The sequence below is a fragment of the Dendrobates tinctorius genome, unplaced genomic scaffold, assembly GCF_039654945.1.
Source record: "Dendrobates tinctorius isolate UK_male_01 unplaced genomic scaffold, ASM3965494v1 ptg000196l, whole genome shotgun sequence".
NCBI classification, from domain to species: Eukaryota; Metazoa; Chordata; class Amphibia; order Anura; family Dendrobatidae; genus Dendrobates; species Dendrobates tinctorius.
In genome coordinates this window covers 21,767,918-21,912,096 of record NW_027361863.1, presented here as the reverse complement: position 1 = coordinate 21,912,096, position 144,179 = coordinate 21,767,918, and the positions used below count along the sequence as shown (strand labels likewise).

General features: G+C 46.3%; 2 protein-coding genes and 1 long non-coding RNA gene across 5 annotated transcripts in view; all 3 read left to right on the top strand.

Moving 5' to 3' along the window:
- LOC141056306 (uncharacterized) overlaps window positions 1-2,632 on the top strand; it is a 5,848-nt gene extending 3,216 nt beyond the window's left edge. Inside the window, exons 1-2 of the long non-coding RNA XR_012221608.1 lie at window positions 1-872; window positions 1,463-2,632. The exon at window positions 1-872 is cut by the window's left edge and continues 3,216 nt beyond it. This is a non-coding gene — a long non-coding RNA (uncharacterized lncRNA). The remainder of the gene's footprint in view (window positions 873-1,462) is intronic.
- A 29,327-nt stretch (window positions 2,633-31,959) lies between these two features.
- On the top strand, window positions 31,960-129,180 carry LOC141056101 (uncharacterized). The gene is made up of 14 exons (XM_073552756.1): window positions 31,960-32,165; window positions 32,899-33,030; window positions 33,140-33,319; window positions 33,402-33,525; window positions 36,182-36,249; window positions 36,825-36,945; window positions 54,901-56,019; window positions 57,365-57,768; window positions 110,059-110,217; window positions 118,340-118,519; window positions 118,589-118,712; window positions 119,196-119,263; window positions 126,057-126,177; window positions 128,040-129,180. The coding sequence occupies exons 2-14, from the start codon at window positions 32,953-32,955 to the stop codon at window positions 129,059-129,061; spliced, it is 3,768 nt and encodes a 1,255-aa protein (XP_073408857.1). The 5' UTR covers window positions 31,960-32,165; window positions 32,899-32,952; the 3' UTR covers window positions 129,062-129,180.
- Window positions 110,227-115,406, top strand: LOC141056295 (uncharacterized). Of its 3 annotated transcripts, XM_073553039.1 has the most exons (4): window positions 110,227-112,463; window positions 112,539-112,599; window positions 112,676-113,089; window positions 113,657-115,406. In XM_073553039.1, exon 4 carries the CDS (start codon window positions 113,896-113,898, stop codon window positions 115,282-115,284), a length of 1,389 nt encoding a protein of 462 aa, XP_073409140.1. In that variant the 5' UTR covers window positions 110,227-112,463; window positions 112,539-112,599; window positions 112,676-113,089; window positions 113,657-113,895; the 3' UTR covers window positions 115,285-115,406. The 3 variants fall into 3 exon arrangements, with proteins under 3 accessions (XP_073409140.1, XP_073409139.1, XP_073409138.1); XM_073553038.1 differs by having other exon boundaries at window positions 112,539-113,089; XM_073553037.1 differs by having other exon boundaries at window positions 110,227-112,599.
- Window positions 129,181-144,179: the final 14,999 nt, after the last annotated feature.

Here is a 144,179-nt window from a genome sequence, read left to right as displayed (position 1 = left end):
ATCATGCCTCATCTGTGCACAGCACAACCCAGGTAAAACAGTAAAAGTCCCTAAGAAAGCGACACCTAGGCCTCTCTACCCGTTTCAGAGACGGCAGATTGACGACATACAGCTACCAAGGTAGGAGTGTATGCAAATATCCTAGTATGTGTAGATCTCTTCTCTGGATGGCCAGAGGCCTACCCGGTGAAAACGGCTACAGCTCGAGCCACTGCAAAGAAACTGGTGATGGAACTAGTACCACGATTCGGTGTCCCTGAAACAATTGAATCAGACAGAGGTACACACTTTACTGCTGAGGTAATGCAAAATGTAATGCAAATGATAGGTGTAGAACAGGCATTTCATACACCCTACCACCCACAGAGTTCAGGGAAGGTAGAGAGAATGAACGGGACACTAAAATTGAAAATACAGAAAACCATGGAACAAACCCATAGACCATGGCCAGAGTGTCTCCCATTAGCATTATTCTCAGTAAGGTACTCACCCACGGGGAAAACTAAACTGTCACCCTTCGAGATACTGTTTGGAAGACCACCGAACACAGGGTTGTATTACCCACAGGTCTTAACACTCAATGTGGATAATTTGACAAGTTATGTAATCCAGTTGCAAAAGCATTTAACTCAAATGCATTCTCTAGTTTTCTCTTCCACTCCAGATCCAGATAGTGTGGAAGGAACTCATTGTCTACAACCTGGTGATTACGTATATGTCAAGAAACACTCCAGAAAGACCCTTGAACCCCGATATCAAGGACCTTACCAAGTACTCCTAACAACGCCTACTTCTGTTAAGTTGGAAGGACGACCAAACTGGATCCACGCATCGCATTGCAAACTAGCCACAGGAATTAACAAAGCATAAGAGTGCATAATGTTTTGGTTTGGTTTTGTTGCATTATCTGTAATAATGGTAGCTGCGTGGGATAGTCTAAATTCTCCAATGTCCTTGAATAATAAGTTTATACAACATCATGAAAAATACTAAATGATTGGTCAAATCATTTGCTGGATCTGCACACATTCACCAGTATCAGCCACTAGTATTCCGTTCCTTGTTATTCCTATGCCACCCGAGGAATTATTTGCCTGGACCAGTTGTTCTGATACACTTGCTAATAATGCCACAAATAATGTGAAGTTATGGAACACAACTGTTGGTATACCTATTGTGGGATGGGTAGGATACCCTTGGTGGCAGGGTAATCTTTCAGGAAGTAATACATACCTTCAATATCTGGCATATAAAGGGGGGGCTTGGGTACCCAGGAATAGAACTCGATTAACCTACCTGGGGCAAATTCCAATGTATGGCCTACAAGTTAGTTTTAATGTAACTTCCCACTCTACTGATGCCTTCAAACCAATACTGCTAGAAAGAAGGTTGCATAACACGTCCTGGGAGTATTCCAATTTATTTCCCCAGGGCAATAATGAAACTTGTTTTAATATTTCAGGTAATATACCTTGCAACGAGTCATCTGGATATGAGAAAGGAACTCCCACCTGTGGAAATCCCGATGTAGGGTAGTGTAGCCCTTTAGGACAACTTCCAAATTGGTGTATGGTTCAGAATGTATCTGTGTTCATAGATTTAGTTCATAGACTGGTATTACAACATTCAGCCCTATGGGACCTACCTAGTGACATGTTCTGGGTATGTGGAGACAATGCATATAAATGGTTGCCAGTAGGGGTAAAAGGTGCTTGTACTCTGGGTCGTTTGACTCCAGCTACCTTTGTTATTCCGAATGACCAGTTGAATACTCAGAGCATACCTAAACACACGTTGTACAAAAGAGCTGCTGACAATACACCTCGCCTCTCTGGGAGACCACATATAGTGCAGATGAGTGTGGCTAATAAAATTGTCAGCTCTATTTTTATTTATCCTATGATTACTCAAATGTGGGATAAATTAGTCAGGGCTACAGATTACTTAGATGACCAAATATGGGATATATTGGATATATTGAACACCACCGTTGCTGTCCAAAATCATTGTTGTTTGTATCTTTGTAATATATGTGCTATTGAAACTTGTTTTTTGGTGTATCTCTGTATGCAAGAAAAGATGTAGAAATAGATAAGGAAGTTTGACTGTAAACAACAAGAATTTAACTATTATTCCTTTGAGTCCTAGATTGACATCTCATTTCTGGCATGAAGGAGCGTACTCTTGCAATGATGGACGTGGCTTCAGTATCTGGGGGATGGAGAAGGTAGAAGACCTGTCTCCCTCAGGCAACCCGTCGGCCTGGGATAGTACCTGGTGAACGAGCCACTATCCGCTGTTGTTGCAGGATCCAGTGTTCCAGATTGTGGAAAATGAAGATGTCAAAGGGGGGAATGATAGGAACTGAAGGAGTTAAATTGAGTTCTGTCTATGTTGCATTCTCTTGTTTAAAACCTTATCTGTTCTTCGAGGAGATGTCTCAGACATCTCCCTTGTGAACCAAGGTCAAATACCTCTGCTTTTTCGCCTAAATGACTTTCTTTGTCTAAAACAAGTTGTAAAATCATTTGTACTGCGCATGTCTGTAAAATGTTTAAATTCTTTACTATAAAAGACGGAAGCCTAACTGATAAGCCAGAGGCGTCTTGGAGGCATCCTGAGTGGTATTATACAGCTGGTGTCTGTGTAGTTCTTCTCGATGGAGCTGATTTAATTAGAGACATATGATGCTTCACACCCAAGAACATCGGTCCTTCAGATGAAAGAGTAATCTGAGGGATCCCGACACTGGCCAACCAGTAGTCGTCATCGTTCATCATTTTGGCAATGCGGGGGTCCCTTTTTAGGATCCGCAAGGCATAATCTGACATGTGGGCCAATGTTCCCGGTGTCAATGATGCACTGCGAGTGCTGGGTGGAGGAGCACTTTCTGGCAAATCCACATCCCTCCAGTCACGCACAAACCCTGTACCAGACCTTGCCACGCCAACATTTTCACTTGCCCCACGAGATGCATCCTCCTCCCCTAAGTAATCATCCCCATCATCATCCTCCTCCTCCTCTTCTTCCTCCACCTCGTCCAGGAGAGGTCCCTGAGCAGACAATGGCTGAATGTCATCAAGGATTCCCTCCTCCTCTTCCTCCTCATCAACATTGGCTGCAGACGCCTGCTCCTTAAGGTGCGTCAAAGTTTGCATGAGCAGACGCATAAGTGGGATGCTCATGCTTAGGATGGCGTCGTCTGCGCTTACCAGCCGTGTGCATTCCTCAAAACACTGAAGGACTTTACAAAGGTCTTTCAGCTTCGACCACTGCACACCTGTCAACTCCATGTCTGCTCTCAAAGTGCCTGGCCGTGTATCCTCCCACAAATGCATTATGGCCTGCCTCTGCTCGCACAGCCGCTCCACCATGTGCAGGGTGGAGTTCCACCTTGTTGCAATGTCGATAATGAGGCGGTGGTTGGGAAGGTGGAGCAATCGCTGCAGCTTCTGCATACGAACCGAGTGTACAGGCGACCGGCGGATGTGCGCGCACAGTCTTCGCACCTTATGGAGCAGGGCTGTTAACTCAGGATAATTTTTGAGGAAGCACTGCACCACCAGGTTCAAGGTGTGAGCCAAGCAAGGTATGTGGCTGAGTTTTGAAAGGGCTATGGCTGCCACAAAATTACGGCCGTTATCACTAACTACCTTGCCTGCCTCAAGATGTACACTGCCCAGCCATGACTCAGTTTGTCGCTTCAAGTACTCGGCCAGCACCTCGGCGGTGTGTCTGTCGCCCAAACACATCATCTGCAACACAGCCTGCTGACGCTTTCCACTAGCTGCTCGATAGGGGGACACATCGTGTGCAACAGTGGCAGCTGCAGATGGAGTGCTCGTACGACTGCGCTCTGTGGACGAGCTTTCGCTTCTGGAGGAGGAGGAGGAGGGTCGAACGCCTACAGCCAACTGTTTCCTATACCGTGGGCTAGGCAGCACTGTCCCACCACCGCTGTCCCCTGTGGACCCTGCATCCACCACATTAACCCAGTGTGCAGTGATGGACACGTAACGGCCCTGGCCATGCCGACTGGACCATGCATCAGTTGTGAGGTGCACCTTTCCGCTCACTGACTGCTTGAGTGCATGGACAATGCGGTCTTTCACATGATGGTGGAGGGCTGGGATGGCTTTGCGAGAGAAGAAGTGGCGACTGAGTAGGTCATAGCGTGTTACTGCATAGGCCATGAGTTCGCGGAAAGCTGTGCTTTCCACCAACCGAAAGGGCATCATCTCAAACGAGATTAGTTTGGCAATGTGGGCGTTCAAACCCAGTGTACGCGGATGAGAGACTGAGTACTTTGTTGACCTACTCATAGTGTCTGGGAGGGTGAGCTGGACTTGAGAGCTGCATATGGTGGAAGTAGCGGTGGACAGGGCGGACTGAGAGAGGGTTGATGATGGTGATGGAGTTGGTGTTCTTTCTGATGGCCTAGAATCAGTCTTTCGTTGATATAACAGTGGGATTCCCTGACTGCTGTGGTCTTGCAACGACACCTCAACATTTGCTGCTGTGCTAACCGGTGGGCTTACAGTGGGGGAAACAATGTAGCGTTGCTGACTACCTTCGTTGTGATCAGTTGCACATGTGGCACTTGAGGTTTGGTGTTGTGTCCACGCTTGCAAGTGCATGCTGGTTAAATGTCTAAGCATGCAACTGGTATTCAAATTTTTCAGATTTTTCCCTCGGCTAAAGGTCTTTGCGCACTTCTTACAGATAACCTTGGCCTGATCATGAGGATTTTGTTCAAAAAAGTGCCACACTGCACTCTTCCTACTTTGGCAGACATTTTGCGGCCTAGCACGCTGTGATCTTTTGACCCTCTGGACAAGCTGTCCAGCAACTCTTTTGATGTTTGGAACCTGTCTTTGGAGTGCTCCGGGCCTGCCAGATAACAGCTGTTGCGATGTCGATGTCTGCTGTGGATGCTCCTCATCTGAGCTATTGGAAGCAGCACCCTCTTCCCCCAATGCATGCCAATCTGGGTCAACAACTGGGTCATCCATCACCTCCTCTTCTATGTCATGTGCACCTTCCTCTGTGTCACCGTGTATGGTGGTATAGTGTGCGGGAAGGGGCACCTGAGTCTCATCAGGGTCAGAATCTGGCTCTGTACACTGCGAGGACAATGTAGTGCTCTGAGTGAATGTACCAGCAGAATCATCCATCAGCGGCTGTGCATCAGTGCACTCCATGTCAGATTCATCTTGGCCTGGGTAATTCACCATTTCACTTGATAATCCAGGCATGGTATGTGAAAACAGCTCCATGGGGTAATCAGTAGTATGACCTGCGTCATCCTTCAATCTTGGTTGGGGTGAAGGACACAAGGAAAGGTGTGGTTCATGAACATGAGCCTCCAATGACAACTCAGTGCTTTCACTTTTTACAACTGAAGAAGAGGAGGCGATAGAGCTGGAGGCTGAGTCAGCAATGTAAGACAAAACTTTTTCCTGATGCTCTGGCTTTAAAAGCGGTTTGCCAACTCCTAGAAAACTAAGCGTTCGAGGCCTTATGTAGCCAGACGATGACGCAGGCTCAGCACCTCCTGCATTCAGTCCTATTTTGCTCTTGCCACTACCATCAGATCCACCACCAACACCATCATTACCAGCTGCCAACCCCCGCCCAATTCCACGGTCTCTTCCACCAGCCTTCCTCATTTTTGGTAGAAATGTAGACAAAATCCAACAAACTATATAGTAATGTAAAACAAGGTACACGGTGTCTATAGGACAGGGGAGATTTTGAATATCTGCACACACTTTTGGACACTGGACACTTTTGGATTGTGTGAGGCCCACTGATATCTGAGCGCTATGTGACAGGCTCGATGGCACTGCTGTGACAAAAGTGACTAGAGGATAAGGGAGATTTTGAATATCTGCACACACACTTTTGGACACTGGACACTTTTGGATTGTGTGAGGCCCACTGATATCTCAGCGCTATGTGACAGGCTCGATGGCACTGCTGTGACAAAAGTGACTAGAGGATAAGGGAGATTTTGAATATCTGCACACACTTTTGGACACTGGACACTTTTGGATTGTGTGAGGCCCACTGATATCTGAGCGCTATGTGACAGGCTCGATGGCACTGCTGTGACAAAAGTGACTAGAGGATAAGGGAGATTTTGAATATCTGCACACACTTTTGGACACTGGACACTTTTGGATTGTGTGAGGCCCACTGATATCTCAGCGCTATGTGACAGGCTCGATTTGCACTGCTGTGACAAAAGTGACTAGAGGATAAGGGAGATTTTGAATATCAGCACACACTTTTGGACACTGGACACTTTTGGATTGTGTGAGGCCCACTGATATCTGAGCGCTATGTGACAGGCTCGATGGCACTGCTGTGACAAAAGTGACTAGAGGATAAGGGAGATTTTGAATATCTGCACACACTTTTGGACACTGGACACTTTTGGATTGTGTGAGGCCCACTGATATCTCAGCGCTATGTGACAGGCTCGATGGCACTGCTGTGACAAAAGTGACTAGAGGATAAGGGAGATTTTGAATCTCTGCACACACTTTTGGACAGTGGACACTTTTGGATTGTGTGAGGCCCACTGTTATCTCAGCGCTATGTGACAGGCTCGATGGCACTGCTGTGACCTAAGTGACTAGAGGATAAGGGAGATTTTGAATATCTGCACACACTTTTGGACACTGGACACTTTTGGATTGTGTGAGGCCCACTGATATCTCAGCGCTATGTGACAGGCTCGATGGCACTGCTGTGACAAAAGTGACTAGAGGATAAGGGAGATTTTGAATATCTGCACACACTTTTGGACACTGGACACTTTTGGATTGTGTGAGGCCCAATGAATATCTGAGCGCTATGTGACAGGCTCGATGGCACAGCTGTGACCAAAGTGACTAGAGGATAAGGGAGATTGGATTGCTTTTAAAAAAGCAGTTTGCGGAGCAGTGGGTAAACAGCAATGCCAGCCTGTCAGGAAGCCTTAAAAGGCAGCCCAACAACCAACACCACTGATACACCACTATATAGCCTCCCCTTGCACTGCACACACAGTGACTGGTGTGTTGTGCAGGCCGAATTGCTATCAGCAGCAGAAGCAGTTTTTTTTTCTTCTCAGCAGGACAAAAAAAAAAAATTGGGATTGCTTAAGCAGTTTGAGGCCCAATGAATATCTGAGCGCTATGTGACAGGCTCGATGGCGCAGCTGTGACCAAAGTGACTAGAGGATAAGGGAGATTGGATTGCTTTTAAAAAAGCAGTTTGCGGAGCAGTGGGTAAACAGCAATGCCAGCCTGTCAGGAAGCCTTAGAAGGCAGCCCAACAACCAACACCACTGATATACCACTATATAGCCTCCCCTTGCACTGCACACACAGTGACTGGTGTGTTGTGCAGGCCAAATCGCTAGCAGCAGAAGCAGTTTTTTTGTCTTCTTCCCTGCCTAACGCTCTCCCTACAGAATCAGCAGCAACCTCTCCCTATGCTAAGATCGGCAGAAGATGGCGGTCGGCATGCACGCCCTTTTATACCCCCTGTGACGCCCACCAAAGCAAGCCAATCACTTGCATGCCCTTCTGAAAGATGGTGGTGACCCATGCCTATGTCATCACGTTGCCCACAGTGTCCGTGGATCCTGATTGGCTGAAAAAGAGCGCAAAACAAACTTATGAAACGCGACTTTGGCGCGTAAGTCGCCGACCTCGTGGCCGACCTCATCCTAGGGTCGGGTTTCGTTTCATGAAACCCGACTTTGCCAAAAGTCGGCGACTTTTGAATTTTTTCGACCCGTTTCGCTCAACTCTACTCATACACACGTGGCTCCGTAAACCTCGTACATGTGTGGCTCTGCTCCGTACACCTCGTACACACGCGGCTCTGCTCCGTACACCTCCTACACTTGCTGCTCCGCTCCATACATCTCGTACATGTGCGGCTCCGCTCTGTACACCTCGTACACGCGCGGCTCCACTCTGTACACCCCATACACACGTGGCTCCGTACACCTCGTACACACGCGGCTCCACTCTGTACACCTCATACATACATGGCCCTGCTCCGTACACCTCATACACATGTGGCTCTGTACACCTCGTACAAACGCAGCTCTAATCCGTACACCTCATACACGCGTGGCTCCGCTCCGCACACATGGGACTCCTCTCCGTACACACGCGGCTCTGCTCCGTACGCCCCGTACACATGTGGCTCCACTCTGTACACCTCATACACACGTGGCTCCATACACCTCATACACGTGCGGCTCCGCTCTGTACACCTCATACACACGTGGCTGCGTACACCGTACACACGCGGCTCCGCTGTGTATACCTCATACATAAGCGGCTCTGCTCCATACACGTCGCACATACACTGATCTGCTCCATACACATCATACACGCGCGGCTCTACTCCATACATGTCGTACACGTGCGGCTCTGCTCCATACACGTCGTGCATGCGTGGCTCTGCTCCATACACCTCCTACACGCGCGGCTCTGCACCATACACCTTGTACACGCGAGCTCTCCTCAGTACACCTCGTACACGCGCGGCTCAGTACACCTCGTACACGTGCGGCTCTGCTCCGTACACCTCATACACACGTGGCTCTGCTCCATACACCTCGTACACACACGGCTCTGCTCCATACACCTCGTACACACACGGCTCTGCTCCATACACGTCGTACACACACGGCTCTGCTCCATACACGTCGTACACAAATGGCTCTGCTCCATACACCACGTACATGTGCGGCTCTGCACCATACACCTTGTACACACGCTGCAGCTCTGCTACATCCACCCTGTAAACTCCTCCTGACCCCACTCAGAAATTTACCCCATCCAGCAGTGACAACCAGCACAGCAGAGTCCGGCAGACAGACATGGAGGCCCCTGATCATGTGACCCCTGACTCCTCCCCTCCTGTGACCTCATCACAGGTCCTGTGCATACAGCCACATCATTGCAGGCTGCGGTGGATCTCTCTGGGAGGGGAGGATTGGGTGCATGGGGGGGCATGGTGGCTTAGTGCAATGCGGGAGAAATAGCATCCCGGGCGGGACCCGGGTGGGAGGTGTCAAAAACGGGACTGTCCTGTGAGAATCGGGACGGTTGGGAGCTATGACCCCTGGCACACAGCAATCAAACATGGTCGCAGTGTATCGGGGGCATAGGGAAGCATATGGCAGGGAGGGGGCTCCCTGCGTGCTTCCCTGAGACCCTCAGAAGAACGCAATGTGCTTGCGTTGCTCTGAGGGCCTCCTCCCTGAAAGCCCCCGGATCCAAGATGACCACGGGGGCCTTACGAGTTCTGCAGGGAGGTGGTTTCTCAGTGCCTGCTGCAAGCAGGCGCTGGGAAGCCGCCTGCACTGCCTGCCAGATCGCTGATCAGACACAGTGCAATGTCAGATCAGTGATCTGACTTTATATAGTAAAGTCCCACCCTGAGACAAAGTAATAAAGAAAAAAAAAGTGTAAAAATAATTTTAAAAAATTCCTAAATAAAGAAAAAAATATTCCCTAAAAAATTATTTTTTTGTAAATAAAAATAAAAGTAAACATATTTAGTATCGCTGCGTCCATGACGACCCGCCCTATAAAACTGTCCCACTAGTTAACCCCTTTAGTGAACCCCTTAAAAAAAGGCAAAAAACAATGCCTTATCATCATAATACCGAGCAAAAAGTGCAATAGCAAGCGATCAAAAAGACAGATGTAAATAAGGATGGTACCGCTGAAAACGTCATCTTGTCCCACAAAAATGAGCTGTGATACAGCGTCATCAGCGAAAAAATAGAAAAATTATAGCTCGCAGAATAAAGCGATGCAAAAATAATTATTTTTTATATAAAATTGTTTTTATTGTATAAAAGCGCCAAAATATACAAAAAATTATATAAATGAGGTATCGTTATAAACGTACTGATCCGAAGAATTAAACCACTTTATCAATTTTACCGCACGTGGAATGGTGTAAACGCACCCCCCCATAAGAAATTCATGAAATGCTGGTTTTGTTCATTCTGTGTCCCAAAAATCGAAATTAAAAGCGATCAAAAAATGTCATGTGCCCGAAAATGGTGCCAGTAAAATTGTCAACTCGTCCTGCAAAAAATAAGACCTCACATGACTCGGTGGGTCAAAATATGGAAAAATTATAGCTCTCAAAATGTGGTGAAGCAAAAACAATTTTTACAATAAAAAGCATTTTTTAGCGTGTGACAGCTGCCAAACATAAAAATCGCCATAAATAGTAAATCAAACCCCCCGTTATCACCCCCTGAGGGAAAAAAATAAAATGTAAAAAAAGTATTTATTTTCATTTCCCCATAGGGTTAGGGGTGTGTTGGGGTTCGGGTTAGAGATAGAATTGGGGGGTTTCCACTGTTTAGGCACATCAGGGGATCTCCAAACGTGACATGGTGTCTGATCTCAATTCCAGCCAATTCTGCGTTGAAAAAGTCAAACGGTGCTCCTTCCCTTCCAAGTTCTGCTATGCGCCAAAACAGTGGGTTACTCTCACATATGAGGATCAGCCTACTCAGGACAAACTGCACAACTTTTGGGGTCCAATTTCTCCTCTTACACTTGGAAAAATAAAAAATTGGGGGCAAAATGATCATTTTTGTGGAAAAAATATGATTTTTTGATTTTTATGGCTCTACATTATAAATTTCTGTGAATCATTTGGGGGTTCAAAATGCTCACCACACATCTAGATAAGTTCTCTGGGGGGATCTAGCTTCCAAAATGGGGCCACTTGTGGGGTTTTTCCACTGTTTAGGTACATCAGGGGCTCTCCCAACGCGACATGACACCCTCAGACCATTCCATCAAAGTCTGCATTCCAAAACATCACTACTTCCCTTTCGAGCTCCAACGTGTGCCCATACAGTAGTTTTCGCCCACATATGGGCTATCAGCGTACTCAGGACTAATTGGACAACAACTTTTGGGGTCTAATTTCTCCTGTGACCCTTGGGAAAATAAAAAATTGGGGACTAAAAGATCATGTTTGTGGAATAAAATATCATTTTTTTATTTTCACGCACGGGTGTTATAAACTTCTGTGAAGCACTCGTGGGTTCAAGGTGCTCACCACACATCTAGATAAGTTCCTTGGTGGGTCTAGTTTCCAAAATGAGGTCACTTGTGGGGGGTTTCCACTGTCTAGACACATCAGGGGCTCTCCAAACGTGATATAGTGTCCGATCTCAATTTCAGCCAATTTTCCCTTCCGAGCTCTACCATGCCTCGAAACAGTAGTTTCCCCCCAAATATGAGGTATCAGCGTACTCAGGACAAATTGTACAATAAAGTTTGCAGACCAATTTCTCCTGTTACCCTTGGTAAAATAAAAAAAAGTTGGACCTGAACTAATTTTTTTGTGAAAAAAGACAAATGTTCATTTTCTTTCAACCATTAAAAAAATTCCTGTGAAGCACCTGAAGAGTTAATAAACTTCTTGAATGTGGTTATCAGAACCTTGAGGGGTGCAGTTTTTAGAATGGTGTCACTTTTGGGTATTTTCTGTACATAGACCCCTCAAAGTGACTTCAAATGTGATGTGGTCCCTAAAAATAAAATGGTGTTGTAGAAATGAGAAATCGCTGGTCAACTTTTAACCCTTATAAACTTCTTAACAAAAAAAAATGTTGGTTCCAAAATTGTGCTGATGTAAAGTAGACATGTGGGAAATGTTAGTTATTAAGTTTTTTTGTGTGCCGTATCTCTGTGATTTAAGGGCATGAAAATTCAAACTTGGAAAATTGCAAAATTTTCTAAATTTTCACCTCATTTCCAGTTTTTTCACAAATAAACTCAAGTTATATCAAATAAATGTTACCACTAACATAAAATACATCATCTCACGAGAAAAGAATGTCAGAATCACCAGGATCTATGGAAGCATTCCAGAGTTATTAACTCATAAATGGACAGTGGTCAGAATTGTAAAAATTGGCCCGGGAGTTAACGTGCAAACCACCCTTGGGGATAAAGGGGTAAAATATCTTTGCTTACTTTTGTTGTTTTCTGTTTTTAATTTGTTGTTTTCAGCGCTATTGGATATTTCAATGTTTTCTTTTTTTATTTGTTAGACGTTACATACGTGATTTTAGTTATCCAGATTTTTTTAGGCAAATTCATCATTTGCGATGTTTTATAATAGCAATAAAAAGGCAGAAAAAATCCTAAGACATAAAACTGTATTATTGAGGCCATTGTGACAAATTTGGTGCAAATAAACTACAAGAAAAACCACAAGTCAGAAAAGGAAAGTCAGGAGCACAAAACACAGTAGATGATCCGGAGCCGAGTATTTTCAGCTTTGTCCAGTGAAATGCAGAACACCATGATGGAAATCACACTGGCCCCTCTTATAGTTAATGGGGTCGGTGCGTTGCCGCTGGGGTCAGGAGTACAGGGGGTCCGGCACTGACGTTATTTTTGTGTTAAAATAATGGAAAATAAAATGAAAATCAGAAAATATCAGATTGTGCTTCACCGGCTGCTGCCACCGAGGTCCTCACTGCACGGAGACAACGAGGAAAAGAGCTGGAAATAAATAATTCTAATATCTTGTTACACCTCATTTATGTTGTTATTACTTTCTGGCACATTCCCTCTGCCTCTTATTGGTGGTGGAGATTGGAGGGCGGGGCGGAGCGGAGGGCGGAGTCATCTATGGCGTCTCTATATATAGTAGAATTATTTATTTCCAGCTCATTTCCTCGTCGTCTCCGTGCAGTGAGGCTGGTGAAGCACAATCTGATCCTCTCTGATGTTATTTTCATATTTCAGTTCCATTATAGTAACATAAATACAAATATAATGTCAGACCACCCTGTACTCCAGACCCCAGCGGCAACGCTCCGACCCCACATCTTATAGGGGTATATAGTAGTAGACGGCGTCTGGGTGTCGTCTCCATTACTCGCCCGAATATGACACATGAGAGAGCACACGTTCCCTCCGCCGACACCATTATAGTCTATGGACTCGTTGAATCATTCGCTGGAATCCCATTTTGCGGGGGGGTCAGACGTAAGCCCCAACTAAGCCAATGACCATGTGCCTGACCGCACTGTGAAAGCCCCGTAAGAAGGGCCAGTTGGGTCTCCATCATGCATTGTATTGGACAAAGCCGAAAATACTCGGCACCGATTCATCTATTGTGTTTTTCGTTAACGAAAACAAATTCAAATATTTGTACCTCACAAAAAGGCAACAAAGTCAACAAATTTGGAAGGATTCACCACAAAGACTGCATGGCAGGTGAGTCTGTGTGTACTGAGTAACCCCTGACCAGATGACCCTGAGTGCCGGACCCCTGCCGGCATTGTGTCCCGCCTCCCACCATTTTCGGTGCTGAGTAATTGGCTCCGGCATTTCTGGCTAGATCTGTAGTCGGCTCCGGTCACATCATTGCCGGGCAGCTCCCCAGTGCTGGAGCAATGTCAGCCACTTCAGCATCCTCGGCTGAATCATCAGAGACAGTGATAATAATAATAATCTTTATATAGCGCCAACATATTCCGCAGCGCTTTACAGTTTAACAGTTCCAAACACAACAGTCATAAGTAACAACTTTATCAATACAATAATTAAAGCAAAATAAGACGACTCTGCTCGTGAGAGCTTACAATCTACAATACTGTGGAGAAAATTTCGGCTTCTTTGCTCCAGCAGAGACAATAAAGAGGTGAGGCCCGCAGCCCGGCAGCGGCGGCTGTAGTCGGCCCCGCCCAGCTCCTGCAGGTTATATAGGATGGCGGCCGGTAGACGCGGTCTCTCCAGCGGAGAACATGGCTGCAGTCTCTCTGCTGTCCCGGCTGCACGTAGCAGTAACCCAACAGGAGGCAGAGATCGCCTTCTCTGTGCGGTTGTGGTCGGGGGTGGAAGTTGCTTTTTCCTGTAGGTTCTCATCGATCAGATGGACCCCGGGAGCGGTACCGCTGCGGCTTCATGTGCCGGTAGATGCCGGTCAGTTCTTGCTCTTCTTCAGATGTTCTCGTCCTCTTTATGTATCAGAATAAATCATATTGGATGACAGAGATGGCGGATTGTCCCTGCAGAGTCCATGTGGCCGATGCACTGGATGCAGGGACGGATCTCTGCTCTGCACCGATGTGTTGGCTCCTCTGCAGCTTTCTTGTCCAGGGTCACATTCCCTCCAATTCCAGGTCAGATCTCTGCAGCTGAGGGTTCAAAGTCATTGTCACCAGTGTATGCGCAGAGGGTAGGAATCACTGACCACAGGAGTAGGGATGCTTCACTGTGCCGGTGTCCTCATAACTCCAGTGTCTACAGCCCACCTACAATGAGATGCCGGCAGATTTTCATTCCTCTGCTGGATACTGCAGTGTAGATAATGGTGCCGGCTGAATGTAGAAATCCACAGCTGCCGGCCGCTACAGTAGTATGGGAAGTGACATTGTTTGGCAGCTCCATCGTAGAAGTCACATTGACAGCAGCTACAGACCAACTGTAATGTACAGTGTGGTGATCTACTGCTTCTGGTGTCTCCTGTGTGATGAACTACAGCCTCTGGTGGCTCCTGTGTGATGATCTACAGCCTCTGGTGTCTCCTGTGTGGTGATCTACAGCCTCTGGTGTCTCCTGTGTGGTGATCCACAGCCTCCGGTTGGCTCTTGTGTGGTGATCTGCAGAAACCAACAAGTTCTATATGACAAGAAATAGCAACCAACAACTCGAGTCGCAATTTCCAGCGACTGCTAGAATCAGGCTGAGTTCACACGTGGCGTTTTTTTCGCGTTTCCGCAGCGGTTTTAACCGCGCGATTTTGCTGCGAAAAATAAGCATCCCATGCATTCCTATGGGATTCTGCAATGCTGTGCTAATGCTGCGGTTTTTACCGCGGCGGAATCGCTTCGCGGTAAAAACCGCAGCATGCTCATTAATTTTGCGGAATCGCGGCGATCCCGCACCCATAGGAATGCATTGTTCTGCTTACTTCCCGCATGTGGCTGTGCACACCATGCGGAAAGTAAGCAGAACATTTGCGGATGGTACCCACGGTCCGGAGGAGAGGAGATTGTCCTCCGGGCTTTGGGTACCATATCCCTGTAAAAAATAGAATTTAAAATAAAAAATATTGTTATTCTCACCTTCCGGCGTCCCGCGCAGCCTTCCCGCCTCTCTCCACGCTCCTGGTCCCAGTAATCCTTTGCGAAAATGCCAGCGATGACGTCTGTTCTCGCGGTCATTCGCGCAACGCCATCGTGATCCCGCGAGAACGGACGTCATCGTGGGCATTTTCGCAAAGGATTACTGGGAACGGCTGCGCGGGACGTCGGAAGGTAAGAATAACACCAATTTTTTTTTTTTTTTACATTTTATCTTTTACTACTGATGCTGCATAGGTGGACTCAGTAGTAAAAAGTTGGTCACACTTGTCAAACACTGTGTTTGACGAGTGTGACCAACCTGTCAATCAGTTCTCCAAGCGATGCTACAGATCGCTAGGAAAACGCAAGCATTTTGCAAGCTAAATACGCTTGCAAAATGCTATTTTTTCCGCGGGAAAATCGCGGGAATTTAAAATGCGATTTTCCCGCGGAATGGAATTCCGAAATTCTCGCGGTAATTTCCTCGAGAGTTCCGGTACGTGTGCACATAGCCTCAGGAGTGGCAAACTACAGAGACCGGCAACTGCATCATGATGTTGTCCAGTGAACAGGCTCCAGCTTTTACAGCATGGCAGCTGCTGCCCCTCTCTCTTCTCCAGCTTGTGCACTAATAAAATGCTATGAATACATTTGCGTCTAGATTTATTCTGCACTTACACAACAATACTTCTGCCTATGGCTGTAAGCCATAATCAACATTAACAAAAATAGATCACTCTGTGTGTAATGACTCTATATAAGAGTTTCACTTTTTGTAATTAAGAACCGAAATAAATTCACTTTTTGATGATATTCTAAGCTAGTGAGAAGCACTTGTATGTCCAATTTGCCTTCGTTTAACTAGTTTTTTTTTCTGTGTTGTTCCAATACACACAGTGTATAATAAAACGTATGCAATTTCAATAATTTTCTGGGAGAAATATTTCATTTTCTGGAACAATTTCATTTGGTATCAGCACTTTTGGTCATAACTGTAAATAGTAATGTATGCGGGGTATAATATTTAGATATTGTAAAGATTCTCACTGTCATCTAGGCATTATCGTTCACACAATGCGGTTCGGTCCAAGCCGATGCAGTTTTATTGCTGTTATAAATCTCCAAGGAATTCAATAACAAAAACAGCCTCTTCTGGGCACAAAGGTATCACATCAACAAAACAATTCATTCAGCAGGTATATATATATATATATATATATATATATATACACACAGCCCTGGCAAAAATTAAGAGATCACCACATCAAAACCCTGTCATGGGCAGCCCATTCTCCAGACCTGAACCCCATTGAAAACCTCTGGAATGTAATCAAGAGGAAGAAGGATAGTCACAAGCCATCAGACAAAGAAGAACTGCTGACATTATTGTACCAGAAGCCGTGTGAAAGATTGGTGGAAAGCAGCCAAGACAAAACAGCTGTTTTTAAAAAGCAAGGTTAGTCCACAAAATATTAATTTCAGAACTCTTCCTGAGTTAAAACATTAGTATTGCTGTTTCTAAATGATTAGGAACTTGTTTTCTTTGCATTATTTGAGGTCTGAAAGCACTGTTGTTGTTTTTTTTTTTTCTTAATTTTGATAATTTCTCCTTTTCAGATAAAAAACGTATTGCTTGGAAATTCGGAGACGTGTTGTCAGTAGTTTATAGCCTAAGAGAATAATTTACATTTTACTCACAAATATAAAGAGAAAAATCAGACAACCTGAACATTTGAAAGTGGTCTCCTAATTTTTGCCAGAACTGTATATATATATATAGTTAAAAATAAAATTATTACATGCAAATACTACCGATATGACGTCTGATATATACCGTATAATCTTTTCTATTACAAACGTTCACTATTTTACATCTCTGCACGACGCTCTTTCTAGCTCCTTTTCAGTAGTTAAATCTCTTCTAACATAGTACTAGACTATTTTTGACCATTACATCAAGGTTGTTGTTCTCGTGATTGTTGCACTCAGCGCTTTATACAGCGTACTTTACACTTTTTCTGGGCCGCACTTGTGCACTTCAGTGCAACACATGCATTATATATTGCTTTTGACTATATACTCCCATTACTAGATCATGTCATCATTATATGATCTTATGCATGCTGTGACCTGGTCACTGGCAGTGTATGGAGATACGCGTCACTGCATATACTACAGTGATGTAGAACCAGATTATTTTTCCTGCCAGCACGCTAAGTGCTCAGAGGGTTAATGTTAAAGTTACAATGGGCTGGTTTTATGAGAGCACCCATAGAGTTGGAGGGAGGGTTCTCACCTTATCCTCTTTTGCAGAGCCGACACCAGTATGTGCACTAGCAGGACCTGCGGTGATGTCACGATCATGTGATCATCACCTGGTCCTGATTAAAGGGAATCTGTCACCCCATTTTTTGACTATCAGCTGCCAGCACCGCCATCAGGGCTTATCTATAATCCCCCGACGTAACCTGAGAGATAAGAAAAAAAAAAAGAGTTATATTATACTCACCCAGGGGTGGTCCGGTCTTGGTCCGATGGGTGTCGAGGTCTGGTCCGGCGCCTCCCATTTTCTAACAGTGACGTCCTCTTCTTTGCTTCCTGTCCTGGCGCACTGCTCTGTTGAGGGCAGAGCAGAATACTGCAATGCGCAGGCGCTGGACCTCTCCTGGCGCCTGCAGGACTCTGCTCTGCCCTCAACAGAGCAGTGCGCCAGGACAGGAAGCAAAGAAGAGGACGTCACTGTTAGAAGGTCGGAGGCGCTGGACCGCGACACCCATCGGACCAAAACCGGACCCACCCCCGGGTGAGCATAATATAACTCTTTTTTCCTATCTTACAGGTTACATCGGGGGCTTATCTACAGCATTACAGAATGCTGGAGATAAGCCCCTGATGGCGGTGCCGGCAGCTGATAGTCAAAAAATGGGGTGACAGATTCCCTTTAAATACCTGGACATGAGACAGTCTGTGTGGTGTGTTGGGAGGAGAGAGAAGACTCCTAAGCGGCTCCCGGAAGTAGCGGAGGACATTGCCTGGTGTCTGCAGGTGGAACCTGCAGAGAAAAGGACTCTGCTGCACTTTGCTTATTATGTTCTCTGTTAAGCCAGGAAGGCTCTGCTTTTGTTTTCCTGAAACCTGCCTTGGTCTATGGTGACTTTAACCCCTTCCTGACATCCGACGTACTATCCCGTCCACGGTACCCGGGCCCGTATGACCGTGGACGGGATAGTACGTCTACCGCGATCAGCGGCGCCCACGTGGTGAGCGCCGCTGATCGCGGCCGGGTGTCAGCTGATTATCACAACTGACACCCGGCACTATGTGTCAGGGGCGGTCACGGACCGCCCCCGACACGTTAACCCCTTGCACACCGCGATCAAACATGATCGCGGTGTACCGGGAGTTAAAGGGAAGCGTCGGGAGGGAGGGGGCTCCCTCCGTGCTTCCCTGAGCCCCCCACAGCAGCGCAATGTGCAGCGCTGCTGCAGGGGGCTCCTTTCCTGCAGGCCCCCGAATCCAAGATGGCGATGGGGGCCTTCGGGGACCTGAGGAAGCTGGCTTCCTCAGTGACTGCAAAGCGCAGGCATGAGGAAGTCTTCTTCAATGCCTGTGACAGATTGCTGATCTGTCACAGTGATCTGTGATGTGACAGATCAGCGATCTGTCACAGGACAGTGATGTCCCACCTGGGACTATGTAATAAAGTAAAAAAAAAATATTAAAAAAAATGTAAAAATAAATTTAAAAAAAAATCGCCAAATAAATTAGAAAAAAAATATTCCCTCAATAAATCCATTTTTTGGAAATAATTAAAAAAAAAAAAACAATAAAAGTACACATATTAGGTATCGCCGCGTCCATAATGACCCGCCCTATAAAACTGTCCCATTAGTTAACCCTTTTAGCGAACCCCTTAAAAAATAAAAAACGAAGCAAAAAATAATTTATTATCATACCGCCAAACAAAAAGTGTAATAACGCGCGATCAAAAAGACACATATAAATATCCATGGTACCACTGAAAACGTCATCTTGTCCCGCAAAAAACGAGCCGCCACACAGCATCATCAGCGAAAAAATAAAAAAGTTATAGCTTGCAGAATAAAGCGATGCAAAAATAATTATTTTTTATATAAAATAGTTTTCATTGCATAAAACCGACAAAAACATAAAAAAAGACCTAAATGAGGTATCGCTGTAACCGTACTGACCAGAAGAATAAAACCGCTTTATCAATTTTACCGCACGCGGAACGGTGTAAACGCACCCCCCCAAAAGAAATTCATGAAACTCTGGTTTTTCTTCATTCTGCGTCCCAAAAATCGGAATAAAAAGCGATCAAAAAATTTCACGTGCCCGAAAATGGTACCAATAAAAACGTCAACTCGTCCCGCAAAAAATAAGACCTCACATGACTCAGTGGGTCAAAAGACGGAAAAATTATAGCTCTCAAAATGTGGTGATGCAAAAACTATTTTACAATAAAAAGCGTCTTTTAGCGTGTGACAGTCGCCAAACATAAAAACCGCCATAAATAGTAAGTCAAACCCCCCGTTATCACCCCCTTAGTTAGGGAAAAATAATAAAACTAAAAAAAGTATTTATCTCCATTTTCCCGTTAGGGTAAGGCTGTGTGCACACGCTGCGGATTAGGTGCGGATTCATCCGCGCGGATTTTGTAAAATCCGCAGGTGAAACCGCAGGTCAAAAGACCTGCGGTTTTACCTGCGGATTGCTCTGCGGTTTTGTCCTGTGGTTTTTCATCTTCTCAATAGAGGTGATGGCAAACTGCAGGAGAATCCGCAGAAAGAATTGACATGTCAATTCTTTCTGCGGATTGAAAACCGCAGATAATCCGCGCGGAAAATTCCGCACCGTCTGCATTGCGGTTTTTGATTCCCATAGGGAATCATGGTACTATACACCGCCGGTACCGCAGCAAAATCCGCAGCGTGTGCACACAGCCTTAGGGTTAGGGTTAGGGGTGTGTTGGGGTTAGGGTTGGAGTTATAATTGGGGGTTTCCACTATTTGCGCACATCAGGGGCTCTCCAAATGCAACACGGCGTCTGATCTCAATTCCAGCCAATTCTGAGTTGAAAAAGTCAAATGGTGCTCCTTCCCTTCCAAGCTCTGCCATGCGCCCAAACAATGTTTTACCCCCATATATGGGGTATCAGCCTACTCAGGACAAATTGCAAAACAATTTTTGGGGTCCAATTTCTCCTGTTACCCTTAGGAAAATAAAAAATTGGGGGCAAAAATATCATTTTTGTGGAAAAAAATGATTTTTTTATTTTCACGTCCGAGTGTTATAAACTTCTGTGAAGCACTTGGGGGTTCAAAGTGCTCACCACACATCTAGATAAGTTCCGTGGGGGGTCGTGTCCAAAATGGGGTCACTTGTGGGGAGTTTCAATAGTTTAGGTACATCAGGGGCTCTCCAAACGCACATGACACCCGCAGACCATTCCATCAAAGTCTGCTTCCCTTCCGAGCCCCGACGTGTGTCCATACAGTAGTTTTCTCCCACATATGGGGTGTCAGCGTACTCAGGCCAAATTGGACAACAACTTTTGGGGGTCCAATTTCTCCTGTTACCCTTGGGAAAATGAAAAAATTGGGGACTAATTGATCATGTTTCTGGAAAAAATACGATTTTTTTATTTTCATGCCCTGGCATTATAAACTTCAGTGAAGCCCTTGGGGGTTCAAAGTGCTCACCTCACATCTAGATAAGTTCCTTAGTGGGTCTAGTTTTCAAAATGGGGTCATTTGTGGGGGGTTTCCACTGTTTAGGGGCTCTCCAAAGGCAACATGACACCCGCAGACCATTCCATCAAAGTCTGCATTCCAAAACGTCACTACTTCCCTTCCGAGCCCCGACGTGTGCCCATACAGTAGTTTTCTCCCACATATGGGGTATCAGCATACTCAGGACAAATTGGACAACAACTTTTGGGGTCCAATTTCTCCTGGTACCCTTGGGAAAATAAAAAAAATGGTGACTAAAAGATCATGTTTGTGGAAAAAATACGAATTATTTATTTTCACGCCCGGGCATTATAAACTTCTGTGAAGCACTGGGGGGGTCAAAGTGCTCACCACACATCTAGATAAGTTCCTTAGGGGGTCTAGTTTCCAAAATGGTGTCATTTGTGGGGGATTTCCACTGTTTTGGTACATCAGGAGTTTTCCAAACGCGACATGGTGTCCGATCTCAATTCCAGCCAAAAACGTCAAATGGCGCTGCTTCCCTTCCGAGCTCTGCCATGCGCCCAAATAGTGTTTTACCCCCACATGTGGGGTATCAGCGTACTCAGAACAAATTGCACAATAACTTTTACGGTCCTGTTACCCTTGGAAAAATAAGAATTGAGGGTGAAAAGATCATTTTTGTGGAAAAAATATGATTTTTTAATTGTACCGCTGTACGTTATAAACTTCTGTAAAGCCCTTGTGGGTTCAAAGTTCTCACCACATATCTAGATAAGTTCCTTGGTGGGTCTAGTTTCCAAAATGGGGTCACTTGTAGGGGGTTTCCACTGTTTAGGTACATCAGGGACTCTCCAAACGTGACATGGCGTCCAATCTGAATTCCAGCCAATTTTGCATTGAAAAAGTCAAACGGCGCTCCTTCCATTCTGAGCTCTGCCATGCGCCGAAACAGTCGTTCCCCCCCACAAATCAGGTATCAGCGTACTCAGGACAAATTGCACAATAACTTTTGCAGTCCAATTTCTCCTGTTACCCTTGGTAAAATAAAAAAAATTGAACCTGAAGTATTTTTTTTGTGAAAAAAAGTTAGATGTTCATTTCTTTTTAAATATTCAAAAAAATTCCTGTGACGCACCTAATGGGTTAATAAACTTCTTGAATGTGGTTTTAAGCACCTTAAGGGGTGCAGTTTTTAGAATGGTGTCACTTTTGGGTATTTTCTATCATATAGACCCCTCAAAGTGGCTTCAAATGTGATGTGGTCCTAAAAATAAAATGGAGTTGTAAAAATGAGAAATCGCTGGTTAACTTTTAACCCTTATAACTTCCTAACAAAAAAAAAATTTTGGTTCCAAAATTGTGCTGATGTAAATTAAACATGTGGGAAATGTTACTTATCAAGTTTTTTGTGTGCCGTATCTCTGTGATTTAAAGGCATAAAAATTCAAAGTTGGAAAATTGCGAAATTTTCAAAATTTTTGCCAAATTTCCATTTTTTTCACAAATAAACACAAGTTATTTGAATGAAATTTTACCACTAACATGAAGTACAATATGTCACGAGAAAACAATGTCAGAATCACCGTGATCTATGGAAGCGTTCCAGAGTTATGACCTCATAAAGGTACAGTGGTCAGAATTGTAAAAATTGGCCCGGTCATGAACGTGCAAACCACCCTTGGGGGTGAAGGGGTTAATAAACCAGCAGGTGTTTCACCATCAAAGTGTTCCTGTATCTACCCAATGAAGCAGCTAAGCGTGTCAACCCCTCACAATGCGCACATATTGTTTCACTACAGTACGTTTCGCTTGCACTTTCTTTATTCACATCTTATGTAAATGTTATCTACGTACGGAGAACATTGAAGCGGACCATCACGCAGTTACAAACCTTAGATGTTTTCACTTCAAGGTATCCTCCTTTTGGTGCTTTGTTCTGCTTCAGAGCGCATGTGCGCTCCTTTCCCCAGTGAAGCCTGAGTAAGTGGCCGGTTTTCACAGGTCCGTGCCATCTCCATGATGGAGGTGGAACGCTTGTGGGTCACAGGGCCGCAAGCCAGAACGTCCTCCATATATGGGCGAACTGAGTGACGCATGCGCCATATTGTATGCAAACATAAGCCGTTCACATCCCCTTGCTGCACGTGACATACACACCTCCTCTACTCTACTTATTGGCTGCTGTATGCTTTATAAAGTGCACCTATCCCTCCCCAACACATGCTTCCTGATGAAGAGCTAACGAAACGTGCGTTGGGGCGGTGGGAACCCTGCAGGCAGTTTAGTGACATCCACATGTAAGTTCTAATATTGTTTTCTAAGCTCACTCTTTGCTGTATATATATATATATATATATATATTAGAAAGCCTTAACCAGTTTATCTCAGCATTCATAGGGAACTATGTCATACTATTGCTACGCTGTGCGTGTTTTGTTCACCTCCTGCATAAGCATGTGTACCTACCAGCCTCCATTTTTTTCTATGTATGTCTCATGTTAATAAAGTATTTTTTAATGGGTACATACACTCTAAAGGGAAAAAATTAATTAATAATATAATACCATATGAGAATATATTATATAGAAATAGAGGATGCCCCCAGAAGTTTCACAGGATTTGGGAGAGATGGTGTGACTCACCCTTAACACATTTATCCCCTAATGCCATGACTTCGTCAATTTCACATTATGTGTGTTCCTTCAAACATATGGACTGTGATATATGATATGCATAGAATAAAAGAGTGCACTTCTGATACGGCCTGAATTGGTACGTGTTCTAAATTTCGAAAAGAAACTAGCTAATTTAGGTGAGAGTGCAATGCTTCATGATGGAACTTGATGTAATACACTATGTTCCAACCTGTCTGTTGTTGAGAGTGTTATGTTATTGTATGGAACACACATGATGACCTGAGGTTGGTATCCTCAATAGTCAGAACCTCCCACTCCCGTCTCCAAGACTTTACACGTGCCGCGCCAATTCTTTGGAATGCACTTCCCAGGTCAATACGATTAGTCCCCAATCCCCACAATTTTAAGCGTGTCCTGAAAACGCATTTATTCAGACTGGCCTATCGCCTCAACACATTAACCTAACCTATCCCTGTGTGGCAGAGCCAAAAATTTTACCATAACCAGGTTCCCAGCATCATGTTCCCACATGCTTTATGCATCCATTAGCCCTCTGTGTCTGTACTGTTACACACTTAACATTATGGCTGGTCCATACAATCAGGGCAGCTGTTACCACCCACCTTCCATGTCTACCTCTTTCCTCATAGACTGTAAGCTTGCGAGCAGGGCCCTCATTCCTCTTGGTAATTGTTATGATCTATGTGATTATTGTTATGGTGTAATGTATATTGTCTGTACAAATCCCCTCCGAAATGTAAAGTGCTGCGGAATATGTCGGCGCTATAAAAATAAAATTTATTATTATTATTATTATGGAATGGATAACGGTAAATGTATGAATCATTCTGACATTATACTATGATATTTTATGTTTGTAACTTTTATCCTGTGGAATCTTTCAATAAAAAGAGTTTTTAAAAAAAAAAAAATATATACTCTGAATGTGTTTTTCCTACTACTCGATGTTGTAGAGTCAAATATAAACTCATCTCTCTCACCCACGAAGCCCTCCACAGTTCTGCACCTCTCTACAGTTAGGTCCATATGTAATTGGACAGAGACAACATTTTTCTAATTTTGGTTCTAGACATTACCACAATGAATTTTAGACAAAACAATTCAGATGCAGTTGAAGTTCAGACTTTCAGCTTTCATTTGAGGGTATCCACATTAACATTGGATGAAGGGTTTAGGAGTTTCAGCTCCTTAACATGTGCCACCCTGTTTTTAAAGGGACCAAAAGTAATTGGATAATTGACTCCAAGGCTATTTCTTGGACAGGTGTGGGCAATCCCTTCGTTATGTCATTCTCAATTAAGCAGATAAAAGGCCTGGAGTTGATTGAAGGTGTGGTGCTTGCATTTGGAAGGCTTTGCTGCGAAGGAAACACGTGTTCAAAGGCGCTCTCCATGCAGGTGAAACAAGCCATCCTTAAGCTGCAAAAACAGAAAAAACCCATCCGACAAAATGCTACAACATTAGGAGTGGCAAAATCTACAGTTTGGTACATCCTGAGAAAGAAAGAAAGCACTGGTGAACTCATCAATGCAAAAAGAGCTGGGCGCCCACGGAAGACAACAGTGGTGGATGATCGCAGAATAGTCTCCTTGGTGAAGATAAACCCCTTCACAACAGCCAACCAAGTGACCAACACTCTCCAGGAGGCAGGCGTATCAATATCCATATCTACCATAAAGAGAAGACTGCATGAAAGTAAATACAGAGGGTTCACTGCACGGTGCAAGCCACTCATAAGCATCAAGAATCAAAAGGCTAGACTGGACTTTGCTAAAAAACATCTAAAAAAGCCAGCACAGTTCTGGAAGAACATTCTTTGGACAGATGAGACCAAGATCAACCTCTACCAGAATGATGGAAAGAGAAAAGTATGGTGAAGGCGTGGTACAGCTCATGATCCAAAGTATACCACATCATCTGTAAAACACGGTGGAGGCAGTGTGATGGCTTGGGCATGCATGGCGGCCAGTGGCACTGGGTCACTAGTGTTTATTGATGATGTGACACAGGACAGAAGCAGCCGAATGAATTCTGAGGTATTCAGAGCCATACTGTGTGCTCAGATCCAGCCAAATGCAGCCAAACTGATTGGTCGTCGCTTCATACTACAGATGGACAATGACCCAAAACATAAAGCCAAAGCAACCCAGGAGTTTATTAAAGCAAAAAAGTGGAATATTCTTGAATGGCCGAGTCAGTCACCTGATATCAGCCCAATTGAGCATGAATTTCACTTGTTAAAGACTAAACTTCAGACAGAAAGGCCCACAAACAAACAGCAACTGAAAACCACCGCAGTGAAGGCCTGGCAGAGCATCAAAAAGGAGGAGACACAGCGTCTGGTGATTCCATGAGTTCAAGACTTCAGGCAGTCATTGCCAACAAAGGGTTTTCAACCAAGTACTAGAAATGAACATTTTATTTACAATTATTTAATCTGTCCAATTACTTTTGGTCCCTTTAAAAACTGGGTGGCACATGTTAAGGCGCTGAAACTCCTAAACCCTTCATCCAATTTTAATGTGGATACCCTCAAATGAAAACCGAAAGTCTGAACTTCAACTGCATCCGAATTGTTTTGTTTAAAATTCATTGTGCTAATGTCTAGAACCAAAATTAGAAAAATGTTGTCTCTGTCCAAATATATATGGACCTAACGGTATATCTCCTCCCTCATCTGTCTATCACCCCACATGTGCCATCAGTTCTGCAACTGATCTAAGACAAACATCCTCCCATAAACTGAACCTATCACTTCTGTCTCCAAGACTTCTCTCGTGCTGCGCCAGTTTTCTGGAATGCACTACCCCAAGCGATTCAACTGATACCTAGCCCTCATGTTTTAAGTGTGCTTTAAAACACACCTGTTTAGACAGGCCTATCACCATAACTGCCCCTCGATCTCTCCTAAATGCTAATCGTAATCTGTTCCTTCCTATTCATCAGTCTCCACATCCTCCATGCACCCAATAGAGCACAGTAACTGCAGTCAGCCAGATCCTGACCGACAACGGGATCGCACATGTAGATACAGAGATCCTGGCCGATGACAGGGTCATATAACACCGTTCAAAAATTTAGGGTAATTTAGAAATTTTCTTATTTTTGAAAGAAAAGCACAGGTTTTTTCCAATGAAGCTATCATTAAATGTTTCAGAAATATACTCTATACATTGTTAATCTGGTAAATGACTATTCTAGCTGCAAACGTCTGGTTTGTAATGCGATATCTTCATAGGTGTATAGAGGAACATTTCCAACAACCATCACTCCAGTGTTCTTATGGTACTTTGTGTTTGCTGTGTAAGAAGCTAATGGGTTAGAATATCATTGAAAACCCCTGTGCAAGTATGTTAGCACAGCTGAAAACAGTTTGGCTGATTAGAGAAGCTATAAACCTGACCTTCCTTTGAGCTAGTTGAGAATCTGGAGCATTAAATTTGTTGGTTCCATTAAACTCTCAAAATGGCCAGAAAAAAAAAGAACTTTCAAGTGAAACTCGACAGTCTATTCTTGTTCTTAGAAATTAGTTCTATTCCATGTGAGAAATTGCCAAGAAACTGAAGATTTCCTACAATGGTGTGTACTACTCCCTTCAGAGGAGAGCACAAACAGGCTCTAACCAGAGTAGAAAGAGAAGTGGGAGGCCCCGCTGCACAACTGAGCAACAAGACAAGTACATTAGAGTCTGTAGTTTGAGAAATCAACGCCTCACAGGTCTTCAACTGGAAGCTTCATTAAATAGCACATGCAAAATGCCAGTGTCAATGTCTACAGTGAAGAGGCGACTCCGGGATGCTGGCCTTCAGGGCAGAGTGGCAAAGAAAAAGCCATATCCGAGACTGGCTAATAAAAGGAAAATGTTAATATGGGCAAAAGAACACAGACATTGGACAGAGGAAGAATGGAAAAAAGTGTTATGGACAGACATCAAATTTGAGGTGTTTAGATCACACAGAAGAACATTTGTGAGACGCAGAACAACTGAAAAGATGCAGGAAGAGTGCCTGACGCCATCTGTCAAGCATGGTGGAGGCAATGTGATGGTCTGGGGTTGCTTTGGTGCTGGTAAAGTGGGAGATTTGTACAAGGTAAAAGGGATTTTTGATAAAGATGGCTATCACTCCATTTTGCAACGCCATGCCAGACCCTGTGGACAGCGCTTGATTGGAGCCAATTTCATCCTACAACAGGACAATGACCCAAAGCACACCTCCAAATTATGCAAGAGCTACTTAGGGAAGAAGCAGACAGCTGGTATTCTATCTGTAATGGAGTGGCCAGCGCAGTCATCAGATCTCAGCCCCATTGAGCTGTTGTGGGAGCAGCTTGACCGTATGGTTCGCAAAAAGTGCCCATCAAGCCAAACCGACATGTGGGAGGGGCTTCTGGAAGCATGGGGTGAAATTTCTCCAGATTACCTCCGCAAATTAACTGCTAGAATGCCAAAGGTCGGCAATGCTGGAATTGCTGCAAAGGAGCATTCTGTGCCGAAAGCAAAGTCTGAAGGAGAAAATTATTATTTCAAATAAAAATCTTTTTTTTTTTGAGCCTTGTCAATGTCTGGACGAGATTTTACATTCATTTGGCCACTCATGTGATTAATAAAAGTATGAGATTTCATGGAAAACACAAAATTGTCTGGGTGACCCCAAACTTTTGAATGGTAGTGTATATGTACATATACAGATGCCGGCCGATGACGGGATCATGCAGCTTTATATGAAAACCCTTAATTATTATAATGATGGCCGGACCGTACATAACAGCACGTCCTACTTATTGTGTCCCCCCCCCTTATTTTCTTAAAGATTGTACCTTGCGATCAGGGCCCTCACTGCTCCTGAGACTGGAGAACCATGTGTTACATTGGAGCACAGCAAAGCAAGGGCTGATTACTGCACCACCATGCAGGATCCCAGCAAAGCAACAGTACTAACCACTGAGCCACCGTGCAGGATCCCTGCATAGCAACAGGGCTAACCACTGAGCCACCGTGCAGGATCCCAGCATAACAGTGCTAACCACTGAGCCACCGTGCAGGATCCCAGCATAACAACAGAGCTAACCACTAAGTCACCGTGCAGGATCCCAGCATAACAACAGAGCTAACCACTGAGCCACCGTGCAGGATCCCAGCATAACAGTGCTAACCACTGAGCCACCGTGCAGGATCCCAGCATAACAGTGCTAACCACTGAGCCACCGTGCAGGATCCCAGCATAGCAACAGTACTACCCACTGAGCCACCATGCAGGATCCCAGCATAGCAACAGTACTACCCACTGAGCCACCGTGCAGGATCCCAGCATAACAGTGCTAACCACTGAGCCACGGTGCAGGATCCCAGCATAGCAACAGTACTACCCACTGAGCCACCGTGCAGGATCCCAGCATAACAACAGTGCTAACCACTGAGCCACGGTGCAGGATCCCAGCATAGCAACAGTGCTAACCACTGAGCCACGGTGCAGGATCCCAGCATAACAACAGTGCTAAACACTGAGCCACGGTGCAGGATCCCAGCATAACAACAGTGCTAAACACTGAGCCACGGTGCAGGATCCCAGCATAACAACAGTGCTAAACACTGAGCCACGGTGCAGGATCCCAGCATAGCAACAGTACTACCCACTGAGCCACCGTGCAGGATCCCAGCATAACAACAGTGCTAAACACTGAGCCACGGTGCAGGATCCCAGCATAACAACAGTGCTAAACACTGAGCCACGGTGCAGGATCCCAGCATAACAACAGTGCTAAACACTGAGCCACGGTGCAGGATCCCAGCATAGCAACAGTACTACCCACTGAGCCACCGTGCAGGATCCCAGCATAGCAACAGTGCTAACCACTGAGCCACCGTGCAGGATCCCAGCATAACAACAGTGCTAAACACTGAGCCACGGTGCAGGATCCCAGCATAACAACAGTGCTAAACACTGAGCCACGGTGCAGGATCCCAGCATAACAACAGTGCTAAACACTGAGCCACGGTGCAGGATCCCAGCATAGCAACAGTACTACCCACTGAGCCACCGTGCAGGATCCCAGCATAGCAACAGTGCTAACCACTGATCCACCATGCAGGATCCCAGCATAGCAACAGTGCTAACCACTGAGCCACCGTGCAGGATCCCAGCATAGCAACAGTGCTAACCACTGAGCCACCGTGCAGGATCCCAGCATAGCAACAGTGCTAACCACTGAGCCACCATGCAGGATCCCAGCATAGCAACAGTGCTAACCACTGAGCCACCATGCAGGATCCCAGCATAGCAACAGTGCTAACCACTGAGCCACCATGCAGGATCCCAGCATAACAACAGTGCTAAACACTGAGCCACCGTGCAGGATCCCAGCATAACAACAGTGCTAACCACTGAGCCACCGTGCAGGATCCCAGCATAACAACAGTGCTAACCACTGAGCCACCGTGCAGGATCCCAGCATAGCAACAGTGCTAACCACTGAGCCACCGTGCAGGATCCCAGCATAGCAACAGTGCTAACCACTGATCCACCATGCAGGATCCCAGCATAGCAACAGTGCTAACCACTGAGCCACCGTGCAGGCTCCCAGCATAGCAACAGTGCTAACCACTGAGCCACCATGCAGGCTCCCAGCATAGCAACGGTGCTAACCACTGAGCCACCATGCAGGATCCCAGCATAGCAACAGTGCTAACCACTGAGCCACCGTGCAGGATCCCAGCATAGCAACAGTGCTAACCACTGAGCCACCGTGCAGGATCCCAGCATAGCAACAGTACTACCCACTGAGCCACCGTGCAGGATCCCAGCATAGCAACAGTGCTAACCACTGAGCCACCGTGCAGGATCCCAGCATAGCAACAGTGCTAACCACTGAGCCACCGTGCAGGCTCCCAGCATAGCAACAGTGCTAACCACTGAGCCACCATGCAGGCTCCCAGCATAGCAACGGTGCTAACCACTGAGCCACCGTGCAGGATCCCAGCATAGCAACAGTGCTAACCACTGAGCCACCGTGCAGGATCCCAGCATAGCAACAGTGCTAACCACTGAGCCACCGTGCAGGATCCCAGCATAGCAACAGTGCTAAACACTGAGCCACGGTGCAGGATCCCAGCATAGCAACAGTGCTAACCACTGAGCCACCGTGCAGGATCCCAGCATAGCAACAGTGCTAACCACTGAGCCACCGTGCAGGATCCCAGCATAACAGTGCTAACCACTGAGCCACCGTGCAGGATCCCAGCATAACAGTGCTAACCACTGAGCCACCGTGCAGGATCCCAGCATAACAGTGCTAACCACTGAGCCACCGTGCAGGATCCCAGCATAGCAACAGTGCTAACCACTGAGCCACCGTGCAGGATCCCAGCATAGCAACAGTGCTAACCACTGAGCCACCGTGCAGGATCCCAGCATAACAGTGCTAACCACTGAGCCACCGTGCAGGATCCCAGCATAACAGTGCTAACCACTGAGCCACCGTGCAGGATCCCAGCATAGCAACAGTGCTAACCACTGAGCCACCGTGCAGGATCCCAGCATAACAGTGCTAACCACTGAGCCACCGTGCAGGATCCCAGCATAGCAACAGTGCTAACCACTGAGCCACGGTGCAGGATCCCAGCATAACAACAGTGCTAAACACTGAGCCACGGTGCAGGATCCCAGCATAACAACAGTGCTAACCACTGAGCCACCGTGCAGGATCCCAGCATAGCAACAGTGCTAAACACTGAGCCACGGTGCAGGATCCCAGCATAACAACAGTGCTAACCACTGAGCCACCGTGCAGGATCCCAGCATAGCAACAGTGCTAACCACTGAGCCACCGTGCAGGATCCCAGCATAACAACAGTGCTAAACACTGAGCCACGGTGCAGGATCCCAGCATAGCAACAGTGCTAACCACTGAGCCACCGTGCAGGATCCCAGCATAGCAACAGTGCTAAACACTGAGCCACGGTGCAGGATCCCAGCATAGCAACAGTGCTAACCACTGAGCCACGGTGCAGGATCCCAGCATAACAGTGCTAACCACTGAGCCACCGTGCAGGATCCCAGCATAACAACAGTGCTAAACACTGAGCCACGGTGCAGGATCCCAGCATAGCAACAGTGCTAACCACTGAGCCACCGTGCAGGATCCCAGCATAGCAACAGTGCTAAACACTGAGCCACCGTGCAGGATCCCAGCATAGCAACAGTGCTAACCACTGAGCCACGGTGCAGGATCCCAGCATAACAGTGCTAACCACTGAGCCACGGTGCAGGATCCCCCATGAAATCATAAAAATAACAATGAGGTCAGCCTTGTAAAACCCACGTCCTCTATACAGCACGTTATCGCTTCGTCCCTGCCCCAGTATAACGCCCAGTAGCAGGGTCTCCCCGCCCTCAGTATGTTCTGCAGTGAGAGCCGCTTCCATCAGCAGCTCCTCCTGTCTCTTCTCAGTGACGAGCTGTGCACATGACAGCGGCTCCTGCGCGGTTCTCCGTCCGTCACAAGCCGTCTACACAGAAACTGCAGCAGGAAGGAGATGACCGGCACACACGTGCACCGCTACTTCTGGGTGTGAGCTCCGCCCCTTCCGGTGACGTCACCCTACGGACAGCTGGAAGTGCCGTGTACCCCGGGGGCCGTGCGGCTTTGCAGGAGGAGGTAGGTGTGAACACATCCCTGGGCACAGCCAGCGTTAACCCCTTCACCAGCGGCTGCCCTTGCGTCCCTTCCTGTGGAGTCACTTTTAGGCTTTTATCCCCCATTTTCTTTCCCCTTCCCCCTGTATTTCCTCTCTGTGGCGTCATTTTGGACAGATGAAGTTTATTCTGTGCTCAGTGGTTTTTCCTTTTCTTGCTCTTATTGAAGCCTTTTCGGGGTCTTGAGCCTGCGATCGTCTGACCGCTTGTGCCTGTGTGCAGCGACAGTCGCGGCGTCCTGTGAGCGCGGCCGTGGCTGACTTTTCACAGGTGTACCGTCCTGATCGGGCCCTGTCACAGACTGACAGCGGCATTTAACAGGTTACCAGCAGTGATGAGCGATCTGTGCGGAGGCAGAGAGCCGCTGCTTGTTTCTCGGAGCACCTTGTAACCTGAGAAGAACGCTTCGTTCCGGGAACCATTGCTGTTTGCCGCCGTCGTTTCCCATCGTTGTCGTCCTGGACGATCCGTGTGTGATCCCGAGTGACGGCACATTGGGAAATCTCTGAACGCTAGAACTTAATATCACCGCTGCGGCCAGTGATTAGCTGCAGCGGTTGTATGAAGCCATTTTCAATCATCTCATCTGTAAACAGTAGAAACTCTGCACTTTATATTTCAACAATTGCTCTCGGGTTTTTTTTCCCGTGAGAGTTTATCTCGCCTTTCATTTGTTCATCTTCTTTCCATTTCAGGTTCTTACAATACAGGATCTTCTGCTCTGATATCTTCACATTGACTCATTAGAGATGGACAGGAGCAGAGAGAAGATGGCGGAGATGATGCTAAATCTCACCCTGGAGATCCTCTTCCGGCTTACAGGAGAGGTGAGAGATTCTGCTGACGTCACATTACACCATCCATGGGAATAACAGATGATGTGACCGGAGAGGTGAGGATTCTGGTATTACTATGGTATTACTGTGTCATGTGCAGGATTACACGGTGGTGAAGAAGACCTCCGATGATCGCTGTCAGGCTCCTGGGTCTGAGGGACGGGAAGGAAACACGAGCCCAATCACCGGGTCTCCACCTCATCCCCGGATACATGAGGACATCAATGACCAGAAGATCCTAGAACTCACCTACAAGATGATTGAGCTGCTGACTGGAGAGGTGACACTGCTGGGAATGCTGGGACATTATACAGTGACGCTATGGAGGGATCGGGGGATGACGGTATCATTGTATGTGTCAGGTTCCTATAAGGTGTCAGGACGTCACCGTCTACTTCTCCATGGAGGAGTGGGAGTATCTAGAAGAACACAAGGATCGGTACAAGGACGTGATGATGGAGGACCACCAGCCCCGCACATCACCAGGTAATAGATGAAGTTATCCAACAACTGAAAGAAAAAATTCAGAATGCCACAAAATAAGAAATATTCGCCGTAATGATTCCCACCATTCCTGGGTTCCTCACCGGTCTCTGTCACAGTATAGACCGATATGTGACCGCTTCCGTCACTCACTGGTGCAGGAGCAGTAGCCGCCTCCGAGGCCAATGATGAGGCATGTGATGCAGAGTGACGTGACTGGTAAGGCCGGTTTCACATTAGTGTTTTTGTGCGCAGCACATCGGGTGCGTCATGCGTATCTATGTTTAACATGGCGCACGCATGGTCTTACGTTTGCATGCGTTCGTCTGCGTTTTTCACGCGCATGCGTTTTTTTCCAGGTGTGCGTCTAGACGCGCCTGACGCAACATGTTGCATGTTTGGGTCCGCCCAAAGACGTAAAAAAAAAAATCGCTTGCGCACGGAATGCGTCAAAACAACGCATTACAGTCTATGGGAACGCTGGTGTGCGCATGGACATGCGTACGCCTACGTTTACATACGCATGCGTTTTAAGAGTAAACATGTCTAGACATTGGTTTAATCGACCCCTTTTCCATGACACACGCCCACTGGCGTCCCATTGGTGGAGTCTGTTTCAAGGATTTTTTCAAGGAAATGTGACAGCTAGAGAACGCATGTATTTCTAATTGCGCACAAAGACAAGACACAAATGTGAAACTAGCCTAACCGGCAAAAAGGAGATTGACGGCACTCCACGAATAAAGAAAAAAATAATATATTTTATTGTGGCAAATTAAGCCATATTAAAATCAAGTTGCCTGACGCGTTTCGAGTGCCTGGAGTGCACCCTTAGTCATAGGAATAACCGGCGTCTTCATACTAATGACGGGAGTGATGTCTAAAGGAGCAAGAACAGAGCAGAACTTCTAATAAAGCTTACTGGTAGATTTGTTCCAATCATTGCAGTTCTTATTAAGTTTCCTGAAGCAGCCGACCCCTAAACTACTTACAGTTGTGGCCAAAAGTATTGACACCCCTGCAATTCTGTCAGATAATACTCAGTTTCTTCCTGAAAATGATTGCAAACACAAATTCTTTGGTATTATTATCTTCATTTAATTTGTCTTAAATGAAAAACACAAAAGAGAATGAAGCAAAAAGCAAAACATTGATCATTTCACACAAAACTCCAAAAATGGGCCAGACAAAAGTATTGGCACCCTCAGCCTAATACTTGGTTGCACAACCTTTAGCCAAAATAACTGCGACCAACCGCTTCCGGTAACCATCAATGGGTTTCTTACAATGCTCTGTTGGAATTTTAGACCATTCTTCTTTGGCAAACTGCTCCTGGTCCCTGATATTTGAAGGGTGCCTTCTCCAAACTGCCATTTTTAGATCTCTCCACAGGTGTTCTATGGGATTCAGGTCTGGACTCATTGCTGGCCACCTTAGAAGTCTCCAGTGCTTTCTCTCAAACCATTTTCTAGTGCTTTTTGAAGTGTGTTTTGGGTCATTGTCCTGCTGGAAGACCCATGACTCTGAGGGAGACCCAGCTTTCTCACACTGGGCCTTACATTATGCTGCAAAATTTGTTGGTAGCCTTCAGACTTCATAATGCCATGCACACGGTCAAGCAGTCCAGTGCCAGAGGCAGCAAAGCAACCCCAAAACATCAGGGAGCCTCCGCCATGTTTAACTGTAGGGATCGTGTTTTTTTCTTTGAATGCCTCTTTTTTTCTCCTGTAAACTCTATGTTGATGCCTTTGCCCAAAAAGCTCTACTTTTGTCTCATCTGACCAGAGAACATTCTTCCAAAACGTTTTAGGCTTTTTCAGGTAAGTTTTGGCAAACTCCAGCCTGGCTTTTTTATGCCTCGGGGTAAGAAGTGGGGTCTTCCTGGGTCTCCTGCCATACCGTCCCTTTTCTTTCAGATGCCGACAGATAGTACGGGTTGACACTGTTGTACCCTCGGACTGCAGGGCAGCTTGAACTTGTTTGGATGTTAGTCGAGGTTCTTTATCCAACATCCGCACAATCTTGCGTTGAAATCTCTTGTCAATTTTTCTTTTCCGGCCACATCTAGGGAGGTTAGCCACAGTGCCATGGGCTTTAAACTTCTTGATGACACTGCGCACGGTAGACACAGGAACATTCAGGTCTTTGGAGATGGACTTGTAGCCTTGAGATTGCTCACGCTTCCTCACAATTTGGTTTCTCAAGTCCTCAGACAGTTCTTTGGTCTTCTTTCTGTTCTCCATGCTCAATGTGGTACACACAAGGACACAGGACAGAGGATGAGTCAACTTTAATCCATGTCAACTGGCTGCAAGTGTGATTTAGTTATTGCCAACACCTGTTAGGTGCCACAGGTAAGTTACAGGTGCTGTTAATTACACAAATTAGAGAAGCATCACATGATTTTTCGAACAGTGCCAATACTTTTGTCCACCCTCTTTTTTATGTTTGGTGTGGAATTATATCCAATTTGGCTTTAGGACAATTCTTTTTGTGTTTTTTCAGTTAAGACAAATTAAATGAAGATAATAATACCAAAGAATTTGTGATTGCAATCATTTTCAGGAAGAAACTGAGTATTATCTGACAGAATTGCAGGGGTGTCAATACTTTTGGCCACAACTGTATATCTTATAATTTCATTATGTGCCCTCTACAGTAAGAACCAGTAAGAGGACGACGCCAGAGAGACATCCCGGACCTCCGGACTGTTCACAGGATCATCAGGTAGGTGGAGAGAAGGTTGTAGGACTCTGATGTGTAGGAGGCTGTGCAGGTCGGGTGTTCTGCCCAATCTCCATTATTGTATGATTTATACATGGCGGAGAAGGCGGCTGACCACAGACATTACAGGGTGTCTGGATCTTCTCGCAGTTTTCTGGCTGTGAAACAGGTTGGGATAAGGAGACATGCAGATATTTGAGGTTGTGTCATTTTTGGTCGTCTTGTTAATTAAAGAGATATTCCCAAAACAACAAGTTATTGCCTATGCATTGGATGACGGGAGACTTTTTGGGTTCTGACATCTTGGACTCTCGTAGATCCTTAGATTGAGGCTCTTTGACCCCACCCTGAATGGAGCGCAGGTGCGGATTGTCGGCCTCTGCTATACTCACTGTCATTGGGGCTGTGATGTGCAGCGCTGTATTCCCATAGTCAAAAAATGGATCGGGGGGGTCTTAGCTGTCAGGCTCCCGCCGATCATCAATGGATAGGGTGTAAATAGTTTTTTTCAGTTCGTTTCTGCTCATTCCATGTGACGCGTCCGTGTATCTGTAACTTTCACCATACTTATTTCACAGCTGATGAATGAGGATGAAGATCTGAACAGTAGTAATGATCTATCCATAATAAAAATAGAGGAGATCGACATCTGGGACGATGAGCAGTGGAAATACGAGACTCCTACAGATAACGGCTCAGGTGAGCAGTAAATGCAGATTACAGTCACATATGGCTATAAATGTGAAATTGAGCATTCTGAGCTCCAGCTGGACTAATAATATGCTCATTTGAAATCCATTTTGACGTGTAGTTTTTCATCGTAAGCACACCGGACTCATCGGGTTAAAGAGATTTATTTACTAAGGTATTTTGAAATTTGGCGACAAATCCACTTTAAAAGGGACGCAGTATTGTAGCGTTGGTAATTTACGAGATTTAATCTAGTAGAGGTGAAATGCCACCTTCACCATGTTTTATAGACTCATACTTGGAAGACGCTATATTTTATAGACCCTGTGGAACGTGGTTTCCGTTTGGTTTGACGTAAAGTTTAGGTTCAAATCTTACTCAACTGTAAGTAGATGATGGCTTTGGTTACGGAAAGGCCAAATAAAGTAGGGAAAAAAGCCGACGTGAAAAGCAAAGAGTAGCGATGAGCAAACGTGCTTGGATAAGGTGTTATCTGAGCATGCTCGGGTGCTCACTGAGTGTCTTCAGCATGCTTGAATAATATATTCCAGTCCCCGCAGCTGTATGTCTCGCGGGTGTTCGACAGCCACAACACATGCAGAGATTGCCTAATAAACAGGCAGTCGAACAGCTACGAGACATGCAGCTGCGGGAACTCTAACATATTTTTCGTCACTCTGTTAGCACCCGAGCATGCTCAGATAAGACCTTTTTATAAAAAAATGAAGGCTCATGGCTGAAGGGAGAGGAAAAAAACAAAGTTAAAGGGGTTAATGCTAGTGAGCGAACATGCTCAGGTTAGCATGCTAACCGAGTGTCTTCTACTATCTGCCATTACTAGCTCCTGTGGTCGGCATTCCATAGTCTGACTGCTCTAACTGTAAAGAACCCTTTCCTATTTCGCTGCCTGAATCACCTTTCTTCCACCTGTAATGAGCGCCCCCTGGTTGTTAGTATGGTCTTGAAAAGGAATAAATCATATGTCCTCCTTTGGTGATGCTGTGGGACCTTGGCTGGGAGGAGGGAGTGTCCCAGCGGTGCGAGCTTGCGGGCCTTGGGCCCCTCCTCCCAACCCAAGGCTCGCAGCATCATCCCACTCCTGCCAGCACTGGCTTCCTGCAGAAGGGCCCTTACCTCCTGTGACACCGCTACACAGTCACCCCTCCCGTTAAGTTACATTCAGACTCCCAGTTTTGGGGGAAAAAAGTGCATCTAATAGTCTGAAAAATACAATATGCATATAAATGAGATCTCCTCTGAGACGTCTTTTTTTCTAAGCTGAACAAGTGCAAGTTTTTCACCTCTCCTTATATGAGAGGCCTTCCATCCCTTGTAATAATCTAGTTGTCACCTTTGAACTGACTCTAACTTCTGAATATCCTTTTTAAAACGTGGAGACCAAAACTAGATCCCATATTTTAGATGTGGCTTCACAAGTGATTTAGAAAGGGTAATAATACGTTGGGGTGAAGAATATAGGGTATATAATTTCATGCCAATTGACTGTACCATATCCGGTCCAAGATTACATACCTTTTTCAGAAGTGTGAAGCTGAGACAGGACACCTGGCTTACCAGGAGGTTCAGCTTCAAAAGCTCCAAAGTGGAAAAACTCATAGCCTCAGTAGCCCAAGTTGGGAGCCCAAGTTCCTTCAAACAATTCCCCCCAGATGTGCGGGATCCGTAATTTCATAAGGAGTTATAGAGTTATCGTACATCTTAGCCATATACCGGTTACATTTTTGAGACCTTGGAGACGGGCCAAATACCCGCCGAGGTTTCAAACCTTTCTAGCACCCCGGGGTGGGAAGAACTCTAGAACGGCTAGTAGAAGCCAGGTAGCGAAGTAGTGTTTGGTCTCCAAGCGTAATGGGGGCCTGGCCAGATCCAGTGGTGTCAAAACCACCTCCCTATGACCTTCCGTTGAGAAGTTGTGATCCATCATAGGTTTTGGAGTTTCAGCTACAAGAGTCCAGGGGAGGGAAACTAGGACCATCTCGGGGGTGGAAAAGGGAGTGACCGACCAAGGGGTTAAGTGTTCGTGTGAGGCTGTGGCCCTTGGTTCTCTTTTATGGGAACTCTACCAAAAATCAAAGTGGATGTTCGTTAATATATGAACCCTGTTATTGGTCTAGCAGATATTTGCTCAGCAGTGTGATAGATTATCATCAACAGTAACACTGCGAGTTATACCGTATTTTGATGATTATAAGACACACCCCAAATTTTGAGGAGAAAAATAGGAAAAAAACCTTTTTTTTTAATTAAATGATGGTACCTCTTATAATCCATGCGTCTTATTGCTTACCGGGGGGTGGTGGCTGCGATGAAGTGGGGTCCCAGGATCGCTGCAGGAGGAGGGCGATGCTGTGGACCCCGGACTGGCAGAAAGGGGCGTTTGGTGGCGCAGGCTGCAGTGGAGCAGGGTCCCAGGGTCGTTGCTGGAGGAGGCAAGAGTGGCACGTTACTGCAGGCTGGGATGAGGGGTGTTCAGATGTGCGCCGCTGGGGGTGAAAATTGCTGTGGGGGGGGGGGCTCCGTAGGCATTTTGTGAAAGCCGGGAGCCCCAAGCACATCCATCACTGCGATGCGGCGGCCCCCGTGAAAATGGCCGGCCGGGGGCGGCGCATCCTCAGATTGAGATCTCATTGACTTGTTGTCACACAATATGTCGTTGTGAACTCCCAGAGAAAAATCAATAGGAAATGCTGCACACAAGCATTTACCCCTCTGGGTCACTCCCCTCCTGCCGTCTGGGCTGAACTTAAATCCCCTCCCCTAGAGGTTTGGAGATAAATCGCCCAAAACCTATGAAAGACCATAACTCCTTTCTGAGTGGTCCTAGAGCAGCGGTTATGGCGCCATCGGATCCGTCCGGGCCCCCTGCTACTCATAGAGACTAAACACAATTTTGCTACCTAGTTGCTAATGGCTGTTCTATGTATCTCCCTTCCCGTGTGTGTTAGAATGACTCGAGACTAGTGTTGAGCGATACCGTTCGATACCCAAAAATATCGTATCGGATGGTATCGCCCGATACGAAAAAAATATCGGGTATCGCGGATTCCGATACCGGAAGTCCCATTCAAGTCAATGGGACTTCCGGTATCGGAATTAAAAAAAGCCCTTTATTTCCTTGTTGGCTAATTCTACATAATTGAAAACAAATAAGAATCATGTAGAATGTATTGTGGGAGGTGGAGGAGACATTAAAAGCATAGTGGTTTATTCAAATCACATGGCATAGCATTAATTCCAATTTTTTTTTTCAAGACGTTCGGAGTTAAAAAGATATTGACTATGTTAACTTTTTTATATTTAGTCAGATATGTATGTTTCGCAACTTCCATGCTCTTCACCTTCTTTTGTACTTCTCCCACACTTTCTCCTTCGTGATCCGCAGCAGTAGCATTTTTTTCATCAACTTTTTCTTCACCTTATTCATCTTCTTCTTCTTCATCTTCTTCCCATTAATTTTTTTTTTCCATTCTTCATATTCTTCTTATTCAGCTATTAATAATTTTCATATGCTATTTCTTCATCTTCTTCCTATTCTTCTTTTTCTTCATTTTCTTATGGTGACAGGCATTCCTGTAGTACTTATCTATAAAAGTTATAAGATTACACCTTACGTTCTGCCTGTCACAAAAGATTTACAACAGGATTTGTCCGCGTTCAGTTTGGCCTGCAGCAGCAGACATTTTCCAGGGGCACCACGAGGAGGAACGGACTCACCCCCGTTTACTGCTTAGTCTTCTTCTGCTTATAATTTTGATTTCTTCTATGCTGATTTTTTGTCTTATGCTTAATGTTCTTCTGCTTTCTGTTCTTCTGCTTTTGCTTCTTCTGCTTCTTGTTCTTCTGTCTTTTGTTCTGTATCTTGGTGGTTGTCTTCATGTTCTTTGTCCTCTTGGTCTTATTATTTAGGGTCATATTTCTGGTCTTCTTTGGTGTGGTCTTCAGGGTCGTCATCATCAGGGTCATCGTCATGGAGATCAATAAGGATTACCAAAGACAATTTCAAAAAGCTTGGTCTTGGAAATGTAGCAGAAGTTACAAGAAGGCTGAGAAACTGGCGAGAACCAGCAGACAGTGCTGGCACCCGGATGGGTAGCAGAAGGAACAAGAGCCAATGGCACTACCGAGGACCAACTGACGGTGCTGGACCACGGTCACTAAGCAGAAGGTACCTGTGCTAAAAAGCACTACCAAGGACCAGCTGACGGTGCTGGACCTCGGATACCGAGATGGAGGCACCTAGGCCAAAGGCTGTGGCGAGAACCAGCAGACAGTGCTGGCACCCGGATGGGTAGCAGAAGGAACAAGAGCCAATGGCACTACCGAGGACCAACTGACGGTGCTGGACCACGGTTACTAAGCAGAAGGTACCTGTGCTAAAAAGCACTACCAAGGACCAGCTGACGGTGCTGGACCTCGGATACCGAGATGGAGGCACCTAGGCCAAAGGCTGTGGCGAGAACCAGCAGACAGTGCTGGCACCCGGATGGGTAGCAGAAGGAACAAGAGCCAATGGCACTACCGAGGACCAACTGACGGTGCTGGACCACGGTTACTAGGCAGGAGGTACCTGTGCTAGAAAGCACTACCAAGGACCAGCTGACGGTGCTGGACCTCGGATACCGAGATGGAGGCACCTAGGCCAAAGGCTCTGGCGAGAACCAGCAGACAGTGCTGGAACCCGGGTGGGTAGCAGAAGGTACCCATTGAAAGCAAAGTAGCCAGGCCGCAAGCCGGCCGCAGTTACCGAAACCCACAGTCCTACAGGGTGTCCATGTCCCATTGGCACTACGGATCCAGCCTTCAGTGCCAGTTCCCGCAGCCCACATAGGAGTCACCTAAACTGCAGGCACCGTAGAGTCGGCTAACCCGGCCGCAAGACGACAGGACAACGGATTGGTGGCATAGTGACCTTGACACTACCCGGAAACAGCAGGCGTGCTGGAACCAGGCTGGGCAACAGGGAGTCCCCGTGCCAAAGACACTGCCGAGAACCAGCTGACGGTGCTGGAACCCAGATGGGTAGCAAAAGCTACAAGAGCCAATGGCACTACCGAGGAACAGCTGACGGTGCTGGACCACGGTTACTAGGCAGGAGGTACCTGTGCTAGAAAGCACTACCAAGGACCAGCTGACGGTGCTGGACCTCGGATACCGAGATGGAGGCACCTAGGCCAAAGGCTGTGGCGAGAACCAGCAGACAATGCTGGCACCCGGATGGGTGGCAGAAGGAAAAAGAGCCAATTGCACTACCGAGGACCAACTGACGGTGCTGGACCACGGTTACTAAGCAGAAGGTACCTGTGCTAGAAAGCACTACCAAGGACCAGCTGACGGTGCTGGACCTCGGATACCGAGATGGAGGCACCTAGGCCAAAGGCTCTGGCGAGAACCAGCAGACAGTGCTGGAACCCGGGTGGGTAGCAGAAGGTACCCATTCAAAGCAAAGTAGCCAGGCCGCAAGCTGGCCGCAGTTACCGAAACCCACAGTCCTACAGGGGGTCCATGTCCCATTGGCACTACGGATCCAGCCTTCAGTGCCAGTTCCCGCAGCCCACATAGGAGTCACCTAAACTGCAGGCACCGTAGAGTCGGCTAACCCGGCCGCAAGACGACAGGACAACGGATTGGTGGCATAGTGACCTTGACACTACCCGGAAACAGCAGGCGTGCTGGAACCAGGCTGGGCAACAGGGAGTCCCCGTGCCAAAGACACTGCCGAGAACCAGCTGACGGTGCTGGAACCCAGATGGGTAGCAAAAGCTACAAGATCCAATGGCACTACCGAGGAACAGCTGACGGTGCTGGACCACGGTTACTAAGCAGAAGGTACCTGTGCTAGAAAGCACTACCAAGGACCAGCTGACGGTGCTGGACCTCGGATACCGAGATGGAGGCACCTAGGCCAAAGGCTCTGGCGAGAACCAGCAGACAGTGCTGGAACCCGGGTGGGTAGCAGAAGGTACCCATTCAAAGCAAAGTAGCCAGGCCGCAAGCTGGCCGCAGTTACCGAAACCCACAGTCCTACAGGGGGTCCATGTCCCATTGGCACTACGGATCCAGCCTTCAGTGCCAGTTCCCGCAGCCCACTTGGAGTCACCTAAACTGCAGGCACCGTAGAGTCGGCTAACCCGGCCGCAAGACGACAGGACAACGGATTGGTGGCATAGTGACCTTGACACTACCCGGAAACAGCAGGCGTGCTGGAACCAGGCTGGGCAACAGGGAGTCCCCGTGCCAAAGACACTGCCGAGAACCAGCTGACGGTGCTGGAACCCAGATGGGTAGCAAAAGCTACAAGATCCAATGGCACTACCGAGGAACAGCTGACGGTGCTGGACCACGGTTACTAGGCAGGAGGTACCTGTGCTAGAAAGCACTACCAAGGAACAGCTGACGGTGCTGGACCTCGGATACCGAGATGGAGGCACCTAGGCCAAAGGCTCTGGCGAGAACCAGCAGACAGTGCTGGAACCCGGGTGGGTAGCAGAAGGTACCCATTGAAAGCAAAGTAGCCAGGCCGCAAGCCGGCCGCAGTTACCGAAACCCACAGTCCTACAGGGGGTCCATGTCCCATTGGCACTACGGATCCAGCCTTCAGTGCCAGTTCCCGCAGCCCACATAGGAGTCACCTAAACTGCAGGCACCGTAGAGTCGGCTAACCCGGCCGCAAGACGACAGGACAACGGATTGGTGGCATAGTGACCTTGACACTACCCGGAAACAGCAGGCGTGCTGGAACCAGGCTGGGCAACAGGGAGTCCCCGTGCCAAAGACACTGCCGAGCACCAACTGGCATTGTTGGAGCCCAGGGACAATCATGGTGTAGGCCGAGGCCTACTTGGTGGTAGTTTTAGATTGTTTGTAGGCTACAACAGACTGTCAACGTGCTCCAATTAGGCATCTGTCTCCACTCTGTTTCCAGGATTTCACGTGACTACCAACACCGCCAGTTTATGCGTACAGTAGCCGTCTGCCCAATCCACACGTGTTCCTGTGTTACTGGTGTTCTGTAATGTCAGCAGATCCCCTGATGTTTGTCTGCCAATGTCTCCTGCTCTGTCCACATTCCCACCACTTGCAGTGGGAAGGTGGACAGCGCAGGAGACAGTGCCGGACACACATTGGGGGATCAGCTCACGTTACAGAACACCAGGAACACAGGAACAAGTGTGGAATGCGTGGACGGCAACTGTGAGCAGGAACTGGCGGTGTTGGAGGTCAGGGGAAATACTAGAGACAGAATGGAGACAGAGGCCAAATCAGAGAATGTTTAAATCTGAAGTAGTTACAATTTGGAGGCAGCAGCAGTTTGCCCTCCACACAGCAGGGGATCAGCTGACGTTACCGAACCCCACTTTCACATGAACGAGTGTGTTTTTCTGTGTGGACAGCACTTCCGAGCACCAACTAGCGTTGTTGGAACCCAGGGACAATCATGGTGCAGGCCGAGGCCTACTTGGAGACAGGTGTAAAGTTGAGGTTTTTTGACTTTGGAGGGAGCAGGACACTTTGCCCTCCACACAGCAGGGGATCAGCTGACGTTACTGACCCCCACTTTCACATGAACGAGTGTGTTTTTCTGTGTGGACAGCACTTCTGAGCACCAACTAGCGTTGTTGGAGCCCAGGGAGAACCAGGGTGCAGGCCGAGGCCTACTTGGTGGCAGTTTTAGATTGTTTGTAGGCTACAACAGACTGTCAACGTGCTCCAATTAGGCATCTGTCTCCACTCTGTTTCCAGGATTTCACGTGACTACCAACACCGCCAGTTTATGCGTACAGTAGCCGTCTGCCCAATCCACACGTGTTCCTGTGTTACTGGTGTTCTGTAATGTCAGCAGATCCCCTGATGTTTGTCTGCCAATGTCTCCTGCTCTGTCCACATTCCCACCACTTGCAGTGGGAAGGTGGGCAGCGCAGGAGACAGTGCCGGACGCACATTGGGGGATCAGCTCACGTTACAGAACACCAGGAACACAGGAACAAGTGTGGAATGCGTGGACGGCAACTGTGAGCAGGAACTGGCGGTGTTGGAGGTCAGGGGAAATACTAGAGACAGAGTGGAGACAGAGGCCAAATCAGAGAATGTTTAAATCTGAAGTAGTTACAATTTGGAGGCAGCAGCAGTTTGCCCTCCACACAGCAGGGGATCAGCTGACGTTACCGAACCCCACTTTCACATGAACGAGTGTGTTTTTCTGTGTGGACAGCACTTCCGAGCACCAACTAGCGTTGTTGGAACCCAGGGACAATCATGGTGCAGGCCGAGGCCTACTAGGAGCCAGGTGTAAAGCTGAGGTATTTTGACTTTGGAGGGAGCAGGACACTTTGCCCTCCACACAGCAGGGGATCAGCTGACGTTACTGACCCCCACTTTCACATGAACGAGTGTGTTTTTCTGTGTGGATAGCACTTCCGAGCACCAACTAGCGTTGTTGGAACCCAGGGACAATCATGGTGCAGGCCGAGGCCTACTAGGAGCCAGGTGTAAAGCTGAGGTATTTTGACTTTGGAGGGAGCAGGACACTTTGCCCTCCACACAGCAGGGGATCAGCCGACGTTACCGAACCCCACTTTCACATGAACGAGTGTGTTTTTCTATGTGGACGGCACTTCCGAGCAACAACTGACGATGTTGGAGCCCAGGGATAGTCATTTTGTAGGCTGAGGCCTACTTGGAGGCAGTTTAAGATAAGACGTTGTTTGAATTTGGAGGCAGCAGCAGTTTGCCCTCCACACAGCAGGGGATCAGCTGACATTACTGACCCCCACTTTCACATGAACAAGTGTCTTTTTCTGTGTGGACAGCACTTCCGAGCACCAACTAGCGTTGTTGGAGCCCAGGGAGAACCAGGGTGCAGGCCGAGGCCTACTTGATGGCAGTTTTAGATTGTTTGTAGGCTACAACAGGCTGTCAACGTGCTCCAATTAGGCATCTGTCTCCACTCTGTATCCAGGATTTCACGTGACCACCAACACCACCAGTTTATGCGTACAGTAGCCGTCTGACCAATCCACACGTGTTCCTGTGTTACTGGGATTCTGTAATGTCAGCAGATCCCCTGATGTGTGTCTGCCACTGTCTCCTGCTCTGTCCACATTCCCACCGCTTGCAGTGGGAAGGTGGACAGCGCAGGAGACAGTGGCGGACACACATTGGGGGATCTGCTGACGTAACAGAACCCCAGTAACACAGGAACACGTGTGGAATGCGTGGACGGCAACTGTGAGCAGGAACTGGCGGTGTTGGAGGTCAGGGGAAATACTAGAGACAGAGTGGAGACAGAGGCCAAATCAGAGAATGTTTAAATCTGAAGTAGCTAAAATTTGGAGGCAGCAGCAGTCTGCCCGCCACACAGCAGGGGATCTGCTGACGTTACCGAACCCCACTTTCACATGAACGAGTGTGTTTTTCTGTGTGGACAACACTTCCGAGCACCAACTGGCGTTGTCGGAGCCCAGGGAAAATGAGGTTGTAGGCCGAGACCTACTTGGTGGCAGTTTGCGATTGTTTCTAGACTACTACTAACTGTCAACGTACTCCAATTAGGCCTCTGTCTTCACTCTGTTTCGAGTATTTCCTCTGGCTTCCAACCACGCCAGTTGCTGCTCTGAAATGCCGTCTGCAAAACCCACACTTGTTCCTGTGTTACTGGGGTTCTGTAACAGCAGCTTCTCCCTAGAGGTGAGTCAGGCAATGTCTCCTGCTCTGTCCACATTTCCACTACAAGTAGTGGGAATGTAGACAAAGCAGGAGACATTGCCGTGCTCATCTCTGGAGATGAGCAGATGTTACAGGACCCAGGTACCACAGGAACAAGTGTGGATTGTGCAGACGGCACTTGAGAGCAGAAACAGGCGGTGTTGTAGGCCGGAGGAAATACTCAAAACAGAGTGGAGACAGAGGGCAAATCAGAGAACATATTAAATCAGAGGTAGTCAGAAGTTGTAGGCAGCAGGAGAGTTTGCCGTACACACAGCAGGGGATCAGCTGACGTTACCGAACCCCACTTACACATGAGCGAGTGTTTTGTCTGTGCGGACAGCACTTCCGAGCACCAACTGGCGTTGTCGGAGGCCAGGGAAAATGAGGTAGTAGGCCGAGGCCTACTTGGAGCCAGGTGTAAATCTGAGGTTGTTTGACTGTGGAGGGAGCAGGACACTTTGCCATATACACAGCAGGGGATCAGCTGACGTTACCGAACCCCACTTTCACATGAACGAGTGTGTTTTTCTGTGTGGACAGCACTTCTGAGCACCAACTGGCGGTGTCGGAGCCCAGGGAAAATCAGGTAGTAGGCCGAGGCCTACTTGGTGGCAGTTTGCGATTGTTTCTAGACTACTACTAACTGTCAACGTACTCCAATTAGGCCTCTGTCTTCACTCTGTTTCGAGTATTTCCTCTGGCTTCCAACCACGCCAGTTGCTGCTCTGAAATGCCGTCTGCACAACCCACACTTGTTCCTGTGTTACTGGGGTTCTGTAACAGCAGCTTCTCCCTAGAGGTGAGTCAGGCAATGTCTCCTGCTCTGTCCACATTTCCACTACAAGTAGTGGGAATGTAGACAAAGCAGGAGACATTGCCGTGCTCAACTCTGGAGATGAGCAGATGTTACAGGACCCAGGTACCACAGGAACAAGTGTGGATTGTGCAGACGGCACTTGAGAGCAGAAACAGGCGGTGTTGTAGGCCGGAGGAAATACTCAAAACAGAGTGGAGACAGAGGGCAAATCAGAGAACATATTAAATCAGAGGTAGTCAGAAGTTGTAGGCAGCAGGAGAGTTTGCCGTACACACAGCAGGGGATCAGCTGACGTTACCGAACCCCACTTACACATGAGCGAGTGTTTTGTCTGTGCGGACAGCACTTCCGAGCACCAACTGGCGTTGTCGGAGGCCAGGGAAAATGAGGTAGTAGGCCGAGGCCTACTTGGAGCCAGGTGTAAATCTGAGGTTGTTTGACTGTGGAGGGAGCAGGACACTTTGCCATACACACAGCAGGGGATCAGCTGACGTTACCGAACCCCACTTACACATGAGCGAGTGTTTTGTCTGTGTGGACAGCACTTCTGAGCACCAACTGGCGGTGTCGGAGCCCAGGGAAAATCAGGTAGTAGGCCGAGGCCTCATTGGTGGCAGTTTGCGACTGTTTCTAGACTACTACTAACTGTCAACGTACTCCAATTAGGCCTCTGTCTTCACTCTGTTTCGAGTATTTCCTCTGGCTTCCAACCACGCCAGTTGCTGCTCTGAAATGCCGTCTGCACAACCCACACTTGTTCCTGTGTTACTGGGGTTCTGTAACAGCAGCTTCTCCCTAGAGGTGAGTCAGGCAATGTCTCCTGCTCTGTCCACATTTCCACTACAAGTAGTGGGAATGTAGACAAAGCAGGAGACATTGCCGTGCTCAACTCTGGAGATGAGCAGATGTTACAGGACCCAGGTACCACAGGAATAAGTGTGGATTGTGCAGACGGCACTTGACAGCAGAAACAGGCGGTGTTGTAGGCCGGAGGAAATACTCAAAACAGAGTGGAGACAGAGGGCAAATCAGAGAACATATTAAATCAGAGGTAGTCAGAAGTTGTAGGCAGCAGGAGAGTTTGCCGTACACACAGCAGGGGATCAGCTGACGTTACCGAACCCCACTTACACATGAGCGAGTGTTTTGTCTGTGCGGACAGCACTTCTGAGCAACAACGGGCGTTGCTGTAGCCCAGGAAATAAAGTTCAGGTCATAGAAACATGAACACAACAGGAGACCTGGATCCTGTTGCCAGCCAATTATTTATTCTGGAAGAGGACTGGCAAATTCAGGTGAGATCCAGGCCTTGTTCATTTTCACAAAAGTAAGCTGGTCAACATTATCGGCGGATAGTCGCGTGCGACGGCCTGTTACCACATCACCTGCAGCACTAAAGACACGTTCCGATAATACACTGGCAGCAGGGCAAGCCAGCACCTCCAATGCATACTGGCTAAGCTCTGGCCATGTATCCAGCTTAGAGACCCAATACTTGAACGGGGAAGAGCCATCTGGGAGAACACTAACAGGGCACGACAAGTAGTCTGTCACCATCTGACGGAAACGTTGCCTCCTGCTGACTGGAGCCGTCTGTGATGGTGTAGCCGTTTGTGGCGGTCCCACAAAACTTTTCCACATTTGGGCCATACTGGCCTTGCCTTGTCCTGCGGCACTGCCTCTGCTACCTCTTTGTGCAGAGCTTCCTCCACTGCCTCTACCCACATGGCTGGTTTGAAAAGCACTACCAGCAACACTTGTGGGGGGAATGGAGAACATGATGGCCTGCACAAGTGTTTCTTGGTACTCCCGCATTTTTCGCTCCCGGTTCAACTGTGGTATGAGGCTTTGTAAGTTGTCCCAGTAGCGAGGATCTAGGAGGGTGTACACCCAATAATCAGCCGTGTGGAGAATGTTGGCGATGCGGCGGTCATTTAACAAGCACAGCAGCATGAAATCAACCATGTGCTGCAGACTGCCAACTGGACCGGAAACGCTGTCCCCAGCTTGAGGCAGCATCTCTGCCTGCTCAGCATCACCCCACCCTCGCTGTACACACTGACTACTAGAGCCTTGTGTACCTCCCTCCTCTGGAGAGATGTGTTCCTCCTCCTCCATTGACTCCTCCTCATCCTCCTCACTAAGTGTCCCCTGCCTGGGCCTTTGTGTGGAAGCACGTTGCGCAGACTTGCCAGAAGCAGATGGCATTTCTGACTGCTCATCCTCGACCTCTTCAAAAACCTCCTCACTTAGTGCTTGTAAGGTTTTTTGAAGCAGACAGATGAGGGGGACAGTCATGCTGATTAGTGCATCATCTGCACTGGCCATCCGCGTGGAGTCATCGAAGGCACGCAAAACTTGGCAGATGTCCCTCATAGTGGCCCACTCAGTGGTGGTGAAGTGTGTCCGGCGCACAGTGCGACTTGTTTGCGCCTGATGCAGCTGGTACTCCATTACTGCTGCCTGATGCTCACACAACCGCTCCAACATATGTAACGTTGAATTCCACCTGGTGGGGAGGTCACATATGATGCGATGTTCTGGCAGGCGGAATCGGCGTTGCAGAGATGCAATGCGTGATCTTGCCATGCTGGAACGCTGCAAGTGAGCACACTCTAGGCGAACCTTGTGCAGCAGTGCATCAAGATCCGGATAGTCCCTCAGAAAGCTCTGCACGACCAAATTGAGCACGTGTGCCAGACATGGTATGTGAGTGAGGTTGCCTAGGCCCAGAGTTGCCACTAGATTTCGGCCATTGTCACACACTACCAAACCTGGCTGGAGATTCGCTGGCACAAACCACACATCGCTCTCCTGCTTGATGGCATTCCAGAGCTCCTGTGCTGTGTGGCTCCGATTCCCCAAAGAAATTAATTTAAGGACGGCCTGTTGACGTTTGGCCACACCTGTGCTCATATCTGGCCTAACAGGCTCACGCAGTGCTGACTCCGAGGAACTAGAGTAGGAGGAGGACTCAAAATGCACAGACTGCATTCCTGCAATCCTTGGAGTTGGCAGAATACGTACAGAGCCACTCTCCAGATCTGTACCCGGCTCCACAACATTGACCCAATGGGCAGTGAGGGAAAGGTATCGTCCCTGTCCATGGCTACTGGTCCACGCATCGGTGGTCAGGTGGACCTTGCTACTGACGGCATTTAGTAGCGCATTTTTAATTTTTCCCTCCACATGCTTTTGCAGGGCAGGGACAGCCTGCCTGCTGAAATAAAAGCGGCTGGGCACATTGTATTGTGGAACAGCTAATGACATAAAGTTCCGGAAGGTGTCAGTCTCCACCAGCCTGAATGACAGCATCTCAAGGGCCAGTAGTTTGGCAATGCCGGCATTCAGAGCCAGTGCACGGGGATGGTTTGCCGAGTATGGCCGCTTTTTCTCCCATGCCTGTGCTACCGATTGCTGGTGAGTGGCCTGGGAGTGTGCTGATGACTGCGAACGTGGTTCAGTGGGTGGAATTTCACTGGGTCTCTGGACAACAGTGGCAGTGGTTCTTCCATGGCGTTCCAGTGAGGAAGCCGAACCAGCTGTGTGTGAGCTGGAGGAAGAGGCCCCAACACGAGCTGAAGAGGTGGTAGGTGCTGCTGAAGGTTGGCCTACATCTTCAGTGTGTCTGTGTAACTCCACCTCGTGCTTGGTACGCACATGTTTCCACATATTTGTGGTATTGAGGTTGGTCACATTTTTCCCTCGTTTCACTTTCTGATGACACAGCTTGCATTTGACAAAGCAAATGTCATCTGCAACTGTGTCAAAAAAAGACCACACACTGCAAGTCCTGGGAGCGCCCGTTTTGTGTTTTGGAAGAGGATTGCTCCTCACGGGTGCCAAAGTGGAGGCTACAGGCAACCAAGTCTGCCCCCGCCCTCTCCCTCCCCTTTTGGCCGTTCGGGGAATCTCTTCTTCAGAGCTGCTCCCACCACCTTCCTGTGGCTGACGCCATGATGGGTCAAGGACCTCATCATCTCCACTCCCCTCTTCAAGCACCGGCTGGTCCTGGGTTGTCTCGCCAGCACCGTACGCACCAGAAATTGGCAACTGAGTCTCATCATCATCTGATGCATACTGAGGTGTGCTGACCATAGGCACTGGCCCACCCGCCTCTTCAGATTCAGAGGGACAAAGCAGTTGCGCATCACTGCATTCTCCCTCTTCTTCACGCTCTAGAATGCTGCTTGGCTGGCCACCTCTTTCCAAGCCAACAGATTCTGAGAACAGAAGTAAAGATTGAGATGGCTCCTGTCCAGGGCTCTCAGACTGCCTGGGCAATTTGGCAGGTGGTGAAGAGACAGATGGTTGCTCTTCAGTGCTCTGGCCTTGGGAGGATGCGGAAGTCATTGAAGTGGATGCCTTAGCTGCCATCCATCCGACAACGGCTTCAATTTGTTCGTCACGCAGCAGTGGGGTACGGCGAGGTCCTACAAAGCTGCGCATGAAGGACTGTTGCCTGGTAAAAGTGGGGGATGCCGGGTCACTGGTGGCCGCAGCAGATACCTAATCCCCACGTCCTCTCCCTGCTGAATCCCCCCGTCCTCTCCCTGCTGAAACTCCACGGCCACGACCACGTGCCTTACTCCCTGCCTTCTTCATCTTGGTAGACTGATAAAGATAGGCAGAAAAGTAAAAAAGGGGTGGCTTAGTGTTCTTATTCCTGAACACCTGCTAACAAGTATAAGAAACACTAATTTGGCTAAGAGTGTGTGTAATACACTTTAATATGATCTAATGTGGCCTAGACAACTGTAAAGTGGAGTGTTTGGTGAACTTTATTTCCTTTTTTTTGGGTGGGGGGAAAGGAAAGGATGTGACCAAAGTTTGAAAGCTATAGTATCACAAACTTTTTGGAGCGATTACAATGCAGGAAGCTAACCTACAATGCAATTGATGAGGCTCCAAAAAATAGGGTGATACTAGCCTGGCTGGCCCTGAAGGGCACAAGCCAGCAAAAAGGCTCCTCTATCTAATCCTATATAGTGTTTGCAACCAACCAATGACAATGGATGCGGTTGGAAGCACACTAATATTGGAGCAAAAATCTGGCTAAATTAGCTGCAAAAAAAGGACTATGTATGAGGCAATGACGCACGCTGAGCGGACTACAGCTAGCGGTGGCTGTAGGACACACTGCAACGTGAGCTGCACTCACACACAGAGAGACCTATCAGACAGCCAAAAACAGTGCAGAGAAATGGGCTATAGCACTGAAAGGCTGCTGAAAGGCTCCGCTGTCCACTCCTTTAGTGTTTGCAACCAACGTATATGGATACGTATGGAAGCACACTATACAGGAGAAAAAAAAAGCAGCAATAAAAGAAAAATGTGTATGAGGCAGAGACACACGCTGGCCGGCCTACAAGCAGACGTGCCTGCAGGACACACTGCACAGCGTGGGTCTGCACTCACACAGCCCTTGCAGACAGCTGTGAAAACAGCGCTGCTAGGGAAAAGCAAGCTACAATGGTGGTTTATGTAGCCTGGGTTAAGCACTATATGTTTTGTGGAATCGCTATTTCTAACTGTCCCTCACAGTCTTCAACAGCAGCCTGTCCCTAACTGAATTCACAGCAGAGTGACCAGAAATGGCGGCTGCAGCGCTTTTTATAGTGCATCATGACATCATTTCAGCAGCCAATCACAGCCATGCCAGTAGTTAACATGCCTACATGCCTAACAGGATATGCCCACACTTCTGAGGATCCCCATTGGCTGAATCAAATCGAGCGGGCTCCTAGCATTATGGGAACTTCCGATTCCGGTATTCGATATGAAAAAAGTATCGGAACTAAGTATCGGAATTCCGATACAGCTAATATCGGCCGATACCCGATACTTGCGGTATCGGAATGCTCAACACTACTCGAGACCCATGCAGGTGCTTGCCCTATTATGGGGATCTCGGAAATATATATGATGTACAGCTAGGACGTATATTATTTCCATAACTCCTCTATAAAATCCCAGCTGGCTGAACAAAGGACTCGAGAGTGAATTTTTTTGTTTGAAGCTGGTCAGGTGTCTTGTTACCACAGCGCATACTGAAAGGGTTTTTATAATCAGATGCTAAATATAATTCCATGTCAACCATCTGTATCCTATCTCCAATATTCTTCACAGTTATTATCAGCTTTCCTAAAGTTCTGTTTTTTTAATTTTCCCTTTTGAATATTTGATTGAAATTACATTGCAACTTACCATATTATGGTCACTGCATCCCAAATGCTACTGGACCTGTAGATGTGCAAAAGGTATCTGGTCTATTTGCCAGGACCAGATCCAGCAGATTACCTCCCCTGGTTGGTTCATCTACCACGCCTGAAGCATTTGGGATGCAGATAAGAACTTGCAGCTTTTTGCACAACCAGAAGATTCTATGTCCCATTGAATGTCTGGAGACTAAAAATCCCCCATAATAAGGACCTTATTATTATTTGCTGCCTTTTTAATTTGCAGCATTTCATCCTTTACCTGTTCCTCTATATTAGGAGGTTTGAAGCAAACTCCAGTTAGCGGCTTTCCATTATTGCCATCCCCATGTATGTTTACGCATACTGACTCTGTCACAGTGTCGTCATTGAGCACAGGTCTTAAGATGGATTTTACATACAAGATACAAATATAAAATACGGTGACAAAACTAACAATGACAGACTGGTCCGAGAGGTGGAGAGGGCTCTACCCTTGTGGGCTTACATTATACAAGGTAATGGGGAAAGAGACAGTAGATTAGGGGGTTGCGGCAGCATCGGTGGTGAGGTGGTCGGGGGTCATTGTAGGCTGTCGTTTTTCTTGTAGACTTGGGTTTTCAAGTTCCATCTGAAAGTTTCAAGTGTGGCGCATCATCAGAAGTGTTGGGTCACAGAATTCCAAAGCATGGGAGATACTCGGGAGAAGCCTTGGAGTCGATTGGGTGACAAATGTATGAGTGTGCAGAAGAGGACTGTAGATTACGCGTTGGACGATATCAGGAGATTAGTTTGGGGCTATATGGAGGAGACAGATTATGGATGGTTTTGTAGGTCTGCATTAGCATTTTGAACTGGATACATTGGGGAATTGGGAGACAATGAAGAGAGAAGCAGAGGAGTAGCGTGGAATGAGGTGGATTAGTCTGGCTGCAGAGTTAGGCATGAACAAGAGAGGTGCGAGAGAGCTAGCAGAGAGGCCACAGAGGTGAATATTGCAGTAGTCCAGGTAGGACTACTGCAATATTCTCCCTTTTATCTCATATTGTCCATTATTATGGTCTCATTATTGTCCCTTATATCTCATATTGTTAAAAATGTTTCAAATAAACCTTTTACAAAAAAAAAAATCCAGTTACGCTCAGGTAAAATGGGTTAATGGTGCACACATTTAAATTTTTATTATTAAAAAAAATATTAAAAATTTGTTTTATTTATTGGCAGATGACTGTACCAGGATCTTGGAGGGATATATGAAGTCAGATTTTAATGCAGATAAGCCTGATATCAGACACGCTACACATGGAGAACCCGCCATTGCCACAGATATACTTTCATCTTCTGATTCATCAAAGACTGAAAGACAAAATAAAATTCATAGATGGGATAATCAAAATGACACTGCTTTTGAAATAGAGAATCCATTTTCATGTTCAGAATGTGGAAAATGTTTTAACAAAAAATCACATCTTGTTATACATCAGAGAAGTCACACAGGGGAGAAGCCATTTTCATGTTCAGAATGTGGAAAAAGTTTTAACAAGAAATCATACCTTGTTATACACCAGAGAAGTCACACAGGGGAGAAGCCATATTCATGTTTGGAATGTGGGAAAGATTTTAATCAGAAAGCACATCTTGTTAATCATCAAAGAATTCACACAGGGGAGAAGCCATACTCCTGTTCAGAGTGTGGGAAATATTTCAATCAAAAATCACATCTTCTTAATCATCAGAGAATTCACACAGGGGAAAAACCATATTCATGCCCACGATGTGGTAAATGTTTCACAAATCAATCATATCTTATCGTACACGAGAGAAGTCACACACGAGAGAAGCCATATGGATGTTCAGAATGTAGTAAATGTTTTACAAATCAATCACATCTTCTTAGACATCAAAGAAGTCACACAGGTGAGAAGCCGTATTCCTGCTCAGAATGTGGAAAACGTTTTACAAATCAATCCTATTGTGTTGCACATGTGAGAAATCACACACAAGAGAAAACATTTTCGTGTTCAGAATGTGGGAAATATTTTAACCAGAAATCGCATCTTCTCAGACATCAGAGAAGTCACAAAGGAGAGAAGCCATTCACGTGCCTAAAATGCGGGAAAGGTTTTACACGTCAATCAGGTCTTTGTCAACATGAGAGAAGTCACATAGGGGAGAATCCATTTTCATTTTCAGAGCATGAGAAAGATATTAACCAGAAATCAGATCATAGTCAGAGAATTCATACAGATGAGAAGCCTTATTTGTGCTATGAATGTGGTAAATGTTTTACCTGCCAATCAGATCTTCTTGAACATCAAATGATTGTATGTAATGTACGAAATTACCAATAAACATTTGTCTATGTGTAATTTTCTAGAACATTTTTCTGTTTCGTAAACTATCTTTTTATAGAAGATAATTATACTAAACCTTTTTTTCTCTAGTCACCCTCCGCGACATCACCACAGGAGGATGCTCCCCACCGTAATAGGCACAGGAAACACAAAGAGGTCATATAGCCCACCCCACTTACTCTCTCCATTGTGTATTTTTTTTCCTGTTCTATGGGGCATGAGGAGGTGCTCTGTGGCCGGCTGCTCGTGTCTCCCTTGGACACAGGACTCTTCCGGCACCTCTGGGTAAAGCAGAGTGTCAAACCCACATTCCACGTCACTTACAGTCACCGCACGCTGGCAAAGTGAGAGAAGGAGGAGAGCATGAGGAGCTCACGGAGGCCCCCAACTTTCCTCCTCTCGCTATGCCAACGTGTGGTGACCGAAAGTGACGTCGGTCATGGGCACTTTGTCGTCACTTCCGATTGCGCTCCACAGTGGAACACCCCTCTGAATTTGAGCGTGCACCTCCTGGAAACGGAGATGAATTCTGTGAGCGCCTGCAGTCTCTGTGCTTACTGAGACCAGAGAGAGGGAGGATCATTCTATCGGATGCTGCACTGGGGTCCTGGCATATACATAAAAAAGAGCCCAGACTGAAGAATCCAAAAGGTAGGACCATTCCATGATGGAGGATGGTCGTTCTTGCTCTGCATCTGCAAAACCTAGCGTTATCTTGAACCCAGTAAGTACCTGGATTTGGTGGTCTCTTTACCTTTTGGAGCAGGGTTTTCCTAAAGGGATTTATACTTATCGGCCCCTTCTCTCCTTTTTTTTTAGTGAGACAAGGATCCTTCTCCGAAAAGCAGAGACAAGAAGTCCTGTAAATGTGCCATCTGTTAATAAAAAGCTACCGTGTTCCCACAAGAAACACCTGTCAAAATTGCACAGATAAAATTATTAAAGAGAAACAACCCTCTCTAATGGGAGAGCTAAGAGTAATGGTCCACCTGGAGGAACAATCATCACTAGCTTCATTTTCCCAGTCCTTTTCAGTAACACCATATGGGGCTAAAAAGAGGAAGATATGTATGGAGGATCATTCTGATTCAGATCATTCTGATTCAGACTCTCAGGAAGGTCTCTAATGAGTGGTGGGAAGAAAGCAAGTCAAACTTAGGGGCTGAGTAGACCCAAGGTAGTAAAAAATACTATTTTTTTGCCAGAAGACATGGAGGTGCTTCTCACAGAAGTAAGAACCACTGTGAATGTGAAGGAAGAAGAAACTACCTAAAAAAAGGTTCAGAACGAGCTGTTTGGGGCTCTCAGAACACAAAAGAAATTAGTATTTCCAGTATATGAGAACATACAAAAGCTGATACTTGACGAGTGGGAACCTTTGGAGAAGCGCTTGGAAACACCTGCAGAACTGAAGAAGAGGTTCCCGCTAGAGGAAAAAATAGCCAAATGCTGGTTGGAAATACCAAAAATGGTTATCCAAGTAGTGAAAGTCGCAAAAAAAGACAACCTTGCCCTTGAAGATTTCTCTCAACTAAGAGATCCGATGGATCACAAAATGAACAGCTTGCTGAAGAAAACCTGGGATACTTCTGCGGCGCTGTCGATCGCAAATGTTGTATCCACTAAACCAGCTGGAACAACACCCCAGCATAGGTACCTCAACAGCGGGATTGTTGGGATGGGATCCATACCTCTCTTACCGAAAGCCAAAGGATTCCTGGCTGACGCTTCTGAATCAGTAAGAATGTTGGATGGATATTCAGTCCTATCAAACTCAACTAGACGTTCACTATAGCTAAAACTATAGAGCAGAGACATAGTCTCAAAAATTAAGCTTTGCTCTATTTCCTTCAAAGGGGAATATACGAGTCAGCCCTAAATGAGTTAATGGAGAAGGCAACGAAGAAGTAGAAAATAAATCCAGAACCCAGTGTGGCCAAGAAGCAGTTCTTTCGTCCCCCACAGAATGAATCTTCTTCATATAGCGGAAAAGGGAAAACCGGATGCTGGACCTATCCCAAAGAAGGTAGAGACAGGAACATCTTGCTCTCCCAGGGACAACGTCAGGATATACTGTACAATGTCAGAACAGTAGGGGGTCGAATCTCCAGGTTCCTCTTCCAGTGGCAACTGCTCACCCCGAATCAATGGGTTCTACAGTCTTCAAAATGGAACAAAGATTGAATTCTCCTCTGAACCTCCACAGATCATGAGAAAAACTTGCTTGTGTGCTCGGAAATGACAGAGCGCATTAATGCATTAATGTCGAGGCTCCAAAAATTACTAACCACAAGGGTGGAATCCCCAGTAGCAGAAATAAATTGCAGAAGAGGACATTATTCCCATGTGTTCCTTGTACAAAAGTCAAATGGGACGCACATGATAATCTAAAACCCCTAAATGTACACACAAGGTACAGGAGATTCAAGACTGAATCCTTAAAAAACACTTCCATTGATAGGACAAGGCTTCGTAATGGCAACCATAGACCTCCGGAATGCTTATTATCACATCCCTATTCATCCAGCTTATCAAAAATACCTAAGATTTGCAGTGGCTCAGGGATGGCAGATACTTCACTATCATCAATTCAACATCCTTCTGTTAGTAATTTCTTCAGCACTCCGGGTATTCAACAAAATTTTAGCAGAAGTTGTAGCGTCCATCAGGAACCAAAATATCTGTGTCGTCCCTTGTTTTGACAACTTTCTGGTGATAGGCCTGTCAGAACCAATCTTCAAAGGTCACATGTGAGAAATTCTTGGACTTCTCACAAACGGATGGATTTGCAGGACCAAATGTCTCAATTGCACAAAATCCAGATACAAATCTGTTATGAATGAGTCACCGTAGGAGGCAAACACAGAAATGCTAGCTAAGTCCAGAAAACCAGAGAAGTTGGCAGCTATCGGATTGCAGACCCCTGAACCTATCAACAACAACTAGCAGTAGCCGTGGGGGGTTCCTACGATGCCCTAGACCCCTCGATCACAGCCGGAGAACTGCCTAGCCTAAAGACAGAAAGGGAAATCTAAACTGCCCCAGAGCAGACCCCAAAGCAATAGGCAGCCCCCAACATATAATGACGGTGAAGCAAGATGAAAAAACACTAACACAGATAGAAAGATAGACTAAGCAAATGATAGGGCCCAAGCTAACTAGATAGGACAAGATAGGAAAGCTGCTGTCTGCAATCAGCGAAAAACCCTATCAAAATAAGAGCCAACAGACTGACAGGGAAAAAGGCCCTGAAGACGCTAGGCTTCAAAAAGACTATATCAGTACTCAGGTATTTTCTGAAGACAGAGCAAACCGACAAAAAAGGAATTCAGCTCACCCCAGCAGGGAATGGCAGAATCCAGAAAAGCAAGGCAAACTAAAACCAAAACAAAAATGCAAAAAGGCAAAGCAGAAAACTTAGCTTTTGAGGAGCAGGAATCAGACTGGTCTCCTAGAATTCCACAGAGAAATCAAAAGCAAGGCAGAAGGGCGTCGGCTGCCTTATATCCAGTCAGAGATCCCTGTCGCCCAGTCATCCTCTCCCAGCTCAGGTCCTTGGTAATCAGCCTCACTACCTTCCTTCACCAGAAGAGGGAGTTCATCAGACCTCAATGGTGAAGGGGAAAATGAACTCATAACAGTACCTCCCCCTTGAGGAGGGGTCACCGAACCCTCATCCACGCCACCAGGGCGATCAGGGTGAGCCCGATGAAAGGCACGCACCAATCTTTTGGCATGAATATCAGAGGCAGAGACCCAGGAATTATCCTCCTGACCATAACCCTTCCACTTAACCAAATACTGGAGTCTCCGTCTAGCCAGACGGGAATCCAGTATCTTCTCTACCTCATATTCCATGTTACCTTTAACCAATACAGGGTCCGGAGGTGCCACCCCAGGAACTACTGGTTCAACAAACCTCTTCAACAAGGACTTATGAACCACATTATGGATTTTAAATGTGACAGGAAGAGCCAACCGAAAAGAGACCGGATTAATGATCTCCAAAATCTTGTAAGGCCCAATAAATCTAGGCTTAAACTTAGGAGAAGCTACCTTCAAAGGCTGGTTTCACATTTGCGTTTTTTAGCGCTGCGTTTTTTCCCCTATATTTAACATGGGTGCGCATACCTGCGCGCTGGTAAGCGCATGTATGCGATTTTCATGCGCTGCGTTTTTTTGGGGTGTGCGTTGGTATTTTCCAGACGCAGCATGTTGCATTTTTTGGCCCTGCAAAAAAGCGCATGCGCACATATGCGCACGTTTTGCGCTAAAAATGGCCATTATAGCCTATGGATGCGCATATGTGCGCACTGGCATGCTCATGTATGCGTTTTTTTGCATATGCGTTTTTTTTTTAACCATGGAATTTAGGGGTTTGGGTTAGAGTTAGGGTTAGTTAAGGGGGTTTAGGGTTATGGTCAGGGTCAGGGTTGGGGTTTGGGTCAGGGTTAGGGTTAAGTATGGTTTGGTTAAGGGTCAGGGTTAGGGTCAGGATTAGGGTTAAGTATGGTTTTGTTAAGGGTTAGGGTCAGGGTTAGGGTTGGGGTCAGGGTTAGGGTCAGGGTTAGGGTTAAGTATGGTTTTGTTAAGGGTTAGGGTCAGGGTTAGGGTCAGGATTAGGGTTAAGTATGGTTTTGTTAAGGGTTAGGGTCAGGGTTAGGGTCAGGGTTAGGGTTAAGTATGGTTTTGTTAAGGATTAGGGTCAGGGTTAGGGTCAGGATTAGGGTTAAGTATGGTTTTGTTAAGGGTTAGGGTCAGGGTTAGGGTTAGGGTCAGGATTAGGGTTAAGTATGGTTTGGTTAAGGGTTAGGGTCAGGGTTAGGGTCAGGGTTAGGGTTAAGTATGGTTTTGTTAAGGGTTAGGGTCAGGGTTAGGGTCAGGGTTAGGGTTAGTTAGGGTTTAGGGTTTGGGTTAGGGTTAAGTATGATTTGGTTAAGGGTTAGGGTCAGGGTTAGGGTCAGGGTCAGGGTTAGGGTCAGGGTTAGGGTTAGTAAAGTCATGGTTTGGGTAGTGTGAGGGGCCACCTAAAAATGTTGGAAAAAAACGCAAACGCGTTAAAAACGCACTAAAAACGCATACAAACGCATAAAAACGCTGCATTTTTTTCATGCATGCTCATAAAAATGCTTGAAAAAAACGCAGCAGTTGTATGCTTATGTAAGCGTTTTTTCAATGCGTTTTTTTGCGGGAAAAACGCGCTGCAAAAAAAAGCAAGTGTGAAACTAGCCATAGCGATATTTTTTGATGATAACCAAACCATATCACCCACCTTAAACTGGGGACCAATGGTCCTATGTCGGTTGGAAAACCGCTGGGCGTTTTCCTGGGAGAGAGATAACTTATCCACCACTTGGTCCCAGATCTGGTGCATTCTCTCCACCACAGTGTTAACACCTGGGCAGGCATAAGGCTCCACCTGCCCTGAAGAAAATCGAGGATGAAACCCAAAGTTACAAAAAAAAGGTGACATCAAAGTAGCAGAACTAGCTCTATTATTTAAAGCAAATTCGGCCAAGGGCAAAAAAGACACCCAATCATCCTGATCAGCGGAAATAAAACATCTCAAATACGACTCCAAGGTCTGGTTTGTTCTCTCCGTCTGCCCATTGGTCTGAGGGTGAAACGCAGAGGAGAAGGACAACTGAATTCCCAGCTTGGAACAAAACGTCCTCCAAAATCTAGACACAAACTGAACTCCTCTGTCAGATACAATGTTCTCAGGAATCCCGTGCAAGCGAACCACCTGTTGCAAAAACAGGGGCACCAACTCAGAAGAAGATGGCAACTTAGGGAGTGGTACAAGATGAACCATCTTAGAGAACCTATCACAAATCACCCAAATAACAGTCATTCTCTGAGAGACAGGCATATCAGAGATGAAATCCATTGAAATATGGGTCTATGGCCTCCTGGGGACCGGCAAAGGCATCAACAACCCACTAGAGCGAGAACAAGGTTTAGACCGGGAGCAAGTCCCACAGGACTGCACAAAATTCCTGACATCACGAGACATGACCAGCCAATGCAGAGCAATGAACTTCAGACATCACTCTCTTCTTCCACTGGTCAGGAACATACAACTTTCCACTGGGACAACGCTCAGGTTTGTCCTCCTGGAACTCTTCCAGAGCACGTCTCAAATCGGGCGAGATGGCAGAAAGAACTACCCCTTCGCCTAAGATGGTAGCAGGCTTGGTCACCACAGGAGAATCAGCAAAGAAGCTCCTAGAAAGAGCGTCAGCCTTGACATTCTTAGTGCCAGGAAGAAAAGAGACCACAAAATCAAAACGTGTAAAAAACAAGGCCCATCTAGCCTGTCTAGGGTTCACGCGTTTGGCCGACTCCAGGTAAATCAAATTCTTGTGGTCAGTGAGGACCACGACTTGATGTTTAGCTCCCTCCAACCAATGTCTCCACTCCTCAAATGCCCATTTCATGGCCAACAGTTCGCGATTCCCCACATCATAGTTACGTTCAGATGGGGAGAACTTTCGGGAAAAGAAAGCACAGGGATTCATTTTAGATGTTACAGGATCCTTTTGGGACAAAACGGCTCCTGCACCAATCTCAGAAGCGTCCACCTCTACCTGGAACGGGAGTGAGACATCAGGTTGCCGCAAAACCGGGGCCAGAAGTGAATCTTCGCTTCAGCTCCTGAAAGGAAGAAACAGCCTCCGGAGACCAATTCAACACATCAGCACCCTTCTTAGTCAGATCAGTCAATGGCTTGGCAATACTAGAAAATTTTGCTATAAATTTCCGATAAAAATTAGCAAAACCCAAAAACTTCTGAAGGGCCTTCAAAGAAGTGGGCTGAACCCAATCATAAATGGCCTGTACCTTGGCCAGATCCACTTCAATAGTTGACGGAGACAAAATAAATCCCAAAAATTAAATCCTCTGTACCCCAAAAAGGCATTTCGATCCTTTGACATACAGGGAATTCTCCCTCAAGATCCGGAACACCGTCCGAACATGTTCCACATGAGAATCCCAATCCTTGGAGAAGATCAAAATATCATCCAGATAGATAATCAAAAATTTATCCACAAAGTCTCGGAAAATGTCGTTCATGAAGCACTGGAAGACAGAAGGGGCATTAGTGATCCCAAAAGGCATCACCAGGTACTCAAAATGTCCCTCTGGAGTATTAAACGCCGTCTTCCATTCATCCCCATGCTTAATGCGGATAAGATTATACGCCCCCCTGAGGTCAAGCTTGGTAAACCAGCAAGCACCTTTAACTCTGGAGAATAGATCCGAAATCAGGGGTAACGGATACTGATATTTAATAGTAATTTTGTTGAGGGCACGATAATCAATCCTTTTTGGCCACGAAAAAAAAACCAGCACCTAATGGTGAAGAGGATGGTCTAATATGACCCTTCTCCAACGCCTCCTTAATATAGGATCGCATAGCCTCGTGCTCGGGTACAGATAAATTGAAGAGCCGACCCTTGGGAAATTTACACCCCGGGCTCAGTTCAATTGCACAGTCATAACTCCTATGAGGAGGCAAAGACGCAGACTCATTCTCACTAAATACATCATAAAAGTCCGCCAAATAGTCAGGAACATCATGCGACTGAGGACAGGTGGAAAAAAACGGAGCCTCACTAAGGGCACACCGACAACCCCAACTCACCACAGACACAGATTTCCAGTCCAAAACTGGATTATGAATTTGCAGCCAGGGAAACCCCAGAACAATGGTATCATGCAAATTATGCAACACCAAAAATCTGCAATTTTCTTGATGGTTTGGGGCAACCCACATTACCACCTGGGTCCAAAACTGAGGTTTATTTTTCGCCAAAGGAGTAGCATCAATCCCCCTCAAAGGGATAGGCGTCCGCAGAGGTGTCATAGGAAATCCACAACGTTTAGCAAAATCCAAGTCCATTAGGTTCAGAGCTGCTCCCGAATCCACAAAAGCCTTGGCGGAAAATGTGGACAGGGAGCAGATCAGAGTAATTGCCAGAAGAAACTTAGGTTGAACTCCACCCACAGAAAACGTGTGTGCAAAACGTTTCTCTCGTTTAGGACAGACAGAAATAATATGCGAGGCATCTCCACAAAAAAAACACAGCTTATTACGCTTTCTCAACTCCTGACGTTGCTCCCTGGACAAAACTCTATCACATTGCATAGGTTCAGACACTTGTTCAACAGGTGGCAACACCTCTCGTGCAGTCCTGCGTTAACGTAAACGCCGATCAACCTGAATGGCTAATGACATAGAATCGTCCAGACCAGAGGGAACAGGAAATCCCACCATAGTATCTTTTACGGCTTCTGACAAACCCTTCTGAAAGAGAGCTGCCAAGGCATTATCATTCCAGGCAGTAAGGACCACCCAGTTTCGGAATTTTTGACAGTACAATTCTGCAGAATCTCGACCCTGGCTCAATGCCAACAGGGTCTTTTCAGCCTGATCAATAGCATTAGGTTCGTCATACAACAACCCCAAGGCTTGAAAAAATGCGTTCACATTAGTCAGACTAGGATCATCAGGTTTCAAAGAAAACGCCCAATCCTGGGGATCGCCACGCAGCAAAGAGATGACAATTTTAACATGCTGCGCGGAGCTCCCTGACGAGTTAGGCTTCAAGGCAAAAAATAATTTACAATTATTTTTGAAATTCAAAAATTTAGACCGATCCCCAAAAAACACATCAGGAGTAGGGATCTTTGGTTCAGCAGCATGTGAATGAGCAAGGTAGGCGGAAATTCCCCGCACTTCCGCAGCGAGCTGCTCCACACGATCAGACAATTGCTTTATCTCCATTGAGAGAAAAAAAAATTCCCCCTACGGCCTCAGAGATATAGAGGAAAAAACATACACACTTTTTTTTTTTTTAACAATTCTTTCCTGCTATTGAGTACCCTAGGGTCTGCGGTATGGCTGGTGATTCTTTTATGAATGAGCCACCGTAGGAGGCAAACACAGAAATGCTAGCTAAGTCCAGAAAACCAGAGAAGTTGGCAGCTATCGGATTGCAGACCCCTGAACCTATCAACAACAACTAGCAGTAGCCATGGGGGGTTCCTACGATGCCCTAGACCCCTCGATCACAGCCGGAGAACTGCCTAGCCTAAAGACAGAAAGGGAAATCTAAACTGCCCCAGAGCAGACCCCAAAGCAATAGGCAGCCCCCAACATATAATGATGGTGAAGCAAGATGAAAAAACACTAACACAGATAGAAAGATAGACTGAGCAAATGATGGGGCCCAAGCTAACTAGATAGGACAGGATAGGAAAGCTGCTGTCTGCAATCCGCGAAAAACCCTATCAAAATAAGAGCCAACAGACTGACAGGGAAAAAGGCCCTGAAGACGCTAGGCTTCAAAAAGACTATGTCAGTACTCAGGTATTTTCTGAAGACAGAGCAAACCGACAAAAAAGGAATTCAGCTCACCCCAGCAGGGAATGGCAGAATCCAGAAAAGCAAGGCAAACTAAAACTAAAACACAAATGCAAAAAGGCAAAGCAGAAAACTTAGCTTTTGAGGAGCAGGAATCAGACTGGTCTCCTAGAATTCCACAGAGAAATCACCAGCGAGGCAGAAGGGCGTCGGCTGCCTTATATCCAGTCAGAGATCCCCGTCGCCCAGTCATCCTCTCCCAGCTCAGGTGCTTGGTAATCAGCCTCACTACCTTCCTTCACCAGAAGAGGGAGTTCATCAGACCTCAATGGTGAAGGGGAAAATGAACTCATAACACAAATCCAAGATAACAACTTTGCGAGATCAGAGGAAAATATCTGAGATTTGCAATGTCAACCTTAGATTCCATGACTTTGTGCATCCTGGCAGTAGCTTGGGCTCAGGCCCACACAAGAAGCTTACAAACCCACATCTCTTGCTGGGATAGTATCCCGGGATAACTAAGCAAAACCATCTGCTTACCAGGTCAAGTTAGAGCCTCAACCCAAAGAACTTGTGCAGAGGTGTATCCTGGGATGAGAATCCCCTATAAACCGTCACAAGAGGCGCAGGCAGAAGAGGATGGGGAGCCACAGTTTCCCATGCCACATTCCAAGGTTTATGGTCTCAAGACATTAGTCTTCGCTCTTCCAATTTCAGCAGATGAAAGCGGTAGAGGAAACACTGAAAGCTGCGGTATACTTACTAAAAGGAACCCATATACAAATATTCTCAGACAATATGACCACAGTTGGTGATCTTCGCCATCAAGGAAGCACGAGGCATGAAAGCCTAAAAGCTATTCCAGGCAGGACCTTCGCATGACATGTCCTCTCCCTGTTTGCATTTCATCTAAAAGGTTCCACCAAGGTCCGGGCAGACTTTGTCAGCAGAGAGACAAAGCACCCTGGGGAGTGGAATCTAAGTGTTGAAATAGTTTGGATGCTAACAAGGAAATGGGGCCTCCCAGAAGTAGACCTATTTGCTACCTGTCAAAACACAAAAGCAGGCAAATACGTCTTTCTAGACCCAAACAACACTTACCTAACGGTACATTTTTTCTCTCACCGTTGAGGCTTTAAACTTCCCTCCGATTCTATCCCTCAGAACAATTCTAGTGGCACCTCACTGGTCGAGAAGCTGGTTTGGTCCCCTGAACAATCTAAAATTAGATGGTTCCCTGGTTCTTCCATCAACCAGCAATCTTCTCCACCAAGGGCCGATTTGTCACCCAGATACTCGAGCCTTACAGCTGGCAGTCTAGCTCCTGAGTCCATCATCCTAAAGGCTAGAGGTCTCTTGGATAAGGTGATAAATACACTTCAGGAAAACAGGAAGCCAGTAATCAATTCCATCTATAACAAGATTTGGAAAATCTTTATATTTTGGTGTGGCTCTAATCCCCCGGATTCTTTACACCCAAACATGGCTCAGATACTTGATTTTTTGCAGAGTGGACTGGATAAGGGTCTAAAGAATATCACTTTAAAGGTCCAAGTTGCGACCTTAGCTTATACTTCAATCAAAGTCAATCAATCGCTGGGTAAGAAGATTTATAATTGTAGCCTCTCGCTTACAACCCCGAATTTCCAAATTGCTCCCAGCCTGAGAAAGGAACATGGTTTGCAAAGACCTCACAATACTTCCACTTGAGCTCATAGATGTTATAGACTTGGATAAATTTTCCTGGAAGACAGAGTTCCTAGTGGCTATCACAACAGCAGGGAGAGTGGCTGAACTGCACACCCTCTCAATTAGAGAACCCTACTTAAGAACTCTAGATTATAGAATTATCTTTCTCCTGGATCCATCTTTTTTGTCTAAGAAAACTTCGGAGTTCCATATGTCCCAAGAAATCGTATTGCCCTCGTTTTGTCAAAACTCGTCCAATAGTAAAGAAATGTAATTCCATACGTACGAACTATCCTTCACTATCTTCAAAGATCAAAATCTTGGCGGAATAACCAAGATATGTTCCTACAACACTATGGACAATACAAACAGAATAAGGCATCAAAGGGCATGATTGGGATTTGGATCAAGATGACAATATGTGGAGCTTACAAAAACCAAAAATTGGTACATCCAGAGAAGTTCATTGCACATTCCACCAGAGCCTTATCTGTTTCATGGGCTGAAAGGATAAGCGCCTGCATCGATCAGATGTGCAGAGCTGCTACCTGGTTCTTGGGCCATACCTTTTCAAAACATTACAGACTAGATCTGATGTCTAATACTGATTTGGCCTTTGGAAGGAAAGTTCTCCAGGCCATTGTCCCTCCCTAAAAAAAATATTCTTTGGCATTTCTACCTGACCTGCTCTACCCTCTCCTACTGTATCCTCACCCATCCCTGTAGACTGTGAGCCCTCGCGGGCAGGGTCCCCTCTCCTTATGTACTTGTGTGTCCCTTGTCTTACACATGTTTATTATACTTGTTTATATTTCCCCTTTTAACATGTAAAGCGCCATAGTAACATAGTTTTGAAGGCTGAAGGAAGACCTTATGTCCATCTAGTTCAGCCTATTTTTAGTGCAACTGTTCTGCATTGTTGATCCTGGGGAAGGCAAAAAAACCCAGAGTAGAAGCCAATTTTCTCCATAGGGAAAAAAATTCCTTCCCCTGAGATGGGTCAACCATCTACCTATTATATTATGTTATTCGTAACCTTCTATATAGCGCCATGGAATAAATGGCGCTATATAAATGCATAATAATAATAATAATTTCTCCTGTGGTGCTGTTGTGGAGGGTGACCTAGCGAAAATAGAATTAGACTTACCAGTAATTTGATTCCTAGGAACCTTCCACTACAGCACGGGTAATCCTACCATACTATTTTTTGTTGTTTCATTTGTTGATGTAAAATAAACTTTGAAGGATTCATACCAATGTGATCCTTTTTCAAAAACACTGGAGAGAGGGGTGGGCTATTTGACCTCTTTGTGTTTCCTGTCCCTATTAGGGAGGGAGTATCCTGTGGTACTGTCGTAGAGGATTCCTAGAAATCAAATTAAGTATATCATTACCACCTTTTCTTTGTACATAGTCTGAAAATTGCAGAGATCTTTAATGATAACTACTTTTAACTGCTTTGAGTGGGAAAGATCACTACTCTTAATGTGTCACCATTCCTTTAGGGCTCTTAGAGATGCTATATATAGACTCCACCGTAATGCAGGATAATAGACCATTCGAAGGATGATGGATTCTTTTTCAGTAAGAAAGAATTTCATGTTGCAGGGGTCACCAGTGGAATATAGCCGATGGTAGTGCCCGAATTATGTCAACATGGGGCCTAGTATTTTGATTTTTCTTGTGAAACATGCTGACTTTATTTTCATAAGACTTATTGCTTAGTCAAAGTAGACTGTTTGTTGGAGTCTACAACGAAAGGTCTTCCTTAAAATAGACTGGATCTCTTCAGGTATATTACAATCTCGCATCCTTTAGGACTAACTTCACTAATTTGTTAGTCTGAAGAACAGTGGGTCCACCACCATCGTTCAGTCAACTAAGTATAAAACCAGAGAAAATAATCACAGGATGAACGCGGTCTGGTGAGGAGCGCTAGGCTGGTAAAGGTAAGAAGGATTAAAGATGCAAACCTTTATTGAATCATAAGTCCACAACGCATTTCAACGGCGTTCTGCCGTCTACCTCAGGTGGCATATTAAAACCAGAGAAAAACCTTTTCATTTTTGTGAACTCAAATGGGATGTATGAGATGACAAATTGTGAGACATAAAACTAGAAGTAGTGCTGTCTTCCTTGAATAACTGCCATGATGCTCAAAAACCACATCTAGTTTTCCTTATTTTCATGGGAAAATAGGCATCTTTGACATCAACCAGAAACATCTGATCTCACAGGAATGAGATGACCAACTCAATGGACCATGTTCAAAGCTTGTTTTTGTATGAATTTTTTTTTCAAAATGGTTGTTTAGTAGTAGAAAAGCTTGACTGCTTGTTACCAGAAACAGCGCCACCAGTGTCCACAGGTTGAAGGTGGTATTGCTGCTCAGCCTCATATCGTATAGCTGTACTACAATACAAGAGAACCACAATGCAATGAGCAGGTTTAATGTTTCTGAAACAATTTTTTTTTTCTAATTCTGGACAACCCTTTTAAGTATCCAAGGTCTACTATATATTTCCAGTTGCCCATTGGGTTTGTAACCAAGAAAACTTTAATGTGGCCTTCTTGGCACATTTCAAAGTCATTAACTTTCTAATCAACTAGCAAAAAAATTCTCGCATAATTCATTCCACTTTAAATCTCAAAGTAGCACTCCAGCAAATTTTTGCAAATATTAATTTTTTATTTTACTTATATAAGGCAACTAGCTGAAGACCCCAGCGCTGCCCGGGCATAGTAATTAACTGTGGTTAGTTATAGCAAATTATAATTATCCTCCATCCCATAGTCCCGTGCCCATATACCCATCATACATATCCGCCATCCCATAGTCCCGTGCCCATATACCCATCACACATCCTCCATCCCATAGTCCTGTGCCCATATACCCATCACACATATCCTCCATCCCATAGTCGAGTGCCCATATACCCATCACACATCCTCCTTCACATAGTCCCATGCCCATATACCCATCACACATCCTCCTTCACATAGTCCCGTGCCCATATACCCATCATACATATCCACCATCCCATAGTCCCGTGCCCATATACCCATCATACATATCCACCATCCCATAGTCCCGTGCCCATATACCCGTCATACATATCCTCCATCCCAGAGTCCAGTGCCCATATACCCATCACACATCCTCCATCCCATAGTCAACCATTATGACATCATAATGAGCGGCGGGGCTTGCAACCTATGATGACATCAGCGTCGCCATGGAAACCATTATGACATCATAATGAGGGGCGGGGCTTGATACACACTTTTTCCCCATTATGTAGATAGGGGCAAAATTGGTGAATTGGAACGCGCGGGGTTAAAATTTGGCCTCACAACATAGCCTAGGACACTCTCGGGGTCCAGACGCGTGACTGTGCCAAATTTTGTGGCTGTAGCTGTGACGGTGCGGATACCAATCCCGGACATACACACACACACACACATACAGCTTTATATATTAGACTAGCTGAAGAGCCCGGCGCTGCCCGGGCATAGTAACTAACTGTGGTTAGTTATAGAAAATTATAATTATCCTCCATCCCATTGTCCCGTGCCCATATACCCATCATACATATCCACGATCCCATAGGCCCGTGCCCATATACCAATCATACATATCCTCCATCCCATAGTCGAGTGCCCATATACCCATCACACATCCTCCATCCCATAGTCCCATGCCCATATACCCATCATACATATTCTCCATCCCATAGTCCCATGCCCATATACCCATCATACATATTCTCCATCCCATAGTCGAGTGCCCATATACCCATCACACATCCTTCATCTCATAGTCCCATGCCCATATACCCATCATACATATCCTCCATCCCATAGTCCCGTGCCCATATACCCATCATACATATCCGCCATCTTATAGTCCCGTGCCCATATACCCATCATACATATCCTCCATCCCATAGTCCAGTGCCCATATACCCATCATACATATCCTCCATCCCATAGTCCCATGCCCATATACCCATCATACATATCCTCCATCCCATAGTCCAGTGCCCATATACCCATCATACATATCCTCCATCCCATAGTCCCATGCCCATATACCCATCATACATATCCGCCATCCCATAGTCCCGTGCCCATATACCCATCACACATCCTCCATCCCATAGTCCCATGCCCATATACCCATCACACATCCTCCATCCCATAGTCCCGTGCCCATATACATATCCGCCATCCCATAGTCCTGTGCCCATATACCCATCATACATATCCTCCATCCCATAGTCCCGTGCCCATATACCCATCACACATCCTCCATCCCATAGTCCCGTGCCCATATACATATCCGCCATCCCATAGTCCTGTGCCCATATTCCCATCATACACATCCTCCATCCCATAGTCCAGTGCCCATATACCCATCACACATCCTCCATCCCATAGTCCCGTGCCCATACACATATCCGCCATCCCATAGTCCCGTGCCCATATACATATCCTCTATCCCATAGTCCCGTGCCCATATACCTGTCATACATATACTCCATCCCATAGTCCAGTGCCCATATACTCATCACACATCCTCCATTCCATAGTCAACCCTTATGACATCATAATGAGTGGCGGCGGGGCTTGCAACTTTTCATGACATCAGCGTCGCCATGGCAACCATTGTGACATTATAATGAGGGGCGGGGCTTGATACGCACACACTGCTTCCCCAGTATGCAAATAGGGGCATTATGACATCATAATGAGGGGCGGGGCTTGACGCGCACACACTTTTTCCCCCAGTATGTAGATAGGGGCAAAATTGTTTGGTGAATTGGAACGCGCGGGGTTAAAATTTCGCCTCACAACATAGCTTAGGATGCTCTCGGGGTCCAGACGTGTTACTGTGCCAAATTTTGTGGCTGTAGCTGCGACGGTGCGGATGCCTATCCCGGACATACAAACATACACACACACATACATACACACATACACACTTTGAGCTTTATATATTAGATTAATTTACAGACATCGTCATATAATAGTAACTCCCCTGCAATATCCTAGCTGTGTCATTTGCTTCATGCCTATGTCACAGGGATACAATGACAGAGTGGGGTTAGACGATCGCAGTGTCTGGTGACACATACCCCTGCAGTAATTAAAACAGCTTCACCGTCCTATTAGCAGTTATGGCTTTCTCTGCTCTGGCGATGCAAGGGTTAAACTGCTTATTTGGCTGTTGGAATTCTCTGTCTTGGGTGGTATCAGCTGTTGTGAGTTTATTACTCCCAACAGGTATAAGAACCCTACTCCTTGCTTCTGACCTTGCCAGTGATAGTTCTTCTGCCTTGCTTGGTGTTGGAGGAGTTGTTCGTATTTGGAGTAGGCGTTTGGAGAGTTGTTCTGGAGAGTGCTGCATGTAGTTTATTTGAGTTCTTATCTTTATTCTTACCTATTTGGTTTCTCCTATCTATCCCTCCCCTGTTTTCCACGCTGTTGTTTTGTGAGTGTATTTGTATGATTGTAGTCTTCTTCTTTATCCTTGTCTGTCTGGTTAGTTTAATCCTATACACTTTGTCCTCATAGCTCCCTGGGTGGGGAGGGAACATATAAGGGCAAGATAAGAGCATAGCAAGGCATGCGACCCCGGCGTTTCCAACTTCCGGGAAACAGGGATAGACTAGGGCACCCCCTACTTCGAGGGATTAGGCCACAGTCCTAGTCACTGTTTGACACCCTGCTTGGTTGAATATATACTTTTTCTGCCATTCATCATGTAGCGCTGGCTACTCTAGCTTCTGCCTTTCTCCCCTGGCAGAGACGCCAGCTTACTCACCACCACGGCCCTCGTCCCGCACTGTCTCCTCCTTTGGCTGCTCGGGTTGTGCGTACTGTGTGCAGATACCCGGGCACTGTGCTTAGGGGGTACGCATGCTTCCCCTCTTTTAAAGAGGCCGTCTTTATCCTCCTAAAGTGTCCCCAGCCAATAGCTGGAGGACACTTACTGTTTAAGGTACCTCCTCCAGTATGGAGGTAACTGAGCATTGTTGTTTGTATGTTCTAACACGCTTGCTAGTTCTCAGGTCCCAGTACTCAAATCCCATATACTAGTCCTGTACTATAGTCATGCCTGCCAGGTTTCCTGTCTCAGCCGTGCCCACCAGTCTGCCTATCAACTGAGTCCACCTACACCAGCCTGTCCGTAAGCCGTGCCTACCAGGGTATCTGTTGTGTCCACCAATACCACTACCGCCGGCACTCGGACCAGAGCGTGCAGTTACATAGAAATACGTGTAGCCACACGCTCCGGTCCCAGTGCCGGCGATTGTGCCAGGTTTTCGTGTGAGAGACTCATACGAGAATCGAGCAAGTCTCTCGTGAGTATGAGCCCTTAGCCCGAGATCAGACTTGGAAGAGCAATGAGAGAAACTTGCGCATCAATACACGGCATTGCCGCCAGCACTCGGACTGGAGTGTGCGGCTGCATAGAAATACAGTGGGGCAAAAAAGTATTTAGTCAGTCAGCAATAGTGCAAGTTCCACCACTTAAAAAGATGAGAGGCGTCTGTAATTTACATCATAGGTAGACCTCAAATATGGGAGACAAACTGAGAAAAAAAAATCCAGAAAATCACATTGTCTGTTTTTTTTTCATTTTATTTGCATATTATGGTGGAAAATAAGTATTTGGTCAGAAACAAGCAATCAAGATTTCTGGCTCTCACAGACCTGTAACTTCTTCTTTAAGAGTCTCCTCTTTCCTCCACTCATTACCTGTAGTAATGGCACCTGTTTAAACTTGTTATCAGTATAAAAAGACACCTGTGCACACCCTCAAACAGTCTGACTCCAAACTCCACTATGGTGAAGACCAAAGAGCTGTCAAAGGACACCAGAAACAAAATTGTAGCCCTGCACCAGGCTGGGAAGACTGAATCTGCAATAGCCAACCAGCTTGGAGTGAAGAAATCAACTGTGGGAGCAATAATTAGAAAATGGAAGACATACAAGACCACTGATAATCTCCCTCGATCTGGTGCTCCACGCAAAATCCCACCCCGTGGGGTCAGAATGATCACAAGAACGGTGAGCAAAAATCCCAGAACCACGCGGGGGGACCTAGTGAATGAACTGCAGAGAGCTGGGACCAATGTAACAAGGCCTACCATAAGTAACACACTACGCCATCATGGACTCAGATCCTGCAGTGCCAGACGTGTCCCACTGCTTAAGCCTGTACATGTCCGGGCCCGTCTAAAGTTTGCTAGAGAGCATTTGGATGATCCAGAGGAGTTTTGGGAGAATGTCCTATGGTCTGATGAAACCAAACTGGAACTGTTTGGTAGAAACACAACTTGTCGTGTTTGGAGGAAAAAGAATACTGAGTTGCATCCATCAAACACCATATCTACTGTAAAGCATGGTGGTGGAAACATCATGCTTTGGGGCTGTTTCTCTGCAAAGGGGCTAGGACGACTGATCCGGGTACATGAAAGAATGAATGGGGCCATGTATCGTGAGATTTTGAGTGCAAACCTCCTTCCATCAGCAAGGGCATTGAAGATGAAACGTGGCTGGGTCTTTCAACATGACAATGATCCAAAGCACACCACCAGGGCAACGAAGGAGTGGCTTCGTAAGAAGCATTTCAAGGTCCTGGAGTGGCCTAGCCAGTCTCCAGATCTCAACCCTATAGAAAACCTTTGGAGGGAGTTGAAAGTCCGTGTTGCCAAGCGAAAAGCCAAAAACATCACTGCTCTAGAGGAGATCTGCATGGAGGAATGGGCCAACATACCAACAACAGTGTGTGGCAACCTTGTGAAGACTTACAGAAAACGTTTGACCTCTGTCATTCCCAACAAAGGATATATCACAAAGTATTGAGATGAAATTTTGTTTCTGACCAAATACTTATTTTCCACCATAATATGCAAATAAAATGAAAAAAAACAGACAATGTGATTTTCTGGATTTTTTTTTCTCAGTTTGTCTCCCATAGTTGAGGTCTACCTATGATGTAAATTACAGACGCCTCTCATCTTTTTAAGTGGTGGAACTTGCACTATTGCTGACTGACTAAATACTTTTTTGCCCCACTGTACATGCCTCGTATTGATGCGAGACTCTCGCAAGTCTGACTCCAGCCTTAAGTACACTCACTGACATTTTGTTAGGCACCAGGTTCCTGCAGCTGCACAGCAGGAATCCAGAGCCGTGCAGCCAGCGGTCTCCCATTCCCCTCCGACCTCTTGGGGACCTGCACAGCAATCTCGGCGATCCAGACGCCCTGCTCAGACCAGTTCTCTGGGTCTGGTTGTTGCTGCCACCTCTGGACCAGCAATAGTAGCGCAGTCTGCTCTGCAGCAAGCCACTCCAGAGGCTAAGTCCTCTCGCCGCACTACTGGGCATGCTCACGAGACGATCTCCCAGTGGAGATCGGGAGTCACGTGCTCAGGTTCTTCTCCTGATCTGATTGGTCCTTCTCAGAGATCTGGAAGGTCCCGGAAGCGCTCGGCCATGCGCTAGTATAGACACTAGATGCTAACTGTGTGTATGATGATGGATGTATGGACTTGCGAATGACTCATTATGATTCCCCTCCCTCTGATATTATCTATGTGGACAGGGAACTAGTGTTAGCGTCAGCACAAGTCAGTGGCACGTTACAGGCCATGGTCTCCATCTTCACAGTGCTAGCGTCTGACAGTGCACCTGTCCGGGCATTGTCGTATTGCGGCTAGTTTAGTCGCCGCGCTGCAGTCAGCAGCAGTTGGGGCGTTCGCGGTAGCGACGTCGCACACACGGTAGGTCTAAACGGACCCTGACCCTCTGCTTTGGGTTCAGCTCCTGTGACCATATACCATGCGTGCAGTTCTCTGAGACCTGTGAGTCCAACAGGCTCAGTACTTACATTTATGTTCCAAGCGTCTCTGTGGAGATAATAGAGTATGCTCTGTGCACACCGGGCGACGTTTAACCCGTGTGCGATATACCGCCAAATTGTGCGTCTGCCATTATCTAGCAGCGGTGTAACACCTACTGCACGGTGGACCCTGGGCGTCGAACACACTTATTATTAATTTATTAGTGCGTTCCGCCGTCCCTAACATTATACTAGCACCAGGGTCTGGCTAGTAATGGCGGACTTGCAGCAGCTTCACCGGTACATTCGGCAGCTGGAGAGCAGGTTGGCGGCTATTGAGAGCTCCACCTCAGCTGTGAATGCTACAGTGGCCGCTGCTCAGGCAGTCGTAGAGGCTGTCTCACACGTGTCCACACCCACGCCTATGCCGACAATAACCCGCCTCCCGTTGCCCGATAAGTTTTCCGGTGATATCACCACCTGCAGGGGTTTCGTGAGTCAGTGCTGTTATGAATGGGTCGCCGAGGAGAAAAAAACAAAACAACACAAGCTAAGTCTCAGAAAACCAGAGAGGTTGGTAACTATGCAGACTGCAGATTCCTGATCCTAACCACGCAACTAGCAGCAGTCGTGGAGCGTTCCTACAATGGTCCTAGACGCCTCGTCACAACTGGAGAGCTAAATAAGCCTAAAGCAGGAATAGAGGAAAACTAACTGCCCCAGATCAGACCCCAAAGGAAAGACAGCCCCCCACATGTATTGACGGTGAAACAAGATGAAAACAAAAACAAAGGCAGGAAAATAGGATGAACAAACGGTGGGGCCAAACTAACTAGAAAGGACAGGAAAGGAAAGACACTGTCTGCAATCTGCCAAAAACCCTACCAAGAATAATGTCCAACACTTCTGATAGCAAAATTAACCCTGAAGTCACTAGACTTCTCCCACTGTATCAGCACTCTGAAATATTCTGAGACAGAGCAAAAAGAGGCCAATCTAATAAGGGACAAAAAAAGGCAAATTGGCAAATACAGTTAAATAAGAGTGGAAATTCAGCACAGCCCAGCCGGGCTGGCTGACCACACAAAAAACTGAATTGACCAACAAAAGCAAGTGTGAACATTAGCAAAAACAAACTTAACTTGAGAAGACTGGAACAGAGCTGAAGTCCAAGACCTGAGAAGCAGACTGAATCACCAGCACCAGGATAGGGCGTCGGCTGTCTTATATCCAGTCTGATACTCAGAGATCCAATCGTTATCCTCCTCATCAGGTGGCAGATCACTACCAATTAAACCAACCTCACTACCTCCTGTCACCACCAGAGGGAGAACGGAAGGAGAACTCTCAACTGGTGGAGCAGAAAATGAGCTCATAACACAGTGCTCTATCCAGCTTGAGTTACTGGCCACGCGATTTCCTACAGAACGGGCTAAGGTGGGGTTTATTGTTTCTCTCCTATCAGGCAGGGTGTTAGAGTGGGCTACGCCATTGTGGGAACGTGATGACCCCGTGGTTCAGGGCGCTGCTCAGTTCCTCATGGCCCTGAAGCAGGTCTTTTTGGGACCACGGATCACGCACACCACCTCTCTTCAATTATTGGCCCTAACACAGGGGTCTCTCTCGGTCAGCCATTATGCCGTCCGATTCCGGACATTGGCTTCCGAACTGGAGTGGCCTGATAAAGCACTCGTCCCTGTGTTTTGGAGAGGGTTAGCGGAGCATGTCAAAGATGCTCTAGCAACCAGAGAGGTCCCCACAAGTTTGGAGGAATTGATTGCCATCTCCACCCGCATTGATCTCCGGTTTACGGAGCACGGGCTGGAACGTGCGCAATCCAGACGAAGCGTTAACTTGGCTCCCACCTTGTCTGAGCCACTAAGATTTCCCGCTCAGGAGCTTACACCTTCTGAACCTATGGAGGTGTCTCGCGCCGACCCCAAGCCACGTCTGGTGCGAAGCTCCGCACGTTGTTACCAGTGCCGGCAGTTAGGTCACTGCACGTGTCCTCTGCGGTCGAAAAAACGATCACGTCCAGTGGTCGTAGGTGGTGGTCTAACTAATATGAAACCCTTTTCTCCTAAACCAGTTTTCTGAGGGACCTTAGATAGCGGGGCTTCCACCTGGGAGGTTGAGGTCACGGTGGATTCTGGGGCAGAAGGGAACTTTATCTCCTCGACCTTCGTCCTAAAGCACGCTATTCCTCTGGTGTTACTTCCCCAACCCCTGACCGTCAGGGTGGTTAATGGTGCACCTTTACCATCTCAGGTGACCCACCAGACAGCACTACTCAGTCTCTCAATCTCACCGTCCCATCGTGAGATTTTGTTCTTGTTCATTTTGCCTGATGGCATCGACCAGGTGCTTCTCGGAGTTCCCTGGCTCTGTTGCCATTCCCCTCATATTGATTGAGCTTCGGGGAATATACTGGGTTGGAGCAAGGACTGTGAGGGAAGGTGCCTGAGGGGTAGTGTTCAGGTAGCTTCCACTGAAGTACCCACGGATCTCTCCGCGCTTCCCAAACCGTACCATTAGTACGCGGACGTCTTCTCTAAAAAATCTGCGGAGACGCTTCCGCCGCACCGTCCTTACGATTGTCCGATAGATCTGTTGCCAGGCACGGAACCTCCTAGAGGCTGCGTGTATCCACTATCACTCCACCGAGATGGAGGCTATGTCTCAATATATCCGGGAGAACCTGGCAAGAGGTTTTATCAGAAAGTCGGTGTCGCCGGCTGGTGCAGGGTTCTTCTTCGTGCAGAAGAAGAGCGGAGAGTTACGTCCCTGCATTGACTACAGAGGTCTCAACGCCATAACGGTTAAAAATAAGTACCCTCTTCCGTTGATCTCTGAGTTATTTGACAGGTTGTGAGGGGCCCGGATCTTTACAAAATTAGATCTACGGGGGCGTACAACCTAATCCGCATTCACGAAGGGGACGAGTGGAAGACAGCATTTAACACCAGGGACTGCCATTATGAATATCTGGTCATGCCCTTCGGCCTCTGTAATGCGCCTGCTGTCTTCCAGGATTTTGTTAACGACGTCTTCCGTGATAGACCACCACCGAGGTAGTGAGCATATCTGGATGACATCCTCATCTTTCCGCCAGATTTGACCTCCCACCGGAGAGACGTCTGCAGGGTCTTCGACCGTCTGCGGGCGAACTCTCTTTTCGCCAAGCTGGAGAAGTGCCAGTTTGAGCAGGAGTCCCTGCCGTTCCTGGGCTACATCATCTCGGCCCAGGGATTGGCTATGGATCCGGCCAAACTGCAAACGGTAATCGACTGGCAGGAACAACATTCACTCAAAGCGGTGCAGCGCTTTTTGGGGTTCGTCAACTATTATCGCCAGTTCATCCCCCACTTCTCCACACTGGTAGCTCCTCTGGTTGCTCTCACAAAGAAAGGAGCTAATCCTAAGGCTTGGTCTGAACAAGTCTCCAAGGCCTTCTCATCTCTAAAATCCCATTTTGCTGGCGCTCCCATCTTACACCGTCCCGATGTGGCTAAACTGTGCATCCTAGAGGTAGATGCTTCTTCTGTCGGTGCAGGAGCCGTCCTTTTCCAGAAGGATGCTCAAGGTCGAAAGCATCCCTGCTTCTTCTTCTCTAAGACCTCACCGGTGGAGAAGAACTACTCCATCGGGGACAGGGAGCTGCTGGCAATGAAGTTGGCCTTTTCCGAGTGGAGACATCTCCTGGAGGGAGCCCGGTTTCCCTTCCAGGTGTACACGGACCATAAAAATCTGGTCTATTTACAAACAGCCCAGCGCTTGAACTCTCGTCAAGCTACGTGGTCGCTCTTCTTCTCCCGCTTCCGCTTCAACTTGCACTCTCTCTGGAAAGAAGAACGTCCGTGCAGATGCTGTCTCGCACTCGGTGGTTTCAGCGGAGGAAGAGGAGGCTGAGCCTCAGCTAATTCTCCCTACTGAGAGTTTTAGGACTGCGGCTCCAGTCGCTCTCAAGTCAGTGCCGCCGGGCAAGACCTTTGTCCCTCCTCATCTACGGCCGGAGGTTCTCGCGTGGGCACACAAGTCCAGGGTGAGTGGTCACTTCGGCAATAAGCGGACCACAGAACTCCTGGCAAGGTCTTATTGGTGGCCGCACATGGCTCGAGACACGAAGGAATACATACAGGTATCCGTCAGAGGCCGGCTGGGTTATTGTATCCTCTGCCGGTGGAAGACAGACCTTGGGAGATGGTTGGCATGGATTTTGTGGTTGGCCTGCCCAAGTCTGGTGGCAGTACGGTCATCTGGGTAGTCACTGACCATTTTTCTAAAATGGTGCATCTGGTGCCACTCGCGCGGTTGCCTTCTGCTCGTGGTCTTGCTACACTGTTCATAAAACATGTATTCCGTTTGCATGGCATGCTGGACAAAATTGTCAGTGACCGAGGTCCCCAATTCGCGTCCCGGTTTTGGAGGGAGCTCTGCAGCCTACTCAGCATTGAGTTAAAGCTGTCCTCCGCTTATCACCCCAATACGAACGGGTTGGTTGAGAGAGCCAACAAACCTTGGTCATGTACCTGTGGCATTTTGTCTCTACCATGGGCTGAATTTGCCCTGAATAATGCAGTGGCCGATTCCACTGGTCAGACGCCGTTCCTTCTCAATTACGGCCAGCATCCACGCATCCCTGTCCCGATGCCAGTGTCCTCCACTGATTCCAGGGTGGCAGACTGGGCAGTGGAGGCTCGCGACATTTGGGATCGCACCCAGGAAGCTATTCGAGCCTCTAAAGAAAGAATGAGGGCGTCCGTCGACACACATTGGCGTCCCGCTCCAACCTTTTCCCACGGCGACTTGGTGTGGCTCTCTGCTCAAAATATCAAGCTGCAGGCCGACAAAGGAAAATGTTTTTTGTCAGCTCACCAAACCGTAGCAAATGCGAAGTCTGGAGGAATGCAATCAATCCTGGGCGGTGCAGGGAACTTGGATTCCGGAAAATCTTGTAGGCACAATACTAAGGGGATGTTCCAGCAACTTCGACCAAAGGATGGTTAAAATCAAAAGACTTTATTTCAAAAAATGATTAAAAACAGAATAGATGCATAAAAAACATATGGTTCACCAATGTGGCAGACGCTTACGTGTTTCGGACTAAAGGGTCCTTACTCATAGCTATGAGTAAGGACCCTTTAGTCCGAAACGCGTAAGCGTCTGCCACATTGGTGAACCAAGCTGCGGGCCGAGTCTACCAAGTTCGTGCCACGATACATTGGACCTTTTAAGGTTCTCGAGCGAATCAGCTCGGTGGTCTACTGCCTGGCTCTTCCACCACATTTGGCCATCTCTGACGTCTTCCACGTGTCCCTTCTCAAACCTGTTCACATGGCTTGGTTCTCCGAGTCATCTGCTGGCTCATCAGACTTGTCTTCGGATGAGTTTGAGGTTAACGCCATTGTGGGATGCAGGATTGTGCGTGGCAAAAAATTTTATTTGGTGGACTGAAAGGATCATGGTCCAGAGGCCCTGACCTGGGAGCCAGTGGAGAACATCCACGCTCTGCTCCTGATCGCGGCCTTTGAGCATAGTGAGGCTCAGAGGGGGGGCCCTAGGAGGGGGGGTAATGTTGGGCATCGGGTTCCTGCAGCTGCACAGCAGGAATCCAGAGCCGTGCAGCCAGCGGTCTCCCATTCTCCTCCGACCTCTCAGGGACCTGCACAGCAATCTCGGTGATCCAGATGCCCTGCTCAGACCAGTTCAATGGGTATGGTTGTTGCTGCCACCTCTGGACCAGCAATAGTAGCGCAGCCTGCTCTGCAGTGGAGATCGGGAGTCACGTGCTCAGGTCCTTCTCCTGATCTGATTGGTCCATCTCAGAGATCTGGAAGGTCCCAGAAGCGCATGGCTATAAAAGGCCCGCATGGCCGCTCGGCCATGCGCTAGTATAGACACTAGATGCTAACTGTGTGTATGATGATGGATGTATGGACTTGCAAATGACTCATTATGATTCCTGTTATGAACGGGTAGCCGAGGAGGAAATAAAAACAACAAAGCTAAGTCTCAGAAAACCAAAGAGGTTGGTAACTATGCAGACTGCAGACCCCTGATCCTAACACGCAACTAGCAGCAGTCATGGAGCGTTCTTACGGTGGTCCTAGACGCCTCGTCACAACCGGAGAAACTAAATAAGCCTAAAGCAGGAAAAGAGGAAAACTAACTGCCCCAGAGCAGACCCCAAAGGAGAGACAGCCCCCCACATGTATTGACGGTGAAAAAAGATGAAAACACAAACAAAGGCAGGAAAATAGGCTGAGCAAACGATGGGGCCATACTAACTAGAAAGGACAGGAAAGGATAGACACTATCTGCAGTCTGCCAAAAAACCTTACAAAATGTCCAACACAACTGATAGCAAAATTAACCCTGAAGTCACTAGACATCTCCCACTATATCAGCACTCTGAAATATTCTGAGACAGAGCAAAAAGAGGCCAATCTAATAAGGGACAAAAAAAGGCAATTTGGCAAATAAGAGTGGAAATTCAGCACAGCCCAGCCGGGCTGGCTGACCACACAAAAAAAAACTGAAAAGACCAACAAAAGCAAGTCTGAACATTAGCAAAAAACAAACTTATCTGAGAAGACTGGAACAGAGCTGAGTCCTAGACCTGAGAAGCAGACTGAATCACCAGCAACAGGATAGGGCGTCGGCTGTCTTATATCCAGTCTGATACTCCAGAGATCCAATCGTTATCCTCCTCATCAGGTGGCAGATCACTACCAATTAAACCAACCTCACCACCTCCCGTCACCACCAGAGGGAGAACGGAAGGGGAACCCTCAACTGGACTGGTAGAGCAGAAAATGAGCTCATAACAGTACCCCCCCCTTGAGGAGGGGTCACCGAACCCTCTTCCATGCCACCAGGCCGATCAGGATGGGCCCGGTGAAAAGCACGAACCAATTTATTGGCATGAATATCAGAGGCAGAGACCCAAGAATTATCCTCCTCGCCATAACCCTTCCATTTGACCAAATACTGGAGTCTCCGTCTAACCAAATGAGAATCCAATATTTTCTCTACCTCATATTCCATATTGCCTTTAACCAACACAGGGTCAGGAGGTGCCGCCACAGGAACTACTGGCTCAACAAACCTCTTCAACAGTGATTTGTGAAATATGTTATGGATTTTGAACGTAACTGGAAGAGCCAATCGAAAAGAAACAGGATTAAGAATCTCCATAATCCTATAAGGTCCAATAAATCTTGGCTTAAATTTTGGAGATGCAACCTTCATAGGAATATTCTTAGACGACAACCAAACCATATCACCCACTTTAAACCGGGGACCAATGGTCCTATGCCGGTTTGAAAAACACTGGGCCTTTTCCTGAGAGACAATTTATCCACCACTTGGTCCCATATCTGCTGCATTCTCACAACCACAGTGTCCACACCTGGGCAGGACGAAGATTCTACTTGCCCTGAAGAGAATCGAGGATGAAACCCAAAATTACAGAACAAGGGTGACATCAAGGTGGCAGAACTAGCTCTATTGCTCAGCGCAAATTCGGCCAAGGGCAAAAATAAGACCCAATCATCTTGATCAGCAGATATAAAACATCTTAAATAAGACTCCAAGGTCTGGTTTGTTCTCTCAGTCTGCCCATTGGTCTGGGGATGAAACGTGGAGGAGAAGGATAACTGAATTCCCAGATTGGAACAAAAGGCTTTCCAAAATCTGGAAACAATCTGGACCCCTCTATCGGACACAATGTTCTCAGGAATCCCGTGTAACCGAACTACCTGTTGTAAAAACAAGGGTACCAACTCAGCGGAAGATGGCAACTTTGGGAGTGGTACAAGATGGACCATCTTCGAAAATCTATCACAAATTACCCAGATAACAGTCATTCTCTGAGAGACAGGAAGATCAGAAATAAAATCCATTGAGATATGGGTCCATGGCCTCTTGGGCACCGGCAGGGGCATCAGCAACCCACTAGAACGAGAACAGGGTTTAGACCGAGAACAAGTCCCACAGGACTGTACAAAATTCCTGACATCACGAGATAAGGCAGGCCACCAAAACTACCGACTCACCAAATCTCTCGTACCAAAAGTACCTGGATGACCAGCCAATGCGGAGCAATGTTCTTCAGACATCACTCTCTTTCTCCACTGGTCCGGAACATACAATCTTCCCATAGGACAACGCTCAGGTTTATCCTCCTGGAATTCCTCCAGGGTGCGTCTCAAATTGGGCGAAATGGCAGAAAGAACTACCCCCTCACCTAGGATAGTAGTAGGCTCGGTCACATTAAGAGAATCAGCAAAGAAACTCCTAGAAAGGGCGTCTGCCTTAACATTCTTAGTGCCCGGAAGAAAAGAGACCACAAAATTAAAACGCTTGAAAAACAAGGCCCATCTAGCCTGTCTAGGATTCAAGCGTTTAGCCGACTCCAGATAAGTCAGATTCTTGTGATCGGTGAGGACCACAAATTGATGTCTAGCTCCCTCCAACCAATGTCTCCACTCCTCAAATGCCCATTTCATGGCCAACAATTCCCGATTCTCTACGTCATAGTTGCGTTCAGATGGGGAGAACTTTCGAGAAAAGAAGGCACAGGGATTCATCTTAGAAGTCACAGGGTCTTTTTGGGACAAAACAGCTCCTGCACCAATCTCAGAAGCGTCTACCTCCACTTGAAATGGAAGTGAGACATCAGGTTGCTGTAAAATTGGAGCTGAAGTAAACCTCCGCTTAAGCTCCTGAAATGCTGAGACAGCCTCAGGAGACCAATTCAGCACATCAGTTCCCTTCTTGGTCAGATCAGTCAGTGGTTTGACAATACTAGAAAAATTACCTATACATTTATGATAGAAATTAGCAAAACCCAAAAACTTCTGAAGAGCCTTCAAAGAAGTAGGCTGAACCCAATCATAAATGGCCTGTACCTTGGCCGGGTCCATTTCAATAGTCGATGGAGATAAGATAAATCCCAAAAATGAAATCCTCTGTATATCCAGTCTGATACTCCAGAGATCCAATCACCATCTTCCTCACCAGGTGGCAGATCACTACCACTCAAACCAATCTCACCACCTCCCATCACCACCAGAGGGAGAACGGAAGGGGAACCCTCAACTGGTGGAGCAGAAAATGAGCTCATAACAGATTCCCCTCCCTCTGATATTAAGTATGTGGACAGGGAACTAGTGTTAGAGTCAGCGCCAGTCAGTGGCACGTTACAGGCCATGGTCTCCATCTTCACAGTGCTAGCGTCCGACGGTGCGCAGTCCGGGCATTGTCGTATTGCAGCTAGTTTAGTCGCCGCGCTGCAGTCAGCAGCAGTTGGGGCGTTTGTGGTAGCGACGCTGCACACACGGTAGGTCTAGACGGACCCTAACCCTCTTCTTTGGGTTCAGCTCCTGTGACCATATACCGTGCGTGCAGTTCTCTGAGAACTGAGTCCAACAGGCTCAGTACTTACATTTATGTTCCAAGCGTCTCTGTGGAGATAACAGAGTATGCTCTGTGCACACCAGGTGACGTTCAACCCGTGTGCGATATACTGCCACATTGTGCGTCTGCCATTATCTAGCAGCGGTGTAACACCTACTGCACGGTGGACCCCGGGCGGGGAACGCACTTATTATTATTTATTTATTAGTGCGTTCCGCCGTCCCTAACACTCTTAAAGGGGTGGCGCACGCACTTTTAATTTGTTCCCAGCCAATAGCTGGGAGACACTAGGTACTTAAGGCAACTTCACCTGTAGGGAGTTGCCTGAGCAACAATTGCCTTAGTCAGTCTGCAAGCTGCTAATCTATTGTTAGGTCCCTGTACCTGTCCAGTTTACCTGTAGCAGCCTTGTCTGAATTGGTACTTGAACCGAAGCCGCACTTGAGGTATCTGATCCTGAAACAGCTCCGGCGGTATCTGAACCTGAAACCGCTTTGACGGTACATGATCCTGAAGCAGGTCCGGCAGTACCAGATCCTGAGGCTGCACCTGCGGTAACTGAACCTGAAACCACTCCAGCGGCGACTGAACCAGAAACTGCTCCAGCGGTGACTGAACCTGAAACTGCTCCAGCGGTAATTGAACCTGAAACTACTCCGGCCATACCTGAACCAGTATCCGTGCTTGAGATTTGCATTATCTATATCAGCACCAGTACATGTCCCGTCAGAACCTTGACTGTTGTAGAGGGCCAAACTAATAGCTTGAAATTAATTCTACTCAATATTAATTTATTAATATTAATTGTATCACTTAATATTGAGCATAATTAGGTATGCTAACACCCCCCTATATATCTTTGAACCCCCCCCCACAGCCCCTTATATACAGCATGAGCCTCACACAGCCTACTACAAATGGGGCATGAGCCCCACACAGCCTCCCTATATACGGCATGAGCCCCACACAGAAAACCAAAAAATCTGAACTGGAGCAGACTTGAATGACATGCATGATGTAAAAGCATGTTCACACTGGCCATAAAAGCAAGCAAAACCAAAGGAAAAAACAATGTGTGTATATACCCTAATGAAAATAAATAAGTAAAAAAGCAAGTGCTCTAAATAACATAGGGTACTTGGTAAACACTGGTTTTGCTTGCTTTTATGGCCAGTTACTGTCTCAAATGGGCACAACTTGCCGTGGTGGGACAGCTCACCACCGGAGCCCATCTCAAAGCAGGGGAGTCTGACTGCTGACGTACTATCCCGTCAGTGGTCAGAAAGGGGTTAAAATATCATCAATGTAGTGGGAGTAGGCCAGATGCCTGATGGGACATGAGGACAAAAAGTCACTTTAAGGCTATGTGCCCACGCTAGCGTTTTTAAACACTCAGGAAAAGGATCCCCTTTCCCAGAAAACGTGCGGAAAAAGACGTGCGTTTCTTGCGCGTTTTTTGACACTTGATTTCTGGGTACATTGGGGATGGCTAAAAACGCTCTGCAATGCGGAAAATAATGTGCATGCTGCGTTTTTAGCTGCTAAGCGATTCCTGAGCGGTTAAAAACGCATGCATTGGCACAAAAAGCCAAAAATGCATGCAAATGAATTAGAAGCATCGTGTAAGCATTTCTGCAGCGTCTGAGCCGGCACAAACGCTGCGGAAACACAAAAACGCAACGTGGGCACACAGCCTAAAGCAGAGGACTCAAACACGCGGCCCCTGAGGCAGGCATATGCGGCCCGCGGTGCACCACGTCTCACTCCCTGAGGCAGGGGGAAGGCACGCATTCAGGAGCGGCGAGCTCTGTGCACACACTGCACAGGACCTGTGATGAGGGCACAGGAGGGGGAGGAGTCAGGGGTCGCAGGACTCTGCTGTGCTCTTGTCATGGTGCTGGATGAAGGTAAATTTATGCGTGGGGACAGGAGGGGTTTACAGGGTGGATGGAGCAGAGCCGCGTGTGTTTTTTACTATTATTATTATTTATATAGTGCCATTAATTCCATGGTGCTGTACATGAGAAGGGGTTACATACAAAGTTCTAGATATCGTTAACAGTAAACAAATTTACAATGACAGACTGGTGCAGAGGGGAGAGGACCCTGTCCTTGTGGACTTACATTCTACGGGATAGTGGGGAAGAGACAGAAGGTCGGGGGTGCAGCAGCTCTGGTGGTGATGAGGCGGCGGCTCAAGTGGTGGTGAGGCGGCAGCTCTGGTGGTGATGAGGCGGCAGCTCTGGTGGTGGTGAGGCGGCAGCTCTGGTGGTGGTGAGGCGGCAGCTCTGGTGGTGATGAGGCGGCAGCTCTGGTGGTGATGAGGCGGCAGCTCTGGTGGTGATGAGGCGGCAGCTCTGGTGGTGGTGAGGCGGCAGCTCTGTGGTGGTGAGGCGGCAGCTCTGGTGGTGGTGAGGCGGCAGCTCTGGTGGTGGTGAGGCGGCAGCTCTGGTGGTGATAAGGCGGCGGCTCAAGTGGTGGTGAGGCGGCAGCTCTGGTGGTGGTGAGGCGGCAGCTCTGGTGGTGGTGAGGCGGCAGCTCTGGTGGTGGTGAGGCGGCAGCTCTGGTGGTGGTGAGGCGGCGGCTCAGGTGGTGGTGAGGCGGCAGCTCTGGTGGTGAGGAGGCGGCAGCTCTGGTGGTGATAAGGCGGCGGCTCAAGTGGTGGTGAGGCGGCAGCTCTGGTGGTGGTGAGGCGGCAGCTCTGGTGGTGATTAGGCGGCAGCTCTGGTGGTGGTGAGGCGGCAGCTCTGGTGGTGGTGAGGCGGCGGCTCTGGTGGTGATGAGGCGGCGGCTCAGGTGGTGGTGAGGCGGCAGCTCTGGTGGTGAGGAGGCGGCAGCTCTGGTGGTGATGAGGCGGCAGCTCTGGTGGTGATGAGGCGGCGGCTCAGATGGTGGTGAGGCGGCAGCTCTGGTAGTGATGAGGCGGCAGCTCTGGTGGTGATGAGGCGGCGGCTCAGGCGGTGGGGAGGCGGCAGAATGGTTATTGCAGGCTGTAAGTTTTCCTGAAAAGATCGGTTTTCAGGTACCGTTTGAAGGATCCGAGGGTGGTGGATAATCGGACGTGTTGAGGCATGGCATTCCAGAGGATAGGGGATATTCGGGAGAAATCTTGGAGGTGGTTGTGTGAGGAACGAATAAGTGTGGAGGAGAGTAGGAGGTCTTGGGAGGATCGAAGATTACGTGAGGGAAGATATTGGATTAGTTCAGAGATATAGGGAGGGGACAGGTTGTGGAAGGCTTTGTAGGACAGTGTTAGTAGTTTAAACTGGATTCGTTGGGGAATTGGGAGCCAATGGAGGGATTTGCAGAGGGGAGAGACAGGGGAGTAGTGAGGAGAGAGGTGGATTAGTCGGGCAGCAGAATTTAGGACAGACTGGAGTGGTGCAAGAGAGTTAGCAGGGAGGCCACAGAGGAGAGTTTTGTAGTAGTCAAGGCGGGAGATGATGAGGGCATGTACAAGAGTTTTAGTAGATTAAGGACTGAGGAAGGGACGGATTCTGGAAATATTTTTGAGTTGGAGGCGACAGGAGGTGGCAAGAGTTTGGACGTGTGGTTTGAAGGACAGGGTAGAGTCGAGAGTTACTCCGAGGCAGCGGATTTCAGGTATGGGAGAGAGCGTGATGCCATTTACCATAATAGATAGATCTGGTAGGGAAGATGCGCGAGATGGAGGAAAGATAATGAGTTCAGTTTTGTCTACGTTGAGTTTTAGGAAGCAAGAGGTGAAAAAGGAGGATATGGCTGATAGACGCTCCGGGATTCTGGACAGCAGAGAGGTGACATCTGGGCTAGAGAGGTAGATCTGAGTGTCATCCGCATACAGGTGATACTGGAAGCCATGGGACTTTATGAGTTGTCATAGAGCAAGAGAATAAATGGAAAAAAATAGGGGCCCCAGGACAGAGCCTTGGGGGGACTCCAACAGAGAGGGGGCGGGATGAGGAGGTAGTGTGGGAGTGGGAAAAGCTGAATGTGCGGTCAGAATGGTATGAGGAAATCCAGGACAGGGCAAGGTCTTTTATGCCAAGGGAAGAAAGAATCTGTAGCAGTAGGCAGTTGTCAACTGTGTCAAAGGCAGAGGACAGGTCAAGAAGGAGGAGGAGGATGGAGAACTGTCTGTTAGCTTTGGCTGTGAGTAAGGCCTGTTTCACATTTCAGTTTTTTTGGCGTCAGTCAAGATCCGACATCGTGGCGGATTGACGGATCCGCTATAAATGTGACCAAACGGGTGGAAGCGGATGATACGCTATACGGATCCGTATCATCCGCTTCCACCCGTTTTTTTGTCATCCGTTGGATCCGTTTTTTGACGGATCCGTTTTTCCACACTTCCAAAATGGGATGCTCCGAAATATGATTGGCTCTTGGAAACTGCTCCCAAACGTGACTGGATCCTGCAAACTTGTGGAAAACTATATAAAGGATGTTTTAACACAATATCTTTGAATAATAATAATAAATAATAAATTTTATTTTTATAGCGCCGACATATTCCGCAGCACTTTACATTTCAGAGGGGATTTGTACAGACAATAGACATTACAGCATAACAATAATCACATACAGTAGATTATAACAAATACCAAGAGGAGTGAGGGCCCTGCTCGCAAGCTTACAGTCTATGAGGAAAGAGGTAGACACGAAAGGTGGGTGGTAACAGTTGCCCTGATTGTATGGACCAGCCATAATGTTAAGTGTGTAACAGTACAGACACAGAGGGCTAATGGATGCATAAAGCATGTGGGAACATGATGCTGGGAACCTGGTTATGGTAAAATTTTTGGCTCTGCCACACAGGGATAGGTTAGGTTAATGTGTTGAGGCGATAGGCCAGTCTGAATAAATGCGTTTTCAGGACACGCTTAAAATTGTGGGGATTGGGGACTAATCGTATTGACCTGGGAAGTGCATTCCAAAGAATTGGCGCGGCACGTGTAAAGTCTTGGAGACGGGAGTGGGAGGTTCTGACTATTGAGGATACTAACCTCAGGTCATCAGCAGAACGGAGGGCGCGGGTAGGGTGGTATACTGAAACAAGGGAGGAGATGTAGGGTGGTGCTGAGCCATGGAGGGCTTTGTGGGTGAGGGTAATAAGTTTATACTGAATTCTGGAGTGGATGGGTAGCCAGTGTAATGACTGGCACAAGGTAGAGGCATCGGTGTAACGATTGGTGAGGAATATGATCCTGGCTGCAGCATTCAAGACAGATTGGAGAGGGGAGAGTTTTGTAAGAGGGAGACCGATTAGAAGAGAGTTACAATAGTCGAGACGAGAATGAATAAGAGAAACAGTAAGAGTTTTTGCAGAGTCAAAAGTAAGAAAAGGTCGAATTCTAGAAATGTTTTTGAGGTGCAGAAAGGTTGTAGAGCTAGTGGCAGAGATGGAAGGAGTAATAGCGAATATTAATAGCATCTGTGTGGATTTTGATTTTGAGTGCAGGAGGAAACAAGACTGCGCATCCTGCGTCGGCGAAGGAAGAGACGGCAGTGGATTCATCCTATAAATGCACAGAGATTGACCCTTGGAGTTTATTCTACACTTTATCTTGAATTGAGGGATAACCCGAAGTTCTTCAGTTATGTGCGGATGAGACAGGACGTTTGAGATTTTGGTGGAGCGTAAATCCAGAGAAGGGACACCTACTTGCGCTTTTCAATCTCACCGGCGGAGCGTCTGATGGTGACCCTTCGGTAAGTTACCTTTTTTGAATGTTTTCTGATTCTGCAGACTTCTAGTGTCATGTTGTTGCTGGTAGTATGTATTAAATTTCTTTTTTCACCTTTTTTAACAGATTCCTGGCAACTGGAGAATCCTTTACTTCCCTCCATTACCAGTTCCGGCTTGGGATAGTCCAACAGACCTGCCTGGTATTGTCTACACGAGGAGTACATCCCACAGCCAACACAGGAAAGGTGGCTTGAGATTGCTGAAAATTTTCAAGAAATCTGCCAGTTTCCTAATTGTGTTGGTGCAGTGGATGGGAAGCACATAAGGATTATGAAACTCATTGGATTTGGATCAGAATATTTCAATTATAAGAAATTCTTCTCAATTGTACTGATGGCAATTGCTGACTCAAAATGCAAATTTATTGCAGTCGACATTGGTGCGTATTGTCGATCCATTGATTCACAGGTTTTCAAGAAGTCCACAATGGGCCGTCGTTTGTATGGAGAAAATTTCGATTTCCCACCTCCAAGACCACTCCCTGGAACAACAAGCCCACCAATGCCATTTGTATGTGTTGGAGACGATGCATTTCAATATTTCAATTGTCTAAACATCTTCTTAAGCCATACGCAAGTCATGGATTGACACACAGGAAAAAAATCTTAGAGCGCGAAGAGTGGTGGAGTGCGCTTTTGGGATTTTAACATCAAAATGGAGAGTGCTGTTAACTGCCATAAAAATGAAAACTGAGACTGTGGATGAGGTGGTGAAGGCATGTGTGATCCTGCACAATTTTGTAATTTCAAAGGAACCAGTTTCCATTGAAGAAAATATTTGTGAAACCACCGTGTGGGATTATCACCAGACAAGTGTTCGGAGTACTCTGTCTGTTACAAAAATGAGGGACACATTTGCTGATTATTTTGTATCACCAGAAGGAAGAGTTGACTGGCAAGATGACATGGTTTATTTTTATTTTTTTTAATGTTATACCAAGGTTCCTTTTTTGTATAACAAAAACTTTTGTAATTTTTCCATTTTTGTTTCATAGTTTTGGTACCTTTACACCCTTTTTGTACCTTTCAAATAATATTGTGTATTTTACCTGTACACCTCTGGTGTACCTTCACCATTTTTATACCTTTACCAAAAAAATGGTTCTTTTACTTGTACACCACCGGTGTACCTTGAGACCCTTTTTGAACCTGTGTGGAGAACTTGTGTATGTTACTTATACACCACTGGTGTACTTGCACCCTTTTTGTACCTTTACAAAAACGTTGTGTGTTTAACCTGAACACCACCGGTGTAATGTTTTTTTAGTTAACACTAAAGAAAAAAAGTAACCAACACAATAAAATTCTTTTGAACCAAAAAATATTTTATTTATTTTAACAGTTTGGTAAAAATTTCTTACAACTGCAGGTAGTGTTGGGTGCAGATATCATCGGAGGGGTTAACAGGGCTGACCACATCGGGGGGTGGAGGACTCGGAACGAGGTTGGTGAGGATCACAAGTGGAAGGAGGGGGGGGTTTAAAACATGAGGTTGGGACGGGAGTGGATGGACAGAGGAGCTTTGTGGGAACATTGAAGGTGTGGGGGGGGGTACGGTGAGGTCATTGGGGTATAATGCAGTGGGGAAGGAAGGTACTGGGAAGAATGGAATGGTGAAATAGAGAAAGGAGAAGGAGTGATAGGAGGATGGACAGTGGAATGAGGTGATGGAATAGGTAGATGGGTAGATTAGAAGGTCTGGGATACTGCAGTCACTAGAGCATTGTAACAGGCTTGCATCATATGCATCTGCAGGTGAGCATTTAGTTCTTCCATGTGCCGGACAACTGATTGGAAAAAAATATGTCTCGGCGCCTGGTTTGCCTCTGAATGCATCGTCTCCATATAACTTCTGAGTTCCATGATATTTTGATTTATCATGTTCAACCCAGAAGTTATCTGTTGCCCTAAAAGTCGGAATGCATTTTGGAAGGATGCATTCAGATTCAAACACTCAGACAAGAACATCCTTTCCTGACCTCTCAGACGCTGCCATCCAGAACCAAAAGTTGGTTGAGATGTTGCGTCAGTGTCAGAGGGGTGGGGTAAAGGGTACTGTAAATCATCACCTGCAGCTTCATGTGATGAAGTCTGCCCTGCTGCTCCAGTGATGGTGGATGGGAAAGAGGGACGAGACAAGAGGGAAGGTACAGAGGGGTCGTGTACCTCAACATGGTCCCCGAAGGGATCCCTTCAGAGGGAGCCAACTCAGAAGCAGGCTTCCGAGTGCTGCAGATGGTGCTGTAAAAGAGAAAAAAAACATATTAATATATTGATATTTCATTGGCCTTGCTGAAAAGAAAAAATTAGGTTAAACATGTCAACATTTGTACTACAGAAATGGTGTGTGGAATATTTACCTTCTGCTCACCATCGTCGACCGGAGGAACGACAGGGCTTTGTAGTGTTTATACCGGCTGCTCCTGCGTCCTCCCGATCCACTCGGGGCCTGCATCTCCTTGTTGAAGCCCCTCTTGAAGCGATCCCCGAGTGACAGCCACCGCGTGATAACCCTTTCACCTGTGAAGCAAAAAAACAAAGTGGTTAGTGTTCAACACTTCACATGCTGTAACATAAGTTACTGAAATCTGAATACTTACGCTCTACATCCTAGGCCCTCTCATCGAGCTCCTCCCAGTTTTCTATAACCACCAAGCACACTTCATCCCAATGACATTAGGTGGTTGGTTGGTTAGCATGGCAGCGGTCCGCCATGTTCCACAGCGGCTCCCGCTCTCACACCGCCTCGATGAGGGTGTCGACATCAATGATCCCCTCGTCATAATCTCTGTCGGGAGCACGCTGTGAAACCTGTGAAAAAAATAAATAAATTCATACACATGAGGTTCATTAATTAAACACCCAAATAAAGTGTTACTTACTCTTCGCTGACCGCCGCAAGCATCACCTCGGGGGGGGCAGGATTGGGGGATATGTCACCAGCAGTGAGAAGAAGCAGAGAAAGGGAAAGCAGGTGGGTGAGGTCTTGTATTGTAATTTAGTAGGAGCGGTCTGAGGTTAAGGAGTATGTCTGCAGATGAAGGGAGGAGAGGGGGAGATTGTTATTTGGTTCTAGGTTGCAGGAGTCTGGGGATAGCGATGATTAGTGGAGCAAAAACGGTGATGGCAAATGTGAGCATGGTTGAAGAGCAGGGTTTAAAAAAAAAAAAAAGTAAGCAGTGGTTAGTCTTACCATCTGACTGATTTCTGGACTATTTCTGGTAATATTTCTCATGTATCACTTCAAATGATGTCATATCTGACCTGCTCTCTTCAACTTATACCATTCAAATGTCCATGAAATGAAGCCAGGTGAGTGAGGGAGGAGGACAAGTGGGCTGGAGGACGGTTCACATCAGGGGGCAATTAACAGATTGCAGTTAATGGGACATTTGACTAGCATCAAAGTTGAAGAAAGAGGTGGGATAAGATGGAAGGTGTGAGGAGCATGGGTATATCAATATGCATACAGTCAATTTGAAGTATGATACATGGAATTAAAGTCAGGGGAAAAAAACAGAGTACAGACATACCAAGTACAGAGTGTGAACAATGCATGAGGGTTCAGTGAGTATTCTGAATTAAGGTGCGGGTTCAGCAGACATACCAAGTAAAAACAGTGTGTACGAGGTGTACGGAGCGGAGCCCTGTGTGTACGAGGTGTACGGAGCGGAGCCGTGTGTGTACGAGGTGTACGGAGCGGAGCCCTGTGTGTACGAGGTGTACGGAGCGGAGCCGTGTGTGTACGAGGTGTACGGAGCGGAGCCGTGTGTACGAGGTGTACGGAGCGGAGCCGTGTGTGTACGAGGTGTACGGAGCGGAGCCGTGTGTACGAGGTGTACGGAGCGGAGCCGTGTGTGTACGAGGTGTACGGAGCGGAGCCCTGTGTGTACGAGGTGTACGGAGCGGAGCCCTGTGTGTACGAGGTGTACGGAGCGGAGCCGCGTGTACGGGGTGTATTAAGTTTGAAAGGAATGCAGACCCCCAATTTTTTTTTTTGTGCGGCCCATTTACTCTGCTGAGCTTGAGACCCCTGCTTTAAAGGGAATCTGTCACCCCATTTTTGGCCTATCAGCTGCCGGCACCGCCATCAGGGGCTTAGCTACAGCATTCTGTAATGCATTCTGTAATGCTGTAGATAAGCCCCCGATGTAACCTAAAAGAGAAGAAAAACACGTTAGATTATATTCACTGGGGGGGCGGTCCGATGCTGTGGGTGTCGCGGTCCGGCCCGGCGCCTCCCATCTTCTAGCGATAGCGTCCTCCTTCTTACTTCTGCTGCGGCTGCTGCGCAGGCGTACTTTCTTTGCCCTGCTGAGGATTGTACTTGCATAAAAAGTGCATGACTCTCGCATGACAATTGTGTTACACTTGTCTGACTCTCCTGCATCAAAATTGGATGGATTTTTTAATGGCTAGTCTGTCTCTGCCCTTACATTAGTTGACGTATAACTAGGAATATATGAGCTATAGGAACAGCAGAAGGAAAGCGAGACCCAGCACCATGGCAACCAGCACAGCAGTCCTGGCACAGAGCCTCCTGGTCATGTGATCTCTGACTCCTCCCACCCATGTGACTGATCACATGACTGTGACATCACCACAGGTCCTGTAAGCCCAGATCGGCCATGTGAGGAGGTATGTGGAGAGTGCCCTTTACCAGGTGCAGGGATCATTAACCCCTTCACGAGCATTCTTTTCTGTTGCATTCCATGGAGGCAGAATGTTCTTGCTTTGCTTTTGATGTCGCCATATGTGGACTGTCTATGGTTTTTATGGGAGGGATTGTATTTTTCTATGGTGACATTTAGGCTGTGTGCACACGTTGCGTTATTTTAGCATTTTCTGCTGCGGAATCACCACGAAAACACAAAGAAAACGCAATCCTATGGGATTCTACAATGCTATGCTAATGCTGCGGATTTTTCCGCTGGGGAATCGCATAGCAGTAAAATCTGCAGCATGTTCATTCTTTTTGCAGAATCACGGCGATTCCGCACCCATAGGATTACATTGAAACGCTTACTTTCTGCATGTGGCTATGCCCACCATGTGTAAAGTGAGCGCTCAATGTGTGGATGGTACCAGGGTCCGGAGGAGAGGAGACTCTACCTGCCCTGGGTACCATAATCCTGTAAAAAATAGAATTAAAATAGAGATATAATCACCCTCCGGCGGCCCCCGGAGTCCTTCCTCTCACCACGCTCCTGGCATCTTCCGGTCCCTGTAATGCTTTGCACGAATGACCGATGATGATGTCATCTCAAAGCATTACTGGGACCGGAAGATGTCGGGAGCGCCGCAGAGCAGATCGGGGGCCGTCGGAAGGTGAGAATAACAATATTTTTTATTTTTTTAATTATTTTTAACATTCTATTGATGCCGCATAGGCAGCATCAATAGTAAAAAGTTGGTCACACTTGTCAAGCACTATGCTTGTGTGTGACCAATCTGTCAATCACGTTTCCAAGGGATGCTTGGAATGCGAAAGCATTCCAAGCATAGCGAAGAACACTTGCAAAACGCATGCGAATTCGCATGCGTTTTACCCACAGTGAGAGTTGCGGAAATGTTGCGAAAATTTCTGCAGCATTTCCAAACGTGTGCCCATAGCCTTATAGGTACAGACAGCTCTTATATTGAAAGTGGGATTAGGAAAACCTATCAAAACCGACGTTAATTGTGGCATAAAAATGTGTTACTTTTTACCTTTCTGTCGGTCTCGCCTTAGGCTGGGGTCACACTGCGTTATGGCAGTCCGTTAACGCTGCCATAGACCCCCATTATGTGGTGCATCGCGATGCATGCGGTAAAGCGGCACGCGTTCGTGATGTGCCGTCATTCACTGACGGAGCCTCGAACGCAGGCTGCAGCGTCTGAGGCTCCGTCACCGCTGGCGCTGATGAAGCATCAGCGCTAGCGGTATAGCATAACGTATATCGCGTTATGCTATAGCGTTAACGCAGCTCGTCAACGCTATGTGAACCTGGCCTTATTCTTTCCTTTCCATTTACAGGTTGTAACTACAGGAAAGGTGAACAAAAAGATTTGTGAGACCCTGATCCAGCGATCACATCGGTGGTCTGTGAGCCTCCTCCTACCTGCAGCATCCCTGCTCCTCTTCTGATTAGTATGGCCGACACAATGTCATCATTGCGGAGTGACACACACGTGAGTTTGCGCTGGGCCAAGGAATCAGAAGAGGGGCTGGGATAGCGGGAGGTAGGAGGAGGCTCACAGTAGTGTCACAGGCAAGGGGTAGGAGGAGGCTCACAGTACTGTCACTGCAGAGTACACATAGCGGTTTAAAGGCACAGTGCACCCAAAGTACACACAGCAGATTTTGGCACAGTACTCCCACAGACAGGGGATGTAGCGTACACACAGCAGATTTTGGCACGGTACTCCCATAGATATGGGATGCAGAGTACACACAGCAGATTTTGTCACAGTACACCCACATGCAAGGTTGCAGAGTTCTGAGCCGATTTTTGGCAGAGTACTCGGTCAGATTCTGTCTCTCACACCAGCTGTGTCCTGTCAGTAAACTTGAGAGCAGAATGGCGGTGGCACTCGTGATCCGGCCTTTATGCAGGCATGGCTGTGATGGCTCCTGAAGTGCCCACAGCCTGAGAGCTTGTTGATTGGCTGCTCTGCAGAATTCAACAAGCTTTATTAGTCTGGCGAATCCGAAAAGGAATCCGGAAGTACATTAAAAAGACTGTGTTAGGGGTTCAGTACCGAATACTCCAGGTTCACTCATCCCTAGTTGTAACGTTTGATACTGTTTATACTTTTTTTTTTTTTTAATTTCATTTCCAAAATAAACCTTACTTATGTTTATTTACAGCAGAACTCCAATGAAAAATGTTATTCTCTGGCCCCTTTATCAGACTGTATTGTGCACGCGGTGCATGTATTAATATATTTACCAATCGTCGCCTACCCTGGTTATCACCGCCATTCTCATTCACTTCTGCAACACACAACCGTCAGTGTGACCGGCTGCTCCATACAGCGTCTTCTGTTTTGGAATCGCTATCTCAGTGCAATCCTATGAGAGCCTTAATGTGAGCCTCATAGGCTTACAATGAGAAAGTTATGTTGTGTCCAAACAGAAGACGCTGTATTATCTGGTGGATGAGTGACAACTTGCTGGAAAAGTATTATCTTAATAAATTCTCAAAACATAACCAGAGCATTTCCATCCAAGATGTTATAGATGTAATGGACCCTGTAACAAGCTTTTAAAGTTGATGTGTATCATCATAGGTCAGTTGGCCAAATAGAACATTTTCTATTTGCACTTTATTTTTGGGTGATGGTGGTGCTTTTGCTTGGAGGTCCTAGTAGGGTCATATAGGGATAGCCTACGGTGAGCTGGGGTACCAATATCAAATCTTAGGGTGCCAACCTTCACGGCAAGGCAAGGACAGTCCCTCCCCCTTTAGAGATCTTTTCTAATATTTGCCAATTTTGGGACATTTTTGACCTACTATTTTACATTGTATGGTTAATTTTAATTATACTCAATAAAAGGTCATATTTAAGGGGTTTCTCCTTTTTGATTATACTCTGCAGAACCCTCCAGCAAGGCGACTTTTCTGGGTATAAATAAGGAGGGAAAGGGTGCATGGTCGGAAAACAGGGCTTTAAAAAAAGAAAGTGGATATGGTTATGCAAAAAAACAACAACATGTAACTCAAACCTGACACTTCCAGAGATATAAACCGATCGTCATAAATCCTCACTTGGATCCGTTCTGAATTCTTCACCTTTTGAATTTCTGCCAGTTTTCTGCAGTGAGCGCCATATTCATGAGCGCAGCATCTCGGGTAGTGACGATCCCTATGACTATCACACCAGTTTCAGTGAGTGAGTGGGCAGCCTTCCTCCACATTCAGAGGCAGCCCCGTATTCGTCAGTAGACAAGCACCATCATGTGGAGTACATCGCACACTACACTAGATATACGGGATGACCTCATGTAAAACACTTTAAAGAACTAGTCGCCTACTATGATATTGATGACCTATCCTTGTGTTAGGTAATCATCATAACAATGGGGGTTTGGCACCCGGCACCCCTTTCCCTGAACAACTATTATCAGCGGACAGATGTACACATGGAGCTGTACAGCACAATCCATACATGGTGTAGTGCCACTGCCAGTTACTGCAGATCAGCTCATCGTGATGCATTTTTAATGCACCCTTTTAGATCTCCAACCCTTCTTAACCCCTCACCATAATATCATATAAGCATATTTCTGGATCATAAGAAGGACCTTATGTGTCATACACTTATACATACAGTCATATGTTAAAGTTTGGGCACCCCTATTAATGTTAACCTTTTTTCTTTATACCAATTATGGTTTTTGCAACAGCTATTTCAGTTTCATATATCTAATAACTGATGGACTTAGTTATATTTCTGGATTCAAATGAAGTTTATTGTACTAACAGAAAATGTGAAATCTGCATTTTAACAAAATTTGACCGGTGCAAAAGTATGGGCACCTCAACATAAAAGTGACATTAATATTTCGGAGATCCTCCTTTTGCAAAAATAACAGCCTCTAATCGCTTCCTGTAGCTATTAATGAGTTCCTGGATCCTGGATGAAGGTATTTGTGACCATTCCTGTTTACAAAACAATTCCAGTTCAGTTAAGTTTGATGGTCGCCGAGCATGGACAGCCCACTTCAAATCAGATGTTCAATGATATTCAGGTCTGGGGACTGGGATGGCCATTCCAGAACATTGTAATTGTTCCTCTGCATGAATGCCTGAGTAGATTTGGAGCGGTGTTTTGGATCATTGTCTTGCTGAAATATCCATCCCCTGTGTAACTTCAACTTTGTCACTGATTCTTGCACATTATTGTCAAGAATCTGCTGATACTGAGTTGAATCTATGCGACCCTCAACTTTAACAAGATTCCCGGTGCCGGCATTGGCCACACAGTCCGAAAGCATGATGGAACCTCCACCAAATTTTACTGTGGTAGCAAGTGTTTTTCCTGGAATGCTGTGTTTTTTAGCCTCCATGCATAATGCCTTTTTGTATGACCAAACAACTCAATCTTTGTTTCATCAGTCCACAGGACCTTCTTCCAAAATGTAACTGGCTTGTCCAAATGTGCTTTTGCATACCTCAGGCGACTCTGTTTGTGGCGTGCTTGCAGAAACGGCTTCTTTCGCATCACTCTCCCATACAGCTTCTCCTTGTGCAAAGTGCGCTGTATTGTTGACCGATGCACAGTGACACCATCTGCAGCAAGATGATGCTGCAGGTCTTTGGAGGTGGTCTGTGGATTGTCCTTGACTGTTCTCACCATTCTCCTTCGCTGCCTTTCTGATATTTTTCTTGGCCTGCCACTTCTGGGCTTAACAAGAACTGTACCTGTGTTCTTCCATTTCCTTACTATGTTCCTCACAGTGAAAACTGACTGGTTAAATCTCTGAGACAACTTTTTATATCCTTCCCCTGAAAAGATATGTTGAATAATCTTTGTTTTCAGATCATTTGAGAGTTGTTTTGAGGAGCCCATGATGCCACTCTTCATAGGAGAATCAAATAGGAGAACTACTTGCAAGTGGCCACCTTAAATACCTTTTCTCATGATTTGATACACCTGGCTATGAAGTTCAAAGCTCAATGAGGTTACAAAACCAATTTAGTGCTTCAGGAAGTCAGTAAAAAGTAGTTAGGAGTAGAGTTGAGCGACTTTTGGTTTTTTAGGGTCGAGTTTCGTTTCGTGAAACCCGACTTTTCCAAAAGTCGGGTCGAGCAAGATCGTCCGATTATAGGGAAAAGTCGGGGTCGTCCCGAAACACGAAACCCAATGTAAGTCAATGGGGAATAAAAGTCGGCAGTGAGAGGAGGACAGGAAACACACCTACAGTGCCCATTTGAATGCCAAAAGCATCAATTCTTCTTACTTAAGCTTGTCAACCTTAATTAACTTCATAATACAAGTTACGCACTGAAAAATGGGGGTTATTTGGCTACAGACTGTGGGGGGGGAGGGCTGGCTCCAGGTTTTCATGTGCCCTGGGCGAAAGAGCGCCCCTTTAACACATACCACAACTCATCATGCTCCGATACGGCAGAGAAATAGCGGTATAGTACAATGAAAAATACCTCACTTTTTACATCTCATGACGAGGCCCATCTATTTCTCCATACAGAATCATTGGTCCCATATAATGTTTCAAACAGTATATGATGAGCTCCACATAATGCTACAGTATATGTTGGTCCCCATGGATGAAGCTCTACTGTCTTATGGGCCCAAATAATGCTCCAAACATAATGGGCCCCATTTCTAATGCTCTAGTGTATAATGGGCCCTGTAAATGCTGCTCCAGTGTCTGATGTCCACCTTTGGAATGTTCCAGTGTATGGTGGGCCCCATCTATCATTCTCAGACGGTGTTAGGCCCAGTATGGATTGCACGTGATTGCACAAAGGTTAGAAAGGGTACCGTATCCCCGGATAACATGTATGGATAGCGTACACATTCAAAATATATGTCTCAGGAGGCAGGCTCAGACGGTGTTAGGCCCAGTATGGATTGCACGTGATTGCACAAAGGTTAGAAAGGGTACCGTTTCCCCGGATAACATGTATGGATAGCGTACACATTCAAAATATATGTCTCAGGAGGCAGGCTCAGACGGTGTTAGGCCCAGTATGGATTGCACGTGATTGCACAAAGGTTAGAAAGGGTACCGTATCCCCGGATAACATGTATGGATAGCGTACACATTCAAACTATATGTCTCAGGAGGCAGGCTCAGACGGTGTTACTCCCAGTATGGATTGCACGTGATTGCACAAAGGTTAGAAAGGGTACCGTATCCCCGGATAACATGTATGGATAGCGTACACATTCAAAATATATGTCTCAGGAGGCAGGCTCAGACGGTGTTAGGCCCAGTATGGATTGCACGTGATTGCACAAAGGTTAGAAAGGGTACCGTATCCCCGGATAACATGTATGGATAGCGTACACATTCAAAATATATGTCTCAGGAGGCAGGCTCAGACGGTGTTAGGCCCAGTATGGATTGCACGTGATTGCACAAAGGTTAGAAAGGGTACCGTTTCCCCGGATAACATGTATGGATAGCGTACACATTCAAAATATATGTCTCAGGAGGCAGGCTCAGACGGTGTTAGGCCCAGTATGGATTGCACGTGATTGCACAAAGGTTAGAAAGGGTACCGTATCCCCAGATAACATGTATGGATAGCGTACACATTCAAAATATATGTCTCAGGAGGCAGGCTCAGACGGTGTTAGGCCCAGTATGGATTGCACGTGATTGCACAAAGGTTAGAAAGGGTACCGTATCCCCGGATAACATGTATGGATAGCGTACACGTTCAAAATATATGTCTCAGGAGGCAGGCTCAGACGGTGTTAGGCCCAGTATGGATTGCACGTGATTGCACAAAGGTTAGAAAGGGTACCGTATCCCCGGATAACATGTATTGATAGCGTACACATTCAAAATATATGTCTATACATCAGGAGGCAGGCTCAGACGGTGTCAGGCACAGTATGGATTTGACGGCCCAGATTACACAGCGGAGGAGCAGGGAGAGGTAAAGATTGCAAATGCTGGGGCCCTGCCCAAGCAAGGGGGGCCCACTCGTGGGCGTCGGTACTGGCACTGGGCCCCTCATAGTACAGCGGTGTGTCTGACGGCGGGTGTGCACCACCACCGTCAGAGACACTTGATTGCACTATGAGGGACCCTGTGCCAGTGCCCGCGCCCAAGAGTCGGCCTACCCACCTGTCCAGGGCAACGGCACTCGCACGGTGTCGTGCGCTAGGTGGTGACCCCGGCCATGGGGGGGGAGGCAGCACAGTTAGGGAGTTTTAGAAAGTGGCATATGTTGATGTTGGACATTCAGCTGATGCAAAAGGCGAAATAGGTGAAGTACCAGGAAGAGGTGGACCAAAGCAAGCCATTTTTCTGTCACCCTATGTGTCATCAGGGGAAGGTGGGACAAAATCCTTGGAAACCCATGCGTGGTTCATTTTAATGAAGGTTAGATCATCCACATTTTGGGTTGACAGACGGGTCCTATTTTCTGTCAGGATTGATCCAGCTGCACTGAAGACTCTTTCCGATAGCACACTTGCAGCTGGGCAAGCGAGCTCCTGTAAGGCATATTGGGCCAATTCAGGCCAGGTGTCCAGTTTAGCGGCCCAATAGTCAAAGGGGAATGACCTGTGTGGGAGAACATCGATATGGGAGGAAAAGTAGTTTGTAACCATAGTTGACAACTGCTGTCTCCTGTCACTTTCCATCGATGCAGTATTACCAGTTGTGTGAGCGGTATTTGAAAAATCAGTCCACAACATTGTCATGAAACCCCTGTCTCCAACGCCACTTCTGCTGTGTGCACCACGAACACCTCTGCCAAGCTGCCCCCGGCCCGTACGGCTCGTGTGAGAACCATCACCGCTGCTGTGTGCTGGGAATGCCTCAAGCAACCGATTTACCAGAGTTGCTTGTTTATTAGCCAATATTAGGTCAAGGTTCTCCTGTGGCATGATGTTTTGTAATTTGCCTTTATAGCGTGGATCCAGGATGCTGGCCAACCAGTAGTCGTCATCGTTCATCATTTTGGCAATGCGGGGGTCCCTTTTTAGGATCCGCAAGGCATAATCTGACATGTGGGCCAATGTTCCCGGTGTCAATGATGCACTGCGAGTGCTGGTTGGAGGAGCACTTTCTGGCAAATCCACATCCCTCCAGTCACGCACAAACCCTGTACCAGACCTTGCCACGCCAACATTTTCACTTGCCCCACGAGATGCATCCTCCTCCCCTAAGTAATCATCCCCATCATCATCCTCCTCCTCCTCTTCTTCCTCCACCTCGTCCAGGAGAGGTCCCTGAGCAGACAATGGCTGAATGTCATCAAGGATTCCCTCCTCCTCTTCCTCCTCATCAACATTGGCTGCAGACGCCTGCTCCTTAAGGTGCGTCAAAGTTTGCATGAGCAGACGCATAAGTGGGATGCTCATGCTTAGGATGGCGTCGTCTGCGCTTACCAGCCGTGTGCATTCCTCAAAACACTGAAGGACTTTACAAAGGTCTTTCAGCTTCGACCACTGCACACCTGTCAACTCCATGTCTGCTCTCAAAGTGCCTGGCCGTGTATCCTCCCACAAATGCATTATGGCCTGCCTCTGCTCGCACAGCCGCTCCACCATGTGCAGGGTGGAGTTCCACCTTGTTGCAATGTCGATAATGAGGCAGTGGTTGGGAAGGTGGAGCAATCGCTGCAGCTTCTGCATACGAACGGAGTGTACAGGCGACCGGCGGATGTGCGCGCACAGTCTTCGCACCTTCTGGAGCAGGGCTGTTAACTCCGGATAATTTTTGAGGAAGCACTGCACCACCAGGTTCAAGGTGTGAGCCAAGCAAGGTATGTGGCTGAGTTTTGAAAGGGCTATGGCTGCCACAAAATTACGGCCGTTATCACTAACTACCTTGCCTGCCTCAAGATGTACACTGCCCAGCCATGACTCAGTTTGTCGCTTCAAGTACTCGGCCAGCACCTCGGCGGTGTGTCTGTCGCCCAAACACATCATCTGCAACACAGCCTGCTGACGCTTTCCACTAGCTGCTTGATAGGGGGACACATCGTGTGCAACAGTGGCAGCTGCAGATGGAGTGCTCGTACGACTGCGCTCTATGGACGAGCTTTCGCTTCTGGAGGAGGAGGAGGAGGGTCGAACGCCTACAGCCAACTGTTTCCTATACCGTGGGCTAGGCAGCACTGTCCCACCACCGCTGTCCCCTGTGGACCCTGCATCCACCACATTAACCCAGTGCGCAGTGATGGACACGTAACGGCCCTGGCCATGCCGACTGGACCATGCATCAGTTGTGAGGTGCACCTTTCCGCTCACTGACTGCTTGAGTGCATGGACAATGCGGTCTTTCACATGATGGTGGAGGGCTGGGATGGCTTTGCGAGAGAAGAAGTGGCGACTGGGTAGGTCATAGCGTGGTACTGCATAGGCCATGAGTTCGCGGAAAGCTGTGCTTTCCACCAACCGAAAGGGCATCATCTCAAACGAGATTAGTTTGGCAATGTGGGCGTTCAAACCCAGTGTACGCGGATGAGAGACTGAGTACTTTCTTGACCTACTCATAGTGTCTGGGAGGGTGAGCTGGACTTGAGAGCTGCATATGGTGGAAGTAGCAGTGGACAGGGCGGACTGAGAGAGGGTTGATGATGGTGATGGAGTTGGTGTTCTTTCTGATGGCCTAGAATCAGTCTTTCGTTGATATAACAGTGGGATTCCCTGACTGCTGTGGTCTTGCAACGACACCTCAACATTTGCTGCTGTGCTAACCGGTGGGCTTACAGTGGGGGAAACAATGTAGCGTTGCTGACTACCTTCGTTGTGATCAGTTGCACATGTGGCACTTGAGGTTTGGTGTTGTGTCCACGCTTGCAAGTGCATGCTGGTTAAATGTCTAAGCATGCAACTGGTATTCAAATTTTTCAGATTTTTCCCTCGGCTAAAGGTCTTTGCGCACTTCTTACAGATAACCTTGGCCTGATCATGAGGATTTTGGTCAAAAAAGTGCCACACTGCACTCTTCCTACTTTGGCAGACATTTTGCGGCCTAGCACGCTGTGATCTTTTGACCCTCTGGACAAGCTGTCCAGCAACTCTTTTGATGTTTGGAATCTGTCTTTGGAGTGCTCCGGGCCTGCCAGATAACAGCTGTTGCGATGTCGATGTCTGCTGTGGATGCTCCTCATCTGAGCTATTGGAAGCAGCACCCTCTTCCCCCAATGGATGCCAATCTAGGTCAACAACTGGGTCATCCATCACCTCCTCTTCTATGTCATGTGCACCTTCCTCTGTGTCACCGTGTATGGTGGTATAGTGTGCGGGAAGGGGCACCTGAGTCTCATCAGGGTCAGAATCTGGCTCTGTACTCTGCGAGGACAATGTAGTGCTCTGAGTGAATGTACCAGCAGAATCATCCATCAGCGGCTGTGCATCAGTGCACTCCATGTCAGATTCATCTTGGCCTGGGTAATTCACCATTTCACTTGATAATCCAGGCATGGTATGTGAAAACAGCTCCATGGAGTAATCAGTAGTATGGCCTGCGTCATCCTTCAATCTTGGTTGGGGTGAAGGACACAAGGAAAGGTGTGGTTCATGAACATGAGCCTCCAATGACGACTCAGTGCTTTTACTTTTTACAACTGAAGAAGAGGAGGCGATAGAGCTGGAGGCTGAGTCAGCAATGTAAGACAAAACTTTTTCCTGATGCTCTGGCTTTAAAAGCGGTTTGCCAACTCCTAGAAAACTAAGCGTTCGAGGCCTTATGTAGCCAGACGATGACGCAGGGTCAGCACCTCCTGCATTCGGTCCTATTTTGCTCTTGCCACTACCATCAGATCCACCACCAACACCATCATTACCAGCTGCCAACCCCCGCCCAATTCCATGGCCTCTTCCACCAGCCTTCCTCATTTTTGGTAGAAATGTAGACAAAATCCAACAAACTATATAGTAATGTAAAACAAGGTACAAGGTGTCTATAGGACAGGGGAGATTTTGAATTTCTGCACACACTTTTGGACACTGGACACTTTTGGATTGTGTGAGGCCCAATGAATATCTGAGCGCTATGTGACAGGCTCGATGGCACAGCTGTGACAAAAGTGACTAGAGGATAAGGGAGATTTTGAATCTCTGCACACACTTTTGGACACTGGACACTTTTGGATTGTGTGAGGCCCAATGAATATCTGAGCGCTATGTGACAGGCTCGATGGCACAGCTGTGACAAAAGTGACTAGAGGATAAGGGAGATTTTGAATCTCTGCACACACTTTTGGACACTGGATGGACACTTTTGGATTGTGTGAGGCCCACTGATATCTGAGCGCTATGTGACAGGCTCGATGGCACAGCTGTGACCAAAGTGACTAGAGGATAAGGGAGATTTTGAATCTCTGCACACACTTTTGGACACTGGACACTTTTGGATTGTGTGAGGCCCACTGATATCTGAGCGCTATGTGACAGGCTCGATGGCACAGCTGTTACCAAAGTGACTAGAGGATAAGGGAGATTTTGAATCTCTGCACACACTTTTGGACACTGGATGGACACTTTTGGATTGTGTGAGGCCCACTGATATCTGAGCGCTATGTGACAGGCTCGATGGCACAGCTGTGACCAAAGTGACTAGAGGATAAGGGAGATTTTGAATCTCTGCACACACTTTTGGACACTGGATGGACACTTTTGGATTGTGTGAGGCCCACTGATATCTGAGCGCTATGTGACAGGCTCGATGGCACAGCTGTGACAAAAGTGACTAGAGGATAAGGGAGATTTTGAATCTCTGCACACACTTTTGGACACTGGATGGACACTTTTGGATTGTGTGAGGCCCAATGAATATCTGAGCGCTATGTGACAGGCTCGATGGCACAGCTGTGACAAAAGTGACTAGAGGATAAGGGAGATTTTGAATCTCTGCACACACTTTTGGACACTGGATGGACACTTTTGGATTGTGTGAGGCCCACTGATATCTGAGCGCTATGTGACAGGCTCGATGGCACAGCTGTGACCAAAGTGACTAGAGGATAAGGGAGATTTTGAATCTCTGCACACACTTTTGGACACTGGATGGACACTTTTGGATTGTGTGAGGCCCACTGATATCTGAGCGCTATGTGACAGGCTCGATGGCACAGCTGTGACAAAAGTGACTAGAGGATAAGGGAGATTTTGAATCTCTGCACACACTTTTGGACACTGGACACGTTTGGATTGTGTGAGGCCCAATGAATATCTGAGCGCTATGTGACAGGCTCGATGGCACAGCTGTGACAAAAGTGACTAGAGGATAAGGGAGATTGGATTGCTTTTAAAAAAGCAGTTTGCGGAGCAGTGGGTAAACAGCAATGCAGGAATGTCAGGAAGCCTTAGAAGGCAGCCCAACAACCAACACCACTGATACACCACTATATAGCCTCCCCTTGCACTGCACACACAGTGACTGGTGTGTTGTGCAGGCCAAATTGCTAGCAGCAGAAGCAGTTTTTTTGTCTTCTCAGCAGGACAAAAAAAAAAAATTGGGATTGCTTTTAAAAAAGCAGTTTGCGGAGCAGTGGGTAAACAGCAATGCAGGAATGTCAGGAAGCCTTAGAAGGCAGCCCAACAACCAACACCACTGATACACCACTATATAGCCTCCCCTTGCACTGCACACACAGTGACTGGTGTGTTGTGCAGGACAAATCGCTAGCAGCAGAAGCAGTTTTTTTGTCTTCTTCCCTGCCTAACGCTCTCCCTACAGAATCAGCAGCAACCTCTCCCTATACTAAGATCGGCAGAAGTAAGATGGCACGCCCTTTTATACCCCCTGTGACGCCCACCAAAGCAAGCCAATCACTTGCATGCCCTTCTGAAAGATAGTGGTGACCCGTGCCTATGTCATCACGTTGCCCACAGTGTCCGTGGATCCTGATTGGCTGAAAAAGAGCGCAAAACAAACTTTTGAAACGCGACTTTGGCGCGTAAGTCACCGACCTCGTGGCCGACCTCATCCTAGGGTCGGGTTTCGTTTCATGAAACCCGACTTTGCCAAAAGTCGGCGACTTTTGAATTTTTTCGACTCGTTTCGCTCAACTCTAGTTAGGAGTGTTCAAATCAAGAAAATGATAAGGGTGCCCATACTTTTGCATCGGTCAAATTTTGTTTAAATGCAGATTGCACATTTTCTGTTAGTACAAAAAACCTCATTTGAATCCAGAAATATAACTGAGTCCATCAGTTATTAGATATATGAAACTGAAATAGCTGTTGCAAAAACCAAAATTGTTATAAAGAAAAAAGGTTAACATTAATAGGGGTGCCCAAACTTTAACATATGACTGTATGTCTGAAAAATCGTATAAATTTGGTTTGCAGTATCCAAATTACTCAGAACTCGTCTATTCCCCAAACTTTTCCTACCTCAGATCTTGTAATAAAATCCAAGATGGAGTTAATGCCATCGATCACCCTTGATGCCGCCACTAGGGCTCTGCAACTCTCACCCATGAGTGCGACGTTTCGCCTTCTTCTTTATGTGCAAAGAAGCTGGGTGTAGGCTCCTCGGCGTCATCAGTGCAATCGCTGATCCCACTTTGCAACCAGCCAGAAAGAAGCTTGATCAGGGTCACTAATGCCTTCCGAGGTAAATATTACAGGTTCTCCTCCTCCATCACCACAGGCTGCACAGTTCTCCTAATCATATAATGGCCGCAGATGGAGAAGCATGTGACCAGATCGGGTCATCAGGCTCCATCAATTAAAACTCAGCTTTATCACGTGCGGTGTTTTTAATTGGAGGAGGCTGATGGACAGGTCTGGTCACATGGTCCTCCATCAGCGGTCATTATATGGACAATATAACTGCAGCCTGTGAAGAAGGAAGAGGCGAACCTGTAGTAATGACATAATAAGTCTGACAAAACATGTCCCCAACCCATCTATTAAAATAAAGGTAAAATGGACAATTCATTTAATGATTTTTGGGTGTCCGAACCCCTGCTGACCTAAGAAGAAGGGGGTTACATCCCGTGAAGTACTGCATCCAGCTTTACTGTTTCGAGCTGCGGGTTCCTACAGGATTCTGGTGGTTGGGAGCCGCTGTATAGGGAGAAACAGTGAAGGAGACTCAGCGCTGTATAGGGAGAGACAGTGAAGGAGACTCAGAGCCATGACTCTCTGGACAGTGAAGGCTCCAGAAGTCAGATCCCCACAGCATGTCCTAGCGATATCCCATCACTGAGCCACATCATACTTTGTAAATGATTTCCCATATTATATTTAGTAATTGCAATTTTTACCATGAGATTTTGTGTGATTTGCCATCAGCTCATCTTTAATTTCAGATTCCAACAACACAGAAATTTCTCTCTCCACTTATGTCTTCTATATACCGTAAGAAGATTTTTCTGATTGACCCTTCAAGAATGGATAAAGACCAGGACAAGATGGCAGAGAGGATATTACACCTCACCCTAGAGATCCTCTTCTGGCTTACAGGAGAGGTGAGAGATTCTGATGACATCATATTACATCAGTCTTATCTATGGTGATGACAAATGGATGCCATACAATAGTGCTTGAAAGTTTGTGAAGACTGGTAATATAAGTATGTACTCAGACGTGAAACGGCCATCGTCTGAATACCTGCACCTCATCAAAATTAACATTAATGTTCCAGAGGCCTTTAGTTACTTAGAGGTTACCTTAGGTTCCTTTGTGACTATTATGCACATTGCTCGCGGAGTGTTCTTTGTTTGTAGGCCACTTTTCGGGAAGACAATAATGGTCTTCAATCTTCTCTATTTGTACAACAACTGACTTGGTGGAGTCCAAACTCTTTAGAGATAGTTTCGTAATTTTTCCGAGCCTGTAACAATGCTGGGTGCTGACCCACTGCGCCACGGACCGGCCTCAATCTAGATGGGTGTGACTAAGTGTCTACCGGGTCTTCACTAGGGCCTCTGATGGTAGGGATAGTGAGGATAGGCTGGGCTGCCAGTAGACATGAGGCACCACTCCAGGGCAGTCCCTTGGACTGCAGTAACTGAGTGGAGGCTAAGAGACACAAGTACGAGTTACAGGAGGGCGAAAAAGATGCTTAGTCAGATGAACCGAGGTCGGGGCAGGCAGCACAGGTTCACTTTCAAAGTCAGAGTCAAACAAAGCGAGTAAACAGGCCGGGTCAACAATGGGAGCCAGTACAAAGGTATGCATGAACCAGGTACTAGCAGGCTTGGAAACAAAGTTTGGGAGAGGAATGGTGGGTTGAGTCATGTCATATATCACCTGCTAGCAGGTGATATCCTTGGAAGCAAATCTCTGCAGGACAGAGTGGATACAAATTTCTGCAGAGTTCGGTCGCATCCGCCTATAACTCACAACCAGCACAAGGCAAATCAAGGCAAAAGTCAGGTACTGGGTGGTGCAGAGCGTAACACAGTGAGTAGGGTGGTGCTTTGATGGCGTGTAAGTGGCTGGCGAAACACAGCCTGATAAGCGTCAGCAACTTTTCTAAAGTCCTCTGAAATCTCCATTGCTCGTGCCATGATACACTTCCTCAAACATCTTGTCATGGGGTTACTGCAACAGAGAGGAGCTAGAAGACCGCAGTGTCTGACTGCTCCTACTCCTGCTCTGAAAAGAAGCACTTCTCCTTTTTTTAAAATGGTATTTATTTCTTTTGGCAGAACCTGGGTTAATCGGCCATGTTAGGAGCTCTGGGAGTCTGAGCTGAGCATGGTTAGCCACTCCTATCCCCTATATAATCTGGGTCCTGATTGTAACTCACTGTCAGAGTTAGCTTATGCTGCATGGTTTGGAGGAGAGGTGTTTATGAGATGGAGTTAGGAGGAGTTATCTGTGACTGTTGCGTGGTGATAATTCCCTTCCCGCCACTTATTTTGATTTCTCCCCATCCTCCACTCCCTGGTGCATTTCTTTTTTATATGTGAAGGAATATTTGTATGCCTGATATTTTCAGTTACCCCTTGTTCGTCGGGTTGGTGTACTGTGGTGCACACCAACTACCCTCTTCCTTGGGGGGGGGGACAGAGGGCTGATTCAGGAGATAAGGCAAGGGTGGAGGCCTTGGAGTCTTCGCCTTCAGAAGTATCCCCTGAAATAGGGCAAGCTAGGATGCACCCCAGTGTTAGGGACGGGGAAGGAGCCCCTGAGCCGTGACACATCAGTAGTGAAAATCTGTCACTTTAAATATAACAGGTCGCTCACTCACACCTGATGGCCATCACTAGACTTTAATTTCACCTTGAAATTATCTGCTAATCCTAAAGATTCACAAACTTTTGCCACTTAGGCTGGTTTCACATTTGCGTTTTTTTGCGCTGGAAAAAAACGCATACGTGCGCATGCGTTTTTTCCCCTATATTTAACATGGGTGCGCATACCTGCGCGCTGGCAAGCGCACGTATGCGATTTTCATGTGCTGCGTTTTTTTGGGGTGTGCGTTTGTATTTTACAGACGCAGCATGTTGCATTTTTTGGCCCTGCGCTAAAAATGGCCATTATAGCCTATGGATGCGCATACGTGCGCACTGGCATGCTCATGTATGCGTTTTTTTAGCGCTGCGTTTTTTTGATAGTGTCCACTTGTTGTACTAGTTATAATCTTCTAAAGTCAAAAAAAAAAAGTCTATATAAAGGAGGTGCCTGCCAAAACTCTGCCACTACTACACTGACAGATTGGAGAGCAGACAGTCAACAAGGAAACCATCTTCTATCAGCGAAGAATGTGAGTATATTACATTATATGCCTGTCCTTTTAAATTATGTATGTACTAATGATTTTTATTATTTTTACATGCAGTATGTCTTCAGAATCCGAGTATTCCCCATCGCGGCAGGAATTGGCGCAAGCAGACCGTGAGGTGATTATTTTCGTGCATCTGGTAAGTATATCTGCTGCTTCTCCAAATCTCTTACGTTTTTTTCAACTTTTTTAAGACATCGTCATCATCATCATCTTCTGCGGACGGGACTAGTGAGGGCGAAGAGCAGGAGCAGCGAAGCCAAGTCCCGGTGGTGATACGGAATGTATGTATCAAATGATTTGTAATGTTCTTTATTTTTTATCTTCTATTTTTACTCTTTTTTATGTTTCTTTTTTTGTAACTTTTTATTCAATTTAAATTTGATTATTCTAATGAATGTGTTTTGTCTAGGTTCCACAACGGGATGAAGACGTCTACCTGGATAATGAGCAGCTCATCAGCCTGGTCCAGGAGCGTTCGCCGTTGTGGGACAGCCGTGACCGGCTGCACAAGGACATTGTGGTGACCCGGCGGCTATGGAATGAGGTGGCCGCAGCGTTGATGGATGGCTGGGACAGCGCCACAGCATCCTCCAAAAAGGCGTTTAGTGAGTATTTCCCTGCTCTGTATTGTGCCGCAGTGACTGTTGTCCTTGACGGCACTGTTGGGTTTCGTGCTAGGCATATTCTAGCAGGAAACCCAACAGTGTCATCGGGGTCTACAGTGACTGCTTTGAGTATTGTATTGCTACATTGTGCCGCAGTGACTGTTGTCCTTGACGGCACTGTTGGGTTTCGTGCTAGGCATATTCTAGCAGGAAACCCAACAGTGTCATCGGGGTCTACAGTGACTGCTTTGAGTATTGTATTGCTACATTGTGCCGCAGTGACTGTTGTCCTTGACGGCACTGTTGGGTTTCGTGCTAGGTGTATTCTAGCAGGAAACCCAACAGTGTCATCGGGGTCTACAGTGACTGCTTTGAGTATTGTATTGCTACATTGTGCCGCAGTGACTGTTGTCCTTGACGGCACTGTTGGGTTTCGTGCTAGGTGTATTCTAGCAGGAAACCCAACAGTGTCATCGGGGTCTACAGTGACTGCTTTGAGTATTGTATTGCTACATTGTGCCGCAGTGACTGTTGTCCTTGACGGCACTGTTTTTTTTTTAACAACAGTGGACAAAGTCCGAACACGTTGGCGTTCGATCAAGGACCGCTTCAACAGTGATGTTCGTGCTGAGGGCCAGGTTCGCAGTGGATCTGCGTCAAGGACCAGAACTCGATACCGTCACTATCACGCGTTGCAGTTCCTAAGACCGGTCCTTGCCACGAGATCGTAAGTATTATAAATTTTGGGTTTTTATTTTTATTAATCTGTGTTTTTCTAATCCACAGCTGATGCTTCTTGTAAAGGCATGGTAGTAATGATTTTCCTTTCTTCCACAGAAGAAAGCAGCACCCTGCAACCTGGCCCTGGAGCGGTCCTTCCTCGGACGTCCTCTGACCCGTCCCAGCCATCCGACAGCCAGGAAGCACCTTGCAGGTCAACCACACACACAGCTGGTGACCAGGAAGCTGGGCCATCAGGTGTTCCCCTGTCCCAGGTCTCTGCCACTGGTTATGCGGGCACTACCCGCCAGCGGCAGAGGGCCTTGGACAGGAATGTCTTGCCCGAGTTTATGCATTTGAGCGAGGCCTTTAATTCCAGCCTCAAGTCACTGTCCGACAGAGTTGAAAGCGGTTTTGCACTCATGGAACGTGGTTTTAACCACTTTGAACACCGCTTCAATTCTGTAGAACAGCGCCTTGACCGTCTGGAGGCCGACCTCAACAGACCAGCACACCATTTTTTTAGTAAGATTGAAAAGGGCATGGTGGAACACCTTAGTCCTGAGCAACAGCTGAATGTGCTGCAGGCCTGCAACAATGCTTTCTTGCAGGCTATGCAGCATAATCGGTACGGTCAGCAGTCAGTGGTGTCATTTCCACCTGTGCCACCATTGACTCGCTTCACCTCACTACCGACTTGTGCTGCATACCACTGCACGGACACCTCTATTCAAAGCCAGGACACCCACCGTTACACCACCACAAGTCTGAGTGCAGCTGGTCAGTTCACCGACACCACCATGGCAAGCGCTGCTCCTGTCTGGAGCACCACCGCCACTCCCATGCATGCGTGGAGCTCAGCCACCACTAGGCAAACATGGAACAGCCCTGCCGCTACAACAACATGTAGTAGCCCTGCCACCACCACTCTGCAAACCTTGACCATCACTGCCGCCACCAGTCCTCCTGCAAGGACGAGCACTGCCAACCAAGAGCAGCAGCAGCAGCCACCTCAGCAGCAGCAGCCACCTCAGCAGCAGCAGCCACCTCAGCAGCAGCAGCCACCTCAGCAGCAGCAGCAGCCACCTCAGCAGCAGCAGCAACCACCTCAGCAGCAGCAGCCGCCACCTCAGCAGCAGCAGCAGCCACCTCAGCAGCAGCAGCAGCCACACCAGCAGACGGGGGACCTACATTCAATATTTGCCCCTAGTTCAAGGCGAAATCTATCAAGGCGGGCATTGGGCCAAAGTCGGTCCAGGCACACAAGCCTACGGCGACATGCCATTACAACTAATGTACCTGAACAGATTTCCTCTCCTCCAAGTGTTCCTAGTTTAATTCCCTTAACTGGACTACCTTCCCCCACAAGTTTTGTTGCCCCTTCCCCTCAAACACCGTCTTCAACTGCAAGTGTTGCATATTCCCTGCACACCCCCAAATTGAAACCATCTGCCCCCAAACGCCGGAAAAAATAATTTTTTGGTTTATTTTTGTGATTAAAAATAAATTTACATTTGTGGTTCACCATTACAAAGTTTCATTAATGTTGTTTGCGCCGCTCACACACACTGATGGGTAAATACATGTTAAAAACCAACCCAAGGCCTAGTATAGTCATATGTGAAATAACACGGACTAGTATAGTCATACCAAGGCCTAGTGTAATAACTCGAGTTTTACCAACTTGGATCTGGTTTCATGAAAAACAAACTGTTGAAACTTGTCTTAAAAATAAGTTTCTTTCTAGTTTCACCAGTTTGTTTTTTGTGAAACAAGATGCTAGTTGTTAAAAATCGAGTTATTACAGTAGGCCTTGGTATGACTATACTAGGCCGTGGTATTTCACATATTACTATACTACTAGCCCCAAGGCCTACTATACTCATATTTGAAATACCACGGCCTAGTGTAGTCATTACAAGGCCTAGTGTAATAACTCTAGTTTTACCAACTAGAATCTGGTTTCATGAAAAACAAACTGTTGAAACTTGTCAAGTTTCACCAGTTTGTTTTTCGTGAAACAAGATCCTAGTTGGTAAAAATCGAGTAGGCCTTGGTATGACTATACTAGGCCGTGGTATTTCACATATGACTATACTAGTAGGCCCAAGGCCTACTATACTCATATTTGAAATACCACGGCCTAGTACAGTCATTCCAAGGCCTAGTGTAATAACTTGTAAGTTGGAATGGAGCAGATTACATTCATCCACTCAATGCTGACTTGTATTCCCCATGGACTTTCATTGGGGTTGGGTTTTGAGGGTTGTGTTTTGAGAAAATCACATACTTTTTTTTCAACTAGTTGCACAATTTTCTCTTGAAAAAAATTGGTTTCCTGATTCATGGCCTGCAGCTTTGCTCGTTCCAATATATTTCACGCAGACTAGCAATGCTGCATTTTAACTCATATGTGTATTTACCTGCCCAGGTGTGTGAACATCAAAAAATTCAGTTATACATGGGAAGTTTTTTATTTAATTGGAGTTTAAAAAATATAGTGCACTCAGTAATGGTATCAAATAAGGTTTTTTATTACCATAAACAAACAAAAACATTACACCATTTCATCTTGCCAGTGCACCCGTCCTACATCAGAAATAAAGTAGGCCGCAAATTGGTCCCTCATTTGGCCAACTTCAATGGATGACCTGAGAGTGTGCTGAGTGAATTCAGGCAATGGGTTAGGAGCATCATCGTCCAGTTCAAAGGTCGGGTGCTCTTTAGCCATCACAAAGTTATGTAGAACCACACAGGCCTTCACCACCTCATCGACTGTTTCAAGTTTAAGATTAATGGCCGTGCCAAGAATTCGCCATCTGGAGACAAGAATCCCAAAAGCACACTCGACAGTTCTTCTGGCCCTGGTCAGCCTGTAATTAAATATTTTTTTGGTGTGGTCCAAGTCCCGGCTGGAGTAGGGTTTCAGTAAGTTTCCGCACATTTGAAAAGCCTCATCGCCAACCATTACAAAGGGCAGTGGCGGAGCTTCGGTGTGGGGAAGAGGCCGTGGCATAGGGAAATTAAATTGGTTGCCATACAACCTCCGGCCCATGTCTGAGTTTTTAAAAGCCTGTGAGTCATTACCACGGCCAAATGCTCCAATGTCCACTGCTACAAACATACATCCGGCATCCGCAATCGCCATGAGTACTATTGAAAAGTACTTTTTGTAATTATAGTACTCAGATCCCGTTCTTTGGGGTTTGATGATCCGTATGTGTTTCCCATCAACAGCTCCCAAACAGTTGGGAAAATTGCATACTGTCCAGAATTTGTCAGCAATTTCCATCCACTTTTCAGCGGTGGGCAGGAGCATAAATTCTGGACAAAGAACATTCCAGAGAGCCCGGCAGGTGTCAGCAACAATTCCAGACAAGGTAGAGATTCCAATACGGTACTGGAAGTGTAGTGAAGATAGGGTTTCTCCAGTCGCCAGGAATCTGTGAACAGACAAAGAAGTAAAATTAATATTTATGTATATTATTTTAAAAAACTATAAAATAAAATATTAGTACATTCACGAAAACTAATTACCCAAGGTTTTGAATACTAAATTTAAAAAAAAAACATCAGACCGCACCCCTTGGTTTTTAAAACATACCGTAATGTCACCAGTAGCCGTTCCTCAGGAGGAATCGCACGACGGAGCTGTGTGTCCTGTCTCCGGATGGATTGTTGGACACGAGCAAGCAAATCCATGAAACTTTCGTGGGACATCCGGATATAATCTGTAAATTTCTCCGGGTTTGACTGGAGCTCGCTGTAGAGGGTGTGGTATGCCCCACGGCTCTCCCGGAGTTCAACAATCGGATGTATCCACATACGCCGCCGTCTTCGCTGCCTCTCTCTCTTCCTTTGTTCATGGCAAGCAACTGCATACGCCTGAGCCATCGCGATGTCCAAATCCAAGTTGAAGTGAAAACTCTTCCAGCGCAGATCCATGGTCACGAGAAGAATCAAGCAAATGTGAAGAATACTGTAGACAGGGTCTATATATTAACATACCACACCCACAATGAAGTCCCATTGGTCTTGTGTGTTGTTGAATGGTTGTTTTTTCTTTTTTGTGGGGTTTTTCCAAAATCTGTAAAAAAACGCAAACGCACAAAAAACGCATACAAACGCGCAAAAACGCTGCGTTTTTTTTCCTGCATGCGCATAAAAATGCTTGAAAAAACGCAGCGTTTGTATGCGTTTGTATGCGTTTTTTCAATGCGTTTTTTTGCGGGAAAAACGCGCTGCAAAAAAAAGCAAGTGTGAAACTAGCCTTACAGAGGTGATTTGGGATCATTTTCCTTATTTAAAATAAAAAAAATTAATATTTTTTTTACTCCCTTGTGTTTTTGGTTTTCTTTATCTACTTTTAGGACTTCTGCGAAAACATGATAAAGTGTTAAGTTAAATTTGTGTAGAAGTATGGAAAATGCTGAAAGGTTCACAAACTTTTGAGTACAACTGTAATTGGAGAGATGAAAGACTGTTGTTATGTCTCTAGTGACATTTATAAATGTGTCTTTCCATAAACAGGATTACACGGTGGTGAAGAAGACCTCCGATGATCGCTGTCAGGCTCCTGGGTCTGAAGGACGGGAAGGAAACACGAGCCCAATCCCGGGGCCTCCACAGCACCCTCAAATACATGAGGACATCAATGACCAGAAGATCCTAGAACTCACCTACAAGATGATTGAGCTGCTGACTGGAGAGGTGACACTGCTGGGAATGCTGGGACATTATGGAGGGATCGGGGGATGACGGTATCATTGTATGTCTCAGGTTCCTATAAGGTGTCAGGACGTCACCGTCTACTTCTCCATGGAGGAGTGGGAGTATCTAGAAGAACACAAGGATCGGTACAAGGACGTCATGATGGAGGCTCCCCATCCCCGCACATCACCAGGTAATAGACAGGACTAAACACACACATCTGTTAAAGGGGTTGGGTACTTTAGGAACATCTTAAAGGGGTTGACCAGACACTGAAGAATTAAAAAAAAAAATGAAAAAAGTTTTCAGAAGGATATAAATTATGTAAAATCCATCCTACTGAACCCCACTGCTCGTTCCCTGGTCTACATACTGTAGACATTTGACCTTTTCCATCAAACATTAGAACAGAAGATTTGATGAGTTTTTCAGTCACCGCTGCCACCAATGATGAGATCTCTGATGTCTCTGGTCACATGCTCCTCCATGTTAATGATGGCAGCACCGTGTGATCAGTAGATGTGTCATAAAAATGTGATGTGGCTTCTGAAGGAGCAAAAACAAAGCAAAACTTGTAATAAAGCCTATGAGTAATATGCATTGAGTTTCCCAAAGTGTCTAATCCCTAAATTACTTATAGAAAGAAAGAATTGATTTCCTTATGTGTTCCCTACAGTAAGAACCAGTAAGAGGACGACGCCAGAGAGACATCCCGGACCTCCGGACCGTTCACAGGATCATCCGGTAGGTGGAGAGACGGATGTAGGAATCCTATCTATAAGAGGCTGTGCAGGTCATGTGTTCTGCCAATCTCTACACTGTTCAACCCATTTTCACAAAATCTTTGTAAATACATTTGTAATGACGTTTCCGAACATTCCCTGCTATCCACCCCCACACGGTGTCCGCAGCCGAAGGAATTATGACACACACCGGTCTCGGGGATAACAGTTGCTTTTACTTCAGCAGGAACGGGAATTATAACTTGGAACAAATAAGGAGCAGTCTCTCATGGGTCGTCCACGGCAATTACAGTTCACACTAAGGCCTGTTTCACACTTCAGTTTTTGTCCATCAGTCAAGATCCGCCGTTTTGCAAAAAAAAACGGATCCGCCATTTTGCTTGGCGGATCCGTTTTTTTTCCCATTAAGTTGCATTACCGGCGGATCATGACGGACGGCCATCCGTTGGATCCGTTTTTTTGCGGATTCACCAAAATTTTGACATCCGCCGACATGCCCGAATGGAGCGTGTAACGTTTTTTCGGGCGGCAGGATCCGCACTTCACATTGCGCATGCCCGAAAGACTTCACTCAGCCTGAAATTTAACCCTAAAGTCTGTTCTGGCGGCTGGAAAAAAAATCTCTGTCTCTCTCTCTGTCTCGCTCTCTGTCTCTCTCTGTGTCTCTGTCTCTCTCTCTGTGTCTCTCTCTGTGTCTCTCTCTCTGTGTCTCTCTCTCTGTCTCTCTCTGTGTCTCTCTCTCTGTCTCTCTCTCTCCTCTATTCCCCCCCGGGCTACGGTTCCTTTAAAATTCTTCATTCATCGGATCCGTCACAAAAACGGTCCGGTGGCATCCATTCACATCAGTTTAGCAACGGATCCGCTTTACGCCATTTTGGCGGATTTTAACTGACATAGAAAACTGAAGTGTGAAACAGGCCTTAGATGCTGAGATGTGATTGGGGTCTGGAGCTTTAAGAGCACTGGACAATGTATTTTGGTATTTTACAGAGAGAGGTAGACGCAGCAGTTGGAGGTTACAGAACTGTACTTGGGGCTATCTCCACAGTGTCTCACGGCACGTGCACAAGTACTAATAGGTGAATGTAGATACTGTGGTGAATCCTGTCATAAAGACTTTAGATGTGGTGAATCCTGTCAGCAATACTTTACATGTGGTGAATCCTGTCAGCAATACTTTACATGTGGTGAATCCTGTCAGCAATACTTTAGATGTGGTGAATCCTGTCAGCAATACTTTACATGTGGTGAATCCTGTCAGCAATACTTTACATGTGGTGAATCCTGTCAGCAATACTTTAGATGTGGTGAATCCTGTCAGCAATACTTTACATGTGGTGAATCCTGTCAGCAATACTTTAGATGTGGTGAATCCTGTCAGCAATACTTTAGATGTGGTGAATCCTGTCAGCAATACTTTACATGTGGTGAATCCTGTCAGCAATACTTTAGATGTGGTGAATCCTGTCAGAAATAGAATGATGTCTGTACAGGTTAGAGGGAACTTAGGCTTTTACGTCTGCAGGAGATCTTGAGGTAAAAACCTCCTCCACGTGTGTTCTGCTCTCCTTGAAGGCATCCCTCAGACTAAAGAACATTCTAGACTTGCCTGGAAAAACAGCTCATCCTATTGACCATGTGACTAGGAGCTGGCCAATAGGAGACCAAATTCACATCTCAGATCCTTACAAAACAATAATTCAGTCATTGTACACTTTCACCATTAGATGGTGACAGAACACAGCAAACGAGAAATGCATTGCATCTAAAATGAAGGTGACTAGAAATGGAGAATTACAGCTCACAAATAATGTAGAGGGCCAGTTAGAGAGTGAGCAGTAGTGTACAGAAGCTACTCACAATTCAGTATTACTTAAAGGGACAGACACACTCTGGACTGGGTCACTGCATAATTCCCCTCTGAAGACAAGCCGTCCTCGGCGACTGTGCGAGTGGTGGACTACTAAAGAAAGAAACATACTGGTAATGTAAAGCAGTGCCAAGGCAAGCATGCTCAGATATATGGACTGGGTCTCTACACATTCAAATGAGGTTATCACCATAAGGAAACAGAATTTTACCATAGCACGGTGGCTCAGTGGTTAGCACTGCAGCCTTGCAGCACTGGGGTCCTGGGTTCAAATCTCCCCAAGGACAACATCTGCAAGGAGTTTGTATGTTCTCCTGTGTTTGCGTGGGTTTCCTCCGGGTTCTCCGGTTTCCTTCCACATTCCAAAGACATACTGATAGGGAATTTAGATTGTGAGCCCCAATGGGGACAGTGCCAATAATGACTGAAAAGCGCTGTGGAATTAATGATGTTATATAAATGAGTAAAATAAATAAATATCACTAAATCATGAGTTCTAGTTTTTAAGATAGGAGATGTGGGGCAATGACATTCATGAAATTCACAATTTATCGTTGCAAAATGAAATCTGCAAAAAGCTCCCACACATTTATTGGGAATTTTTATGACAATCATTACATGGGCCAAAATACATACTAAATAACTACATTTATTGCAGTGTCCAATTGATCGCTTTCTCTTGGCTGCTGTTTGTAGCGCAGCTCTGGAGTGTCTCCTGACTGTTCAGCTGTAGTCTCCTAACATTGCCACCTCTATTTCTCTTCGCTTCCATTTGTAGCGCAGCTCTAAAGCATTTTTCCTGAATGTTCATAGTAGTCTCTTAACATTGCCCGCCTCCATTTCTCTCAGCTGCCATTTGTAGCGCAGCTCTAAAACATCTCTCCTGATTGATCAGCAGTAGTCTCCTAACATTGTTGGGTTCCATTTCTCTTGGCTGCCATTTGTAGCCCATCTCTAGAGCATCTGTCCTGAATGTTCAGCAGTAGTCTCCTAACATTATCAGCCTCCATTTCTCTCAGCTGCCATTTGTAGCGCAGCTCTAAAACATCTCTCATGATTGATCAGCAGTAGTCTCCTAACATTGTTGGGTTCCATTTCTCTTGGCTGCCATTTGTAGCCCATCTCTAGAGCATCTCTCCTGAATGTTCAGCAGTAGTCTCCTAACATTGCCGGCCTCCATTTCTCTCAGCTGCCATTTTTAGCGCAGCTCTAAAACGTCTCTACTGATTGATCAGCAGTAGTCTCCTAACATTGCCAGCCTCCATTTCTCTTGGCTGCTGTTTGCAACGCAGCTCTAGAGCATCTCTCCTGATTGTTCAGCAGTAGTCTCCTAACATTGCCAGCCTCCATTTCTCTTGGCTGCTGTTTGTAGCACAGCTCTGGAGTGTCTCTCCTGATTGTTCAGCAGTATTCTCCTAACATTGCTGGTCTCCATTTACCTAGATACCTTTACTGAATGGCAGCAATGTCCTGATGGAGTCTCTCTCCGTGTTCATCACTGACAGCTGCACAGTTCTCTAGGAAGAAGTCGAGGTGGGAATGGAGAAAGAGACATGTACCCCAAGCTTGTGGTAGCACATGAGTATTTCATCCACCAGCTCTTTGTAATTGGATGCACTCATTTCCCAAAATACCTTAACAAACACTTTTTAACCCCTTCACGAACTTGGACGTATAGGTACGTCCTTGGTCGTGTTCCGGTATTTAATGTGGGCTGTGGCACTGAGTTCACATCTTTCACCGCATTGGACAGATGATCTGATCAGCTGTCGTGTGCTTCAAACAGCCCCAGATTCCAAAAAATGGAGACGGTACGGGCCTCGGAAAATGGAGACATAAGCAATTTTGTTTCTTACAAATTTTGTATTTTTACAGAAGAACCTATACATGTTTGGTATCTTTGAACTCATACTGACCTGGGGAGTCATATTGTCAAGTCAGTTTTGGCATTTAGTGATCTTGGTAAATTAAAAATCGTAAAAACAATTGTGGAGTTGCACTTTTTTTTTTTTTTTGCAATTTTACTTATCTTGTAATTTTTTCCCATTTTTCCAGTACACGATGTGGTACAGTAGTGTTCAAAATAGTAGCAGTCCAATATAACCAGATGAATCCCTGTTTAGTATAAATTATATTACCACACCTCATAATTTACCCGTTGGTGCAGTAGATTGTAAGAAAACCACCAAACTCGGCATTCATGTGATGTAAGTTTTTGAGTCTGTGTATTAGAATAATTAACTGAAGGCGGTGTGCTCAATATAATAGCAGTGTGGAGTTCAGTTAGTGACCCTAAATGCACCAGTAAGCGAGCAAAATCTTGGTTCCAGTCTAACAAAATTGAGGTTATGGATGGCCGGACCTTAATCTGATAGGACACTTGTGGGGTGATATCAAAAATGCTGTTTCTGAGGCTAAAGCCAACAAATTCCAAAAAATAGTGGGATGTAGTCCAAGCATCCTGGGCTGGAATAACAGGTGACCGAGGCCAGAAGTTGGGTGACTCTGTGCAACGTAACTGTGAAGCAATTCTAAAAAACTGTGGGTAACAACTAAATATTAGGCTAGTGATTCACAGGAATGTTAAATCCTCAAAAAAAAATAGTACCATATTTTTTGGACTATAAGACGCACTATTTCCCCTCCCAAATTTTGGGGGGAAATGGGGGTGTGTCTTATAGTCGGAATGTACTTTCCAGTAGTGTGGTGGCATCAGAAGTCAGGCGATTCTGCCGGCCCTGGGCTGGGAAGAGGGGGTGCTCGGTGGTCTGACGCTGCAGGGTGATGATATGACTCCCATCCCAGACTGGTTTGCCCGTGCTTTGGTGGTACGGGGGCTCCACCAACATTTTGTGAATGCCCGGACTTCCATGGCTGCGATGCGACGGGAAAATGCTGAGGCGGCGCATGCATCCCGAGATCTTGGTGCCGATATCTCAATCTGCGCATGTGCCAACTTCGGCGGCCATTTTCCCTTAGGCCACCGCATTGCAGCGATGAATGTACGAGGGCTCCAAGCTTTCACAAACTGTCGGCGGAGCCCCCGTACCACCGAGCACCGCCAAACCAGTCTGGGATGGGAGTCATATCATAGCGGGACCATCGAAAACCCCCTGTGACCCCATGTATGTATCACTATGGACTGTGCATTATACTTTATGGAGGACTATGGGCTGTGCATTATACTGTATGGATGACTATGGGCTGTGCATTATACTGTATGGATGACTATGGGCTGTGCATTATACTATATGGATGACTAAAGGCTGTGAATTATACTATATTGGTGACTGTGCATTATACTATATGGATGACTATGTACTGTGCATTATACTATATTGGTGACTGTGCATTATACTATATGGATGACTATGGGCTGTGCATTATACTATATGGATGACTATGGGCTGTGCATTATACTACATGGGTGACTATGGGCTGTGCATTATACTACATGGGTGACTATGGGCTGTGCATTATACTATATTGGTGACTGTGCATTATACTATATGGATGACTATGGGCTGTGCATTATACTATATGGATGACTATGGGATGTGCATTATACTATATGGATGACTATGGGCTGTGCATTATACTACATGGGTGACTCTGGGCTGTGCATTATACTATATTGGTGACTGTGCATTAAACTATATGGATGACTATGGACTGTACATTATACTACATGGATGACTATGGACTGTGCATTATGCTACATGGATGACTATGGGCTGTGCATTATACTACAATGGATGATTATGAACTGTGCATTATACTACATGGATGACTATGGGCTGTGCATTATACTACATGGATGACTATGGGCTGTGCATTATACTATATGGATGACTATGGGCTGTGCATTATACTACATGGATGACTATGGGCTGTGCATTATACTATATGGAGGACTATGAACTGTGCATTATACTATATGGATGACTATGGGCTGTGCAATATACTATATTGGTGACTGTGGACTGTGCATTATACTATATGGAGGACTATGGGCTGTGCATTATACTATATTGGTGACTGTGGACTGTGCATTATACTACATGGATGACTATGGGCTGTGCATTATACTACATGGATGATTATGAACTGTGCATTATACTACATGGATGACTATGGGCTGTGCATTATACTACATGGATGACTATGGGCTGTGCATTATACTACATGGATGACTATGGGCTGTGCATTATACTACATGGATGACTATGGGCTGTGCATTATACTATATGGAGGACTATGGGCTGTGCATTATACTTTATGGATGACTATAGAACATGCATTATACTATATAGATGACTACAAGGTGCATTTTACTTTATGGATGACTATGGAAAGTTCCTTAAACTATATCCAGGAATATGGGGGTGCATTATGCTATATGGTGGACTATGGGCTGTGCACTATAATATATGGAAGACTGTGGAGTGCCTTATACTTCAGCTACGGGACCCCATGACTTCTATGTATGCCCCTGGTGAGAATAGCGGTTTATTTTTTCTATATATTAAAGAACAGTGGCAGAGCAGGGGACATATACCAGGCTGCGGGCTGGGGGCCAGGGATAAGGGATGTAATATTTATTTATTCAGGATGGGGGACACCTGTCCAAATATTGGAGCCCATCAGACTCTAGTTACGGCACTGTGCTAGAGACCTGCACTATTTGCTGAAATGTTATTTTTGGTCGTCCTGCTCATTAAAGACATATTCCTAAATTAACATTATTTCTGATCCATAGAACGGTGGGTGACTACTGATCATTGGGGTCTGACGGCTGGGAACCACTTCACTCCTAAGATTTCGGCTCAGTAACCCTGAGATTGCGGCTCCGACGTTGTTTTTTTTTTATTATTCCATGTGACGCGTCCAAGTATCTGTGACTTTCATCATATTTATTTCACAGCTTTTGAACCAGGAAGAAGATCTGAACAATAGTAATGCTCCGACCATAATAAAAACGGAGGCGATGGATGTCCCGGAGAGGAGGCGGTGTAACGAGGAGACTCCTACAGATAACAGCTCGGGTGAGTAATGGCCACACAATGCAGATTACAGACACATTGAATTTGTTAAAGTGGATCTCTCAGCAGATTTCATAACATAAACTGCAACATTATTAAATCTAGCAGACCTGAAGAGGCTGGTGTACTTTTTTTTTTTTGTTATATAAACCGTCTTTATTGAACAATAAACAAAGAGTACAAAAACATCAAAAAAATAACCAACAGATTTTCACCGTACTTTGAGCACTAAACAGTGTATTATAACTATAACCAACTTCCCCACCCCCTCCCTGGCACACATCCATATCTTCATAAAGTAACATCGATCAAGCCTAACATGAGTTCTGCCATCAATTGGCTCTCTCATGTACCAGACTGTAAATTGGAAGCAACCATGAATTGCCTGGCGTATCTTAGTAATTAAACTCAAAGAGGGAGTAGGGTAATACCCATAGATGTAAAATACTTTTGCGGGTAGTAGCCGCCCAAACAAATAAAATGCGGCGCTGCTGAACAGAAAGCCTTACAAACTGATCTTGTGGAAGAATATTGAATATGGCCCACTCCGCAGGGGTGTACTTATTTTTTAAAAAGATCTCAGTTAGATCGGGGTCAGACTTGCGAGAAACTCGCATGAGTCTCGCATGTCAATGCCCGGAACTGCCTCCGGCACTCAGGGTCGGCGTTAGGGGCAGGCAGCCCAGGCAGCTGCCTAGGGCCCCAGCCCCCCCACGCCGCTGCATTGAACTATACTGACGTCATGGAAAGGGAAGGAAAATTTGAAGGTGTAAACATAAAATTTGGCCACAGCAGAAAGGAGTCAACGAAATAGGATGGTATTGCATTATATAGAATGAGAACTCAGATTTAACAGCTGTTTGGTATATCTAAGTCACTGTGGTGCATCAATTGCTATTATTTATGCAAGTAATGTTCTTGAATATGGGGTTGGGTGGTCGGGCTCCAAAGGCAAGTCAGAACCAATTTAATTGTCATCAAAATACTATATGTGCTGGACCTTTGTATATTTAGATCTATAGAAAAAATGAGGATAATTCTGGTTTTAGGGGAGGGTTACGCAGCACCTATCACTTGCTAAAAAATGTAGTCAAACACCTTAAGAAAATCCCTGAGCTCCCCTCATTCTGCCGCTCTTTTCCATTTTGCACTGTGTCGCTTCATTACAGAGATATTCACATTTGTTGCTTTTGGAGCGCATTATGTGAAATCTCTACTTGCAGGCCAAATAGGTGTTTCTCCAATATGTTCACTAGGAGCGTGCACTTTTACCCCTCCCTCCAAAACTCAGCCAATCGCAGTTCGGCAGTGGTTGAGATTGCTACATTAGTTCCTGAGCTTTGATTGGCATAGTCAAAAAATGAAGGGAGCACTATAGGACTAGATGTCTCGTGCCTCATGGTCAACTGCTCTATGTAACCCCGCCCACACCACTGCTTAGCAGCTTTCTCTCGGTATACAGTGTAGTCAAAAAGCAGCCAATCAGTGATGTAGGCTGGGTTATATAGGGCTCAGCATTGCCAGCACTGTTAGATCCGCAGCAGAGGGCACAGAGATTGTATCAAAAAGACAGCACGCAGACCAGCAAAAGACACATAGCTGGAATCAGGGTCTCTTCTCCTACATCATGTTGCTCACAGATTACATAGCAAAAACCTAGTGACAGATTCCCTTTAATGTCTTGTGAAAATGTATAAGCAGTAAGGGATTGAACTATACTGTATAGACAGAAGATCATTAGCACATTCTACAACCTGACCAACTGTGGCTTTGACAGAAATTCCAGCTTAAGTGTTATTCAATAGCAGCATACTTTTAAGGTTTTATTATTCAAAAATAGTAAAATTTGTGTTATTTTTTGACAGATGACGATACCAGGTTATCAGAGGGATATCAGACATCAGATTGTAAAGCAGATAATCCTGATATCAGACAAGCTACACATGAAGAACCCGCCATTACCCCAGACATACCTTCATCTTCTGATTCATCAAACACTGATAAACAAAATAAAATTATTAGATGGGGTAATAAAAAGTCAACACTTAAACCATTTTCCTGTTCGGAATGTGGAAAATGTTTTAACAAGAAATGTTTTCTTGTTGCACATCAGAGAACTCACACAGGGGAGAAGCCGTTTTTATGTTCAGAATGTGGGAAATGTTTTAGCAAAAAGTCTTATCTTGTTAATCACCAGATAATTCACAAAATGGAGAAGCCGTATTCGTGTTCAGAATGTGGGAAATATTTTAACCGGAAATCAAATCTTGTTATTCATCAGAGAACTCACACAGGGGAGAAGCCGTATTCATGTTCAGAATGTGGGAAACATTTTGCAAATAAACCATATCTTATTATACATGAGAGAACTCACACGGGGGAGAAGCCGTATTCATGTTCAGAATGTGGTAAAAATTTTACAACTCAACCACATCTTGTTAAGCATCAGAGAAGTCACACAAGAAAGAGGCCGTATTCATGCTCAGAATGTGGTAAAAGTTTTACATCTCAACCACATCTTGATATGCATCAGATAAGTCACACAGGGGAGAAGCCGTATTCGTGCTCAAAATGTGGAAAATGTTTTGCAAATCAAACCTATTATACCATACATGTGAAAAATCACACACAGGAGAAAACATTTTCATGTTCAGAATGTGGGAAATCTTTTAAAGCAAAAAGCAATCTTCTCAGCCATCAGAAAACTCACACAGGAGAGAAGCCATATTCATGTCCAAAATGCGGGAAATATTTTACACGTATATCAAATCTTTATCGACATGAGAGAATTCACATAAGGGAGAAGCCATTTTCATGTTCAGATTGTGGGAAGGATTTTAACGAGGAATCAGATCTCGTTAATCATCAGAAAAGTCACATGGAGTAAAAGCTTATTTGTGTTATGAATATGACAAATGTTTTACCTGACAATGAGGTCTTCTTGAACATGGAGCAATTTTATGTATCATATGCAAGTACTAATAAACATCTATTAAGCAAAAAGAATACGGATGAAACACCGAAAAATCGTGATAAGACTTTGTGTACTTTTCTAGGACACTTTCTCCTTTTGAAAACTATCTTTTCATAGGAGATAATTATATAACACATTTTCTTGTGGACCCCTTCACATGGAAAGGCAATGAATTTGTAACAACCCTGCTGGCATCACTGCATGGCCTCCCTTCTCCCGCACACCAACTTACTCACTGCTCCAGGTCATGCTGTGAATTCTGTCTGCTGCCAGCCCTATGCTCTGTTCCTCTGCTCTCCTGCATGTTTCCTGTGTGTTTAGGGGGGCGGCGCCAGAACTCTCTGGGTCTTATGCAGTCAGGGTGCACCTGTCTAATTTGTCCCTCACCTATTACCTAGAGCCCTCTACTATTTAGGTCTGCCCCACCCACTGAAACATTGCCTGTGCAATGTCTAAACTCAGTTAGTATCTTCCTACTGAGCCTGCCAGGTCCTCTCCTGGGTATCTCCTCCTTCTCTGGAGGAATACTCCTAGCCTTGCTTAATATTCTCTGTCTGCCCGCCAGGAGGCAGAATATCCTGGTCTCTGTGTCTCTGTCCTAGCTTTGTCTTATACCTAACCTTCTGCTCTCCAGGAGGCAGGATTTTCTGGACCCTGTACCTTGTCTCTTGCTGTCTCCCTGTCTGAACTCTGTCCTACCCCTGCCTCCTTGTCTTTGGCCTCTTTCTATGCTGTGTCTTTCCCTGTGTCCTCCCTGTCTGTGCTCTGTACTCTTGCAGCTCCGCCTACTCCGCACTCTTGCGGCTCTGCCTACTCCGTGCTCTTGTGGCTCCGCCTACTCCGCACTCCTGCAGCTCCGCCTACTCTGCACTCCTGCTGGTACCTGCTCCTCCTGTGTGAACAGGTCAAACCCTGTTCTGTCATACATCTCTCCAGCCTGCCCTGTGTCTCAAGCCATGCCCGCCTGCCCTGTGTCTCAAGCCATGCCCATCTGCCCTATGTCTCAAGCCGTGCCTGCCTGCCCTGTGTCTCAAGCCATGCCCGCCTGCCCTGTGTCTCAAGCCGTACCCGTCTGCCTTGTGTCCCAAGCCGTGCCAGCCTGCTGTGTCTCGTCCGTGCCAGCCTGCCCTGAGTCTCCAAGCCGTGCCTGCCTGCCAGTGTATCAAGCTGTGCCTGCTTGCCCTGTGTCTCATCCGTGCCTGCTTGAAATGTGTCTCAGCCTGCCTGTCACTCGCACCTGACCAGGTGTCCTGTCCCCGAGAGGAATCAGCAGTCACAGCCAGACACCACCCTGGAGTGGCACCTGGCAGTTGCCTGCCGCACAACCCTGACCTCACCATAGGAGGCTCCAGAGAAGACCAAGGCAGCTGTCGTAGTCACGCCCCTTCCAGGGTAGTCTGGTCTGTGGCACAGTGGGGCCACAACCCTCAGCTCGAGCTAAGGCGCCAGCATGACAGAATTTGTTCCTCTGCCAGACTCATGGTGTGAAGAAAAATGTTATGGAAGAGAAGACAATTTCTTATACACTTGGCGATATACGCAACTGAGGATTGTTTAAATATTTTTTTAACTCTTCCCCTTTGATCCTTGTCTGAAACTTGCAAAGATCTTTGACAATTGCCTTTAAGGCTGTGTGCACACATTGCGGAATTGGCACGGAAATTTCAGCGGCATTTCCGCAATTCCCGCCGCCGGTAAAACGCATGCGAAATCGCATGCGTTTTTCCCGCTAAAAACAAGCATTTTTCGTTTGCAGAATGCTTGCGCATTCCAAGCGATTTCAAGCATCGTTTGGAAATGTGATTGACAGGTTGGTCACACTCGTCAAGCAATGTTTGACAAAGTTTTTACTATTGAGGCCGCCCATGCAACATCAGTAGTAAAAGATAGGATGTAAAAAATAATAAAAATAAAAGATTGTTATTCTCACCTTCCGACGGTCGCCGATCTTCTTCGCGCCTCCCTCCACGCTCCCGGCATCTTCCAGTCCCAGTAATGCCTAGCGTGAATGACTACGATGACGTCGCGGCTTTGCGAGATGCGACGTCATCGTGGTCATTCGCGCTAGGCATTATTGGGACCGGAAGGTGGCGGGAGCGTGGAGAGAGGTGCAGAGAAGATCGGCGGCCGACGGAAGGTGAATATAACCCAATTTTTTTCTTTTAATTCTATTTTTTACAGGGATATGGTGCCCGGAGTACAGTCTCCTCTCCTCCGGACCGTGGGTACCATCCGCAAATGTTCTGCTTACTTTTCGCATGGTGGGCACAGCCACATGCGGAAAGTAAGCAGAACAATGCATTCCTATGTGGGCGGAATCGCTGAGATTCCGCAAAATAATGAGCATGCTGCGTTTTTTTCCGCGATGCGATTCCGCCACGGAAAAATCCACAGCATTGCGGAATCCCATAGGAATGCATGGGATGCTGTTTTTTTGCGTTTTCGCGTCAAAATCGCACGTTAAAAACCACCGCAAAAACGCAAAAAATCCGCGATGTGTGAACGCAGCCTAACTGCCTTGTTGGAAGAGTGGGGTTTCCCAATGTGTGGACTATAGGATCACCTGTCAAACTCTTCCAAGCAGCTGACGCCTTCCTCAGCCCCTCTGCCCTTCTTGTCCCTCTATGCCAGTGAAGATACGGACAAGGTATGAAACTGTAAGAAAAACTCTTTACAACCCAGGGCAGCTCATCACAGTGCAGCTTTTATTTTTTATTCTGCTTTTAGACACTGAAAACGACAATGTGTTTGGTGGATATGGGCAAATAGACAGTTTTAGGCTAGGTAAGGTAAGCAGATCATCACAACTATTTCTCCTTTGGGAACGATTTATGCCAACAGTGTACAGGCAGCTCCATGGGAAGCAAATGTCACCACAATATGCAAACCTGTTTATGGGTAAATTGGAGGAGGAGTGTTTGTCATTTTACTCTATAGCTAGAGTTGAGCGACTTTGGTCGGATCGAGTTTCGTGAAACCCGACTGAAACAAAATTTTTTTCAGATGAAACTGGTCCAACTAGGACAAAAAAAAGTCGGAGTTTCGTCCGAAACCCGATCCCAATGCAAGTCAATTGGGAATAAAAGTCGGCATTAAGTGGATGAAAGTCATCGGCTCAATGCCAACTTTTATTTCCCATTGACTTGCATTGGGGTCGGGTTTCGGACGAAGCTCCGACTTTTTTGCCCTAGTCGGATCAGTTTCATCTGAAACAAATTTTGTTTCAGTCGGGTTTCACGAAACCCGATCCGACCAAAGTCGCTCAACTCTATCTATAGCATACTTCCGCTACATTGATGATCGGCTAATAATCTGAACAGGCTCAAAAGGTGATCTGCTGACCTTCCATGATAACTTAACAAGTTCCACCCAACCATCAAGCTCAACCTTAATTTATCAAATTCCCATATATATTTTCTAGACACGTCCAAATACAACAAAGACAGTAATGTACAAACGTCTATTTACTATATTTACTATAAACCCACAGGACGTCCGACTTAAAAGGAACAGCTTTCATCCAAGGCACACAAAAAAATCCATCATCTACAGTCAAGCTCTGAGATACCGTACATTCGGATCAATTCAGACAGTAAGGACAGAAAACTACAGCTTCCAACACTGAGGAACACGTTCCTATAAGGATTCTATAAGTGGTAGTAGTTGAACAGATCCAAGGAGCTACAAATTAACCCCTTTACTCCCAAGGGTGGTTTGAATGTTAATGCCCGGTCCAATTTTTACAATTCTGACCACTGTCCCTTTATACTCTGGAACGCTTCCATGGATCCTGGTGATTCTGACATTTTTTTCTCGTGACATATTTTTTTGTTGTTAGGAAGTTATAAGGGTTAAAAGTTGACCAGCGATTTCTCATTTTTACAACACCATTTTATTTTTAGGGTCCACATCACATTTGAAGCCACTTTGAGGGGTCTATATGATAAAAAATACCCAAAAGTGACACCATTCTAAAAACTGCACCCCTCGAGGTGCTCAAAACCACATTCAAGAAGTTTATTAACCCTTCAGGTGCTTCACAGGAATTTTTTGAATGTTTAAAAAAAAATGAACATTTAACTTTTTTCACAAAAAAAATTGCTTCATGTCCAATTCTTTTTTATTTTACCAAGGGTAACAGGAGAAATTGGACTGCAAAAGTTATTGTGCAATTTGTCCTGAGTACGCTGATACCTGATATGTGGGGGGAAACCACTTTTCGGCACATGGCAAAGCTCAGAAGGGAACAAGCGCCGTTTTACTTTTTCAACGAAAAATTGGCTGGAATTGAGATTGGGCGCCATGTCACGTTTGGAGAGCCCCTGATGTGCCTAAACAGTGGAAACTCCCCACAAGTGACCCCCCATTTTGGAAAGTAGACCCCTCAAGGAACTTATCTAGATGTGTGGGGAGAACTTGGAACCCCCAAAGGTTCACAGAAGTTTATAGCGTACAGCCGTAAAATTAAAAAAATCATATTTTTTCCACAAAAATGATATTTTCACCCCCAATTTTTAATTTCCTAAGGGAAATAGGACCCCAAAAGTTATTGTGCAATTTGCCCTAAGTATGCTGATACCCCATATGTGGGGGTAAAACACTATTTGGGTGCATGGCAGAGCTCGGAAGGGAAGCAGCGCCATTTGACTTTTTTGGCTGGAATTGAGATCGGACGCCATATTGCATTTGGAGAGCCCCTGATGTGCCTAAGCAGTGGAAACTCCCCCCCACAAATGACACCATTTTGGAAACTAGACCCCCCAAGGAACTTATCTAGATGTGTGGTGAGAACTTTGAACCCCCATGGGCTTCACATAAGTTTATAACGTACAGCCGTGAAATTAAAAAATCACTTTTTCGACAAAAATGATCTTTTCACCCCCAATTTTTATTTTCCCAAGGGAAACAGGAAACCAAAAGTTACTGTGCAATTTGCCCTGAGTATGCTCATACCCCACATATGGGGGTAAACCACTATTTAGGCACATGGCAGAGCTCGGAAGGGAAGCAGCGCCATTTGACTTTTTTGGCTGGAATTGAGATCGGACGCCATGTTGCATTTGGAGAGCCCCTGATGTGCCTAAACAGTGGAAACCCCCCCACAAATGACACCATTTTGGAAACTAGACCCACCAAGGAACGTATCTAGATGTGTGGTGAGGACTTTGAACCCCTAAGTGCTTCACAGAAGTTTATAACGCCCGGGTGTGAAAATAAAAAAATCGCATTTCTTCCACAAACATGATCTTTTAGTCCCCAATTTTTTTTATTTTCCCAAGGGTAGCAGGAAAAATTGGACCACAAAAGTTGTTGTCCAATTTGTCCTAAGTAAACTGATACCCCATATGTGGGGGTAAACCACTGTTTGGGCACACGTCGGGGCTCGGAAGGGAAGTAGTGACGTTTTGGAATGCAGACTTTTATGGAATGGTCTGCGGGTGTCATGTTGCCTTTGGAGAGCCCCTGATGTGCCTAAACTGTGGAAACCCCCCACAAGTGACCCCATTTTGGAAACTAGACCCCCAAGGAACTTATCTAGATGTGTGATGAGCACTTTGAACCCCCAAGTGCTTCACAGAACTTTATAACAGAGCCATACAAATAAAAAAAATTATATTTTTCTCCACAAAAATGATATTTTGCTCCTAATTTTTTATTTTTCCACAAACATGACCTTTTAGTCCTCAATTTTTTTATTTTACAAAGGGTAACAGGAGAAATTGGACCCCAAAAGTTGTTGTCCAATTTGTCCTGAGTACGCTGGTACCCCATATGTAGGGGTAAACTGTTGTGAATTCTCTGGATCTGACTTCTGAGTCAGGGCTCCCTCTGGTGGTTACTGTGGGTAGTGGAGCTGGCCGGGTTGACAGAAGTCTGCCACCTGACGACGATGATTAGAAATCAGGGGTTACTGACTGGGAAGATGTAAGTGAGCAAGCTTCCCTCAGTTGTTGCCGGTGATTAGTTTCTTCCTGTGCGTTTTGAGGTCTGCTGTCTCCTGCCTGATCCTGCATCTGTCAGTTAAGTTTTGTTAATCCTTTGCATCTGATCTGGTTTTGCCACTTTCTGCTTTGCTGTGAGGATTCAGCATGCTCCCTGCTGGGGCCATGCTGGACCCCGCTCCATATGTTACAGCTTGTGTCAGTTTGTTCAGTCCCCTGTTATATTAGTCTCTTTTGCTTTGCTGCCAGTTCACACCAGAATGCTGACATAGTGGGGGAGAGGTCGTGCGTGTGACCTCAGTGTTTTTGTACATCAGACGTGTTGGATTTTTTAGGGTTTTTGCGTGATTGCAGACAGTGTCTTTCCTTTCCTATCCTATCTAGACAGTTTGGGCCCCACCATTTGCTCAGTCTATTTTCTGCCTGTGTTTGTGCCTCATCTTGTCTCACCGACAATATATGTTTGGGGGCTATCTATTTCTTTGGGATTCTACTCTGGGGAAGTTTAGATTTCACTTTTCTTGCTTTAGGCTTAATTAGCTCTCCGGCTGTGCCGAGGCATCTAGGGCTACGTAGGTACGCTCCACGGCTACTGTTGTGTTGTTAGGATTAGGGGTCTGCAATCCGCTAAGTGACAAACCTTTCTGGTTTCCTGGCGGCTTGGTCTATTTTTGCCATCCTCCTCGGTGACCTGTTCACAACAGTAAACCACTGTTTGAGCGCATGACAGAGCTTGGAAGGGAAGGAGCACCGTTTGACTTTTTCAGCGCAGAATTGGCTGGAATTGAGATCAGACGCCATGTTGCATTTGGAGAGCACCTGATGTGCCCAAACAGTGGAAACCCCCCAATTCTAACTCCAACCCTAACCCCAACATACCCCTAACCCTAATCTCAGCTCTAGCCCTAACCCTTGCCCTAATGGGAAAATGGAAATAAATACATTTTTAAAAATTGTATTATTTTTCCCTAACTAAGGGGGTGATAATGATTGGTTTGATTTACTATTTATAGTGGATTTTTATGTTTGGCAGCTGTCACAAGCTAAAAGACGCTTTTTATTGTAAAAATAGTTTTTGCATCACCACATATTGAGAGCTATAATTTTTCCATATTTTGACCCACCGAGTCATGTGAGGTCTTAGTTTTTATTGGTACTATTTTTGGGCACGTGACATTTTTTGATCGCTTTTTATTCTGATTTTTGGGACCCAGAATGAACAAAAACCAGCATTTCATGAATTTCTTTGGGGGGGGTGCGTTTACACCGTTCCGCGTGCGGTAAAATTGATAAGGTGGTTTTATTCTTCGGGTCTGTACGATTACAGCGGTACCTCAATTATGTCTTTTTTTATGTTTTGGCGCTGTTATACAATAAAACCAATTTTATATAAAAAAATATTTATTTTTGCATCGCTTTATTCTGCGAGCTATAACTTTTTAACTTTTTCGCTGATTACGCTGTGTGGCGGCTCGATTTTTTGAGGGACAAGATGACGTTTTCAGCGGTTCCATGTTTATTCATAACCGTCTTTTTGATCGCGCGTTATTGCACTTTTTGTTCGGGGGTGTGATGATAAAGCATTGTTTTTTGCTCTTTTTTTTAAGGGGTTTACTAAAGGGGTTAACTAGTGGGACAGTTTTATAGGGTGGGTCGTTACGGACGCGGTGATACTAAATATTTGTACTTTTTTTATTTAGAAAAAAAAGAATTTATTAGGGAATTTTTTTTTTTTAATTCATTTAGGAATTTTTTAAAATTATTTTTACAAGTGTTTTATTTTTACTTTTCTTTACTTAATTATATTGTCCCGGGGGGACATCACTGTCTTGTGTCAGATCGCTGAACTGACAGTTTGGATAGCACTCTGTCAGATCAGCGATCTGACAGGCGCTGCTGCAGTCTTCTTCATGCCCGCTCTCTGCAGGCACTGAGGAAGCCACCTCGCTGCAGGACCCCGAAGGCCCCCCCGCGGCCATATTGGATCGGGTGCCTGCAGGGAGGAGGACCCTCGGAGTGACGCAGCACATCACGTCGCTCCAGGGGTCTCAGGGAAGCGCGCAGGGAGCCCCCTCCCTGCGTGATTCTTCCCTGTGCCCCCGGACACTGCAACCATGTTTGATCGCAGTGTGCCAGGGGTTAATGTGCCGGGGGCAGTCCATGATCACCCCTGACACATAGTGCCGGGTGTCAGCTGTGATAATCAGCTGACACCCGGCGGCGTTCAGTGGCACTCCCCCCGAGAGCGCCGCTGATCGCGTTGGACGTACTATTCTGTCCTTGGGACTTAGGTCCCAGGTCACATGGACAGAATAGTATGTCCAGTGTAGAAAAGGGGTTAATTTGCATTTTATTGCATGACATAAGTATTTGATACAATAGAAAACCAGAACTTAATATTTGGTCCAGAAACCTTTGTTTGCAATTACAGAGGTCAGACATTTCCTGTAGTTCTTGACCAAGTTTGCACACACTGCTGCAGGGATATTGGCCCCCTCCCCCATACAGATCTTCTCCAGATCTTTCAGGTTTCGGGGCTGTTGCTGGGCAACATTGATTTTCAGCTCCATCCAAATATTTTCTATTGGGTTCAGGTCTGGAGACTGGCTAGGCCACTCCAGGACCTTGAAATGCTTCTTACAGAGCCACTCCTTAGTTGCCCTAACTGTGAATTTTGGGTCATTGTCATGCTGGAAGACCCTGCCACGATCCATCTTCAATGCTGTTACTGAAGGATGGAGGCTGTTGGCTAAAATCTCGCTATACATGACCCCATGCATCCTCTCTTCGATAAGTGCAGTCATCTTGTCCCTTTTGCAGGAAAGCACCAACAAAGTATTAATATTTTCCCCACTATGCTTCACGGTTGGGACGGTGTTCTTGGGGTTGTACTCATCCTTTTTCTTCCAAACACGACGAATGGAATTGACACCAAAAAGTTCTCATTTGGTCTCATGACCTTCTCCCCTGCCTCCTTGGATAACATTTAAATTTGATTTGTGATCTGAAACATTTAAGTGTGACAAACATGAAAAAGAATAGGAAATAAGAAAGGGGCAAATACTTTTTCACATCAGTGTATATATAGAGAGAAATCTATACATACAGTCATGGTCAAAAGTGTTTGCACCCTTGAAAATGTTCCAGAAAATGAAGTACTTCTCCCAGAAAATTATTGCAATTACACGTTTTGTTATACACCTGATTATTTGCTTTGCGTGCATTGGAACAATTAGAAAACAATCAGAGTAAAAAAGAAACAAATTAAGCATAATTTCACACAAATCTCCAAAAATGGGCTGAGCAAAACTATTGGCAGCTTTCCAGAATTGTGGGTAATCGACTTTGCTTCAAGCATGTGATGCTAGTTCCAAACTCACCTGTGGCAAGTAACAGGTGTGGAAAATATGAAAATCACATCTGAAATCAGATAAAAAGGGGAGCAGTTGACTTTGCATTGTGTATCTGTATGTGCCACATTAAGCATGGAGAACAGAAAGAGAAGAAGAGAACTGTTATGTGTGACCCTGCTTAGTCCACTTCTATGGAAGCAGTCGTATAATGTGTAACCCCGCTCTGTCCACTTCTATGGGGGTAGTAATATAGTGGCTGGAGCAGGGTCGCATATTACACCACTGCTCAAATAGAAGTGGATGGAGTAGGGTCACACATTACACTATTGCTCCCATAGAAGTGGACGGAGCGGTGTCACATATTACATACTTTAGATACTGCATATCTAATCCCATCCTGCGTGTAACACTCCGCTGAGCTCAATATCTAATCCCTTCATGTGGTAAACGTCACTAGCCCTGTATCTAATCCCAGCATGTGTTAGTCTAAGGCTATGTGCTCATGTTGCGGATTTGTTGCGTTTCAGCAGCGTTTTTTCTGTGCGGAAATGCTCCAAAAATGCAAGTGATTACTTAAGCAATGTTAATCAATGGCATTCCTGAATTGTTGTGCACATGCTGCAGAAAATGCCGTCCTTATTTGCAGCGTTCTATTTTCCGCAGCATGTCAATTCTTTTTGTGGATCTGTAGAGTTTCTCCACCCATTGACTTCCATTGAGTCAGTCAAATCTGCAGGAAAACTGCAGGTGTAAAAAGGTTTGCGGATTTGCTGCCAAAAATGCTGCAGAAAAGGAAATGATGTCAGAAGGAGGAAGAGTGTGTAGGCAGAGAATATGTGTGTGGGTGGAGAATATGTGTAGGTAACAGCAGGTACGCAAGATGCAATGACGAGACGTGAGACTGGGTGAACTTTGGCTAAAGAAACTTTTATAACTTTTAACCACTAGGGCTATGCTAAGCAACCAAAAGTACAATAGAAGATACTATCCTCACAGGGACTATGTACCAACAAGCACTTTAACTGAGAACACGACTAATCCGGCAACAGCCGGTTGCTATAGGGCCGCAATATGGCCAACTACGGGTCCTTATTTCTAAAGTGTCACTTATCCGTCCTGACGTCCCTCGATGTCGCTGATGGGCTGCGTTGGCGCCGCAGCCGCTGGGCCCAGCTTCTGAAGATCTGTCGTAATCTTCGGGCTCCCCAGCACCCAGGAGGAGTTGGGGCACAACAGGACCTGAAGGAGTCTTGGAGTTGGGGCACAACAGGCCCTGAAGGAATCCTGGAGCTGGGCACAACAGGCCCTGGAGGAGTCTTGACGTTGGGGCACAACAGGCCCTGAAGGAGTCCTGGAGCTGGGCACAACAGGCCCTGAAGGAATCCTGGAGCTGGGCACAACAGGCCCTGAAGGAATCCTGGAGCTGGGCACAACAGGCCCTGAAGGAATCCTGGAGCTGGGCACAACAGGCCCTGAAGGAATCCTGGAGCTGGGCACAACAGGCCCTGAAGGAATCTCTTCATGAGGTAACCCCCTGTAAACACAGTGGGGTTCGGCCTATCCGCAAGTTTAATGAGACTCTCGTCTCCAAGCTGGGTTATGTTGCAGTTCCCAAGAGTGGCAGTTGGCAGGCCACGTGCAAGGCTTGAACCTATGCGAAGAATTCCCCTGTAGGCGGGGAGTAGGCCCCAACTGCCGACTTTGGCGGGGTGACGTCCACTGTGGCCGATGATGAAGAGGCCGCAGCCGCGGACTGACGCGGGCGGCAGCGTGCAGGCTGCCGCAGCGGGCTGGACTGAAGTGGCAGCGGCTGCGAGGGCCGGCGGACCAGCCGCAACAGACCGGAGAACAGTGGTAATGGCTGCCTACGACCGTGGGTGGGGAGCTGCCCCGGATTGGAGTAAAGCACAAGTCTCTTGTCGGCAGGTTCGTCGCTTACCCTCCGCAGGCCACTGAAGGTCTCCCTGCTGGTCAACGTCTGTCACCCTGGCTCTCTCAACCTCCCACGCTTTCTTTCTCCGTGTCTGCCTCACTGCCAACTGACTCCCCTGCGCGCTCCCTGTCCCTTTTATACTCACCCCTTCCCTTGTTGTCCTGTCACTCTCAGCAGTCCACTGTCCTCCTCTGCTACCCGGGTACTGTTTCCTTAGGAACTCAGATGGCAGTCCCCCTGGTTCCGGCCCGGACACTCTGCAGGGGTCCTCCTCCTTACATATGCGTGTGGGCGGAGAATGTGTGTGAATGGAGAATATGTAGGTATCTGCATGTGTGTGTGCGGCTGTGAGCGGTAATGCTACCACTGGTACTGTTGGTCACAGCGCTGTGAGATCATGCTGGCAGATGTCAGCGTGATTCCGCAACTGACTGTGACCCACAGCAATAACAGTGACAGCAGGTGCCGCTGATGGGAGAGCAGTATCATCTGCCGGCGCCTGTGCTCATAATTAAAAATAAACAAAGTAAAATTACATACATATTCACACAAAAATAAAAAAACATTATACTCACCTCACACCAAATCCCCAACGCCCCCGTCTTCTAGAAATATTGTAAAACAATAAACCAACATATCCTCCTTGTCCGCCATAGTCCAGGTAATCCTGATTGTCCCATGGCGATCTCAAGTGTAGAACAGTCACATCGGAAGATGTGACTGCTCTACCTGGCCTCCGGGTGATACACTGCGGGAGCGATTACCTCCAGTCAGTGTATCACTGAGCCGCCAGAGTACATCAGCTGATCAGCTCCGGTGCTCTCATGGCACCGCTGCATGGGAAAGTTCACACACAGCAGTAGTCCCGTAAGTGAGAGTACCAGAGCTGATGAACTCCGGTGAACACTCACGGCAGGGCAGTGATACACTGACAGGAGGTAATAGCTCCAGCAGTGTATCACGGGAGGCCAGGTAGAGCAGTCACATCTCCTGATGTGACTGTCCTACACGTGAGATCGTCGTGGGACACTCGGTATTAAATGGACTATGTCAGACAGGATAGTATTAGATGTTGGTTTTTTATTTTTGTTGCAGGAGACGAGAGAGTTGGGGATTAGGTGTTCAGTAAGTATGGTAAATTAAAATTCAATAAAGGAGTGCGTGATTATTTCAAATAAAGGACTTTATACTGGCTGTGTATTTACCATATAACTATAGGATTAGTAATTGATAGGTGTCTTATAGATGCTTCTCCATTACTAATCCATGGGTTTGATGTCACCTGACAATACAAAGGTGACCTCAACCCCACAAATATGAACCCCACTTGCCACTGCTACAAAGCAAGTAGGAAGAGCGAGGCTAAGTGCCAGAATTGGCATATCTATAAGATGTGCCATTTCTGGAATGGCTGAGAGCTGATGATTTTAGCCTGGGGGTGCCAATATCTACAGTATGGCCTCTTCCCAGGCTATTTATATCAGCCCGCAGCTGTCTGCCTAGCCTTTGCTGGTTCGATTTTATAGGAGGCCCCCAAGTTAGTTTTTTCTGGGGTTCCCCTGTAAACTAGCCAGTAAAGGCTAAGCAAACATTTGTGAACTGATATTAATAGCCTGGAAACCTTTACGGCTATTGGCTCCTTCCCAGAATATTAACATCAGCCCTCAGCTGTCGGCTTTCCCTCTGCTGGTTATGAAAATTAGGCGGGAGCCCACGCAATTATTTTTTTATATTTTGAAAAATAAACAGATATTGCGTTTCAAGCAGATTTTGTGTGTGTGTGTCTTTAATTAACTCTTTATGTACCATTTTATTAATGAAGGTATCTGGCTGACGCCTGTTCATTACTAAATCTTGAGCTTGGTATTACACATATATATATCTACTATATAATCGTCTAATTCTGTATGTCTGTTTGTAACGGAAATCCCTCATCGCTGATTGGTCGCGCCCGGCCGGGCGCGATCAATCAGCGACAGGCGCAGTCCAGCAATTCAACGACGCACGCCACCGCCGGGAGGAGAGAGAGAGACTACATACATACAGTATTCTAGAATACCCGATGCGATAGAATCGGGCCACCATCTAGTGTACATATATATGTATATATATAATCACTTATTTGTTTTGTGTGTGTAAACATTATATTTGAACATGGTATGTAATGATATTATGGTCTTCAATGGAGAATGAAAAAGAAGAGGTTGAACAAGGAAATGACATCACAATTCTTTTTAAAAATAATACATCTTTATTTAGCTTATAAAAACGCATACAAATCTGCATGAAAAACCGCATGAAAATCTGCATCAAAAAACGAGCGAAATTGCAACTGTGTTTTCTACCAAGAGAGGCAGAAATCGCGCAGAAATTTCCACAAGCAAATCTGCAACGTGCGCACATATCCTAAGTGAATGTAATCATGCATGTGATACATTCCATGCATCTGTCCCCAGCTTATAATACACCGAGCAGCACCAACTAACAGAAGTGGTGCTGCCGGCAGTCCTCGGTGACACAAACACCCAGAAGGGGAGGAGAGGAGTGATGTCACACACGTGCGCAGACCCCGCCCACACTTTCTGCACTCATAATGTGAGCGAGTTGTACCCTAGGTTTTCATGGCAAATTTCAGCAGCTGCTCCCCTTAATATTTAACCTCTTCATGGCATGCGCCATACATGTACGGCGCATTTTGTGTCCCTCCCTTTGATGTGGGCTCTGGCGCTGAGCCCACATCTTTCCCTGCAAATAGCTGACATGTGCCCCTAACAGCCGTGGGTGGAATCGCGATCCACCCGCAGCTGTTAACCCGTTAAATGCTGCTGTCAATCTCTGACAGCGGCATTTAATGTGATAGCACCGGAAGCGCGTCACTACTCCCACCCATTGTTGACCCCGTCACATGATTGCGGGTCACCGATGGGTCGGCATGACAACCAGAGGTCTCCAGCAGACCTCTATGGTTGTCATAGCCAGATTACTATGAGCGCCGACCACCGGGCAAGTGAGCATTTCTGCTACACATAGGTGATCTGATCATCGCCTGTATGTAAACTGAAAGAAAACTGAAAGAAAAAGAGCGCAATAGGGTCTTACCCGAGAAAATGAGAAAGTAAAACAATAAGTTATACTCACCCTGTGTAGGAGAGTATTAAGCATAAAGGAACAAAGTCAGCTTGCTGCACATCCAAATGACCACGCCGTGGCCATAAATCATCAGATTCAAAGAAGGAATTTTTATGGATTAGCCGTGCGCTGCCAGACCATCACTCCTCACAAGTTGTGTGCTTTAAAACATTTATTTCCAAAACGTTTCAAAGTTAAAAACTTCTTCCTCAGGGGATGACATGTACAGACAGGTATAGACATTGCCGGTTTTATATACACACAGTTCAAAAATTGGCGCCAAGGGTCACATGTTGCGAGAGAGACAGAAGTCAAAGTTCATCAGTGTTGCAATGTCAAAAGTAATTAAAAGCTTATTACTTCAAACGAAATTAATTCTTATAATATATTTCCAGGTAAAAAGAAAGAAAAAAAGAGGAAAAAAAACGAAAAAAAGGGGAAAAGGGGAAAAGGAAGGAAAAAAAGAAAAAAGGAAGAGGACTTGAACAGAACCAGAAAAACGGAGTCAGAAGAGAGAAATGGCCAGTGCATAGACCACTACTCTAGTGAACAGATTACGTATTGAAAGGAAAAAAACGAAGGGAAGGGAGAGAAGGAAAAGGGAATGAAAAACTTTGTATGAAATATATAAATATTAATAGAAGTATAAAAAGTATGTGAAATTAATGGATTTA

Excerpts from the sequence above, each read along its gene's own strand:
- LOC141056295 (XM_073553039.1), top strand. The coding sequence starts at position 113,896 with ATGGTAGTAATGATTTTCCTTTCTTCCACAGAAGAAAGCAGCACCCTG.
- LOC141056101 (XM_073552756.1), top strand. The coding sequence starts at position 32,953 with ATGGACAGGAGCAGAGAGAAGATGGCGGAGATGATGCTAAATCTCACC. Across the intron at positions 33,031-33,139 it reads TCTTCCGGCTTACAGGAGAG|GATTACACGGTGGTGAAGAA; the intron begins GTGAGAGATTCT and ends TGTCATGTGCAG. Across the intron at positions 36,250-36,824 it reads ACTGTTCACAGGATCATCAG|CTGATGAATGAGGATGAAGA; the intron begins GTAGGTGGAGAG and ends CTTATTTCACAG.